This window comes from Choristoneura fumiferana, chromosome 14 (genome assembly GCF_025370935.1).
Source record: "Choristoneura fumiferana chromosome 14, NRCan_CFum_1, whole genome shotgun sequence".
Classification (NCBI taxonomy): domain Eukaryota; kingdom Metazoa; phylum Arthropoda; class Insecta; order Lepidoptera; family Tortricidae; genus Choristoneura; species Choristoneura fumiferana.
In genome coordinates, this window is record NC_133485.1 from 520634 (window position 1) to 658193 (window position 137560).

Here is a 137560-nt window from a genome sequence, read left to right on the forward strand (position 1 = left end):
TTACATAAAATATAAATTCTTTGTAGATGTTGTGGTCAAACGGAAAGAATATAATGATTAATGATGAATCTAATCTAAACATGTTCGCGATAGTGAGAAATATCGACGAGCAGCCAGAAGCGTAAGTGGTGCATATGGGGCCCCCAAATGTTCTGTCTAATGGACCATGGTTTTCTCTATTTGTTGGAAGGTGGGATGCAGGGTCCGGGACGAAGACCCCACCTGCCATATCTCCACTTACGCTTCTGGATGTATCGTATGTCTACATACATATACATATTCATGAACCCCCCTTGTGACCGTGGCATCAAAGTGTTTATCGATATCGATAAATTGAATGACAGTTTTCCTGCGTGCCTAAAGGCGTTTTACATATTCTGGAGTGTCATTTTTAATCGATGTTTGTAAAGACTGTGCTGGAGTCTAGTGTTACCCTGGCGTGTGACTAACAGCTTGCTCAGCTGGAAACTCAGCAGAATGCACTGGAAATTAGGGCGCTCGCCGCGCATTCGCACTTTACTCATTTACCAAATTGGAATCTTATGAATAACGGCATGTTTATGTTACCATACTACTTCCTATATAATTCTGCTATATTTTTGGCCTTAGTTTGCGTTAGTTTTATAGTTACACATGTTTCTTGGTGTGGCTTGCAAATTTTTTGTCCGTGTACTGTCTTCTTTGTAGATTTACATATTTTGTATAGGCTCGGGCGGGATACTATTCTTTATCTTAAATATCTTAATATTATCATTTCTTACAAATCTTTCTTGTTTGCTATATCGGATGTATCTTAAATAACAATTAAGTATTACTATTAACTTTGGGTCCATCTTAGATTACAAAAATAACAAGCGGGGGATGTGTGGATTTAAGAATGTGTGTATGATATCCACATTAACCGGTTTCGATACGTCAACCGGATACATACTTATACGTAATTTGTTTATAGAACTACATACAGTAGGGCAATTTGCTATAAATATAATTATAAGCACTGGCTGTGATAAATAGTAATAGCATGCACGTGTTCCCTTTTGGTCTTAAACTACGTACGTAATATGTAGACAGACAGCTCGTCGTAATTCTGTTATTTGTATTTACTCACCCCGTGTCGTTGTCAATCTCCCTGTTTGTTATATTATTCATGACTTCCTTTCGAGCTCTCTTTGCAAATTAACGTTTATGTTTCATGCTTTTACGAGCCTCTTTGTCATATTTATCTCGCTTTTACTGTGTCTAGGCAGTAAAACGACTTTCAACAATTACAGCGCGCCACCATAATTGAGTAAGTAAAAGATAGAAGTGAAGTAGACTTGTGTGTTATGTTATGATGTGATGATACAATGGAGATGTCGTATTTGCGTCATAAAGCACGCTTAGATGGTGATTTTAAAGCCAATAAAAGTGGAATGTCAATAAGAGTCATTGCACCAAGGTTAGTATGCATCTGTTACTGTTACTAGGCATATATTGTTACTTTGCACTTGAGCAGGAATCAACAGGTTTATCGACTGTTTCATCCGACAGCTAAGTGCTAACCTTGTATTGCATTTCCGTGCTTAACGGTGTACCTGTGCAAACGTTAGGCACTGCACTTCACCTAACGTATAAATAAACCGTGTTTGGAGCGGCGCGGGAGCAACGGTACGCTAACGATTGTCTAATTCGATCCGCGAATCCGCCATCTTGCCTTTCCCGCCACGCTCCCGCGCATTGTTCTGTTTCCCTGCGACCCGATTACGAGCTTTGATTTATCGATGTGGTTTATTGCTTTTTAATGGTCACCTCACTACGCTTGACTAGTTTTATAGTTAACAACTCAATTATTTATTCGTAGTCATACACACTTATCTAGTTTTCCTTAATAAATAAAACTTGCTCTAGACATCTTGGCAATTATCGTTCTTAGTGTTTTTTTTTTTAAGGGAACTGCAATGGATCTTAAGCCAAGGGTTGGTTAGATAGAATTACTAACTTATTCATACAATCAGGAAACCTTTCTTTCTTCGAACGCATCTCAGACTTCCTCGTATTTTTGATTCTCTTAGAATGCCGGATTCTGCCTAACGGATTCGATTTGAGTTTTTTCCCGCTAGCTATATGTAGGTAACTGGATACGCAGTGCGCCTTAGCCTTGAAATGTTGTTTGCCTAGTATCAGGAAGTGATGACCTCGAGAGCTTACATTTTGTGGATTTCACGCTTATTCTAAGCACGTCGCTGTCGATCAAATATTCATTAATTAAATGATTGTAGTTTTACTCCATGGAAGAGGTTTTCGTTATGTCCCTTAAGTGGCGTCCAATTCATAACTCATCAGATACCTACCCGAGAGCTGCATCCATTATTCAACGATGTAGTTTACGTTCGGAAACATTTCGAATGTCAAGAATCAAGCTCCGGTCGGCTGAATGAGAGCCGGTCGATGCCTGCAACGCATGTTTTGTTCCAATGAGGGCTATCGTTTTTTGTCTCACTAGATGGCGCACTGTTGCGTGAGGTTTTTAAGTATGGCTTTCAAAGTCTGTTTTTACGGGTGTGAAAACAAAGTTTAGATTAAACTCATATTTAATACACCTTAAAACCGTACCATAAAAATATCGAGCATGCCACAGTGTTGCATAGTCCCCGTTTTGTTCGGAAAAAAGGAGGACAAAGGTTTCCGAAAGACAAAACTGTCTCAAAACACAGACATTCATTGGTTGGCCCGGAACGCATATTTGCCATAATTAATTTCAGATATTGCAAAATATTCACAAAATTATTCTAATTATAAATAAACCCGCGTAGCTCACCCAAAAACTATGAGATTTATCATTTCGGAGACCTCACGCTACACTAGCGCCTCTAGCGGCGAATTCATACGCGATAGCCCACATTGTTTGCTTGAAGAGCTTGAACACTTTAATTATGCCTCTCGCCTTTAAACAAGTACTTGCTTTTATTGTTATTGGTACAATAGGCCAGATAGAAGTTGCCATTAAGCGCAATGACTCAACCCTTTCCGTGTTATCGTGGGTCAAGAGCGAGTCTCTGTGCCGGGCCGGGACGTTGATCTCGTTGATATAAACGTTTTCCCTGTTAACAATGCCTTTTTAGCAACGTTTTTTGCGACAATTGGATTCAAGTCTTTGTTTTTATAATCACGTTAATCAGTTATTTGGGCTTTAATTTTTTTTTTCAGTAAAATATGAATCACATGATTATTTCTCAAAAAGTTGTCCATTTTTAAATTTTTCAGTTTTCCACTCATTTAAAAAAATCCTTACGCTATTTCACCACAAAAAATAAATAATAAGTATTGTTTTTAAATACATACAAAACCTAATGGTAAAAGTGATAAAAAGTCAGATAATCTTTGTTGTTGGATCCAATAGAAAGTTTTGATGTAGTTACAAAATTACGATTTTTTCCTCACAAGATGTCGTGACGTTTTCCTGACGTCTAGAAATTTTGGTTGTTTTTATGTAGTTTATGTTTTATGATCTCGTCTTTAGGGTTAATAATTTTTTTGACATGATTGATTTCTTATCAATTTCATGACGGGACAACTTTTTGAGAAATACTCTTATCTGTTTCTTATTAGCGAAGCTTCGTTTTACATTCACCAGTGAATAAATTTGCCTTTTCAAATACCTTGAAAGTCTCCAGACCTTGATGTAGCCAATGCAATCGTGCATCATCACATCACTGTTGTGCGCGAGCGCACGTGGCGGTTCGTTAACCTGTTGTTTTGCGCATACATGTGTGCGTGTAAAGGACCACTCCAGAACACGCCTACACGTATTACTGCGATGGGATTGGTTAATTCGTATAATGCGTACGTAGTGGACTACAAAAGAGTTTTAAAAATTGGATACTCATGTTGTTTATCATGTGGCGTTAGTCAACCGTTTATTTGTACACGCTTTCTTATGATCTACGATGTTTTGGGCTTCTTCCGCCGTTCACATTTCCAATGGTCTGGTTAGACTTAACTTTACTATTTAGACGCAAAATTAAGTAGGACACTTCTAGTATACATATTTCCAATCATTTTCCTAATTTTTTATTTATCTCGTATTTCGGTCTCTTTACTATTGTTTGTGCACAATAAATAGTATAGCAACATGTTTGACCTTGACTTGACTATTTGTCGAATCCAACGACGCGTGCGAATTTCGTCTCTTGAATTCATTTGATTTGAAATTGAACCGTAAAGCTTCGTATTTAACTGCTTCTTCAACCGCGCCCTACTAGTTTCGGCATTGTGAATAAATTTCTTGGTATTTTTGTTTTACTTTCATATTTGTTTACATTTCCTCTTCAGCGTTTCGCAGACTTTGATCAGGCTATATTAGGACTGAGCAGGCGTAGAAACGTTGAGTACACGGAGACTGCCTTCCGTGAAACATAACTGATTCTAAAGAGGTGATTAGCTGGGTTCAGTAGCTGCTCTTCAACTGCAGTTACACTTATGCGTGGATGTGTTCCTTAATTCTTCCATATATTTTTTGCAATATTTTTGTAATAGTGGTCTTTCATATTGGCTCGAGTTTGAATTTGTATTTTCGTCAGTGTGCTTGTTGTTTGGATGAGCGGCAGAAATCGTGCCAGCTGCCGAACGACCGGCACGCTCACGATAAAACCTGAGATTGATGTTCAAGGAACTAGAAGTTCTTCGTTAAACGTTCATTTCATTATCTCCAAAAATAAAGCTATTAGGCGGGAGAATTATTCGGGTTGCAAAAGCCTCGTTGGTCGGACCAATGGGACTAGGAACTACTGCGTTTACGAGACAAAGCTGGAACTTGTGCAGGAATCCCATTACATGTGCCCTATCTGTACTTGTAATACCACTATCAGTGTACTGTATCAGTTGCACCAGCCGTTGTTTATTATGTTTACGTATACCTACATAAATACAGAATATCTGACTCTTGTATATTACAATAATAAAGTGACACTAAGCACTAGCCCCCATCGTAACAGTAACCTTGCACGTAACTGTTCTACCAGCACATTACATCACGCATGATTATTACCATTGTTAAGTTATCAGATCTCTGTCGCAGATCACGCAAGCGCTACTCCGACATCAGTTTCGACTAATACAGCTGAGTCATAAAGCCGCGTATCCATTAGAGCAGCCTCAAGTCGAGCAGCCTCAAGCCGAGCCATATTTTGTCGGTTTTTTGGCCGTGCTCAAAGGAGCCTCAGTCTGAGCCGTGCCTTTGGCAGCGTCTCCACTTGCGCGGCCTCGGAGCGAGGCAGCCGCTCGGCCCGAGGCTGCCTCTAGTGGATACGCGGCTTAAGAAAAATCGCGTGCTGACATGCCGTTACAGTAAATAATGTACGAAATGACAAGTGGGAGCAGGAACAACCTTTGCCACATGGCACGGCGTGGCTCAGGTTGAGGCAGCGTCTCCACTTGCGCTGCCGCGGGTCGAGGCAGGTCACTTGGCCTGAGGCTTCTCAAGTGGATACGTGGCTTTAACCAAGACCATCTAAAAGTGCGTCACCTGACGAAGTGTACCCTTGTTCTAGGCCATGGCAAGACTCACAAGGACGCGGCGAGCGTGCGCGCCACGCACCCGATCCCGGCGGCCTGCGGGCTGTACTACTTCGAGGTTCGCATCGTCTCCAAGGGCCGGGACGGCTACATGGGCATCGGATTGTCCGCCCACGGCGTCAACATGAACCGGCTGCCTGGTGAGTGGACACGCCCATGTTAATGACTTTGCTTACAGATGTACACTTTCTCATCCTATTACAATGTTGCAAAGTGAAAGTTAAGGTTTGTGACCTTTACCTTTAATGTATCGTATTGAGAAAAATGTTGACAGTTTAATGAGACGAAATGTGATGAACGATGTCATGATCATGATGTTAAAAATAAAGGTGTCCGTTGGTCCAGCCTAACCTGGAGCCATACTATTACCTAACTCATTCCAATTCACTATCAAATTCACGGCTTCTTTCTGCCAATCGGTGTAGGATGAGGGTAGAAAGAGATTGTGAATACGACCGCGGCGCCTTAGGTTAGCCAATAAAGCCTACTAATCACCTGCACTAATCACTAATCAAAGTGAATACATGCCTTTAGATTTCAGGTTACTTACCCATAAATGGATACAAACAAGGAGATATTACTACTTTATTGACGGTTTAGTTAGACATAGCCACATCCAAGTTTGTAGCTGACATTTATCGAAATTGATAAAAAGATGAGTGTGCGAATGAGGTTGCTTGTTTGAAATTGACGATAAAATCCTCCCTATTCTATTCGCATTATCGTTTAAACTGATAACCTTTCACAGCGAATACGCTGTCTAGCAAAGCCAGAACTGAAATAAATTTGTAATTTCGTCAATAGCTAGTCTTCTTTTGCGTTTATTTCTTTAGACGTTGTATTCCGTGTTAACCTACCTCACAAGTTAGCAGTTACCTCCATAGTTTAGAGACAAGTAACAGCTCCGTTAGCAACTGCCTACAACTCGGGACGTGCGACGCATACGTAAATCATTATCAAGTCCGAAACGATCGATTTGCGAACTGCTTACATTTTTATTATTTCTATGTTCGTAAATATTTTAAGAAAAAGTCGAAATATATTTATTCGATTTGAAATATTTCAAGCACTTATTACTGTCAAAATATGTACCACCGGTTCGGTAAAAGCTCTTTGAAAAGAATTCGGCAAGAAACTCAAGTTGACAATGTATAAGTTTTGTGCAAATTTTTGACACTACATTTCCATTTGGCTTTGTTCGTGGAGAGAAGGCTTGCGTTTGCGTTTGATTAGGTACAATCACGCCTGGTGGCACATGAAGGTGATGTGACTTAAGGTGGAGGACGCTCGTACATTAAATGCCTTTTTATCCTATATAGGTTTGAAAACGGCCAGATCGGAATGTTGACACAGATTGTAGGCGGGTAATTTCAATTATTTCTAATCCTTAGCTGTCCGGTATATTTAGCTTCCAAGTTAACTGCGCAAAATCGTGTGCAAATTTTACAATGTGTGGCGTTGGTGTAGTACGTACGTCAATGTAGTACGTACGAATCGCTTTCCGAACGCGAACAGCGACGCCGCGCCAGAGGGCCTACTCTGAAATTTGAAAATCAAAGTTCGTATCGTATCGTCCCTCCTCTCGTATTAAACAGTATACGCGTCAGAAAGACGGAATGACACGAACTTAGATTTTTGAATTTCGGAGTAGCCCCGCGGTTCCTGTCTTAACTTGCCGCGCTGTCGCAGCGTCAATGTCGCGGCGGCAGAGCCCACTCACAACTCCAGCTTTAGGCTGTGCTTCCACCAGAGATGTGCGATAATAATGTTGCGAGGAATGTGTTTTTCATAAACCAATAGAAACTAGAGATGAAACGGATAGTGGTTTGGCCGGATACCAGATATTCGGCGGGACCGTTGGCCGGATAGCCGGATATCCGGCCGCCGGATATTCGGCCTAGTTTTACGTACACAGGTTGCAACTTGTTGAGTATAATTAATGAACTTAAGGGCTGATTCACCACCCATTGATTAATTTTAAATGAAGGATAAATATGATGTCGTTTCTGTTTTTTTTTTGTTTGAATAGACGCGTGACGGTATCACATTTATTCGTCATTTAAAATTAATCAATGGGTGGTGAAACAGCCACCTAGAATAATAAATTGATGTTAATAATTGAAAAAATCCAAAAATAAATACCAGTCATAACTATAAGTTTTTTACGATCCGGTATCCGGCCGGATAGTACGCAACTATCCGGTATTCGGCCGAATAGTAAAATAGTGGCCGGATAGGCCGGATACCGGATACTGGCCGGATATCCGTTGCATCTCTAATAGAAACGCTTCATTTAACTATCCTCGCACGGCACAGTTCTAGTGACAACAGCTGAGCGGAGCGAGCATAGGTTAATTAAGCGTTTCTATTGGTTCATGAAAAAACACATCGTTCGTAACACATCCTCGCACATCTCTGGTGGAAACTGTCAGGTTAATGTCGTGTACTGCACCTAAGCCACCCGGTGCATAGGTGAGTGCTAGACGTGTTCGCTGGTTGTTTCCAGGGTGGGACAAGAACTCGTACGGCTATCACGGCGACGACGGGCACTCGTTCTGCTCGTCGGGCACGGGGCAGCCGTACGGGCCCACGTTCACGACGGGCGACGTTATCGGCTGCGGCGTCAACCTCGTCGACAACACCTGCTTCTACACAAAGAACGGCCACCACCTCGGCATCGCCTTCCGAGGACTGCCGGTCAGTTCTAAGAAGAAGAAAGAAAGACTTTTAGTGGCACGTATATTCCTCAATCCAAAACCGTCCGGTTGCCTTATTGTAAATCATAAATATGTCATTTTTTAATTCGTTTGTATATTTAACTAACTCTGTAACTCTGTCTGTTTCTCTGTTTCACGGCAACACCTCTGAATCGATTTTGATGGATAAAGGAGTTCATTTGTATATTGAGGATGGACATAGGTTACCTTATATTTAATTGAATCTATCAATGGATTATCAAATTGAAATCTGACTCAGTTCCCTCGACAAACACAATCATTGCTCGCATAAAATATATCAATAGAAAATTGTGCTCAAAAACTAAGAGATTCCAAAGGTAGACATTTGGCCGTTGTATTAATCAATCAGTGTTAAGAAACTTCGTAAGTGTGCATTAAGTAGTTGTAGCCTACATAGCATACTGTTAAACAAAGGCTACCGCTTGTAAATTATACCTTGTAGACGGCGCTTGAGTCTTCTCTGCTTAAAGCGGTCGATTAAACTGTCCCCGTGTTGTGCAGCCGAACTTGTACCCGACGGTGGGCCTCCAGACACCGGGCGAGGTGGTGGACGCCAACTTCGGGCAGCAGCCGTTCGTGTTCGACATCGAAGACATGCTGCGCGAGCTGCGCGCGCGCACAAGGCTCGCCATCGACGAGTTCCCGCTGCCCGACGCGCAGGGACAGTGGCAGCAAGTGCTGCACAGGTAACAGCCACCGCCACCCCGCCGTATCTTACTAGTTAGGGAACGTTATCCTAGATTTCACGATGGGATTTCATAGGTCGAATATGGCTTGTCAACATGGTGTTTACGGCAAACGGTTGCGCCTTAGTAAGTCTACGAACGGGACACAAAACGCAGCGGACTGCCGTCGCGAAGATGTTGATTTGTAAGATTTTATTACACTGTGAAACGTGTCTCAGTAAACTTAAGTAGCAATGTAAATACAATTCAAAACTACGTGTGAACTATTGGTGCTTCACGATCATCGTACTTTCAAAAATAGCTTTCGATTGGACTGTAAACCGATTGGTAATCCGATACGGCTATGTTCTTCCTCTTCCATCATGGGGCCATTAGCAAACTGCAACTGTGAAATCCCATAGCGGTCGAAACTCGAAGTTATGGGGGGGTCATTACCAAATTAATCTGTATTGTGTTGTTTTGTGTTGCAGGATGGTGTCGACATACCTGGTGCACCACGGGTACTGCAGCACGGCGCAGGCTTTCTCACGCGCCACGGCCATGCCCATACAGGAGGATATCACGTCCATTAAAAACAGACAGAGTGAGTCGCCAGACCCGTACACTACACAATACCTAGATACTGCTGCGCTAAACAAATAGTTTATTGATTTGATCAGGCTTCGATATCGTAACGTATAATACCAAAGATAACGTCGTTCTGACGTCCGCAGCAAGTCGATGAATTCGTGTTTGGCGACAGTAAACTAGTGCACTTCGTCGCTTGCAAGCAAGCATTAGAAAGTAGCATACCGGACCTGCATCTCGCAAACCGAGCTTTATCTCTAACGGATTGATCCTGACTGCTGATTCATTTTCATTAAAAATATATATATATAAACAAGCATAGTATTTGTTAAATTATTTGCCCTTACTAATAAACTCTCATACGCCAGTGCAAGTATAAGCGTTTATAAACAAGTGACGCACGGCGCGCTGTCCCTAGCGCACCAATGATTTATGGCAATACAGGTAGCGAGTGTTTTCAGTACAGTACGATAACAGTCCTTCCTTTTGACCCTCCAGACTCTCTATTCTGTAGGCTCTTTTCGTCCACCCGTTTTAGCATTATCCAAAATAATGTTGTGTGTGTTTTCAGAGATTTCAAAGCTGGTGATAGCGGGGCGCATCGGCGAGGCGGTGGAGCTGACGCGGCGGCTGTACCCCGGGCTCCTGGAGCGAGAGCGCGAACTGCTGTTCCTGCTGCAGTGCCGACAGTTTGTGGAGATGGTCAACGGGACCGAGCAGGCGGAGGTGACTGATCATACGCCGTCTCTTTCCGGCAGTAGCCTCGCTGTGACGATTAGCTAATACGGTGTGCTTCTTCTCGGAAATGTGAAGTCAGGGTCATCCTTGCCTATGCCTATGGCTTACTGAATCGCGCGAATCACCACTCGCTTGCGTCTCACCAGACAGAACATGAAGTAAGCCATGAAAAGGGTTAATGATGCACTCTTGATCTATCACGCTCCATCTCACTGTTTGAAGCGAAGGGTAGGAGTCCGACGCGACGAGGCCTTCGTCTGTTGATTACATTAAGCTGCAAGTTGAGCGAGACTCAATAAACCATAGTACTGTCACTAGCACCAATATCCGACACCCAAAGCGTGCATAAATATCTGATACGACTGTGTTACTAAAGCCGGTAGGACATTGCAGATATTTTGCACGTTCCACTGGTGACTTAACTCTCGAATGGCGAGACGAGACTCCGTCCCAATCAACTCATCTCTGTTATAGTATCAGTAGGATAATGTAGAGCGTGTTGTTTCCAGGGTTGCAGCGAGAACGGCGCCAGCAGTAACGGGGTGGCCACCTCCGTCATATCACACACCAGTCGCGCGCCGCGACACACCAACGGTCAGTCCCCCCACCCCCACTGTCAAGGTTTTGACAGACCTTGACGTCGCTAGACATCTGATAGCTAGCGGTGTTGCCATCTAACAGCCTTATTCATAAAAAGTTAGAGCCTCCTTGAAGGCCCGATGCTAAAAAACATGATTCATAAACGTCTGTTAGCGCTAATCAGTCGATCAAGGCTCTGCTAAAGTTAGAGGACCGTAGACCCTCCTTTATCTCCCTGCTAAGTCAAATGGCCGCCACAAGTTTGAACAGCTGACTTTGAAAAGAGCAAAAAACCATACCGAAGATATTTTTAGTGAACCCTAAGCTTAATCAGTCTGCTAAGTAACAGACCGATCAAACCTCAATTAAGGTTTTTTTATAAATAAGGCTGTAAGTATCCTAAGTATTTCATTTTCAATACGTTCATCTGAGAACGAAGAGATACGTAGAAGAACGAGGGTCGCCGATATAACCAAGCGAATTCGCGTGCTGAAGTGGCAGTTGGTAGGCCATTATAGCACGGAAAAAAGATGGCTGTTGGGTCAGAAATAATCTCGAATAGAGAAGGCGGATCGGCAAGCGCAGCGTAGAACGTCCTCCAATGGGATGGACGGATGACCTGGTTAAAGCCGCGGTTTCACATTGGATGCAGGCAGCTTCCAACCGAAGCAACTGCTGGTCTATGGAGAGGCCTATAGATGTCTAATAATGGACTTCCTATGGCTGATATGATGATGACGTTTATCAGAATTTAAATAACGCATTCACTGCAACCGACGCACATATGCGTTTTCGGAACTTCGCCCAGTGCCGCTGTCATAATTATTCATACATTTTGAACGCACACGTGCGTCGGTGGCACCTGTGGAAGTCAGGTGGCAGTGAATGCGTTAACAACATAATTAAATTCTGATGACAATTATATTAATATTCGTTTATTCGCTTTAAGTGTGGATTACAATGGTCTTAATCTAATGGCTGCACACACTTAGCCAGTTCTAGTATGCAAGAAAAATATTAGTATTGGGTATATGCCTTATATCGCTCATAGTAAGCGACCACGTTCTAGTCTAGAGCCATAAGTCAACGCATCGCTGGCGTCTTGACTGAAAATGGTTATTAGTTATCATCCTTCACCTGTATGATTCCAGGTGTTGCGGAAGGCGCGACGGACGCCCGCAAGGACTCCGACGTCGACATGAGCCCCTCGCCGCCCGCGGCCCCCGCCAACGGCACCCACCACGGTGCGTACCCGAACCTTCGCTGATCGACCACCACTGGCTGTGTCTGTGACCAACAGCTTAGTGTCTTAGCGATCCTATTCTAATTTGAAATAATGTTTTCGCCATGATAAATTGAGATTAAAAGGCATGGCAGGAAATTTACTGAACTAGTCGGATACACTTTGCCGTATCGGCACTTTACATCGGACAAGATAGGGGCCAATTACGGCCAGTTTTATGTAAAAAAAGAGGTTGGAAAATCTACTATTTTTTGTATGTGCTCTATGCATACAGTAGTGGTGTAAATAAAAAATAAGATAATATGATCAAGTGCTCTGACTGTGCTGTGTTCTACAACAATACTTATTTGAAAAATAAACAATCAAAACCTACAGACAGGTTGAAATGTGTATACCATAAACAAGATAAATTTTAACTTAATGAATTCATTTCAATTGGGTTTCAAAATTTATTATATCTATGAGTCATACACTTCACATTATAAATGTTGATTCTTATTATTTATTAACAGATGTATTATTAATTACAATGGTTTATCTTTATTAACATGATATTAATAATGTGTACGGTATTATTTCTATGTACTTTCGCAGTTGATTTTTTAAAATTATTTATTATTTGCATTTCATGCCATTCATACATATAATTTTAACTAGACTCATACAATATAACATTCGTCATTATTTATTTTATCGTTTGCTAGCCGCTTTATGTTTTGCCTGTATATACGAAAATTGGGGGTAAATGTTATAAAAAAACACGTTCACGTACGGTTTGTATAAATGGTATTAATGTACTTGTCCACTCTGAATGTCATAATAAGTTTTGTTGAATTTTAAAAGAAACGAAAAATGTGGCTGCCGATTAACTGTTAGTTGGATACAATATTCAAATAAACAGTTCGAAAGTGATGAATAAAATGTCCGACATTGTCGAGCGTGGTGACCAAAGTGCCCGACATTGTTACCCGATTCTTTTGTTACTCTCCCGCCAATTTTAAAGCTTGAAAAGAAAAGAGGCCTGCTAGGTTAAGGCTACGTACGCACTATGAGGTTAGCCGCGCGGTTATAGCGTGCCGTCCCTCTTCAAAGTATCGCTTGAGAAAGAGACGGCGCGCTCAAACCGCACAGTTAGCTGCATATAGTGCATGCCAAATGCCAGGCCTGAAGGCTATCAGTAGGTATGGTTGCGGCTTCAGCGTGCATGCTATAGTTTGCGTCGCTTCTCGCACCGGCATTAGTTGGCATCTCATCGCACTTAGTCGCATGGTTACTATTTATTTACTTTGTTTAGCGATCATCGCTTGCGCCATCGCCGTGGATCTGCTCCGGCGCAGTGGCTAACTTCTGCACGAACACATGGTGCATAATATCATTTGACAACAAATTAATCCCAGTTAAAGTTTTGATCTAGAGCCGGGCGGTTTTATTCATTAACAAAACGAAAGATTTATCAATTGAATCAATGTAAAATATAATTGAAATATGTAAGTTGTTTCGTAGTAACATGTGATGGTTTAGGTTGTTTGTCAAATGTCATATTTTGTGCCATGGTCAAAGGAACAAGCTAAGTGCCACTTGACTCCGACAACCGCATACCTCCTGAAATTATATTGGCTTTATTTTGTGATTGTATTGAGCAGAGTAGAGTAGTTGATAGCAACTGGCAATTTTATTTCAGATGAAAACAGATTTTAGTAAAAAAAGAAGTATTATGGGATTGTTGATGAAAATTTTAGTCAAAAAAGCATTGCTGTGTTTTTCTTACAAATAAATACGTATATTTGGAAACGTGCCTACGGCAAACGCAGCGTAGGACGTCCACCACCGAGATTCTTCCTACTGAAGCAACTAGACGTATATGGGGGAGTAGTCCTACAGTGGACGTCGTACGACTGATATGATGACACACTATGCCACAGCTGGTCATTTTAGAAAATTTCCAGTGCTATCAACTACGAGTCAGTGTCTAATGTCGGGGTCCGTGTTGTCTCCGGGTCTGGTGGCCGGGCGGGGCCCGGGGCCCGGGGGACGGTTGTGACGGGTGTGGGTTGTAGGTCCGGAGGCGCTGCCGCTGGTCAAGGGCATGCCCGGGGTGACCGCGAGCGTCGCGGCGCTCATGCCGGACTTCCACTGCGGTGGGTATCGCCCGCGCCGCGCGAACAACACGATGGCTGCCCTAACGTGACCTATTTGACGTTGTATATCGGGAACGAAATTACCGACTTTGACGACCGCAGCGATTAACCTGTCCTCTCCCAGAGGCACAAATTTGTGCCCAAATTCCTTTGATCCTCTTATCCTGGGAGATGACAGATTAATAACCATTTGTTTTTGAACATAATGTCTGACATGTATTTTTGAAAATGAATTAGTTTTTCGGAAGCGTCGAGAGGTATTCGAACCCACTTCTGACTATACGCGTCAAATGTGCTATCGCGATTGCACCACCGGAGCTCGCGACCGTGATTTCTTTGAACGACCGTACTGGACCTAGTTTCTCGAAGCATATTAGTGTAATATTACCTAGTATGTGTTTTTTTCATTTTTTCATTCAATTTATGAGACAAAACACTAATATATTAGACTTATTAGCTTTGAGAAACCCGGCAGGTTTTGTCTCACAAATTGAAAGAAAAAATGAAACAAAACACTAATATTATTAGACTAATATGCTCTGAGACTGAGTCCTGATGAAAACAAATAACATCTGAAATTTTTAGGATTTAGTGATTAGTGTGTAAGACTTTGTGTAAACATTGCGACGCGTTCAACATTGTGTTGACGTTGAGAGCTCTTTGCAATCGGTCGTCCTCTCGTTATGTCTTTGACGCTGTAAATTCTCGTGTGAGTGGTGGCCATTTTAGTTGCGCCATCGTGTTCGGCGCGCGGAGTCGCGGTATTGGTTCAGTATCTGTTCGTGGGCTCGCTCCATCATCGGCTGGTTTCTCGATCTTCAGCTCGTTGAAAGTCGCATATTGAAACGGTGTAAGAGCGCGATTATAAAATCGAGAAATCACACGATTTCATCTACAACAACCCAGAGTTCTCTTCTAATCCGCTGTCAGTGTCATCTGATACTGATTTTAAATTCCCGCTTTCTCTTTCTGACAGTCTATTCTACCAGTTTGTAAAGCTTGAACAGTTCTTTCTTTTCAAATGAAGCAGTGTTATTTCCAATATAACTCCTTCCAATTTGAGACACTCTTCCCTGCCTTTTTTCATCATCTGAGAGGCCATCCAAAGCTATCGTCGCACTTATTTTTACAATTTTTACTAAAAAATAGCTAATTGACTTTGAATGTCTGAATCGGGTGTATCAGTATCTGCTCCATAAAAATTGTGACAAATACTTAAGTTTTTGGATGACCTCTCATCATTTCCTATCATCCAGTCATCATTCATCAAACGCCATTGAACCATATATTCTTAAGTTCATCGTAAAATGTAAGTAATTAAGCCTTTAGTTTGGAAGAAGTAAGTACATTTGTTTCAAAGTTTTTACCCTACGGTTTTCAACTTGTTTCCTTTTATTTTGTCTTGCGGCATTTCCTAAGTTGAGAATCGTTTTGCACGGTTTTAGTATCTCGGTAATTAAACTAGGTGTGAAAAATGAACTAAAACTTATGTTGTGTGGCGGTGAGCATGCAAACCTGCATGACAAAATATAAATGGGGGGCGCTTATTTATTATATTCGCATATTATTCTGTATTGTATTTAAATTTAATTATAACTCACACAGTATCGTCATTTTATTTATTGGTAACTATAAAGGGGGGGTTGAGGCTGACCCGCATGGGTGTTTGTCCCGAGCCTGCTGTGTGCCGTGGCCCGCCGCGGTATTGTTCCCTGCACATTTTGGATTTGGTTACACACTGTTTGAGCGAACTCCTTCCGTGAAACCTACACCTTTTGTGTTAATCGTTATTTAAGAACACGCCTCTGGTGTTCTACTTTATTCTAGCTGCAACGTAGTTGAAGTCAGTTTTGGTATGAAAACATAAATAAAAGGTGGCTGTTTTGAGGATGACGCGCGGTCTGAAATTTTATATATTTTAAAAACTGTCTTCATCTTCATATTGCCAACGTCAAAATAACTAAAAAGTTAATGTCAGCACTCAAGCTTCGCAAGATGTGTACACAACCCTTTACTTATGGATGCGAAGCTAACTGCCGCGCTCATAGCGTTTAAGTGTCGCTTAAATCGTTCCTTAGTCTTCACCTTCGTTAAAAACAGTCGCTCCCTTACTTAGTCCTCTTTATCAACGTCCAATCATCACTAAGGAACGAGTTATGGATCCACTTCACCGAAGCTAAAAAATACACTTGGTCCATTGCCTTACATTTTTGACGCATCCAGCATTTTTGATCACATCCAGAAAATTCAACATTCTGCGATTTTGAAGCAGTTAAAATTATGTTGACTCTTCCAAAGCACCGGGGCGAGTCAAGAAGGCAATGTATTTTATTCATTCATTATATTCGGTGCGATGGATCCTATCGGCCCGGTGACGACTACGCGCGAGCGGCGATCAGCGATATTCTGAATATCGTGTGTGCTGTTAGTTAATCGCTGAGCGGTGAGATTCTGTTCTGATAGTCTTTGTTTGCACGGTCCAGTCGCTCGCCACACAACGGTTAATGTAAGCACATGCCGAAGATACGTGACCGAAGTTCCGCTGCTAATTTTACTTTCCAACTTATTCGACTGATATAAACACAGCATAATTGTGGAAATTATGTGACAGTATTTCGGGGAGATTACGCCTGCAACGCTATTTTAAATAATTTCTAGCAATATGTTTTAGCGCGATCAGCTTCGGAATTTCGTTTAACGCAAGCCAAACTTCGGTTTACTATAAAACGTGACGTAATTTCGAAAATATGTCGCTAGTTATTGGTCGCGTAATTTCGGCAAAGTATGTGCTTGAGCTGGCAACACGCGATATATTAGAATTCGTTCGCTCCGCCGATCTATGGTAGTCAGCGGACTGAACGCCAGTGGTAGCGGGGCGTGTAGCGGTGTTCTCTGTTCATTGCGCGGTCAAGACGCTCCGGTTTAGTGTATACCCGGTAGCGCACGCAATGAACTGGGGAAGTGTTCGCCGCGCCGCTGCCGGCTGGCGTCTGGCGTCTGGCGTCTGTTTCGCCTTGAGTGGCGGGCGTGTGCTGAGAGTGCGTGTGCGCAGACGCGGAGTGCGGCAGCCGCGCGTCGGTGGAGCGCATGCTGGCGTTCGGCCGCGACCTGTACGCCGCCAGCCAGAAGCTGTCACAGGACGCCTACCACAAGGCCATGCTCGAGGTAACGTCTACACCCGTATTGATGGTTCATTTATTTCCCCATTAGCCGGGTAACTATCTTATCATATGCATTTAGGGCCTACGGCCTATGCTAGCTGGCGCTGGTGCACAGCGGGCGCACGCCTGCGGGTGCGGCAGCTAAAATCCGTCGCACGCAACGCATGCAGTTAGCGCTGGTCATACTTTATTTCAGTAGGCAGCCACTCGTTACGTGCAAACCGCAACAGCTAACGTAGGCCCTTAGAGGTCTGGAAGTGTTTAAGTAAGATGTGGAGGTTCCTACCCATAGAAATTTGGATATATTACTTAAACCTCTCTTGTCCTGCCCTCATGCCCTCCCCTAAATGCAACCCTGGCAGGAGAGAGCATCCTATTGCATATGGGACGGCAGAATATCAGCGCTGCCATTAAGTCGGGTTACCGCCTGTTGTTCGCTTCATCGCAAGGCTGATGTTTGTCAGTTGTATTTAGTTACCGTTGTTGTATGTTCAGGACGCGTTCAGCCTGCTCGCGTACAGCAACCCGTGGGACAGCCCGGTGGGCTGGCAGCTGCAGCCCGTGCGGCGGGAGGCCGTCTGCGAGGCGCTCAACTCCGCCATACTAGGTACGTTTACGTCAACAGGTGAAGTTAATTTTCCACGAAACTAGATAGTGTTCTAACTTAACTGAAATAATCAAGCACTAAGGTAGTATATTATGCGCAATGGAACTTTATAAACGGTACAGAATTAATTTCTGTCAAGTAAATGATTTCAAATCATATTTTAGCAGTTGAGCTTGTTAAACCGAACACCCCTGTAAATTCTTGTATTTTTTGTTTGTGGTTGACAAGTTATACTTTGGCACTAGTTACTGAAGCGGAAATATTCCAGATTCATTTTTAAAACGACTCGTATTCAGATAGGCTGATGATTAGGCGTGATTGTGGCCATGCGTTTGCAAGCCTCGAGGTATTTCTGTATAAAAAAATAAGATGTTAACGACATGTTCCAGAATCGCAAGGCATGCAGTGGACGTCCCCGGTGGAGGCGTGCGTGACGCACTCCCGCGAGCTGCTGCGGCGCATGTCGCGCGCGGGGCTCGGCGCCTGCGCGTTCGCCGACCTGCCCGCGCTGCTGCGCCGCTGACCGCGCCGCCGCCCGCGCCACCCCCGCCCCCGCGCCCCCGGGCCCCGCCCCCCGCACCACACGCCGCAAGCACAGGCCTCACCCCCCCGCGTAAGCTGACGCACGCATCCGGCTCCGATCGACTCTCATACAAAGCAAGAAAGAAAAATCATTTATTCGTGATAATTACACAGAAGAAAACTAAAAAATACGTATTATGGTCACGAAATGGTACTAAATCAGCATAATGCCTCCTGTGCGAACGCCAGTGATATATTCTAAACGGGTGTGATATGGATGTAGCTGTTCAATACAAACATAACACCCAACTTGAACAATAGGTCATAGACTCTTTTGTTGTCGGTTTGCAAAGTTGTGAATGGCCAGTTCGGGTGTGATACGGATGGAACTGTTCAACAGAAACATACAAACACAAAAACAGATCCGACATGAAAACATCGATCCAATTTGTTAATGTGATACAGGTTTATTTGCTCAATAGAAACATACAAATAGAACAATAGATCCAACATGAATAGATCTAATAGGTTCGACTTTGATGTTTTTTTGTTGATTTGCGATGTCGGAATGGCCATTGATGACTTCTAAAATGGTGGCACAGATTGATCTGGTGTATCGAAGTGGGTTGCTGTGATTGAAGACTCGAATTTCTGTTGGGGTCAGAGAGGTGGCAGTTGAAGCGAAGGGTTCATGGTTTTTTGGTCATTGAAGTTAAATCTGATAAAGCCGTCGTCTTCCTCTGATTTCCACCCCAAGCTTCATACCGCTATGACTTTTGAAGATTTGGAGTTTAAAATCTTCAAAACTGGCGGGGTCTTTCGGAGTCGGATTCTGGTGCGGTGCTGACTCTGGGCCGTGGGGACGGTGTAGTAGACGTGCGAGGGATACGGTCTGCGTCTCGCGTTGATCGAACAGTGTGCTACTGATTTGCCGGACCACTGAAACAAGAGCCTAGCAGACACCTCAAATTTAATTGAGAAGGCAAGAAGCACCTCTATTGGATTTCCAGGGATGAAACTGTGTGTGTTCGGTATTGACGCAGAGCAGTGCGCGGCGCGGGGCCGCAGTGCCGAGTGACTTGTAAATAAAGATCGATTCACTTATCGAATTAACGCACACTCGATGCCTTAGTGACGTACGCATGTGAAAGAGACGTTGTGTGCTAGTGTTGCCAGCGCCAGCGCGCACGCGCGGCGCCAGCGAGTGAAGTGATCGTGTTAGTCGTTTGTACAATTATTCTGATCAATTCTCAATTGAAAATTTTATTTTTAAACTCCCGCGTGCGTGGTGAGATGAATCTTATATTATCTTATGTTATAATATTGATTTTCTTCTGCAAAACTGTTCCGAATGTTATCAGTGTAGTTCGATTCGTGTACCGATGTTATTGAGCCTGTAAACTTGACATGACCAAATAGCGTTACCGCAACCTGGATTGGCATCACCACACGCGCTGTTTAATTATTGTAGTAATTTCGTCGTCCATCACGTTTTGTTTCCAATCAATCATTGTTTTGTATAAGTTTTACTAAGCGTAAGTTTTTGAGTGGCTGGCGCTTGCCTAATGCCGTGTTTGTGACGAGCAAGATATAGATATATAGAGATATATTTACCGAAAGTGAGAGGACAGTGCGGTAGTGATAGCGGACTGCATGTATGTTACGTACGCGTGTAGTCGGTAGAACTGTAAAGATTGCTATAAGGTGGGCACTGCGCGATACCCTTTGAGCCGAGTTATTTAATCGCATGTTCTTATTACGTAGATTTTTGTAATCCTTAAAAAAACTTACTAATCTCGGGCAGGTAGTCCCGCTTAACTAAATTTAATCAACTATTTAAGAGTTTCTCTTTTTCGTTTTCTCTCGCTTGAATAATTGACTGTGTGAGATGTGGCTTTGAAAGATGTATAAAGATGGCCTATTGAATGCCTGCACTGATAACCAAGCGATTTTAATACCAAATGTGTTCTTCAAACAAAATACTTTTCGGTCTATGAAGACAGTTCTATTTCAATTCTGAGTTGCTTTTTCTAAATCAAAGCAAAATCTGGTCTGAACTTTTGAATTGAAAGTGTTTTGAAATACATGTAATTTGTTGTTTTATATGAATTCTTGCTATTTTCTGTTAACCTTAATCTATTCGTCGAAAACATTTTTTACAAATGCTATATGTATTCTTGTATTTTTTCCTAACTTTACCCGATTCGTTTAGCGCGGCTCCCTCAACGACCTCAGACAGTGCCCCCGCCAAATTTAACATAGTTATATAACGACAGAATTCTGCGTGTATATGCTTAGTATAGAATTGCCACTGCTTTTAGACTACACATGTTTTTTTATCGTGTATGTCGAGTGAGTCGTGACTGAGTGGCTATTCTAAACGCAGTGGTAATGCGCCGGTCGGCCCCCGCGAGGGTCGTATAGACCCAAGTTTCTCGCAATAATTAATTGGCTTTCTACGTCACTTTATAAAGCGTTACTTTAATATCGAGCTTTTTGTATATACCAGCGTTTTGTATGGCGCTTCAATATTTTTTCAATCAAATGAATTGAGCTTTAATGCGTGGAGTTAAGGGCGCTTGTCGCGGGCGCCGGCCGGCCGGGCCTCGGCTCGACATGTTCTGTAAATGATCCACAATATTGTTCTTATATTGTATTGTTTTCTTTTTTAATAATATATTGTGTTTAAACGGCGTTTTGAGTTTTATTGGACTAACTGACTAAGGCTACGTGTCCACTGGAGCGGCGAGGCAGCGGTTACTTTCATACTAATATTATAAATTCGAAAATAAACCTAACCTGTCCCTTTGTCTCTCGTGTCTGTCTGTCTCTTGGTTATCTCTTCTCGCGTAATGAAGATTTGAGGTTTTTTTATCCCGGAAAATTTCATAGTCCCCGCGGGATAGCGGTAAATGAATTCTTCGCAGACAGAGACACGGGAAACAGTCTCAGTCTCATATCATTCACTCTCAAGACGCGTATAGTCAGGAGATGCGGGTTCGAATCCCGTTCGGCGCAAACGAATTTTAGTATGTATGGTATTTTACTATTTTAGTCACAGCAGAACAAATAATGAGAGGAATAGAAGTGTCACACGCATATCCATGTGAAAGTGTGTGTGTTTGTATGTTTGTCCGTCTTTCACGTCGAAACGGAGCGATGAATTGACGTGATGTTTGGCATAGAGATAGTTTATGGGCCAGAGAGTGACATAGGCTACTTTTTATCCCGAAAAAATGCATAGTTTCCGAGGGAACAGCACAACAAGCGACAACCTAATTTCACGCGGACGAAGTCGCGGGCAAAGCTAGTTAGCCTATAAATGGAAACCCCTTCATGAGGTTACTCTTTCGGAATCACTAGTTACCCTTTTCAAAGCGCTTAAAAATTCAAACGAAAAGTCCTAGAAGGGGATACCCGGCCAGCCCTTGGTTTCGCGGCCCATCAAGTTTGCCATAGCTGTCATAGCCAAAGCATTGTCTTCTGTATGCGTACTTGTAGCGACACAGGATTGCTTAGCTTGCGAGGCCAACCCCCTGTTTCAGCATCCATCGATTAAATGTATCTGACTGATAAGTGTGATGCCGTCTCTGTTTGTTAACCCCTGTCTTGGAAACGCTATGCAAGATTCATGATGAATAACATGTGGGGACGTAAAACATAATAAGCTAATACTCGTACATCGACAAAGTTAAATCTTGTTTTCAAAATTAAGTAAAGCTCAGAAATTTGCGTCAATTTATTTGCTGTTATCATAATTATATTATATATGCACGGCGTATAATTTACATATTTTTCGGGAGAGAGAGAAACAATGCTAGGTAGAAAACATGATTAGGGTAGGTACAGTCACCAGCATTAATATCTGCCACAGCGGCGCGTGCTAAAATATCTGACACGTCCTTCCGGCCCTAGAAATAGAGTCGTATCAGATATTTATGCACGCTTGTTGTGTCAGATATTGGTGCTGGTGACTGTACGATGATTAGGATAGTTTCACTGAATTAGGTACACCCATAAAAGGAATATGTAGCGGTGGCGGCCACCCACTAGCTAGATGGACTGACGACATCGTAAGAGTTGCGGGCAACCGGTAGACGCGAGTAGCGAGTTGTAAGTAGTTCATAGTCTTCCGGCTCACGATGAGGTGATGATGGCAGTAGGTATGTGTGAGATGGAGAGTGATGCTGCTCACGGTCATTGAAGCTTGTCATCGTTGTAATAAGAATTCTAGCGAATTTTATGTAGTCAGGTAGGTTTTTTTTATTCGACTAGATGGCAAACGAGCAAGTGGGTCTCCTGATGGTAAGAGATCATCACTGCCCATAGACACCTGCAACACCAGGGGATTGCAGATGCGTTGCCAACCTTGAGGCCTAAGATGGGATACCTCAAGTGCCAGTAATTTCACCGGCTGTCTTACTCTCCACGCCGAAAAACAACAGTGCAAGCACTGCTGCTTCACGGCAGGATTAGCGAGCAAGATGGTGGTAGCAATCCGGGCGGACCTTGCACAAGGTCCTACCGCTTGCATCTAGGTAGGTACATTACAGGTAAAAATGTCACAAAATAAACAAAAACATTTAGCGAGCATTCATATAATATTAAAAATTACGAGCATTTTCTAGAACGTTCCCTACAATGATCGTGTAATTTGTTCGTAGCAATGTTAGGCTCTATCTATGCTGGGCTCTGTTCGTAGTTCATTTAACAAAATAAAAAGAATGTGCGAATGCTCGACTGATTTCTGTTACAAGTGAATGATCAAGTTTATCAGCACCATAAGTTTTTGTGGTGAGACGGACAAGGTTTGACTCTTTATTATATCTGACAGTAATTGATAAAATATTTTTGTGCGGACGTTTCATCGGAACCCTTCACCGGCTGTAAGGCGTCTCTGGGGCACCCATGCGGCACGAATGGGCTCGAATATCCCTTCAATACGGTGATTACAATAATTTTATTACTCACCTTTTCGAATAGAAACGCATAGATAACGAGTCATTGAATAATTATGTTAATTGCCGCAGTTATTGGGGAACAAATTCGATAAATTTGAAAGGGAAGTGATTGGGCCTTCCCTTTTAGAGGGGGGGTATGATTATTGATAATTTATATCGCGCCGGGCTCAATAAATCGCGCCCGGATTAGAATTTCATTATAATTTTGCCATTTTAACGGAGGTTTTTGATGGAAATTTCATTTTCGGTTGTGAATTATAGAATAGTCTGGAGCGAAATGATTTTGCTATTTGATCGAATTTCGTCCGCAAATTGCGTCGTAAATGTAACAAATTGTCGAGCGCTTCATTAAGTATGTTACTCAGTCTAGATCTCGTCCGCGACTTCGTTTGCGCCGAATTCGTACACTAATACCAATCAGAAAACTTGTTTCTGCGGTACATATGCCACATTTTAAAAATAATCTTTATGTACACCATTCTTAAACTTCCGTGCATCAGTAATTACCGTGCGGCTTTTTCCCCAAAAAGTGACACTGTAATCAGATTTGAGTGCACATATGAATTAGATTCTTTATCCAGATCTGTGCACTCAGTCTAATTACCGTGTCGCTTTTGCAGAAAAAAACAAACGGTATAATCCGACAGGTGCACAGAGGAATGAGAATGGCCGAAATGCAGTTCTTATTCATTCAAAACTAAATCCGAAACCATCCAATATCCCAATTTTCTTTTCCGTGCACAGCACGAAACTCTAGCAAATAAAACGGGCACGTGGTATCTCTGTTTCGATAGCGGCCGGCGCGAGAAATTGAATGAAAACATTGAATATTTATTCTGAGACGATGCGGTGCTGCACTGCCCGAAGCGGCCAAAGAACGAGCAGACAGACGCGTCGGTTCAACTCTGAAAGTGGATACGGACTGCCTCACAGCGGAGGGTTGCTACAAAATACTTACTTATTCTGTGGTTTAAGTCTAAGTCTTCAGCAACTCTCCAGCGTTAATGGCGGACATAATAGTCATTCATGCCATTTGCATTATGCTATCTTAATTATTATTATCTTGGCCTATAACGTCCCACCGCTGGGCTGAGGCCTCCTCTTAGAATGAGAGGTCTTGAGTTGTGGTTCCCACGGAGCCCATGTTTGATTTCATTAGATTACAAAAAAGCGATGATAGGTTTCGATTTTTTTCTTTTCTACATTCACTCAGTTTTACTTTATTTGGTTCAGAGGGCCTACTCCGAAATTCAAAAATCGAAGTTTTTTTTATTCGGCTGGATGGCAAACGAGCAAGTGGGTCCTGATGGTATAAGAGATCACCACCGCCCATAAACATCTGCAACACCAGGGGTACTGCAGATGCGTTGACAACCTAGAGGCCTAAGATGGGATAGCTCAAGTGCCAGTAATTTCACCGGCCCGGCTGAATCGAAGTCCGTATCGTAGCATCCCTCTCACTCTCGTATTATATTTAATTAAATTTTATAAGTGTCAGAGGGACGGAATGACACGAACTTGGATTTTCGAATTTCGTAGTAGCTGAAGCTAGTGAAATTAGAAGAGTGTAGCAGTGCGGCAAACAGAGAGTTTGTTTCTGCGACGTCTCATCTATGCGCGCCCTGGGATCATCTTGCGGCTCTCTCCTTTTAATATTTGATCTGCATATTTATAAATCCTTGGCGGACTGTTTGTGGGGCCCGGAGCGTGTTTGCTGATTTATAGTTTATTTCAAATCGCGCGGACTGTGGGGCCCGCCTGACCCACAATACGGAGTCCGAAACAATTCCAGAGAGATGCGCTACTGGTGTTTATGAATACATTTAGGTATAAAATAAAACAAACAATATATTTTTCATATTTTATGTAAATAAGAGTAGGGACGTCACCAGCACTATCTATAAATATCTGATAGGTACCTACATACGACGCTATTTCTAAGACGCGTGTCAGATATTTTTGCATGCTCCACTGTGTCAGAATATTAATGCGCAGGTGAAATGAAAATGAAATGAAAATGAAAAGATTTATTCGGTACACACACATATGAATAATAGATACAGAACAAAAAACATAATAATAATAAAGTGAAATAAAATAAAATCAGAATACAAAATAAAATAAATGAAAATAATTTAATAAAATACTTATTTTTATGTGCCCGAAATGGTCCCGCCCGCCAGGTGACAGTAATAGATAAAACAGTTTCTGATTAATATGTTGATGACATTAGACATACTTTAATGTAGACCGCAATTGACTTTAATGAGTTCCGAAATAATGTGTCGCAATATCGTTTTTTTTTAGGTATTTGATAATTGAAATACCTAATATGAAATATTAATTTATTTACAATGAACATATGGTTAGATAAGGTGTTTATACGTAGTTAACTTTAACATTACTTATCAATCAATTGAAATACTTTATATGAGCACTCGAAACGCTCAAGCCCTCTCATTCTGAGGGGAGGCCTGTGCCCTGCAGTGGGACGTATATAGGCTGGGATGATGATTTGAGCACTCGAAACGCGATTTTCTACAGATTTGCTGATAATTCTGAACTGTAATGTAACTTGTTAGCGAACTCAATTGACTATTTATTTCAAAGTTACCTAATATTTAATAACCTAACCAACTTCGAAAAGTTCATTGTCATTACAAAATCTCAAAAACGACTGAAAAGGGTGAAAAAACTGCATCAGAATTAGTCTATCCGTTTAAGAGCTACGATGCCACAGACAGAGAGACATTGGCGTCAACAGTGTAACACCCCTCATTTTGCGTTTTATTAGAACTTGCAGTCCTACCCTTGCTTTGGTTGTTTACAACTAACTTTAAGTGATGTTACATAATCAATCCTTAGCCATCGACGCTGCGGTGAAGTCTCAACCCAAAGGAGAACTCATTACAACCATTTAATCGGATCTACCGTCAATTAGTTGAACAAAATTGCTAAATAAATCGCTAGTTCTCTCCGCAAGCTTGCTGGCTCTCACACGGCACGAACCCCGGTTGGCCGTGGCGGCACAGCAGCCGGAGCAGCATCCGGCCGCGGTGGCTCTCCGGCACCGGAGACACGGTCAGCTGCCGGTCCAAGCGGAGCGTCAGGGAGGCGTTGGTAGCCCGCGGCCACGCGGTCGGGAGCAGCGCCGTTTGGTGCGGGGTGGGGTTGCTGGAAAACGGGTTAACGTTAAATCTCACTACAATACAATACATTGACTCTTTATTGGACACCACAAGTAGTAATCGATACAGAAATAGGGACATAGAGAGAAAAATTACAAGGTAGCAAACAGTGATTGGAATAGGTATAGAGTCAAAGTAATGTGGAGTTGTCAATACCACCTAATCCCGGGATTCTGAAAATGATTAATCTGTAGGCAACCTACGATAATTAATTGTTTTGTAAATATTTTAATTTTATTATTATGTGTTACTTTTATTTTAGTCTAGACTTTTATATGCCTACTAAGAATGAATCGTAATACGTGATTGTAGGATACCGCATCGCATAATGTTGTATTTAGTGTCAGAATTTCAGTATTAGAAGGTCTTAAAAACTCGTTATTACTTTTTTCCACAAAGCGTAGGTAAACTAACTTTACCTATTCCGATCACTGCATTCAAATATTAACTACTTATGTCAGTTTAAAAAAACCCGTGGTGGGCGAGTGGTTTGACCTATGGCTTCTCAGGCAGAGAATCGTGGGTTCAAACCCCGACTAACATTTGTCTACTTTAATGTAGAAAAAAATTGTTTTGATTCGATTGGTGGCAAACGAGCAAGTGGGTCCCCTGATGGTTGAAATACCACCGCCCATAGACACCTGCAACAACATATGGTTGATAATGTGTTAATACGTAGTAGGCCTAACTAGGTAAATTAACTTTAACATACTTATCAATCAATTGAAATACTTTATATGAGCACTCGAAACGCTCAAGCCCTCTCATTCTGAGGGGAGGCCTGTGCCCTGCAGTGGGACGTATATAGGCTGGGATGATGATTTGAGCACTCGAAACGCGATTTTCTACAGATTTGCTGATAATTCTGAACTGTAATGTAACTTGTTAGCGAACTCAATTGCTATTTATTTTAAAGTTACTTAATATGTAATAACCTAACCAACTTCGAAAAGTTCATTGTCATTACAAAATCTCAAAACGACTGAAAAGGGTGAAAAAACTGCATTGGAATTAGTCTATCCGTTTAAGAGCTACGATGCCACAGACAGAGAGACATTGGCGTCAACAGTGTAACACCCCTCATTTTGCGTTTTATTAGAACTTGCAGTCCTACCCTTGCTTTGGTTGTTTACAACTAACTTTAAGTGATGTTACATAATCAATCCTTAGCCATTACGACTGCGGTGAAGTCTCACCCAAAGGAGAACTCATTACAACCATTTAATCGGATCTACCGTCAATTAGTTGAACAAAATTGCTGATTAAATCGCTAGTTCTCTCCGCAAGCTTGCTGGCTCTCACACGGCACGAACCCCGGTTGGCCGTGGCGGCACAGCAGCCGGAGCAGCATCCCCGCGGTGGCTCTCCGGCACCGGAGACACGGTCAGCTGCCGGTCCAAGCGGAGCGTCAGGGAGGCGTTGGTAGCCCGCGGCCACGCGGTCGGGAGCAGCGCCGTTTGGTGCGGGTGGGGTTGCTGGAAAACGGGTTAACGTTAAATCTCACTACAATACAATACATTGACTCTTTATTGGACACCACAAGTAGTAATCGATACAGAAATAACATGAGAGGAAATTACAAGGTAGCAATAGGCACCTTATCGGTACTAAGTAATTACTTATAAACAGTGAACGGAATTGGTAGAGTCAAGTTACCTAGGACTAAGTAATGTGGAGTTGTCAATACCACCTAATCCAATTCTAATGATTAACTTGGCAATTTTTTCAATCTTGGACATAATAGGTACCACGTAATTACTTGTTTGGTTTTCATTTTATTATTACCTATACCTAATAAACTTTTAATTGAGTCTAGATTTATTGCCTACTGAATGAATCGCAGTCGTGAGTTGTAGGACACCGCATCGCATTATGTTGTAGAGTGTCAGAATTTGGGTGTTAGAAGGTCTTAAAAACTCGTTATTACTTTTTTCCTCAAGTAAAATTACCTAACTTGCTTTAACTAACTAGGTAACTACTACCTATTCCGATCAATCGAGTTTAATAAAAAGCCGTGTGGGCGAGTGGTTTGACCTATGGTCAAGCGAGGATCGTGGGTTCAAACCCGACTCGCATCTGTCTCAGAGTTTTCGATTTTTTATTCGACTGTATGGCAAACGAGAAAGTAAAATAAGTAGGTATTAAAGATTTGCAGGTTAGTGCGAGGATCCCCGAACGTGAGGGCTCCAATAGCTACGCCACTGTTCCTTACTTTAACTTCAACGTTCATGGTTGGAAACTAAACCGTCAGTATTTATTGGTTGTAGTTGTGAGTACGTGACTGATGAGTTGCGCAAACGATAGCGATGCTTTCACTGACACACTCGCAGTCTGGAGTTGTGCAATCATCTGCGTTGACTGAGAGGAACTTATGTACGAGTACTATAAAGAGGCGAGAGTTTGGTCCTTAAAATTGTAACATAAGGAATGTTAAGCTCAGGTTAGTCGTCGAATGTATTAAACTGTCAAGTTAATTAAGTCTTACAACCAAGTCTAATTATTAAGTATTGGCCATTAGAGAGTTAACTTAAAATCAATTAAGTACCTATGTACTTATTTATAAAATGCTAATTCATGGTTCAGTAGTTTACCTAAACATTAACGAAACTTTCTGTTGATATAATGCATTGCTTTAAATAAAGGAATATGCGCAGTCTAGAGTTTAAAAAAACGTTCAGCCTGGGAAAGGGTTGAGAGTTCCATATATACACTGATTAACTTTTTGCAGTTAACTTTTAGTTTACTTACTTATAATTAACTCTAGCTGCAAAGTAACAAGATTTTTATGCTATAATAAACTACACGTACCCAAACTTCATGAAATTGGTCAGCATAGTTGTTAATTTTTCTATAAACAGTCTATCTGCTGATGACATCGGCAGCGTCAGCCCCAACGGCTTGAAGATGTAGAAAATATCATCCGAATGACTGGCACCTCTCAGCCCCGAGCGGCTCCCGAACAGACCTTTGGCAAAGTTCCTACCACCCTCATACGAGAACATGTAACTGTACACCGAAGCCTCAGAACTATGGGATAAAAGCTCAGAAAAAGCGTTCACAGAAGCATACGCAATCCAATCAGAGTAATAATCCACCATTCCCCGCACACTCCTCCTACTTATCTTTTTACTTCCAAAGTAAAACGATCGCAATTTTTTAGCAATCTTCCGCTTTTCTTTATCGGAACACCAAGAAAACACGGAGGGCAATCTTTGCTCGAAATTCTGGTCCCAATCTTTGAAATCGCTATCGTTGTTGAGGCCGTAGAATAACATGCCTTCCACGTCAGCAAACCCCAAGATTATTGGAATAGGTTTGAAGAAATTTGACTTCATGACTGCGTATGGCGTATCCCAGAAGAAAGGATCCGGGAATTCGGTGTCCATGCAAGGCGAGTACTTGAAATATCTCGTGTTAGTCGAAGTGTCGCGCGTGCTTGCCAGCAATTCTCGAAGAGTAGCGTTTATAAATGTGTTGTAAACGTCTTGTTCGGTTCTCACTGTTGCAATTTTACGCGCATCTTCGAAAGCAGGTTTCTTAGGCTCTAAATTATATGCCCAGGGTGTTATAGGGGTTCCACTTAAGAGGATAGCTTTGTGAAACAATCCTTTACTGACTTTGGATAGCATATGCATGGCAGCAGCGCTGGCTCCTGCGCTTTGACCGGCAATCGTCACATTATCTGGATCTCCGCCGAACACCGCTATGTTCTTTCTCACCCACTTCAAAGCTGCTACTTGATCTTTCAGCCCTAAGTTAGCTACTCCTTTTAAGCACATGAACCCTAGCACGCCAACTCTATAGTTGATTATTACTGCGATGACATTTTTGTTGACCAGGAACTCGGGGTCGTAGTGGGCTTTGGTTCCGTAGTAGTAGGCTCCGCCGTGGATGAAGACCAGCACTGGGAGTCTGCGGACGACGCGCTGCGGCGTATACACGTCGAGGTGGAGGCAGTCCTCGGAGCCGAGAGTGAGGAAGGAAACGCTCTGAGCGCATGCGCCGAAGCGGTGTACGGCGTGGAATACTCCGTGCCATTTCGGTGGCTCTTTCGGTGGCTGGAAAGTGCCGTAAACAATATTTAATTAAGTTGTAAAAAGTCCATAAATCCAGAAACTTAGTAAATTGCACATACAGGTGCTGTTTGTTGTATTGTGCCCACTTTATGTACTTCATCTATTAAGGTTGTAATAATGTTTATGTAACACCCTTTAATCATAGATACAATACAGTACAATACAATACGATACGTAGTTGTAAAGCAGTGTCTACCAACCTGTGGTAAATTTATACAACTTGTAAATATCGTACTTACGGTCAAGGACTTTAATTCATGAACCACAATGGAACCATTTCACAGTAAATGTCATAGTGACATCGCATTAGTTAACAAGGAAAATTGTAATGAATTTTCCTTTGAAAAGGTTCCGGTTCGTAGTGGCTCATGAATAAAAGTCATTCAGTATGCACTTAGATGAATGATTGGTCTAAGAGTAAGCACTTTCAGCAAGTTTCAGCAAGAAACAATGCTTTCAGTTATGATAGATGGCGACTTCTCAGTAGTACGGTATAGTGTATTTACTAACCTGAAACCTCTCGCTGACAGCGTACGGTATCCCGTAGTACCGGTTCTGCCCGGCGGCTCCGCGGAGGCCGCGCAGCCTGCCCTGGCTGATCTCCAGCTCCGGGGTCAAGAGACCAAGCACCGAGCTCACGCAGTACAGCCACCGTATGCCCCCCTTCATCGTTTGACCCTTCTGGAGATCCTTTGGTCGCGCATAATTCTGTTGAGCACTGAATAAACTTGAGATTAAAGTATATGTCGCACACCTAAATCTCAAGCGGCATCAACTCCAAATAATACACCATTTCAATTAAGACCTTTAATTTCTGAAAGGCCTAAGTAATTTAAATTACTTTATTATTTTGAGTAGCTGCTATATATTTTGGGACCCCGACACTATCTACGACTAATTCCTAGTAATTTAAATTACTTTATTATTTTGAGTAGCTGCTATATATTTTGGGACCCCGACACTATCTACGACTAATTCCTAGATTATTTTTAGGCATTGTCTGAACACATACTAAATTTGAAAACACGAAAACACTATTGTCATTTATTACATTAATTATTCCAGGGTCTTTGGCCAGGTGGGTCTCCCCAAAAAGTCGTCGGTAATTTGAAGTCTGTAGGCTTCCTCCAGGAACTGGGGTGGCTTGAATACTGCCTTCAAAAGGCGTAAGACGTAGATACGCAGAAATAAGTATGCTACTACTTACATTATAACCTAAATAGATAGGTTATAAGTTATAGGTATGTTCGTCGAAAGTTTCAACAAGAAAAAGGTATGTGAAACACTGGTTACAACAAAACTTTTTTAACACGATCACACCTTTTGTTTCATTTTGTCACAACTCACAATGGACTTCCGTTCGAGACTTCAAGTTGTCAAAAGTTCGGTCTCAAAAGCTTTTGTAAAGGAAATTTAATATCGCCGGTTGTGTGTGCATCTCGAGAGATGCAGTTGCATTGCTTGCAGCGAGCGAAAGTGTGGAAGCGAGTTGTGCAACTAGAAGCGGCGCATTGTGGGGACCCGCTGAGAGCATTGGCCATAGATTGGATGGTTAATACGGTCAAGTTAAACTAGGTACGTCGACGAAAATGTCTATTCGCTTCTCACTTTACTGTAATGCCATATAATTACAATTATTTTATATTATATTTGTAGTAGGCTGTACTGCAGAATAAAACATGAATTTAAAACGCTTCAAAATTATGTACAGTTGAACAAATTGAATCATGACCCAGGGTGGAACCTTTCTCCTTCTCTTTGAAAATATGGCATTTCTGTCCTAATTAATAGGACAATTTCACCAGTGTCAAAGTAAACTCTCTTTGAGAGGGACGTTGTAAGGTGATCGTAGTTTTTGCAACTTGATAGTAAAATTCCAGAAACCACGTGGAGACAACTTGCGCATTAAAAAATGTCAGACACGAGAGCAATATATAATTTTGTGATCACTGTTCACTGTTAAGGTTAATCGCCGCATAAAACACTATCAAAATAATTATACTTCAACTAGCCAAAGAAACAGAAATAGCAAAATTAGATATTGTTTACATCCGCCATGTTCGAATGCTACAAATCGAATCGTGGAACCTTTTGATAATAAATTTCACTATGATTTCCTTGACAAAAGAATGAGATGTCAATATGACATTAGTAGCGCAAAGGTTCTACCCTGGGTCATGATGAATGAATGAAACGTTTATTGCTCAATAACAATAATATATTCAATTTGTTCGACTCTATACCTACCACATGTTTTTTCCCGACATACACGTCCAGTGCACATATTTTTGAACTTGACTGTGCAAGTGCCTTCAGATAGGTATATATAAGCTAGATACTTTAGGATTATAATATTATTCATACCATGAGATGATATGATTCATACAGACGACCAGATGGCCTAGTGGTTAGAGAACCTGACTACAAAGCTTGAGGCCCGGGTTCGATTCCCGTGTCGGAGCAGATATTTGTATGAAAAATACGAATGTTTGTTCTCGGGTCTTAGGTGTTTAATATGTATTTAAGTATGTATCTATATCTATATAATTATATTTATCCGTTGCTTAGAACTTACTTTGGGACTAGGTCAATTGGTGTGAATTGTCCCGTGATATTTATTTATTTATTATTTATGAGATGGAATGAATATTGAAAAAAAAAAATTATGACTTCACTAAGTTAAAGATTTGGACGCATACGAAATCGAGTCGCAGGATTATGTATTGATAGCGTCGAGTGGCAGAAAGAACAGAAGGCCTTTGCCCAGCACGAGGAAATTCAATAGGCTATTAAAAAAAAAACTCCGAATTATCTCATAAACGTAAAGTTGATGCGAAATCGACAACGGTAAGTACTTACCTTGTCCAAAGTAAAAAAGCCGCGAACCCACGAGAGCAAGAAAGGTAGAAAACAAGATACATTTCCCATCTAGGAGTTCCGTAGCTCGTCCAATTTGCATGTTTGCGTAGTTTATAACAATTAGCGGCGCTGGCGGATATTTTTCTTTATTACCCGGCTTAGCCGGCACTAGTCGTCTTAATTACTTTAAATAAATGAATTGTAAGTTGTCGCTGCGTTTATTTGCAACGGGCCGTGCTCGGCGTTAATGTGGTCTTTAACTACCTATTACTTATTTAAACGCATTACGGAGGAGAGAATGCTAGATAGGGAAGGACTTTTGCGTCTGGCCATTTTCGTCGACGCGGCAAATAAAAAAGAAAAGTCATAAAGGTCATGTCCTGCAAAATCAAAAAATTGAAACATATTAGGTACGTTTATTCTGTAAGTACCAAGGACGCAAAGAACTCTTTCAGACGTCACTTTTTTTACTACCTACTGGCGCTTTCGGAAAGCACCATAAAGCAGCGTTTCCACCAGAGATGTGAGAGGATGTGTTGCGAGAAATATGTTTTTCATCAACCAACAGAAGCGCTTCATTTACCTCGCCTGGCTCCGCTCAGCTGTTTCCACCAGAGATGTGCTGTGCGAGGATGTGTAAATGAAGAGTTTCTATTGGTTAATTGGTGGAAACGCTGCTTTATTGTGATTGTTAAAAGAAGAATGCGCTTCAAGAAACTTAGCCGACAGTCATTATTTCAAAATAAAATAATATAGTTCCGACTTTATTACCTATGAAAGCTAAGAATACAAAGTAGTTTTAGTTTAAAACATAAGATGTGATCGCTGGGTACCGATCATGACAAAAATGATTGACTCACGCAAGTTACCATGAACCAAAAACATAACAGTTTCAAAAAAGGAAGTTTCCATACAAATAAATAAAGACACTTTACGGAACTATGTTAAATGCTATCTTTGATTCATTTTTTCACCGACCTGCATTTTTTGTTCCAAATGAAGACAAGAATGAAATATAGGTATAATTTGGGTAATTTGGGGGTTGGATTTGCTATTTACAAACTATTTATTACAGAAATGCTCAGACATGAGAACGATCACGTTTTGTGTAATGTCTATCCGTAAATATTATCTATACGTCTGGCTGTAACGACAAGATTTGGCTCTAGACTTCTGGAGACGTAAGTAGGTACAAATAAGCAGTTATTTCTTCAAAAACAATGATAAAACCTGATAAAACAAAAGCGTGAAGCGGCTTTTTAAAAGCTTTAATTTAACTTGCTCTGTTTGTTTAAGTCAAATCTTATAAGTTAATTTTTCGGAGTTTAAGTAATATTTCGGCTTGAAAGTTGGTATAAATTATGTAAATTGGATGATAATGCAAGTATAGTCAACAGAAAGTTAAGTGTACAAAAGAAGCTTGTATTAAAAATGTGATTTAACAGAGAAACTTATTTCTAAATTCTATATACAATGTCAAACGATTCATGCCTTTCAATATCGTCAAAAATTGCAAATGGTTAATTACCGCCATGCTGGCCCTAGATCCCGGGGAGGACTTGTTTGCAGAGGACTCAACACGCAGAGAATTAATGAAGAGGGTTCAAAATGTACTTACTTTGTATTTTTATTATGTGCCTATTCATACGGACTTAACCGTATTTTGTGTCTATTCGTACGGACTTAAAATTTCGAAAATCTGGTAAGCTCTTATTTTTTATTTTATTAAGTAACGATTCCTTTAGTTATTATTGTATGACACAACGAAACGTGATGTATATTTTCAATTCATATTTAGAAACCGACATTGTATCATGCAGCTTGTTAAAGCTGAATTTTTGTCTGCCGAATTCACGATTGTCTGGCAATTCCAACTTTTTATTGTAGATGTGTTCGTGGCAGAAAACAAGAGGAAACATTACACAGCACTAAAAAAAATATGCGAAAGACAAGATGTTTTTATAAAAATTGCTACTTACCTACTTAGTCTTTTTCAAATTTTGCAGGTGGTAGGACCTTGTACAAGGTCCACCCGGATTGCTACCACCATCTTGCTCGCTAATCCTGCCGTGAAGCAGCAGTGCTTGCACTGTTGTGTTTCGGCGTGGAGAGTAAGACAGCCGGTGAAATTACTGGCACGTGAGGTATCCCATCTTAGGCCTCTAGGTTGGCAACGCGTCTGCAATACCCCTGGTGTTGCAGATGTTTATGGGCGGTGGTGATCTCTTACCATCAGGAGACCCATTTGTTCGTTTGCCATCCAGTCAAATAAAAAAAAAAAAATGGGACGGTTTTTCAGATTCCAATGATTTTCAGTTTCTAGAGCTTGACTATGGGGTATCAAAACAGAAAGAAGATACATTTATTTTCATCATTCTAAAGAATAACTAGTCTAAGTAACAAAATAAATGAATCAAAAGTAAAACGTCAATCTCTTTCATCTCACACACGCGTTGTCAATTGCGGCGATAAATTGAAAACGTGCTCTGTGCCCACAAGTTTTTGCAATAAATTGGAATAAATAGGGTCTAGTTCTGGATGTGCCTGTCGTCAGCGCTAAGTGTCTTGAAGCGTCGCTTCCAATCGTGTGACAGAAATAACAATTGCTTCAAATAGCACCTGCGCAAGTGCGTTCCGAAGGCAATGTTTACTAAGCAGGCAGCACAAAGTGGATGTTGGATCTTAGCGCTGGTGTGATGCAAATTTAGCGAGCTGTTTCGACTACTCATGGTTGACAGCCGAGTTATATACCTACCTACCCACGGAGCTAAACTTGGCTTGGCTTTAGCTGCTAAAGCCAGAAGTGAGAATTTTCATAAAGAGGTCTCAACTCTGTTCAACCTCCTAAAGCCGCCACTGCAAAGCTTTTTGTAATGACATATTATTATAGTAGTTGTTGTCTGCAATTTCATCTGCAATATTTTCATAGCACAACAAATCAGAAAAGTCTGAAATATCTTAATTTTTATGTCTGTCTGCCTATGTCAGTAACCATCTAAAATGACTCGACACTGCGTACATTTTGCTTAGGAGATATGCTTTGCTAACAAATAAGTAAAAATAGTTCCTTGTGTCTTAAGGGCGGTAAATAAGGAATTACGAACGAGAGTCTATTATGATGAAAAACATTGTGCGACATACAATGTTTTTCATCACATTTGCTAAAAGAATAACTAATATTTTTACAAGAATTGCTGATACCGCTGCACAGCGCCAGAGCCGAGAGCGCTGCGTGCGCAGCAACAGCGCACGCAGCAGTATTAGTACGGGCGATGACTCATTTACCGTCCTTGGGTTTCATGACAAGAACAAAAGGTCGAGGGTTTTATTTGGGGGGTTGCAACCAAGGTAGCCTGCATGTTACGACACTGTGTGTACGAGCAAGTGTAATGAAATAGTACATTGTGTCTTAAGGGCGGCAAATAAGGAATTACGAACGACTTCGGGCTTTAATGAGTTGATGTTCGTAATTCTAATATCGCCCGTGCGACATACAATGTCCTTCATCACATTTGCGAGTGAAATTGTACATTTGTAAAAGATAAACTAATATTTTTTCAAAAATTGCCGATACCGCTGACTGCGCTCTTGGCAGCCAGCTCCCCGCCGCCCTCCCCCCGCAGCATGTGCCCGACGTGCGCGCGCCGCGCTCCTGCATGCGCTGCAGCACACCATACAGTAACAAACTCATTTACCGACCTTGGGCTTCATGACAACAAAATTAGTACGGGCAATGACTCATTTACCGACCACGAGTTTCATGACAAGCACATTAAGGTCGAGGGTTTTCTTTGGGGTGTTGCAAGCAAGGTAGCCTGCATGTTAAGTCACTGTGTACGAGCAAGTGTGATGAAAATAAATTTGTATTGTAATTTGGTATTTCAAAAATATATTTTCTTTTCTACTAACACTAAATATAAATATAATAATATTTATTTATTCATTACAACCATGGGATTTAAAATATATTCTTAATTTTAGCCAGTACATGAGTATTAGATATTTAAAGATTAAATATTATGTGTACGGAACCCTCGGTACGCGAGTCCGACTTGCACTTGGCTACTTTTTCAAAGCTTCTAATACCAAGCTGTGTCAGAACGGATTTCTTTCTTATTAACTACCTCTATCGAATCGAGACGCAGCTCGCGCTTGTAAAAGTTCTACTTGACTTCCCGAAAAAGTTATATTTTAAACAAGCCCCTTAAAAGATACTCCGCGAGTTTACTGCTGTTCATTCGACATAATTTATAATCAGCAAGGGTTCATGTCGACAAGTTTAGTTGCAGCAGATAATCACCGAGCGCTGCTTTCGACGTAGTTTCTTTACCGGGCAACTTTTTCATAACTAGCATAGAACTCCGCTTGTTACTTTACATTATATCGGTTGAAAGTTTCGCTGCGCCTTTGCGCTTCTTCAACTTCTGTATATTGTACGTTCATTTATTGTAAAATAGCAGAAGTAGTAGAGCTATTTTTATCATTGATAAACTTGTTCCTTTTAGACTTCGTCGAGCAAATGTTCTTCTAATAGAACTAAAATATTTCTAATACCTATGCGAACAACTGAGTAGAGTTGGCTAGTGCACCCAAAAAGCATTTTTCGCAAGTAAAGAAGGGCAATGTTCATGATAAAATAAAGAAAATAAAACTACAGGTTCGGAGTTCAGCAAATAAATATTGATTACCATTTTTGTAACCCGATGTTTTACAATTGAACAATATTAAAAGTGACCACAAAACACATGACCATAGAGACTATCATAATATTATGTTAAAAATCAGACTAGAAACATTATCACACTTCAAAAATACTACTACCTATGCTAATTACTACATACATCCTGTAAAACTTAACAATTTAACTAATTGTATCCATTTTTCATTACTAACAATTTTCTAGGAAGATATTTAAATAAAATAATTACTTAGATTCTCACGTAATAGTCTGGAAATCAATTGAACTGGCACGTTTTTGACGCAAATAACTGAATATATAACTTTGTGTAGAAATATTCACTTCCTTTCCGTTATCTACTTACACATTTACACATTATCCGAGCAACATGTTTCTTTTTAATTTTAACATAAATGGAAAACTCTTGAGAACACCACATATCTATTATTACAAGTGCACCATTAGGGTGACGGCACCAATCATGGACATGTTAAGCACAGTAGTATCCAGTAATGGACAGCAAGGATTCAATGCCTTATAGCTCACTATTCATGAACTTTACCAGTTATGATCATCAGTTATCTGGACAAAGTGTTATTAGCTTTAGAAAGGGTTAGGGGAAAAAATATTCCATTATTGGTTCCATGACTGGTGCCCTCACCCTACCCGAAATAACGGGTCAGTGCATATGCCCCAATGTCGAATCTGGCACACTGTCGTGTTTACCCTAAAATAAAAATACTCACGTTTCGCATTTGAGTCAATAGTCCACAAGTACTTAAAAACGTATAAGGTTGGGACGAGTTACTACCATTCCTTGGTGTTTGTCTATGGTGAATCTGATGTTCACATGGATTCGGTGATTGATAGTGGAAGCTTCAAGTCGAGCTGTGCTCCACTGTCATTGAAAAAGGTGAAGCGAGGTATAACAAACCAAACTGTTCTAACTTTTGTTATTGTTTCTTTTCTTCTCAATAATGAAATACACATATTGTTCTAAGGCCACAGCGTCCCTGCTGTCACAATTGCCCCTCCGCCGCATTTGACCCATTTCTACATTTGCCCCATTCATGTGGCTGTTTCAGTGGAAGCCATACCGCTTCCTCCTGTACTTAGTGTAAGTGTGGTTCCAGAGTTCGACGGCGGTGTGATCCCAGAGGCGCGCAGTGGATAGCTGGCTGTCGATGACTAGTGCGGCGGGGTTGCCAGCGTGGCCCGGCCGCCAGCGCAGCGGAAGCAGCGGCGACGTCCGTGGGGTCGGGTCACTGAAAAAAAAAAGGTTTTAAACGTCAGTTGAATAGAAATATATGTGATGGCAAAAATAATGGTACGAATGAACTTGGAGTAAGTTTTTGTTAAAATTTTCGTTTTTAGCACAAGCTTTTTTTGCTCGCTGTACTTGCACTGTTATCCGAAGTACGTGAAGTTACCAAATCTCAAGTAAATCTATTCTAAATACTAGAAGAGGCCGATTATCAGACTTGGAAGATTTGACCCAAACCAGCTAACAAACAAAAACAAAAAGAAAATTTGCAAGTTCAATAAAGGTCCATGTAAAATACTTCATGTCTAGTTTAAAATTAATATTTATAACTAACTTTTTAGTATAAGGTTAAGATGAGTGCTCGTCACTCACTATCCTAATAGTCGTCATCATTAAGACAATTAAAGTAATTAGTAATAGAGGGGACAGCAGGGGGTAGGGGCTATTGGGTATTAGAGCGTCGAGCACTAGGGACTTACGTACCTACTTACTACTAGCTACCTGTAATAACTTACCTACAACACTATTGTGCATCCCGCAATAGAGTTTTTTTAAACTGAGTTCGGTCTAGCAAGTCATATAAGGGCTCATGCTAGGTTTTTTTTTTGTGACTTAAATTTCAGTAAATAGTTATATTGTTTTAGTCAGGGTCGCCGTCATTGAGTCCGCCGTGGACAAATACTTTAGGCAATACACAAGTAGCAGAAAACTTAAATTAGTGACTTGTAAAAATGACCCGCATTCACATCGTTCGTAAGATAATTTAATCAAGTAAAGGTAAGTAAATTCATGGCAGTGTGCAAAAGAATGTGATGCCATGATATTGTCGCCTAATATTCTTCGCTAATATTATATCAGAGGCTGATACAGGTTCATGATTTAGTATTCATCCTACAGTACTTTATTTTTATTACTGTTCAGATTAATCTGCGAATGGAAATGTATTCAGGGGAAGCCTTTCTGGGAGCTTTATTTTGTTAGGATTCGTCGTTTTTACGATTCAGATAACAAAACATGTATCGATTTGATGATGTCGTTAGGCTGGGTACATGCTGCGCCCAGGGAAAAGTACTGAGAGTGTATAGGCATGTTGAACCTTTGAGAATGAGACCTTTATTACAAATAAGTCGTAAAATTAAACTACTCATTAAAACGCTTTTAGTGTCATTGTGAGAGGTGACGATTTTTTAGTGTCATCGTGAGAGGAGGTGACAATTTTTCAGTGTCATTGTGAGAGGTGACAATTTTTTAGTGTCATTGTGAGACATGTAAATTTTTTAGTGTCATTGTGAGAGGTGTATTTTTTGTCTCATTGATTTTTCAGTATCATTTTGAGTGCAATTTTTTTGTGTCATTGAGATATGTACATTTTTTAGTGTCATTGTGAGAGATGTAAATTTTTTAGTGTCATTATGAGAGGTGGCAATTTTTTAGTGTCATTGTGAGAGGTGGCAATTTTTTAGTGTCATCGTGAGAGGTGGCAATTTTTTAGTGTCATTGTGAGAGGTGACAATTTTTTCTAATAACGGTCTCATTCTCAAGGTGCGATATTATCTAAGTAGTTACGGGATAAGATCACGATCACCTATATTGAGCTAACGAAATTTCATCGCAACTACCTGTACTAGTTACCTCTTCACGCTTAATCCGTTAGACCAGACATACTCGTAGAGACTGAAAAGGACATAGGATTGTTATATCTTGGAAAATTACATAGGTAGTTTTTTAGGGTTCCGGAGCCAAAATGGCAAAAACCGGCAAACAATGGCAAAAATAGGATATTGAAGTCTAAGGTCGGAGTTGGCTAGTATTCATATACGAATTATATTATAGCCTTCGCAAGTTGTAAAGTTTGAGTAAGTACTTAATAATAATTCGTATATGAGAACTAGCCAAGTCAGACCTTAGGCTTCAATATATTCAATCCTAAGTTAAAAGAAGAAATTATATTTTAAGTTGTTATAAAGTATTTTGTATTGTTATAAATAAATTTCAGGACTGACCATTGAACTTGGCACCCATTTAGATGTCACTTCTTTTGTCGTTAAAGTCAACAATCAAGGCATATATCATAATATTGAACTTGGCTCTCATTTCACATTTATATTTTGATGGGATTGACTCTACAAAAATGCCTAACACAATTGGATTACGTCCACTAGTATTTGATATGCGCTTGCGTTTATTTAAATTGGTACCAATTGTCGTGTCCCACTTTTTACTCGCCCCGTTGAACTCTCTCGCTGTCTCGCTCTAGCACAACCACGACACGATCAAATTTATGTCCTGTTTTGTTCTGTTTTACAAGAGCTATAAATTTATGGAAATTGTATGTGAGACGTGATCCGGGGGCAAATGAACCGCGTCACTAGCACCGCGGCGGATTGTCGCGTCAACTTAGGTACAGTGACCAATTTGATTCCTATGCCACCATAGAACCGTGTCATAGTAACCTTTTGCGACATTTGATAAGCGTGGCTACAGGAAACTAAAATTATTTCCTATGATATGATTAATTGTGCCTAATCTACATACTTAGTATTAGAATAGGTACTGGCGTAGCTATAAAATAACAATATTATTAACATAAAATCCAGTCGTGTTTACGTTTACTTTCAATCCATACTTATTTATATTCTCTTACGTCACACAATTAGATCGAAGTAGTCTTTATTTATAAATTAAATTATCCTTAATTAGTTTTGCTCACTACTTTGCTAAGAATTCGTTTATCGCTATTCCACGGGAACTACGCAATTTTCCGTGATCAGAACTATCTATTATGAATGACCTTCTCAGGGTCACAAACTATGTCAATATTAAATTACACCTGAATCAATTGAGCGGTTTGAACGTGAATAAGTAACAGACAGACCGATCAAGCAAATCTACTAGCACATTTATAAGTTTAGTAAGCATTGAGTAAAAAGACAGTCAGATCTGTAGATATAAGTATTGCTTTTTTCTTGACTTCTTTTAACTTCTTTATTGTTTTGATAAATTCAATCGCAATTAATTAAACTACTAACATTATCATTATAAGACTGTAACTAACATGAAGTATATGGGACTAGAGCCTGAAATAAACGTTAAATTATTATTATTACTTCGCTTTGCAAGAGGGCTTAGTTCATTAACACAATAGTTTCTAAACAGTTAATCTTGGTAATTAACTTTTTGGTTAAATAAAAAATCATAATTATAATAACTTCAGTTAATGTTACTATAGTAAAATTGACGTGACATATTAGATATACGTAAGAGAGACATAACAAACTCACTTCACCACCTAAAATTGTTTTGCTAAATGTGTGAAAAAAGCAATTTAGTTACGGACTTTAAAAACACGTCAAAAATTGAAAATCTTTACGCTGTTTTAACTAAGTACAGTGAATATTTATGTTTCTTAATTGTTGATTATTTTTCAAACAGTAAGTGTTAGGCCACTAGTGTCTTGGAGAAATTAACTTCATTTGAACTGATGAACGTTCCAGAAGTCCAGCTGTCAAAGTTTCATCGGAAATTAAGGCGTAACAAATACCCGCACGCACTCGCAAAGTTTCGATTTATAATTAAAGATTCCCTAGCACCTAAATCCAAGCTAATTTATGGAAGCAGGGCAATACTAACCTGTATTTGGCAAAGTTGGTCCACAGCGTCACCATGCGTTTGATCATGCGCCGCTCCAGGTGGTGGGGGAAGGGGATGGAGTGCGGCTTGAAGAGGTAGAAGAGTTCATCGGCGTGCGACGCGCCGCCCGTCGCATAGAACCGCGAGATTATCTTAGCCATGTTCCTGTAGCCCCCATATTTGAAGAGGTAGAAGTATATTGGCTTGTCAGACGTCTTTGCGTACAAATCTGACTCAACTACCGACGGATACTTAAAATGAAGATCGGAGTACAAATCTACCATGTCTTGAATCAGCTCGTCTTTCTCAGGGGTAAAGTAATGACTCCTTATATTTTCCACCGTGTTGTTCATGTCGGATTCAGTGGGAAACTCGAGATCCGGCATCAAGTTTTCCTTAGGATCGATCGATTTCAAACTAGTGCCATAATCTTTAGCGACAAAGTAGATGCCTTCGTTGTCGTTAAAGCCAATTATCATGGGTACTTTAGTGTAGTTACCAGACTCTAAGATAGCTGTGGGATACTCGGTGACGATGGCCTCGACCCCTGGTAAGTCTTTTTCGATACATGGAACGAAAAGCCAGTCAGATGTGATGTAGTTCTTATTGTCAAAAGCTTTAGCTCTAATTAGTTCGTTTACAGTTTTATTCGACAGGATGTCGTACATTTCGTATGGGTCTTTGGTATCGTAGCCAAATTGCTTGACTAGAACTTGTGCTGTTCTTATGGGGTCGTGTTGCAGCGCCCATGGGGCCAGCGAAGAGCCGCTCTGTAGGATGACTCTGTGGAACAATCCACTAGCTGCTGGTGAAAGTACCAGGAACGAGGATGACACAGCGCCAGCGCTTTCGCCAAATAACGTAACACTGTCAGGGTTTCCTCCAAAAGCGCGAATGTTGTCCCGGATCCACCTCAGCGCTGCGACTTGGTCCTTCAAGCCAGCGTTGCCTGGCGCTTCTTTGATTCCTAAACAGAGAAAGCCTTCCACGTTTAATCTGTAATTGATTGCGACGAATACAACTCCGTGTTCAACGAAGTAGTCTGCTCCGTACAAGAAGGAGGATCCTGTGCCTTCGAAGAAGCAGCCTCCATGGATGTAGACCATGACGGGCAGTAGCTTATCTGTTCTGGCGTGGATGGGAGTGTAGATATTCAGTTTGAGGCAGTCGGGCTGGCCGATGATACCGACGGAGCCGAGGATGGTTTGCGGGCATCTTGTGTTGGTGTTGAAGGCTTCGAATACTCCCTCCCATTTCGGAGGGGGTAGTGGCGCCTGGAAGAAGAAAAGATAAAACTTTAGGGTGAGAAGCAGAAAATCACCCCAATAGAAAACGAGTTATCTGTAAGGTATCCACACATAGATTGTGTTATTACTTTTAAAAAACGTATACATCTAAGCGTTTATTTTCTAGAACCATGTTGAAGTTTTATTATTCTTGCGAGAGTAATAAACTATGCAAATGGCGGATTATTAAAGCAAAACTGTTGTTTATTCATGGTTGAATAAACCAACTAAAGCTAAATAAATTTGCCAACGTACTAAGTAACTTTACAGTGTAACACATATTTTATAGACTCTACATAAATATAGAAACGACCTTAATTGAGCTGTGTACCTGCAGAAGGCTAGTGAAGTAGTATTTAATTTATGAATATTAACGCATATTTAAACACACAGTCGGCTCACAATAATAAGCACCCTATTACTTTTTATCCAGCCAGGATTGTCTCCGCAGGACGGAACTCCTCAACGGTTCAAATTCAAATTTAAAATCTTTATTGCTTTCACGTAGTGTACAGATCTTACAATAGACACGGTTAAGTACAACGTGAACCCTGCAAGGGCATTGCAATCGTTTAATAATATTAAATAATTCATCATTTATAATGGCACAAACATTTTAAATTAATTAACAAAATAAGTCAAAAAATAAATATTTAAATACAATTTTTCAATGTCAGCAATAAATTATAAAACAATATAATAATAATAACATCGATTAATAGCATCGACTTGAAATTTTGTATGCAAATGGAGTTTGGGTGGCAAGATTGCAAATTTTTATGGTTAGGTTATTATCGCAATATTCCCACATGAGGTCGGGATAAAATCCCAAAAAACATAACCACCGTGTCTAGAGGCATGAAATTTTGCATGGATATTCTTCATTTCATAATAATATAATGTAAATGAAGACCACGATGTTTGTTTTGGAAATTTCCATGGGAATTCCATAAAATCCCGGAATTTCAAGTTGAGTGCCGGACCTAATGGTTTACGCGGGCAAAGCCGCGGGTAAAGGCTGATCATCACCATCTCAGTCTATATACATCCCACTGCTTAGAGAACCGTGATGGCCCAGTGTTTTGACCTATGGGGTCTTAAGCAGAGGCTTGAGAGGCCATAGGTCAAACCACTGGGCAATCACGGTTCTCAGGCAGACAAATCCATACTAATATTATAAATGCGAAAGTGTGTGTGTGTTTGTGTGTTTGTCCGTCTTTCACGTCGAAACGGAGCGACGTACCGACGTGATTTTTGGCATAGAGATAGTTTATGGGCCAGAGAGTGACATAGGCATATACTTGTTATGTGTATCTTATATTATTTTACCGAATTCCACGCGGGCGAAGCCGCGTGCAAAAGCTATTTCTATTATATAAAAAGTAAACAAAGTTTTGTTAGTTACACCATTTATAACTCAAGAACGGCTGGACCAATTATTATGATTTTTGTGTTTTTGGATTTGTTTTCGCCAGGAATAGGATAATAAGTATTAAAAAAATTGGAAAATAAACAATAAAATAAAATAAAAGAAAAAACATTTTCGCATACAAAATGTTCATGGGTTTCGTAACTGTCAAACATTTAAATTTAATGTTCATCCCGTCGATACGGTAAACTCTCCCCTCAAATTAAAGAACGTATTTAAATAAATTAATATAATGTTGTGTTTAATTAATTGTAATGTAGTGTTTTTTTTTTCGGGCAGGACAATGTCTGCCGGGTCCGCTAGTTTATAAATAATATTCTTAATTAGCTCTTAATAAGTTGCTGATCCAAATAAAGTCAACAATTATCAGTACGTACTCCGTATTATGCCAATAAGCATGAGGTGTGTTGCGCCGGCGCGTGGCCTTGGCCTTGCGCGCGCGCAAGCAACCTCGCGCTGCAACTTTGCTCGTAAAACTTGTTAATTATTGTTTTTTTGGCAGCAGTACGTTTGCTCAACGAATCTAAGATTTGATATAAACAAAAAGGTTTTTCTGGTGCACCTGCACTTTACTACCAACTGCACCACGCCGCTCACGACTATCCCATTCGGAAATCCAACGTGGTGCCATCTATCGCAACAATCATAAGTCACGGCTTCCACGGTTCCAATCGCGTAAGAAATTATGACGTATCTACTATGTATAGAGGGGGACGGGTGGACCATGCCCCAGGTTCTACTGGACTATTGGATGGCATAAAATTATCTGTAATATTATTGTTACGCATAATTACTTTTAGCCGAATTAGCGATGTGCATACTCATCATTACGCATAAAATAAAAACGCATAAATACAGAAAGCATCATCTTCATGAAGACTAACGTCAAATAGCATAAATACAAAAAGTCATAATAATTAATTTGCATCATTACAAAGTGCATAACTACAATCACCTATTTCTGCGTTGCTTGGGCGCTTCGCGCCTGTATATCATACTAACCTAACGTGATCTAACCTAACCTAATATTTTGTTGTTCATTTATAACAAATAATCAATAGCCCAAACAATAATATGCATAATGTGTATTAGTCTAATACAAATTAGTCCAACTGAAATTATTCTAATAGCTTAATATGCCAAAAAAGTAGTAGGCCAAAGTATTACTATGCGACAGTACTATTATGCCAATACAAATTATGCCAAATCAACTATGCGAAACAATAATAGTCTAAAAAAATATGCGATTGAAGGGGATCCCCATGCCCAAGATTTGGGGTCGTCTCAGCTTCGCCACTTCAGCAATGACACCAGTGACCAGAGGCCGTATAGTCTAACGCGCTGACATTCGCGATCGCATTCGCCCTCTCTTTCTGCCCTCGTCTTATACCGTGTGACTGAATGAAGTGGTGAAAACGATTGTGATTCCAAATGTGTTAGACAATAAAGGCTTGTTTACACTTTGTGAAGTAGCAAGTGCAGGTGAGAAGTGATTACTTAACATGTTTTACGATGATAAGTGTTAAGAAATCGTTTACACATTGCTTAGTTGTGCTTTGTGCAGGTGCATGTACAACAAAATGGAGGACGAACAGCGATTAGAATTACGAAATATTTTAAAAAGTAAAGTCGCGGTAATCGCTTTAGAAATCGAGAATGAGGTGTTAGTTAAAATCGAGAAACCTAAAAGGTTATGGCAAAGAAAATCCTCATTTTAATAACGTTCGCATCCGTCCGTACTATACACTTAACAACTACTTAACAGGCAAAAATAGACCTAGCGTCTATTCACTCTACTTCGCACTCGCTCTTGCCACTTAACAACGTGACCGAACGGTGTTTTTACTAATCACTATACACCTGCACTTCTCACCTGAAGTTGCTTCTTCACAAAGTGTAAACAAGCCTTAAGACCTCAGAAGCTTTATTGTAGTCGAACGCGATCGGAATCACTATCGTTTTCACTACGTCTTTCCGTTATACGGTGAAGGATGAGTGTAGAAAGAGACGGTGAATGCGATCCCGAGCGCCTGTGCGTTAGACAACGCCCTTGGGCCCCTTCTAATTTTTTTCCCCAGATATGCCATTGACTTGAAGCAAACTCAAGTGGCAGTGGGCTGTCGATATCAGACGAAGAACCGATAACCGCTGGGGTGAACGAGTTCTTGAGTCTTCGTAAGGTGGCTGGCAAGAACTGGATGAGAGTTGCCGAGGATCGTGCTCAGTGGCGTACAGTTGGAGGCTTATGTGCAGTGAAAATACAAACTGAAATATAGATGCACAGAAAAACCAGAAAAATAAGACCAGCACTGGGAATCGAACCCAGGTCCTCGGTATTCCGTACCGCGTGCTATACCGCTACACCACTGCTGGTCAACGGTACATACACGAATTTCCCCTATGCACATCATATCTAAGCTTGTTTGTTTCTTATTTAGCCACTTAAGCAGTGACGCTAGCGACATCTATACCGTAGCCCTCATCGAGAAACTTTCGGCACTCCATTGGAACTAACCACTCACCCGGACAAGAGATGTCGTTACTAAGCAATCAAATTAAGATTGGTTTTTTGGAATCTTTTTGTTCCAAAAAACCAATCTTATGTGTAGTGGTTTAAAAAAGGCTGATGATGCCATTGACTTACCTGGAACCGGTTTTCTTCGTTGACGGTCCCATAAGGGATGCCGAGGTACTCGTGGAAGCGTCCGTTGTGCGAGACGCGCCCGCGCAGCAGGCCGCCGCGCGTGCGCACGAGCGGCGTCGGCTGCTGCACCATCGACGCCAGGATCAGCGACACCAGCGCCACCCACTTCATGTCGCGCCGGGACACCAGCTGCGGAGCCAGGGAGCATAAAATCAAAACTCCAAAAAAAATATTTGACCGCCGAAAGTCTAAATTTTAATCAAATGAATAGCGATCTACCACTGTGCGTTTCGTTCGGCATTTCCTGCCACGTGCAGTGAAATAGTGGAATCAACTTCTGTCAGCAGTTTCCGGACAACTATGACATCCCGATGGCTTTCAAGAAAAGGGCCTTATACTTTCTTAAAGGCCGGCAACGAGCCAATGACTCCTTGAGTAGTTGGTACTCATCAGATGACCCTCTTGCTCGTTTGCCTCCCTCTCACAATTTTTTTTTTTATCACACTTGCTCGTAAACAGTGTCGTAACATGCAAGCTACCTTGGTTGCAGCCCCCCAAATAAAACCCTCGACCTTAATGTGCTTGTCATGAAACCGTGGTCGGTAAATGAGTCATTGCCCGTATTAATTTTGTTGTCATGAAGTTCAAGGTCGGTAAATGAGTGTGATACTGCATGGCGTGCTGCACCGTCTGCAGGAGCGCGGCGCGCGCATGGTCAGGTTGGGGTAGGGCGGCGCGGAGGCTGGCGCTGCCAAGAGCGCAGTCAGCGGTATCGGCAATTTTTGAAAAAATATTAGTTTTTCTTTTACAAATAAACAATTTTACTCGCAAATGTGATGAAAAACTTGTATGTTGCACGGGCGGTACTAGAATTACGAACATCGACTCATTAAAGCCCTCAGTCTTCGACTTCGGGCTTCTAATAGACTTCGTTCGTAATGCCTTGTTTACCGCCCTTAAGACACAATGTACTATTGTGAACAGGCAACAAAGGGCTTGTTAACCCCGACGATGCAAGAGGGGTTTTAAAGCTTGACGCCAATATTTGTTTGTGGTATGCAATAAATTATATTTGTATTGTATCATTTGTATCTATATGTCTTTTTGTTTGTCTGTGGCATCCTAGCTATCAAACGGACGGACCGATTACGATGCGGTATTTTTTCGTGAAAGCGAGTTTTCTTGAGGTCAATCCGTTTCCGCTTATTCCCCATTGTTAGTGGCAGGCAGGCAAATGACTTATTCTTATTTGATGACCGTACAGCTCAGTGGTTAGAGAATCTGACTACGAAGCATGAGGTCCCGGGTTCGAGCCCCAGTTGGGGATATTTGTATAAAAATACAATTAGGGCATATTAGGCAAAGCTCTGCGCAGGGGGCAACACTAGCGCAAACCCATGATAGATAACGTCAGTTCTCTTTATATTTTGTCGCCATGACAGGATCATGACCAAACTGTATTGTACCTATAGAAATCATGATATATTTATAAGTAACAAACAGGTCCAACTATAAAAGGTATATTATGTACAATAAAATTAAATAAACAAAACTATATTAAATCTAAAAATGGACCCTGCGGCATGGTACCAAAGATGCTGGCAGCATTTCCCCGCTGGATCGCAAGACTGATGCGTTGAGCGAGGAAACTGCAGCTCTTCGGTCTCCTGTGGTATCTCTGAGTCTCTTTGATAGATCTTTGAAGAGACTCAGAGCGCCAGGGCCCACGGACAAGGGTCTCGACGCCGAAAGGTACAAAATCAATTCGGCACCGAGACCACTGTATTTCCTGCTTTGGCAGTTTCCGCCATTTCTGCTGCTGCTGCTGCCCTTATTGATGTTCGGTGGAGATGAGACGGGGCCAGTGTGTCAACACAAGTTGCATCCCAGACTAGCACACGTCCATACTCCACGGAATCAGCGACATTCCGTCCGGTCTCTTGCCGTCATTTCTAGATATGCCTGTTGGCTCTAAAATAGCATGTAACAAAATAACATGATATTTTACATCGATAGTAACGATAGAGCTTATATTTCTAAAAAAATAATTGAAATAATACGCGATATTACGGCATTTAAAAACTGTTTTTCTCAAACATGCTCGGAAATGTATGCGTTAATATCACGAAATGGAGACATGAAGTTTCTCATTTATGGCTGCCTACCACCTCCCTACATAACTTCTTGGCCTAGGCCATGAAGTATGTATGAAAATCCATTATTGTCCGCTGCTCTAACTTTTTAAATTTGCTTACTAACATTTAAACTGACAAAAGAAAAATTACAAACAGCCAACCACCACTACTCTGTAAGCATTTGCGATGCGATGCGATGCGACGGACGGACGGACGGATGGATGGATGGACGGATGGATGGACGGACGGACGGACGGACTGATGGACGGACGGACGGATGGACGGACGGACGGACAGACGGATGGATGGATGGAAGGACGGATCGATGGACGGACGGAAGGATGGACGGACGGAAGGACGGACGGACTGATGGGCGGACGGACGGATGGATGGATGGACGGAAGGACAGACGGACGGATGGATGGATGGATGGTCGATGGAAGGTAGGATGGATGGACGGACGACGGACGGACTGATGGACGGACGGACGGATGGACGGAAGACGGACAGACGGACGGACAGACGGACGGATGGATGGATGGATGAAATATTTCCTCACATTGTTTGAGAAAAGCACTATACAAGCCTCGGCCAGAACAGGGATTGCTGGACTCGTTTTATCCGGCCTCGTCTACGACTCGCGTCTACCCCGAACTCGTCATCAATCCTTACTTCATGGCCTCTGCAGTAATGTACTATTACGGTTTTGTGCTAGTGGTGCACTCTGACGAGATAAAATTTAAGTAATATTCCCTATTACCTACTTAGTGTGTATGTATTTGCGTGTATTTGTTATCTATTCAAGTATGTATGTTTATCCGTTATTTAGTACCCATAACACATGCTTTGCTTAGTTTGGGACTAGGTTAATTGGTGTCAAGCGTCCCGTGATATTTATTTATACGGTTGGAGCCAAGTTGGAGCACAATCTATGTAGTACGTCATTGCGTGTTAAGTGAATACTAAAATAATCCATAAGATAGATTGTAAGGTGAAGAATATTTAGCAGAATCACCAACTGTGCCAACTGACCGGTTGTTAATGACCCACTTGGTCGCGACCGAATCACGTCCGTTGTTCAATGTCGTCGGTTATGTTATGATAACAATGTTGAATAATGAACTGGTTCGTAGTAAAAGTGCAACCTCTCGTGGCTTTAAAAGGACAAGTAAGGTAACTGTTAAGGACTAATACAGACAAGGTGTTAATTAATATACTGAAAACCTTAGACACCCTAGTAGCCTTTCTTATTTTAAATTACTTTTTTACATTTAATTCCAAATATCTTAGAAGTATTCGTATGTTTTGCTAAGTCAGTATAACTCTACTCTACATACATTTGTAATTTGTGCTTGTCGGCTGCACTTTGCCTGTTTTTGAAGAAAATGAAATTGACAGAAAAATGGCCAGTATTATAGTATTATCTATGTAACCTCGCTAAAACATATTTAAACGATTGACACTAATTTTTTTTTTCTGTAGAGGAACTTTTATGATTTTTTTTATTGAAAATTTATGAACAAGATTTATAAAAGGAAACATTAGGAATAGCGACGATTATGACTACAAATTGTTGTTCAGATAAATAATTGTATGGGAGCCACTACGGATGGTTTTATCTATATTTATTAAACAGTTCCTGGGCATTCACAAGTGTGTACAAACTGGTTGTTGTTTGAACTTTGGCTTTTTGCATCTCGCTGATTATAAACAAGTTTGTAGTTCCAGTTTTTCCTTTTACAATGCCGCAGCGCAGCAGACACATGGTTATTATTGTTGCTACAACTGTGAGACTTTGCCTAGTATAATGGTCTCAACATCAATAGGCACAATTACCGATGTACACAGGTGCACTTTTCTATAAAATACCTAAGTCTAAGAGACTGGCCAGGTCCGTAGTTTTAGTTTTGTTTAGTTATAAGTAGCAAAAGTAAAGTCACTTCAAAATTTGTCCCCAAAGGAGAGACAGGTTTAGTTATTTATTTAACTACATTACACTAAAAGCCTCCTAAAGATGAGCTGTTAGAGATGCGTGCTTTTTAATGCGATTTTTTTTTATTCGACTGGATGGCAAACGAGCAAGTGGGTCTCCTGATGGTAAGAGATCACCACCGCTCATAAACATCTACAACACCAGGGGGGCAACCTAGAGGCCTAAGATGGGTTACCTCACGTGCCAGTAATTTCACCGGCTGTCTTACTCTCCACGCCGTAACACAACAGTGCAAGCACTGCTGCTTCACGGCAGGATTAGCGAGCAAGATGGTGGTAGCAATCCGGGCGGACCTTGCACAAGGTCCTACCACCTGCAAATTTAATTAACAACGCTATCACTTGTCCAATATGTATACTAACATAGTTATAAGTATACCACTAATTATATATAGATCTTTGTTGTTTGAATAAATCAATGAATTATTATTTTATTATTACCCATTTTTTAATTAAGTACATACTTAGGTAGGTACACGCACATTTAGAACGAAACTGACACAATTCAAAATGTTCTCATTTTAAAACTTGATCATGGTTTGTTTTATACATAGTTTATTTTAGTAATGTGAATATTTCTTATTGTGTCGGTTTCAGCCTAAAGGATGATAGGGTATGTGTATGTGTGGGTATGTTAATAGTATGGGAGGAAATTGGCCGTACCAGACGGAAAAACAGACAGACAGACACACGAGTGATCCTACAAGGGTTTCGTTTCCTTTTGAGGTACAGAACCCTAAAAAACTGGCTAAGTGCGAGTCGGACTCGCGCACCGAGGGTTCCGTATAAATATTTTTATTATATGATGTAACTAAAAATTTACGGTATCGCAATTTTTCCTTTATCTGTGCTATAAGATAAGACATTGCTTCCTACCAAATTTCAAGATTCTGTTTTCACGGGAAGTACCCTGTAGGCTTTGATTCCCTTGCGAGTTTCGAAAATTTGCGGCATAATTGCATGATTGCTTTTACTTAGAAATTTGATTTTTTCAGGGCTTCAAGGGACCGCAGATTTGAGTATTCGATATCAATTTCAGCTTGATACGTCCACGCGTTCCTGAGAAAAGGGGTCTTGAGAGACGCACGGACGGACAACAAAGTGATCCTATAGGGTTCCGTTTTTTTCTTTCGAGGTACAGAACCCTAAAAAAAGAGGTTGATATTCAAAAGGGGCTGCAGTGGTGTGGCGCCGTAACAACTTGATTCCCACTGGGTTGGATAATGTTTTTACGTGACGTCAGTAAGGACAAGTAGGTATAGCAATGGTTAACTTCCGGGTTGGAGGGGGGGGGGGGTTCACTCTTCGCTACTTTGGGCCCGACTTAACCGGTTTTTGATTACCTACTTGCTACCATCGTCATAAGTAATTTATTCTAGAGCGATTGCAACCATGAGCTATAATTGTTCATTTATAAACATAGTAGTCATGGTCTCTATTACAAAGTAATGTAAATTCTTTGCGAGCAGAAGTTATGCACCGATGGTTCCGTAGGTACCGTATAATTAGGGTAGCTGTTGTCGGTAACTTATCCCGAAGAAATCGTTCATCCTATCCTTGGGAATTGTTAAAGTTTCCGAGAAAAAGCCAGCTTCATTCCTTAATGTTCAAACTAAGTATATTTTCGTCCAATTTCATCAATATCGGGACAGTGGTGGGGTTAATAGCCGTTAGCAAACAGACTGACAGAAACTGGCTGACAGAAAGACAAGTTACCGTCATATTTATTAAATTCGTATGGAAGTAAGAGTTTTTTGAAGATTATTTTTAATTAGATCTTATTAACGTCCATGTCAATTCTTCGCGTCCATTCTTCAAAGAGAATGAAATATTAAAACTGGCCAAGTGCAAGTCGGGCTACGCGCAGCATAGAGTTTTGTATAGTATACTAACATGCGACAAACGTTCAATATTAAGTGTTGGTCGAGTATAAAAGTACGTAATGGTTTTCCTGTTAATATAATATATCGTTTTTTTTCTTTTCCCGCAATAATTACGCGTTCAGTTACGTGGGTGCACACTCACCGGGGTTCAGCTGAAAACCAGCGCTGCAGCTCTGGTTACAGGGCTACGGCACATGCTGAGCTGAGTCCTTTTGGCATCACACTACAGCACAATGTCTCTTATTTTCCTCTCTTCTCCTATTTATGTTTTTACTGTGTTTTTGTTGTGATGTAGTGTGTTTTTGTTGTCAATAAATGTTGTGAGTTTGAGTTTGTTTGTTTGTGAGTTTAATCTTAATTTAACGAATTTTATTATTAAGCTTTTTGAGAGGGCGAGGGGCGGGGAGACACTTGACTCTAATAAAGAGAGTGCTTTAAATTGTAATATCTTTATACGAACGGATCTCTAAATCAAATAAATACCGCAGCAAACCGAAGTAGGTATATATAGGGGTGTTTCGGCCCTATCCCAGAATATCCTACAGTGTAAGACCTACACTATTGATTTAGATGACAAAAAAAGAACTTAACGTGTAGTGGAGGTAACCTAAAACTTTTTTTTTTTCAAAACTTTATTTAACCAATTTTTTCAGCATATTTGATATAAATATATCAACGTTTTGCACGTGTATTTAATAATACTCGTGCAAAATTACAACTTTACAGGACTAGGTCTTTAAGAGGAGCCATGTATTGAGTGACGGACGGAGGAACGGAGGGTTCCAGAACCCTAAAAACTGCCAACTTAATAACAATAATAGGTAATAAAAATCTGTCATACCTCTCAATAAATCCAAAAGTCCTTCTTTTTTCTGTTGCCAAACTTTTTTTTACACAATTATGAACACTTTGTACGAGTATAATAAATAAAAAAATATGGTACGAAAAGCGCGCGCGCAGCTCGATCGCAAGGCAAAGACACAATCATTGCGGGACGGGTTGTTTGACGCACTTCGGAATTAATCAAATTATACAGGGCGTTAGGGTCACGCACGTTCTTCTATTTCCTGCGTATTTTAATCATTTATACCCTAGACATTTGAAATCGATTTCGGATTCGGCGAGTTTCGGTTTAGTTTTCTCGGCAAAAAACTGCCGAATCCGCTAATTTCTCTTGGCTACCGTTTCCCGCGTCCATCCCAGCGTATATACGTCCAACTCCTGGGCACAGACCTCATAGTATGAGAGGGCTTCGGCCGTAGTTCCCACGCGGGCCTAGTTCGGATTGGAAACACCACATACATTACTACTTAATTACTTCATCATTATCATCATATCAGCCATAGGACATCCACTGTTGGACATAGGCCTCCCCCTCCAGTTGCCTCGGTTGGAAGCGGCTTGCATCCACCGTGAACCCGCGACTTTAACCAGATCATCCGTCCATCTCGTTGGTGGACGCCCTACGCTGCACTAGCCGATCTGCGGCCTCCACTCGAGAACCTTCCGCCCCAACGACCATCTATCTGACTTATTCTACATTAATTTAAATAGTTCCGAAGACTAGATAATAGTTATCACTTCATCGTTCCAAAATGTCAAAATATTTATGGCAAAAGGATCTGGTCCTACAACCTTCCTCAAATACTTACTAAATGATTTTCCCAGGGCCGCAGAGCTACAATTGATAAAATAACTACCAATCCTAAGGGGTTGTTTGACCATCCATTGATTAGCGTTAACCGACGGTTAAATGTGATGCCGTCTCCGTCTATTCGAACGAAACAAATAGAGACGGCATCACATTTAACCGTCAGCTAACACTAATCAATGGATGGTGAAACAGCCCCTAAGAATATAAAAAACATAATATTTAATTTATTTACTAAGGGCAACTCATAGCCTAGCAATTAGAATTTTTAAAAATAAAAATTAGCTAGGTAAATTATATAATTAATTGTATAAATTGTTATGAAGTAAACAGATATAATTTTTGTTTTAGTTAACACTTTCTGGAGTTACCAAACTATCAATTTACGGAATAATAGTTTTTACGATCACAAAGATATGTATTTGTAAAAGCAAAAATAAATGCAGATTCAAAAATTATATTTCCTGAATCGGTTTCGGCGGAGACAGAAGCCGAAACTGGTTTTGGTTTCGGTATAAGATTTATTTCGGCCTGACACTATTTTTACCTAACTACGGCAGCGCGCACATCAAGGTTTTTTTTCTACTATTGTATAATAATAATAATAATAATATGCAGGTGTCTAACTAAAGTCAAACCGGGCACGGCGTAATCAAGTGGGTACGAGTATCTTTATGAATCCAAATATTTTCATTGTAGTCTGACTGATCTTGTTTAGCTCTTCTCAGCTCAGTTTATTATGCTTAAAGTACTCAACAAGTCTCACAATAGACTCATCCCAGTTTTGGTTACAATTTGGTTGTTGGATAATGACGGAGGGTATGTAATGGAGGCAGTACTGCGGCGCGGCGCGGCTGGAGGCGGATCGCGTGCATCGCCGTACATACCGCGACTGCCGGCGGTTTTTTAAAAACTAAAGTCAAGCCTACAATACGGTATTCGACAACTTCTTAATTTGCCATCCTTTAATATTATTTTGAAAATATAGATATACAGATAGTGTTTAGCGAAGAGAAAATTTAAATCGGTTGAAAATTGGATTTAAAGTGATTTTTTGAAAAATCTGTATATCTGTCTCTTTCGCAAACGCTTTTCTCTAAGCAGCAAGTATGGCGGTGCAGGCGTGTGACGTCACATGCGAGTATGTCTTTCTCTGTCTAATCTTGAATATTAACTATCACTTAGCAGGTCCACTGTCACTAAAGTCCATACTTCCATACTAATATTATAAATACGGAAGTGTGTGTGTTTGTATGTTTGTTCGTCTTTCACGTCGAAACGGAGCGACGGATTGACGTGATTTTTCGCATTGAGATAATTTATGGGCCAGATAGTGATGTAGGCTACTTTTTATCCAGGAAAAATGCCCCGGGAAGCACGGGATAACCGAATTCCACGCGGTCGAAGCCGTGGGCAAAAGCTAGTATTAAAATAATTTTACTATGATTTGATTGATTTGAACTATAGCCCAAGCCCTCTTGTTCTGAGAGGAGGCCTGTGCCCAGCAGTGGGACATATATAGGCTGGGATGATGATGATGATGATTGATTTGATGTGAATAAAAAAACAATTGAAATCCCTTTTTGTACATTATTTTTTAAAGTAACTCATGTATTTTTAGTTGCAACTACTAATTGATAAAATAAATACTTTTTTTAACGAACACCTACAGTAGCATTATACTATGGGCCTGTTTCACCACCTGTCGACTAACTTTAAGTGTCAGATAAAAGTAATGCCGTCTTTGTTTATTCGGACAATACAAACAGAGACGGCATCACTTATATCCGTCACTTAAAGTTAGTCGAAAAGTGGTGAAACAGGCCCTAAGACTTGTTAGTTAGATAAATCATTCAGACTCAGTTGTGGCCAATATCGGGGCCAATAACCTGTTATCACTGTCAATGTATTTTTATCTTCATTTGGCCTTTAAACATTAAACATTTATTATATTATGTGTTGTTATTAGATAATACATACTGCGTATCGTTTAATATTTACCGGTTATATTTACGGATGTTTTTCTTGATAAATCAAAGATGTTACTAATAACCTAACCAACAAAAAGTTGGCAAACCCCCGACTTTGTCACTTCAAAGTTCAATATCTCAAAAACGGCTGAACCGATTTTGATGATAACCTGCTTTCAATTGAAAAAACCGCATTCAAATCGGTCCACCCGTTTAAGGGCTACGGTGCCACAGACAGACACACATAGCAGTCCAACTTATAACACCCCTCTTTTTGCGTGGGGGGTTAAAAAAGCAAGTCTTGTTGCCTAGAACTGTTATAACTAACTTAAAGTTCAACAGCACCTATTCGAAATCGTGACCAGCTCTTAAAATACAATCATATTAATACGAGTATGGTAAGAGATCATTATACATAGGTACCTCACATGTTAAAATCCGTCTATCCGTTTAGATTGCAAAAAAGACCAAAGAAATAATCATACACACATCTCATCTCATCTCATTCCAGCCTATATACTTCCCACTGCTGGGCACAGGGCTCTCAGAATGAGAGGGCTTGGGCCGTAGCTCTCACACGGGCCCAGTGCAGATTGGGAACTTCACACACACCATTGAATTGCTTCGCAGGTATGTGCAGGTTTCCTCACGATATTTCCCTTCACCGTAAAGCTCGTGGTAAATTTCAAATGTACCTAATGTACATACGGGTACATACGATCGAAAAACATTATCCCTCTTTCGGGCAGTCGGGTGAAAATTCTTTCACTAATGGTAGTTTCCTACGCATACAAAAGTACATCTATTGGCTTGAAGTGATATTTGAGCGAATATGTCGCTTTATTAGTCCCTTGCTACTTACATACCGTTACAGTTGTTAACGCTGGCCTTGCCAGTGACTGCAATATTCGTTCAAGGCTGAAGTAGCCATTATTTCTGGTAATAATCGAGCATATCAGAGGGTATATAAAATCACCAAACTTTACCAGCAGCACGAAAAAGAGGGGTGTTATAAGTTTGACCGCTATGTGCGTCTGTGTGTCTGTCTGTGGCACCGTAGCTCTTAAACGGGTAAACAGATTTGAATGCGGTTTATTTTTATTTGAAAGCAGGTTTTCTAGCAACGGTTATTAGACATGTTACATCAAAAGCGGTTTAGCCGTGTTTGAGATATTGAACTTTGAAATGACAAAGTCGGGGGTTTTCCAAGTTTTTGTTGGTTAGATTAACCTGCATTCAAATAAAAAACCGCATTCAAATCGGTTCACCCGTTTAACAGCTACGGTGCCACAGACAGACAGAGAGACACACATAGCGGTCAAACTTATACCACCCCTCTTTTGTGTCGGGGGTTAGCAAAATAGTGCGGATCCATCTTTTCCCTTAGGTGTTTGTAAAAGGCAACTAAGGGACCTGAGGCCTTACTGTCTAACACAATCACAATCTTTTTCACCGCTTCTTTCTGTCACACGGTATAAGACGAGGGTAGAAAGAGACAGTGAATGTGATCACGAACGTCAGCGCGTTGGACGATACGCCTCCTGAGGGGCTACTACGAAATCGAAAATCGAAGTTCGTGTCGTACCTCCCTCTAAATCTCGCATTAAATGATATAAGTGTGAGCGGGACGGCAAGATACAAAGTTCGAATTTTGCTCTTCGTAGTATAGGGTCTGATGTGAGAGTGGGCAGCAGCGCTGTCTATTACCAACTGGACGTAGTTATGCAAACAGGAACCAACACACACCTCCCCCCAAAATTGAGATAAGTATGAAACAAGTTACTAAAATACACTCTATCGAGTTGACAGAAGGTGCATTTTAGTAACTTGTTGCATATTTATCTAAACTTTGGGGGGTGTGATGGGTTTGGTTCCTGTTTGCATAACTACGTCCAACTACGAACTCCGGACTCCAGCGCACTGCGGTTTGAATGGGGGATCTTCATCGGACGACCACGTCCATTCTGTTGATGTCTTCTTCTAAGTCTCTCGTAGAAACTAGTTCTTTTTTTTGTGTACTCCGTAAAAGAGCGTTACTGAAAACCATAAATTGCAGAAGCGGACATAAATATGATAGGACACCTGATACGACACGACAATGTCTTTTTAAACCTGCTGAAAGAAAAGTAGAAGCAGGACGAGGCAGAGAAAGACCATGATTGATCTATTTTGACCAGGTGAAGGAGAAAGTGGGTGTCATCATCCCAGCCTATATCTGTCCTACTGCTGGGCACAGTCCTCTTCTCAGAATGAGAGGGCTTGGTTCGTGTCGTATTAGGTCAAATAGCTGGCTACACCGACAAGATCGTAGCTCCTAAGTTTAAGAAGAAGACTCCGTGAAGTGTTACCATCTGATTGATTGTGAGATAATAGGCCTCATCTCATAAGAATGCGGCCTTGGCTGCTGGCTTTGCCAGTGTCACGTTTTGCAACCGCCGTTGCCCAATGCCCGCGCACGCGCACTCAAAACCGATTAATGTGGCAATACTTATTTAATGAGTATCGGAAAACTGTTAGGTATGCAGTTAACTGTCTAGTTTGATATGACCAAGCTTAACTGTTGCGTATATCTACTTGTATGTTCACCTGACGGAATGTAGTTCAATCCTTTAATTAATAGTTCTTTAAAAAGGTTTTTTACAAATATGTGACATTAATCGTTAGCTTATAAAGAGCTGTGAATAGTTTTCTTTTCAAAGAATTTATTATAATATTTAACCAACACTATCGTTTTTTTTCAGACTTTTTGGGTCAGCCAGGTTTAACGATAGGTAGGGGGGGGGGACATTTTGCATTTGGACATTTATTAACAGATTCAATGGGTCCATATCGTTTGTCATAACGGTTTTTTTCTGTGAATCCAATAATTGTTCAGAATTGTTAAAAACAAGCCTAACCTAACCTATAGTTTTCTATAGGATGACTATTTAAAAAAATCTGAAAAATTTAAGGTTTCAGTGGGAAAAAATTATGACAAACGATCATTCGGACAAACATTACCGTATGAATTGCGAAGAGTATGAACTGAGCGTCCCGTTTGGACTACAGTACAGAAAGACGCTTTTGCATCAATACAGATGAAACGAACTGATCGGCATACATTTCGCGGTGGTAGGACCTTGTGCAAGGTCCGCCGGAATTGCTACCACCATCTTGCTCGCTAAATCTGCCGTGAAGCCAGCAGTGCTTGCACTGTTGTGTTTCGGCGTGAAGTAAGACAGCCGGTGAAATTTACTGGCACGTGAGGTATCCCATCTTAGGCCTCTAGGTTGGCAACGCGTCTGCAATACCCCTGGTGTGCAGATGTTTATGGGCGGTGGTGATCTCTTACCATCAGGAGACCCATTTGCTCGTTTGCCATCCAGTCAAATAAAAAAATAAAAAAGAACTACAATGAAACTGAAATTGCTGACTCGGCATACATTTCAATCACAGTTAGCGTGCAGTTTGTGTGGAGTTTTACTGACTGCAATGGAAAATGTGTTATATTACAGTTCGAACGTAACGTTTGTAACGGTCCTACTTGTCATGCAAAATTCCAGCTTAGCAACAATCTCTGAGCTATATTGTGTTAAGTATTAGCGATTTTCACTCATACTTAGTTATTATTAGAGATGGGCCGAACCACCGAATACGAATTTGGCCGAATGTTCGGTAAAACTTTTACCGAACCGAATATTCGGCATAATTGATTCCTAAGTAGAAACCGGAAATATGATTATTTTTTTGTTGAAATGTTATAATTTAATATTGCAACTCTTGATTAAAACAAAAAAAATCTTACAATAAACACCTGATTGATTATTTTAACATATTATTTTATTATAAAGATCACTGTAGCTTGATCTCAAAACAGCTATGCTTATATTTTGTTTTTAAATGAATAACCAGCTTTTTTATCTGCTGTTATTGGAAATAAAGCTATAGTGTCAACAAAAACATAAAGCCTCACTATACCTCATAAAAATAACACATATAACACTCAACTCATACCTACATGGCTCAATACCGTCAAATGTTTGAGTATCACTTTTCCGAATATTCGGTGATTTAGTGATTTATTTATTTAAAGTTTCGCCATGTCTGTCTGTCTGTCTGTCTGTCCGTCCGCGGCTTTGCTCAGAGACTATCAATGCTAGAAAGCTGTAATTTTGCACGGATATATAAGTAAACTATGCCGACAAAATGGTACAGTTAAAAATTCAAAAAAAATTTTTTTAGGGCACTCCCATAGACGTAGTGGGGTGATTTTTTTTCCTCATCCAACTCTATAGTGTGGGGTATCGTTGGATAGGTCTAAAAACATTAGGGGGCAAAGACGATTTTTCGATTCAGTGATTTGTTATTTATTTATTTATTTTAGGAAAACAAGCTTGAAATATACAAAGTATAAAACATAAAATATTACAGTAGCTACAAAGTTTCCATATTAACAAAGAACATAACAGCTGCTCAGGCAAGACAAAAAACTAAAAATTTACAAGCACAAACATCATCTTATTGTATCTTATTGTATTTGTCTTGTGTGTTTTGCGAATATATTCAACTTTAAAGTGCAAATTTTCATTAAAATCGAGCGTTCCCCCCTCTAAAATCTAAACCGGTGGGTGAAAAATTTGAAAAAATTCAGGATGGTAGTAAATATATCAAGCAAGTGGGTCTTCTGATGGTAAGAGATCACCACCGCCCATAATCATCTGCAACACCAGGGGTATTGCATATGCGTTAACTAACTACACTAACTAACTAAGTACGTATAACTATGAATCTCTGAGCAAAGCCGCGGACAGACGGACAAACAAGGGTTAATATTTTTACGGAACTCTAAAAATCGGAAAGGACGCGTGTGGCAACTGCGGGAAATTAGCAATCGCGGACGCACTTCCCGCGGCTAACGAGGGCCGGACAATCGGACGGGAAACACTTCCGAGCTGCGCCAAGGCAGCGGCGGCAGCGGGTGCACTTTAAAACAAGACATTCGATGTTTTATCAGTTTTTTAAAACCGGCCGCAAATAGTGGGGTGTTATAAGTTTGACCGCTATTTGTGTCTGTGTGTCAAGGCTGAAGTAGCGATCATTTCGTGCTAATAATCGAGTATCAGAGGCTATATAAAAAACCAAACTTACCAGCAGCTTCCACCGCATTTTAACCCCGACGAAAAAAGAGGGTTCTTATAAGTTTGACCGCTATGTGTGTCTTTGTGTCTGTCTGTGGCACCGGTAGCTTTTAACGGGTGAACGCGATTTGAATGGCGGTTTTTTATTTGAAGCAGGGTTAAGCGATGGTTATTAGACATGTTTTATCAAAATCGGTTCAGCCGTTTTTGAGATATTGGACTTTGAAGTGACAATGTCGGGGGTTTCCAACTTTTTGTTGGTTAGGTTATTGCTTTAGTGTTTTTGGTAAGATTGGTAAAGTAGTCGAAATTTTCGCGTCAGATTTGAGCTACAAACTACTTATCCTGAAACTCAAGAATTCATGTTACAAAGTTTACACGAAAAGTAGTAATGTCATTAGCAAACTGGGGTAGATAATTTTTATATGTATTAATGTTTAGTCGCTTATGTCGATTAACATGTGTACATGATGTAAAATGATAGCTTTTTAGCACTAGCAGTTTTAAAACAGCCACAGACGGACGGACGTCAGGGTAAAACTAAGGGTTTCTTGAAGGGAGCCTTAATAGTTATTTTCACACCTCTCCTTCAGAACAGTAACTTTTCCTCCCTGACGAGAGGGAGCAGTGCAACTTTTCTGTTCAAGGCTTTTCTAAGTGTTTTATTGCAAATGCCAATTTGAAGTTGATAATTGTATAAGCCAAATTCTATGCTGGTTGTTCTTTAATAATTTTTTTCAGTTTCTTAATGCTCGGTGTGAAAAGTTGTATGAGCCACTCGGGAGCAAAATTATTTTCATCTTAGGCGTTAACACTTGAATCCCTCATTACGCTCAGGATTCTACTTTAGAATCTCTCGCTACGCTCAAGATTCTATTGTAGAATCCTTCTCTACATTCTGGATTCAATGTACCCTTCGCCGTAAATACACCATTTTGCTCCCTTGTGACACAAACTAAAAAAAATACACAAACTAAAAAATAGCATTTGCAATAAAACACTTAGAAAAGCCTTGAACAGAAAAGTTGCACTTTGCTCCCTCTCATTAGGGAGGAAAAGTTACTTTTCCGAAGGAGAGGTGTGAAAAAAAGAAATCGTATCAAGCCGGTGCCGCTTCAGCCTTGCGCCCGCGCCGCCTCTGAAGCCGGCATCAGCTGTTCAGGCTCTGTGACACACCCCTAACGAGCTCTACTCATTTTCTACGTCACTGCGTCACCTACACCTTAGGTACAGATAAATTATTTGCATTGTGACTTTTATCTCTGACATTATGAGGTCATAATTTTTTATTATTAGTAAGTTTACCGTCATTTACATTGTTGTTTTTTTATTCAACTGGGTGGCAAACGAGCAAGTGGGACTCCTGATTGTCAGAGATTACCACCGCCCATAGACACTTGCAACACCAGGGGGATTGCACTTGCGTTGCCAACCTAGAGGCCTAAGATGGGATACCTCAAAGTGCCAGTAATTTCACCGGCTGTCTTACTCTCCACGCCGAAACACAACAGTGCAATCACTGCTATTTCACGGCAGGATTAGCGAGCAAAATTTCAATCAATCAAAATCATTTAGTAATTTTTCACTTGAGGTTGTGATTCAGCCATCACAGAATATTAACGTATCTAGTTGACATCATTTACCTAGCAAGTCTAATAAAAAACATCTTATTTAAACCCTGAAATTAGGATTAATTTTCAATTAGCTGTAAAACTATTATTAGTATTAGGTAGTACTACTACTAGGTATTATTAGGAATTAGTTCCACTTATTCCACCTTTACAAGTTAGGTACAAATAAGTGGTCATTCAAATATGGCGTAAGCAGAATTTTTAGTAGTTTTGAGTCAAAAAGAGGTCAAAACTTTTGACCTTCCGCTCCTGCTTGTCAGCAAAAGTAAGCAAAGCTCAAACACCCATGCTTATGTAAACATTATTTACCTGCAGCCTAGTTATGGCCTAACGTTTCTGAAGCTTGCGATCGCAATTAAATGACAGTTTTTGTATGCGAAATCTACGTTACGCAATAGACCCTCTGTTCAGATTTCAGCAGCTTTCAAGTTTAGTTAAAAAAAAAGTTAGAAATGAAGCAGACCTAACTGACTTAGCACAACATACGAATATCTTTTAAAATAATGAAATACCTTCAAAAATAAACGCATCCAAGTAACTTAAAATGAAAAAAATATTTCAGTAAATGTTTTCAGTTATTTAATTAACACCTTGTATACACGCGTCCTCACAAACTTTCGGACTTAATAGGGTAATGTATTTTACGCACATTAATTTTTATATTGCTTTAGTAATCACCATCCAGACCTTTTTAGCTGTGTCCATCAAAAGCAAAAAGTCGAAAAGGCAGATGCAGACCGACGAATTTGAAACTAACAGAAAACCTCACAAGCGTGTATGGACATAAAGATAAGCGATGGAACTGGTTTCGCTCGTTTTTTTGCTTAAATAATAAGCGACATTGACCCAGTACCGGCCGCAGAAGGCTTTGAAGAGCGCCGAATGTCAAAACTGTTGTATATTTGTTTATATTTTAGACGTATTCTCATACCTGTTTATTATTTTGCTTTTTTTTTCAACCTTCCTAAGTTAGGTGTTTTTCTCTACGTCATAAAAACGGTTATGGATAGAAACGCGAGATTGCACGATTGGTGTCATTTTAGAGCTCCATATACATATAATATTGTTCGTATACAAGGTGTATCAAACGAATCAGATAATTTCAGACAGTCAAATTAGGTAACTGAACACTCAAATAGTTTTACAAAAATATCATTTTGAGGGTACCCAAAGGGTAATAACGGAAACCCTATTACTAAGACTTCGCTGTTCGTCCGTCCGTCTAGGCTGTATCTCATGAACCATGATAGTTAGACAGTTGAAATTTTCACAGTTACTGTATATAATTTTGTGGCCGCTATAACAAAAAATACTAAAAACAGAATAAAATAAATGTTTAAGGGGGGCTCCCATACAACCAACGTGTTTTTTGCCGTTTTTTTGCTAATGTCTAATGAATGTTGTATGGATGGTACGGAACTCTTCGTGCGCGAGTCCGATTCGCACTTGGCTGTTTTATTTATTCTACCACGAGCTCTACGGTGAAGAAAAACATCGAGAGGGTACCTGTGCACGCCTGCGAAGCAAACCAATGGTGTGTGTGACTTAATACGCACTGGGCCAGCCTGAGAACTACAGCCAAGGAACTCTCGTTCTGAGAGGAGGCCTTTGCCCAACAGTGGGACGCAAATAGGCCGAGGTAATGTCACAAAATTGGGTAATATAAACAAAATGAAATTATATTTTTAGGTGAGTAGTACCTATCTTGTTTATCGTGTTATGTACACAGATTAATTTAGTTTTCTAGGATACATTTATAGTCAAAATGTCAATAACTACTAACGGGTGCAAGAACAACGAGACAACGACTTCAACAGGATTTTTGACACTGTGATCATGATGTAAACTAAGTAACCACGTCAAAAATTTCGAGAGTTTGACATTAAAGCTAAAGCTAATCGTTAATTATTATTGATGAAATTAAGATGATTTTGATGGATTGCTTCCGATTCGCAATGGCAATGCCACACTCTATCTTCCGCATTGTCCATTTCTTACAAGATTGTTGTGTCTTGGGTTGTTGTGTAGAAATGTATTTTCTTTCTTTCTTTAAAATAAATTTAATATTAATCTGTACTTACCGTCGTTCTATTCGCCATGGCGACAAACCATTCACAGCACGTGCATTTAATCCCACATCACATCACGTTGTATCACTTTATATATCACGTCTATGAATTAATATACCTAACTAGAAATAGTTTACCAAAATTCCAATCAATAGAAGGCAACACCACAATTTTATTTTAAAACAACGCCATCTATTGGGATTTTTTCGGAAATGTTCTGTTTTACTTTAATTGCTGGCACATACAGTAATTTGTCGGGCTTTATCACTGGCCGCTCGCGCTCCGTTTAGGACATGTTTTGCGGGAAAACGTGTGGAACCTATGCTGCGCGGGCGCGGCACTGCGCGTGCGCGCGCCTTTCACAACGCGCAAGGACGCCAGCGCCGGTTATGGCGCTTCCATACGATGGACCAACGACCGGAATTTGGATGAAAATGCGGTAGAATGTGTAAAAGTGTAGCTTCAATTTTAAACAAAGTTTGACACACCCACACTTGGCATGACGCCTCTGGTGCGTAAAGACGCGGGAGGAAGATTCCAATCTTGCCCGGCGATCCGATTTTTTTTTTCATTTTTTGAATTCTTAAAATCTTGCTAATAAAAACAAATAACATTAAAAACCGGCCAAGAGCTTGTCGGACACGCCCAAAATAGGGTTCCGTAGCCATTACGAAAAAATCAAGTAATATTTTTCTAAGGATTTCGTATTGTGCACGACTCTTCCAAGTTTAGGTTATATTTTATACCTTAGGCTAAGCTGCTATTTATTCTTAAACTGCTAATATATAATTCTCAAGCAATCTTAGCCGTTATAATTTCCTTGTAATTTTGATATAAGTACTTATACCATCCTGAATTTTTTAAATTTTTCCACCTAACAGTTTAGATTGGGGGATGGGCGGTTGATTTTGCCGAAAATTTTTACGCAGATTATTGTTTCAGACCTTGTTTCGCCGAGTAACGGTACGCCGATTATTTTTTACGCAGATGTATTGTTTCGCAGACTAACGTTTCGTAACTCAACCTTTAGTAGACTAATCAGTTGCCTTATGAGTCAGTAAGCCGAACAACTATATATTTCCATTCCAAATTTCATCTATTTGGTGCAGTGCTTTAGTTGTGAAGTTAACTATTAGTATATGATTAAGGTCATCACATTTTGATCCAAACTGGCGATTAAAAACAATAAATAATTTACAAAATATTTCTTGAGTTAACAATAATATAAACGTTCCGTTTCTTCCAAAATGTTCTTTATCACTGCCTCTTTGGTTATTTTATAGGAAGACGTTTTCGTTTTTAACAAAATAGGAAAAGTTTTTTATTGTTTTTAAATAATGATATGAATAATAGGAAAGTTAATTTCAATAATATTCATTATAATTGCGAAAGTTTGTAAGTCCGTATGTTTGTTTGTTATCTACCCCTTCATGTCTTAACCGTTGATCCGATTTAAATGAAATTCGGTATACAGATAGTATACAGTATATAGTAGACAAGTCCCGGGGAAGACATAGAATAGTTTTTACCCCGGAAAAAGTTTTCGATATTTCAATTAGAATTAAGTTTAGAGATCGTATACAAAAAAAATATAATTTATTAAATGATTTTCTAAAGCGTGCATTATAAAGAGCCCATTTTCCTTCTGTCCATTCCTATATTGAACAGACTGTAGTTGTATGCAATGTAGGCACTGCTACGGCTTATATATGTAAAGAAACTTATTTCTTTAGTTTATGGTGCGCTCTTTGTCGGTTAAACAGTGACGATGTAAATGCATATTATCTTCCAAAGATGGCGCTACGAATAATGAGGGTTAATACGGTAAAGCAGATTATGTTTTGATTTGGAGCAAATTTGGAGTGACAGAAGTAGAATCAAAGTAGAATTCACCGTGATTGCACATAATGATTAAAATATTACAAAAACTAAATATGAAACGAATTGTTGAACTTAATAATAGACTTTAAATGTCGTTTCTTTATTTTCAGGTAGGATAATATGATTTAAGTTAGTGTTTTTCATGTTTTATGTGTATGTAAGAACCTACTACAATAAAATCTGTATTTTCAGAGCAACACAATATTGTGTATTATTTACAATTCCTGAAAAGTGACGAAAGTGTCTTATATATACACTTCTTTCAGGGTCTGCTCTGCACTCAGCATCTACTTGATTATGGTGTTCCAGTAAAAGGAGAGACGTTTTATCCCAACTTTAAAAGTCATTTTTTTCTCCTAAACTTGGTGTAGGTTTGGTTCCAAAACCGCATATTATCGTCTTCCCACAGAGGACATCTGCTGAACTGCTTGTCTATGACAAACAGGTGAGGATCTGCGCTGTCCGTTGGCAGCCACTTTGGCAGCCCTGTAGAATCTTCCGGTGTAGGGTCTCTGGAAAACCAAAAGAAAATCGTTTTTATCAACAGTACAAGGTTCCTTTTTTAATCTCAAAACCTCACTCATAGGCACCCTTTAATTATTTTTTGCCCCAAATGCATGAATAGTAATTAAACTATTTGGTGTTGGGTACTAAATCAGACCGCGATAATTGGAGTTTCAATAATATTAGTTAATGTTTACTCACCCAAATTTAGCAAAATTTGTCCACATGCTGGTGACTTTATTCAACATATCTCGTTCCAACATATGAAGCATTGGGAAGAAGGGCTTGAACATGTAGAAAAGATCATCGGCGTGGGTCGCCCCTGGCGCCCTCATGAAGCCGGAAGATAGCTTGGCCACGTTCAACCAGCCATCATAGTCTAATCTATAAGTAAATAAAGGTTTCGTACTGGTCTTCAGAACCAGATCTATGGTCGATATAACCGGGTACTTGATTCCCAAGTCACCTTCAAAAGACGATAATTGATCCAATGTATCCTTTGATACTTCTTTGTCACCCATATAACGATATTTCAATTCTTGAGCCACTTTCAATTTATCTTTTTCGTTAGGAATGAGTAGATCCCTTGGCAAGGCTTTTGAGAAATCTAACTGAGATATCGTGGTGTCGTTTTCTTTACCAACAAAGAGGTACCCTTCTGCGTTATTGTGGCCGATTATCATGGGCATTTTTAGATACTGTCCACTAGATATAAGATTGTGAGGAGTATCTGGCAAGAATTGTTTGACTCCTGGCACCATTTTTTCTATGCAAGGAACAAAAATGTTTTCAGATTGATTGACGTCACCTTGTTTTCTTGGTACTCGCGTAGCCATTAACTCTTTAGCTGGTTTTGTCATCAAAATCTTGTAAATCTCATCTATATCTTCCGTCTCATAACCCAAGCTCCTCACTATCGCTTTGGCGATCTTTAAAGGCTCAAATTGCAAACTCCAAGGAGCTAATGCCGTGCCACTTTGCATGATGGCTTTATTAAACAGTCCTTTCGACATTGGTGAGATAAGATGTAAGGACACGGATGCCGCGCCGGCGCTTTCTCCAAACAGTGTAACATTGTCAGGATCACCACCAAACACTCTTATATTTCTTTTCACCCATCGCAGAGCTGCCACTTGGTCCTTCATACCCGCATTTCCAGGTGCATTTTTAGTGCCTAAACATAAGAATCCCAAGATTTCCAATCTATAGTTCATAGTGACTAGTATAACTCCTTGTTTGACTAAGTATTCAGGTCCGTAGATAGCGGGGGAGCCCGAACCGTCGCGGAAGCCTCCGCCGTGGATGAAGACAAGCACGGGGAGCGGGGCAGTGATGTCGAGAGGTGTGTACACGTTGACAGCTAAGCAGTCCTCTTGACCGATGACGTGGGAGTTGTAACGTTGCGTGCATTTGATGTTTTCATTGTATGCCTCCAATATTCCGTTCCATTTCGGTTCGGGCCCTGGTTCCTGGAAAAGGTTCAAATGACATGATTAATAGCAGAATTAAAGGAAACAATTTCAATCAGGTGATTGAGTTCAGGTGAGTGGTGGCGCAGGTGAAGTGAGTATATTCGTAATTTCAAATGAAATCAAGAGTATCTCAGGCGACTACTAAACTGTGAATACTATTTTTTATCCTCAACATTTCACTAACCAAAGCACTCCTCTAATTTAGACATCGCCTTTTTGTACGTAAACGATAGTAGATTCTCCACTGCCATTCAATAGATTTGTGCACTCCGCTATAGACTCCGCCTAATTGATGCATCCCTATTATTTAGACGGAGTGCAGAAAGAACAGATTCGAAAAAGACTAACGTACCTAACCCTGGTAGGGTTTGATTTTGGATATTATTATGTTCTGCGAGCGGTGTTCTAAAATGTGCAAGTTGTAGTTGCGAGGCTGCAAAGTGAACGAGTTTGAAGTAGTCAATTGAGTGCTGCAATCTAATCCAATTTGGACGAAATTTCTCGCAGGCCTGAACTCGGCTTAAAGGGAGCCATGTTGTAGAATGATTATGTCATTTTGTCATTTAGTCATTACATTTCCTTCAACCGTGCTTCAACCCGTTATTTTATTTGGCCTATTAAGTAATTAGATGTAATAGTTAAAGGTGAATCCATCTAAAATTATGTGTACAATCGCGATACCAAGTAAAACAATTTAAAATGCAAGGAATTTTAAATGTGAGACTGTCAACATTTGCCTACGGTAATTTCACAAAAGGAATGTTGCTACACGGTGTAGAGTGTCTGTAGTTGTCAATCAAATATTCAGTATGGACGATTTGAAGTAAATTACTGTCAATTCTTTTTTTTATTCCATGGAAGAAATAGTTCAAGCATAGACGGTGAATGATTCTTGAGTATTGCAACATGCTCAGCATTTTGACCAGCTGGGCTACTACGAAACTCGAAACTCGAAGTTCGTATCGTACCGTCTCTCTCGCTCTCGTATTAAATATTACAAGTGTCAGAGGGACCGCACGACCTAACCTAACCTAACCTAACCTAACCCAACCAACAAAACGTTGGAATACCCCCGACTTTGTCACTTCAAAGTTCAATATCTCAAAAACGGCTGAACCGATTTTGATAAAACGTGTCTAAGAACCATTGCTAGAAAACTTGCTTTCAATTAAAAAAACCGCATACAAATCTGTCCACCCGTTTAAGAGCTACGGTTTCACAGACAGACACACACACACACAGACACACAGACATACAGACACACAGACCCACATAGCGGTCAAACTTATAACACCCCTCTTTTTGCGTCGTGGGTTAAAAATTGCTAAAAGTGGCTCCGAAGCGGTAACGTTTCGTGTGCTCTGCCTACCCCATTTGGGATTACAGGCGTGATGTTTGTGTTGTGCACAGAACAATAAAAAAGATTAGTGTTGTGTGTGTGTGCGTCACTTAATTCATTATAATTTTATTTAAAGTATATTCTATTGAGATTTTTTGCAGTCGTTACGTTGTTTATCTAAATAAGTGATTACTTATGTCTATTACACGGTTCAAGGTCTGTGAATTTACTTTTAGAAGAATCGAGCGCTTTTTTCTTTTAATTCGATTCGCTTTCCACAATTGACAAGATTTCATATTTCTAAGACTATAATTTGATTCGTTTCTGTATTCTGTTTGGAAACAGAAAAACGCTGATATTTTTTAAATTTCGCTACACTATTAATTAATTTAATGTTTTTTTTTAAGATGTGCTTATTCTAAAAGGGCATAACTCCAAAACTACGACACAATAGATCCATACTTTTGTCTAGTCTGTTAAAAAAAAGATCACGTAAATCTGACGTAGACGTTGCATAGAGACGTTGTCAAAATTATGACAGCTCCTTTTCTGGTGAAAAAGGCAAAGGAGACATATCTATACTGTCGTAGTTTAGCCATATTTTTTCATTTTTTTGTATTTTTAAATATGTAGAAATCAATTATAATAAATATTTTCCCATGTTCAGGAGGCGAAACTCTTTTGATTCCTGTAGTAATTTACAGGTGTTAAAAAAATAAATCTTGTCAATTCTCATTATTGTTGTTGTTGTTACAACTGTAGTACTGATTCCGCTTGTTTAATAATTAAGTACCTATGTAAATCTTGGATACGTCCAAGTAAGTAATTTATTTTACATCATTCAGTCTTGGATGTGGTTGTGGTTGTAAATTATTTAAGTACCGATTAACTCAACTGTCAGTCCATAATATAGATCTATACAAATTTAATCAAAACTCAAGCAAGGAACGGGTTAAGAACCTAGTCCGTCATAAGGTATAAGGAGTCTATTTATTTACAAATGACAACCGTAGTATAGTTTTTTTTAAGTAAAGTGCAACGTCACTAGTAAAATTTATGAATTGATAATGAAGAAAATGGTTCAAATTTATTTCTGACATCTTTTGAGGGTTCCATGCCTCAAAAAAGAGAAAAACGGGATCCTTCTAGCATCACTGTGTTGTACGTCTGTCAAGACCTTTTTTTGTAAGGAACGCGTGAAAGTCCTCATCCCTCATCCCAGCCTATATACGTTCCACTGCTGAGCACAGGCCTCCTCTCAGAATGAGAGGGCTTGGGCCGTAGTTCCCACGCAAGCCTAGTACGGATTGGGAACTTCACACACACCATTGAATTGCTTCGCAGGTTTTGTGCAGGTTTCCTCACGATGTTTCACCTTCACCGTAAAGCTCGTGGTAAATTTCGAATGAAATTTCGCAGATGAATTTCGAAAAACGAGAAAAAAGAAAAACACGCGAAAAAGAGAAACGAAAGAGGCCATAGGTCAAAGTCAAACCACTTGGCCACCACAGCTTTTTTTATCGTAGCGTGGAGATATGAAACTGAGATTTATAAAAGTAGGTACCTCAGGTCGGCAACCCCTTGGAGCGGTGAAAAAATAAGATCTACATATCAACGCAACTAAAAGATACAGTCATAACATACGCACCAAAATGTTTCTAATATAATTATCTCGAGACAGCAACTATTTCAATTAGTGTACATATTGTTGACAACTCTTAAAACTTAGGAAGAAGAATCCAAGCTTTTACCTTAAATCGGTGATCCGGTGTAACAGTAGCGTAAGGTATCCCGAGGTACGCCGCGTGCGAGCCGTCGTGCGCGACGCTCCCGCGCACGCGGCCGCCGCTCACGCGCAGCGGCGCCGTCGGCTGCCGCGCCAGCCGCGCCGCCCACAGCGACCACAGCACCAGCCACTTCGCACTCACCCACATTACTACATCCAAAATTCACACTATTGATAACGCATTAAGCTTCATTTCTTCATGGATTTTTAGTGACATCTGTTGAGAACAAAAAAAAGAAAATTTGATACAATTTGTGTTCTCTAGAAGTGACTCTATCAAGTTTCTTGTGCGTATTCTCCAAATACTTCTGTGGTATAAAAATAAGATATTTAAATGTGTCCTTTGCGACCTAAGTACTTGCAGAATTGAATTTGGTTATTGAATGAAAAAGAAAAGAATAATATATCGCGTACCTACTAGATATTTGCTAATTATATTATCTAAATATTGAGATGAAAAATTAAAATATATTGTTATGATTTTTGTAATGGCTCTCTCTGATTTTCTGATTTTCAAACCACATGCAACCATTGCTTGCAATTTTTTTTTACTCGACTGATTGGCAAACGATCAAGTGGGTCTCCTGATGGTAAGAGACCGCCCATAGACACCTGCAACACCAGGAGGATAGCAGATGCGTTGCCAACCTAGAGGCCTAAGATGGGATACCTCAAGTGCCAGTAATTACACCGGCTGTCTTACTCTCCACGCCGAAACACAACAGTGCAAGCACTGCTGCTTCACGGCAGGATTAGCAAGCAAGATGGTGGTAGCAATCCGGGCGGACCTGCAAAGATAAGGATGAACATCGCAACTTGTAATAAACGAGTTAAACAGCTAATTTGGCTAATGAAAAATGCAATCAAATTAATATACGGCGCATTTTAATTTAAATGCATTCTCATTAATAAGGTATGTAATTGTTTTGTTTCTAGTAAGTAAATAAAATATTTCGCGACGTTATTTTGAACTTGATTTTCACCCTGTTCTGTTCTTATTATGATATTGTCACGAAGCTTGGCAATCATGCGTTGTTCTGATGACAATGACGATGATGATAATATGGTATAACTGATCTGACTACGGAGATGGAAGCTAGACTCTTGAAACTACAGGACATAACACCATACATATCTTAGCTGTGTTTGGGCTTGTTAGAAAAATCAATTAAAATATCGTCTTTTCTTTATAGCACATCTGATTAAAATGTGAATAATAAATTATACTTTTAACTGGTACCTACATGTTACGGTAAAAAAACGGCGTGGGGTGCTTTGTATCGACTATACGTACGACGTACGATGTATCGATAAACATATTTTTGTTAACAGTTGATATCGAGACCTCGTGTTTTATTCACAATGACGTGTATTTTCTCGTTAATGATACTATTAGCATTTTTCAAAATTATTTTGACGCACTTATGGACAACGGAATCGTAGTGACATTTATTTATTTATTCAATACAAAGTCAGGCTTACAGTTTGCACCAAAACGCCTAGCTCGTTAATACTTAATACTATACTAAAAATAACATTATTTTAAGTAGATAAAAGTGCTCCTCAACCTTATTTAAAAAAAAATCGGTTAAAATGTATGCTCGGGGCTCCAATTGTTTGCATGTGACCAGGTCAATTGAGGCAATATACAATAGGTGCATATTCACTGTACTAAGCGTTAGCGTCGATTTCAACGAAAAGCCGGTGAATATTACATTGCGGGCAGTCTATGTCTTGAAAGTTACGATGTCCAGTGAACAATGTATTGATTAGAATTAACTTATACTCGCTCAATAACACCGACGCTTGAAACAAGGTCTTTGTCGTGTTGACAAAGAAAATAAACAGCAACTAATGGAATGGCCGTAAAAGTTTATTTCTAATTTAATTGTTGTTTTGAAACAAAACATCCATCCATTCCATCCGTCCTTTTTCCCTCAGTTAATACTCGTATCTGTCTTGTATTGTAATTTTTGCTTTGGGATGGTGAATAAAAATTATAGTATTATTTATTAAAATTGTTTTCATAAATTATTAAATTTATTTTTTATAGAATTTTAAATAAACAAGCTATTTTATTCCACACTAGCCGTTACCCGCGACCCTGTCCGAGTAAAATTCGTTTATCACTATTCCGCAGGAACTATGCAATTTTCCGGGATAAAAACTATCCTATGTCCTTCTCCGGGACTCAAACTATTTGTTTACCGAATTTTATCTAAACCGGTTATATGGTTAAGACATGATGAAGTAACAAATTAAGATTTGGAGTCTTTTTGTATTTTTTAGTTCAACTCCAAATTTTGTTACTTTTACGGTCATCACGTAAAACCCATAATAGAAAACACAAACAAAAACATAGATGCACAGAAAAACGAGAAAAATAGACCAGCGCTGGGAATCGAACCCAAGCAAAACAAACAAACAGACTTACAAATTTTCGCATTTATAATACTGGCGGGATGGTGGAATTTGGTATTCTATTCAGTTAATATACTCAAAAATGGACCTGAGTTTTTGGAAATAAATGATACTTTATTTATTTGTTTACAATTGTTTTAAATTTTCGGTTAAAACTGCAAGTAAACAAATTTAACTTTATAAACGACGCCTAAGTACTCCAAGTTAACAAGTAAAATATTCTGTTATGAGGAAACTGTCTGTAATAATTTGAGAATCACTTACCGTTTTTAAAGAAGTTGTTCCGCAGTATATACACAAATTCCTATCTAGATATTTCACAAATAAATCACTTCACTTCCTAACTATGATCCAAGCTGATTCAGTTTACAGTAATGTTAGTAAAGTAGAACTGACACGAGTCCGTTGTATATTGTGTAACACGAGCGAAACGCACGCGGTTTGTTCTCGGAATAGCAGTTGTGTCAAAACCTGTTTTAGTTGACGCTCATCTTAAGGTACATTCAGTACGCGGTATCATTAGGCTCGAAATACCTATCTACCTATGGAAAGTACGGACTTAGATTTAGATGACACTTTTCAGAATCAAAATTGGAAAAGGTCAAGAATAAAACTGCCACCGTGCATCGTGTTCGCAAAAAACCTCTGTTGAGAAGAACCCGGGAAGGGACTAGAAGAAATTCAATTTAATGTATTTATTAACTGCCGCATACCAACTCTCCACTCCATGCAAAGTCGTGACGTTTACGGCTATGGTTTACGGCACGTCACTGCGATTCCGCAATCCATTTTTTTTTGCAAAATATTTTTTTTAATTAAAACATGAAACTACCGTGAGACTCACTCTTATTAATTTGTAATTTATTTCATTTATTAATAATAAAGACTTACAGTATACACCAAAGCGTCTCTATTACTAGCTTAAATGATATTGTACCGGATAACTCACGTCTTAAATCGAGTTTAGCTAGACATGTTGTTTGTGCAGTGCGTGTGTTGCAGCAAACGCTGAGTCGCGTTGCTTCTATAAAGAAAGGCTACGAATTAGCCCGAAACATCTTATGTCAAGCTAAATAAGATTTAAGACGTGAGTTATACGGTACAATATATAACCCACATAAGTTATAATCCACAATAGTTATAATCCACTTAAGTTCTTGTCAAGCTCTTATTGTGTCGTTATCTTCCACTTTTTTTACAAGTTTTGCTATTATAGGTTTGTGAAGTCTCTTAAATAAGCATTGACGTACAATAAAACCATGTCGTTCTATTGTACGTCAATGAACGCCTTATTGAAATTTGTTTAAAAAGATAACTCGCCAATTCACAATGTGTTAACTGTACAGGAGCTTTACAATAGCATGTTGCTTTGTTGCTTGATTTGTTGTTGTAGCTTTGCAATTTAGACTGTATTTAAATTGCAGAATTATTTATTAGGTAATAAGATAACTAGAAATGTCACGAGAGATTAAAGCGTGAGGCGCCAACAGGGATAGAAAACCAGCCAAGAGCGTGTCGGACACGCTCGAAATAGAGTTCCGTAGCCATTACGAAAAAATCAAGTAATATTTATCTAAGGATTTCGTATTTATACAGAATCTTCCAAGTTTTGGCATATTTTATACCTTATACCTTAATTCTCAAGCAAACTTAGCCGTTATAGTTTTCCTTGAAAGTTTGATATACTTACTACCATCATGATTTTTTTCAAATTTTTCCGCCTACTGGTTTAGATTTTAGAGGGGGGGGACGCTCGATTTTAATGAAATTTTGCACTTTAAAGTGGAATATTTCGCAAACAAATCACTGAATCGAAAAATTGTCTCAGCAAACCTATCCAACGATAATCTACACTATAGAGTTGATGAGAAAAAAAAAACACCCCCACTTTACGTCTATGGGAGCTACCCTAAAAAAAATGTTTTTTTAATTTTTTATTGTACCATTTTGCCGGCATAGTTTACATATATATTCGTGCAAAATTACAGTTTTCTAGCATTGATAGTCCCTGAGCAAAGCCGCGAACGGACAGACAGACAGACAGACATGGCGAAACTATAAGGGTTCCGTTTTTGCCATTTTGGCTCCGGAACCCTAAAAGGAAGCGATTCTTAAGTTAATCAAAAAATTGGTGAAGATTAAGCATGCTTAAAAATAACTACCTCATGGCTCTGTTGAGATCAACAACTTAGTGAACCCACAAAGATAATAATAGGGTGAAATTTATAACGTGATACAAAATAAGTGTTTTCGTTGTAGCCCGGGGAATGAGTGAAGCGTGAGGCTGTTTTCGAATGCAACTCCTCGGAGTTATTTAGTATACTTACAGCGAGAATTTTTATACAAACGCAGTTATTTAGTAACAAGATGTTGGTTTTAGTGCTAAGAGTATGAAGCGTTAAAATGAAATTTAAGTTTAACATTAACGACTAAATCTAATTTTTTTTTCGAGCAGTAATGTTTTGCGAACAATAATTTGTCATAAGAGAGAAGCAGATCTGTGACAGTTGTCACGGCAGTAAGTGTGACGTTTCGTATAAATTAAATATACAAAGAAAATTTCATGGATATATTATATAATGATATACAGCCACGATCGTTAATTTGGGACCCACCTAAAATCGAATATCTGTCATTTTGCATGACAATTCAAAGGACTTTTTCACGAAATGGGTCCCAAATTAACGATCGTGACCGTACATGCGTGCTATTATAAGAAAAAACGTATAGTTTGCGGATATAACAAAACACGCGTCAAATAGATATACAAGCTTTGCCATACTTATCAATGCTGATGTCATGAAAAATTTAGGCAAATCGATTGGCATCGAGTTGTATCATCGCCACGCCACTGATACTTACATACACACAGGTAGGTACAGTCGAACAAATCACCACCCAGGGTGGAACCTTTTAATAATCAATTTCACTATGATTTCCTGCACAAAAGTATGAGATGTCAACATGACATTAGTAGCACAAAGTTTCCAACCTGGGCCATGATTCAAATTGTTCGACTGATAAGTACCTTCAGCTTTTCATAACAACAGTCCTCGCCGACCTTAACATTTTAAACTGATTAGTATTAGTTATGTATTACAGATAATTCGTGTCCTTCCTCACTATCGTATTGATAGAATAATAAAACTCAGATACGAAACAGCTGATAGCAAATTATTACGCTTCATTTAATACCTAAGTATTTGTAGTAGTATGTGCACATTTGTGACAAATTTAATATTAATTTTCCCTAAAGCCAAAGGAAAATAATGATAAAATTCAATGAAATAGCGAGTACAATTTAGTAAATAACTTATTATTTACTCGTATTATGTAGAGGTTAGACACTTTAGACATATACTGTGTCAGTTAAATGCTTTTTTTGTTAATTTATACATTATTTAAAACCGGTGTTAAATACGGTTTAGTTAGTGTAAGTTAAGTTTAAGTGTAGTAATGTGGGTGAGAGCGAAGTGGCTAGTGCTGTGGTCGCTGTGGGCGGCGCGGCTGGCGCGGCAGCCGACGGCGCCGCTGCGCGTGAGCGGCGGCCGCGTGCGCGGGAGCGTCGCGCACGACGGCTCGCACGCGGCGTACCTCGGGATACCTTACGCCTCTCTCACAGAGGATAACCGCTTTCAGGTCCGTTTAAAGCCTCAAATACTATCGTGCTTATTTCTCTTGCATAGTTATTAAACACCGCCTTCATTTTTAGGCTCCAGGTCCTGAACCAACGTGGAAAAATATACTTGATGCCGTCGATGATAAAACGATATGTCCTCAACCTGCCAATTTAATGTTCGATGCACATATCGGACGACAGGATGAGACAGGCTGTCTGACTATAAACGTGTATACTCCAGTGTTTCCGTCACCAAATAAGCGACCAGTCATGGTCTTCATCCACGGCGGAGGATTTAAAGAGGGGTCAGGAACACCTTTCGTATATGGTGCGAACTATTTGGTTGAGAAAGATGTTATTTTAGTAACGTTTAACTACAGGCTGGATGTTCTGGGGTTTCTTAGTTTAGGTATAAAAGAAGCACCAGGTAACGCTGGGATGAAGGACCAAGTCGCAGCATTGAAATGGGTGAGAAGAAACATTGGAGCTTTTGGAGGTGATCCGGATAATGTGACGATATTCGGTGAGAGCGCTGGTGCTGCCTCAGTGTCGTACCACTTGCTGTCTCCTATGTCTGCTGGACTCTTTCATAAAGCCATTGCACAGAGCGGATCATCAATTTCGCCGTGGGCTCATCAGAGGACCCCCGAATATAATGCTCGCATCGTCGCTAAAACTATGGGGTACAATATTGAGGATCCCTACGAACTATACAAAATTTTCAAAAACACTCCTGCAGACGAACTAGTTAAGGTAAAAATTCCTGTAGATGTCAAAAAAGTACATATAAATAATTTGATGTTTTCGCCTACTGTAGAAAAAGTCTTTGATGGTGTGGAAGCTTTCTTGACAAAAGATCCATATCAATTATTGCTCAATGGGGAATACCATAAAGTGCCCATGATCATAGGATCCAACGATGAAGAAGGATATTTTTTTACAGGCCTAGAGGAAAATCTACAAACTATAGATATCGCACATTCTTTACCGAATCATTTACTTTTCCCTACAGAAAGTGAGAGAAAACGAGTTGCAGGAGAAATAGAGAAACTATATATGGAGAATGAACCAATTTCGGAGTCATGTTTAGCTAAGAAAAAACTATCCAGGTTTTATGGAGAGCCATTCTTCAACTATCCTTCAATGGCTGAAACTGAATTGTTATTGAACTCAAGTAACTTGCCAGTGTATCATTATTTGTTTAAATACGATGGGTGGAGGAACGCGGTCAAACTTCTTGCTGGTGCATCATTCTGGCGGGCTCCCGGAGCGACCCATGCTGACGACTTATTTTATTTGTTCTACCACCCTCTTATACCGTCGTGGTTTGATACAGATATAATTAACAAAATAACAACCCTGTGGACCAATTTTGCTAAATACAGGTAAGTTTCATGAGAAAAATTCTTTCGAATACTAATTAAAATGCATGAATAGGTACCTCTCTTCTTTGACCTTCGCTGATTTGAAGTCGTTTGTCTGTTTGTCATGCCAGTCATGCCTGGATTAATGAGGAATAGTGAAGCTTTCTAAAACTGAAATATTTTAAGAATCGACTCAATAGTCTCAGCCAGGGATTACTTAACCCTAAATATAAATAAACAAAGCTTGCGTCTTTATTATCTTAGTATAGATTTTACATACAAACAAATATGTCAGTACTTAAAGTAAGTACGAGTTTGTCTTTTTAATCCCCGACGCAAAAAGAGGGGTAAGTTTGACACCAATGCCTGTATGCCTGTTTTTGCTTAAAAGCGAGTTTCTATGCGAGGGTTTTTAGCTATGTTTGATTAAAATCGTTTCTGTCGTTTTTGAGATATTGAACTTTGAAGTGATAATAATGGGGATTCTGCAACTTTTCTAAGCCGGTTATTATGTTTCTAGTAACCCGACACCCACCACAACACAATTGCTGCCTCTTCGCTGGCGGCCTGTTAACCTGAAGGAGCCGCAAGCATTTGTTCTTGACAAAGAATTGTCTTACATTCCGATGTGGAATACAACATCCTTAAAACACTGGAAGAAGGTGTACTCAAAATATAGAAACTTATAGTTTTATAAGAGTGAGTTTCTTTTAAGAAGGTAACGTTAATAGAAGAGACGGCGATTTGCAAAATTCGACCAGATTAACAGCAAACCTTAGCCCCGCTCCCTTGTAATGTGATAATGTATCCCCTTGTAATGTAATTTCAACAAATTTTATTGGTCGATTTACTATGTAAGTGTGTTCATGTGAATCAAAAATATCATGAGGCACTTCAGCTTAATCTAAAGAATAACAAATTGTAGTCAATCATCGTCCTGCTAAATTATATCGTCAGGCGTAAAACTATCGGAGGAATCGGCAAGTCGCGGCGCCTATCTAGTAGTAGCTCTAGCTAGAAAACGTGTTTTTTAAAATTAAATACATACCACACTATTTATCTTTGATTTAGTTATAACTGTCCTGGTATCTGTGTGTCTATCTGTAAACAAATACTGCGAGTCGACTTGGACCCATAGTGTCGGATTGACTTTGAAATTTGTATACATTAAATCGTTAGAATGACGATGCAACTCAAATCAGCAAGAAGCTTGTATTAAAAAAAATGAATCTTGATTTCGGTACATGTGATGACAGTTTCACCATGTCTGTCCGTCTGTCTGTCTGTCTGTCTGCCCGCGGCTAAGCTCAGAGACTGTTAGTACTAGAAAGCTATAATTTGGTATGAATATACATATCAGTCACGCCGACAGTGGTTAAATTAAAAAAAAATTAAACCAATTTTTTAGGGTAACTCCCGTAGACGTGGTGGGGTAATTTTTTTTTCTCGACTAACCCTATAGTGTGGGGTATAGATATTGTAAAACCATTGGGGGTTGCCAGGACGATTTTTCGATTCAGTGATCTGTTTGCGAAATATTCAACTTTTTCATTAAAATCGAGCGTTCCCCCTCTAAATTCTAAACAGTTGGGTGGAAAAATTTGAATAAAATCAGGATGGTAGTAAATATAATTATTAAATTTTCAAGAAAATATAACGGCTAAGATTGCTTGAGAATTATTAGTAGTTTAAGATTAAACAGTAGCCTAAGGTATAAAAATATACCTAAACTTGGAAGATTCCGTACACAATACGAAATCCTTAGAAAAATATTACTTCATTTTTTCGTAATAGCTACGGAACCCTATCATAGGCGTGTTCGACACAATCTTAATATATATATTATCTCTTTTTTAATAGATAAATTAAAAACAGAAAAAAGCAAGGTCACCCAGGCGATACTCTCTATCTTAATGTAAACTAAAATTATAAAGACAAAAAAAAGATTTTAGTTTGTTTGTTCCTTAAATTCAATAACGAATATAAACCGATTTGAAAAAAGTATATTATCAGTGAGTATTTTAACATTCTAATATATTTATAGGTACTAATGTTATTAAATGTTAAAAGGATTATGTTTGTTTCTAACGCTTTCAAGCCGAAAGTGCTTAATCAATCAAGATGTTGGCAAGGAGATAGTTTGATACCTTGAAAAAGATACAGGATAGTTTTTATACAGGAAACTTGTACAGTTGCCACAAGCATGTGATTAACGCATTTTTTGTAGAAGAAGTAGCGGGAAACAGCTAGGCTATATTTTATCTCAAAAAAAAATTAGAAATCCGAACCAAGATTGCAGAAACGTAATAAAAATTTGCCTGTAATTCTTTATTTTGGGTATGCTAGAAAAACTAGATATTAATAGTACCAACCTAATTACACGAGCCTATGGGTCTAATTATCCTAATTAAACTACAATAAAAAAATGGATGCAATTGTCGCAATCAAAACAGGTAGAATCAAAATGTGATGACACTGTAATGATTCTTATCCAACTAATCCACACACCATACTGATATTATAACAGCGAAAATAAATTTGTCGGTCCGTGGGTAACTTTTTCACACAAATAATAAAATTTGAAATTCAAATAAAAATAAGATTTAACAGATTTAAATCAGAAAAGAAAGTTTGCGAAAAGTTTTCATCGATTCAAAATTAGAAATATGACAAAAATATCAAAAATACAACTTGAATTTAGGATTCTATGTACTCATAAACATAAATCAAAACTGGTAAAGCGCTTGTCTACCTGACTAAGACATTTACAGCCTTATTAATAAAGTGGAGTAGAGTAGGTTTAACTTTAATTCGAGGTTGAACTTGAGATTAGTAAAAGTCAGTATTAATAAACAAGAAGTAAGGAAAGAGTAAGCTAATCCAGGCTTAGTCTCGGACTAAAACTTAATCCTTGGTGATGCCTAGTTTAACGATGGAGTAATATTGGAGTAACCTAACTTTTCTGTTTCGATTGATGGTTGTAGTTTGCCTGTGGATTTATTTGAAATTTATTGTAGTAAATTTATTTACCTAACTACTATTTTTGCATGCATATAGCATAGTATAGCATGGATTATTATGCCGATGATTTGCATGTCGTGCAAGAGCTTGAAGAACTCGAGGAATTAGAACAGGAGGTGGTTAGGCATGTAAAATTATACAAAGTCCGCAAAAATCCTTTCGAGCTTTCAGGACACGAATTTAAAACTAAATACCGATTTAGTCGTGATACTGCCAATTTCATAGTTGATATGGTGAAAAATGAGTTAGCAGGTGATGCGAGAGGTGGTCACATACCGCCTCATATCAAAGTCTTAACTGCCATAAGAGTCTGAGGCTGTGATATCTTCGTTTTTACTAAATTATTTTTAACGTGTATTTAATTAATATGCGATCTTTATTCAACAGTTTCAGTTTCATTCAGTATTATTCCCGTAATAACAAACAATGATGTTGAAGTGACTGTAGGGCTACTACTAAACTCGAAAATCGAAGTTCGTATCATACCGTCCCTCTCGCTCTCGTATTAAATAGTGTAAGTGTCAGAGGGACCGCACGACACGAACTTCAAGTTTCGATTTTCGTAGTAGCCCTGCCGTTTTCAAAAGGCTGACAATCTATGCTGACAATGCAAATATACATGTTCTGGTGGCCAGCGTCGGAACTAATTACCGCTACACTTACACTATTGTGACTATAACAAGAGTGAGCGAGATACATTACAAAACAGCGCCATGCTGGGCCGCATGTTTAATTGGTTACTTTCTACTTCGGATGTGGGTTCATACCACAGATTAAAGACATTTCTTGTTTTTTTTCTATGTTTCATTCCTCCTTCATTCAATGACTCATTCTTTTATTTTTTTCTCACGCTGGGTTGCCATTGTTTACGTCATAGTCTAGGCTTAAGAAATGTTTAACTAATACCTCGCTAGTCCATGTTTATTAATACAAATTTTAAAACTGACTTAATACTTATTTAGTCAAGGAGTAACTAGTCCAAGTGTAAGTTCGGATTAAATTCGAATTAGATGTTTTTTATTAATAAGGCTGTTAGGGGATCAAAATAGAGGGGACTAAGTTTCACGTTATTTCCACACAATCACAAACTACTTATATCTCAGCATGAACGAAGCCGTGGGGTTTGCTAGTAATAAATTATCATATCAGTTGTAATGTCTAGTCTGGTATAATTGTTTTGTCAACCGTAACACTTTAAAATAGTTCATAATCATAGGATGGCAAAAATCATTTCGTTTTGTATTCCGATAATGTCATGACCTTGTCCAGTATATTGTCCTTTTCTGTTATAAAGTTCAAACAGCAAATAAACTGACCATTTAATAGTTTACTGTTGCCACACAACATGATTGGTTGTGTCATTCACTAGATTTCTAAAAATAAATTCAATGACATAAGGTTGGATTTGCTGCCTAATGTGGATGAAAGCGAAGTGGTTAGTGCTGTGGTCGCTGTGGGTGGCGCGGCTGGCGCGGCAGCCGACGGTGCCGCTGCGCGTGAGCGGGGGCCGCGTGCGCGGGAGCGTCGCGCACGACGGCTCCCACACGGCGTACCTCGGGATACCTTACGCCTCCCTCACAGAAGATAACCGCTTTCAAGTACGTTTAAATCTACGATTACAGTGACATAAGGAGATACTCTAAAAATATAAAAAATAAATTTTCTATAGTAATCATTTTTTTGATAGTCATTGGATCTTCAGATGAAATGTAACAAATTTCAAGACTATATTTATACGCAATCTTATTTTCAGGCTCCCGGTCCCGAACCAACTTGGGAAGGCGTGTATGATGCCATTGATGATAAAGTGACGTGTTACCAAAGTACTATGGTCGGGGCAATACTAATGGGACGAGAAGATTGCCTAGCGCTAAATGTGTTCACTCCGGTGTACCCCGCGGATACTCCGCTCCCAATCATGGTATTCATCCACGGAGGAGGATTCATTGAGGGTTCTGGAGCACCTCTAATATACGGTCCTAATTATTTGGTACCAAAAGGTGTAATTTTAGTTACATTTAATTACAGACTAAACGTACACGGATTCCTTAGTCTGGGAATTAAAGAAGCTCCTGGTAACGCGGGAATGAAAGACCAAGTTGCGGCATTAAGGTGGGTTCAGAGAAACATACGGGTGTTTGGAGGAGATCCAGACAACGTGACGATATTCGGTGAGAGTGCTGGCGGAGCCTCGGTGTCTTACCACTTGCTATCGCTAATGTCTGTTGGGCTTTTCCATAAAGCCATAACACAGAGTGGGTCATCACTGATGGCGTGGGCTCAACAAGCGACCCCTGAACACATTGCACGACGTGTTGCGAAAGCCATGGGATATGTCACTGAAGACCCTTATGAATTGTATAAAATTTTCAAAAACAAGCCATTAGAAGAACTCACTCAAGTAAAGCTCCCCTTGGATAAGAAGAAAACCATGTTATCCCGACACATTTTTGCGCCAAGTGTTGAAAAAATTTTTGACGGAGTAGAACCTTTTTTGACAAAGGATCCTTACCAATTATTTCTTTCTGGAGAATACAATAAAGTACCTATGATTGTGGGAACAAATAGCGACGAAGGTTATTTATTTGTGGGCGTAGAGAATCCTTTAGTGGTACCAAATGTAGATATCGAAGATTCATTACCAAATGATTTAGTGTTTCCATCAGCGAGTGAGAAAAAACGTGTTGCAGAAGAAGTCAAAAAAATGTATATGGGAGACGAACCCATATCTGAAGCACCTATAGCTCAGTTTAAAATTTCAAGGTTTTACGGAGAGCCATTCTTCAACTTCCCTTCGATGGCTGAATCTGAGCTGTTATTAAACTCGAGTGGCCAGCCATTGTATCATTACTATTTCAATTATGATGGATGGAGAAACATTGGTAAGTTTGTCTCTGGTCCCATCATCAGAAGTTCAACTGGAATGTCGCATGGAGACGACATATTTTATTTGTTTTACCAACCATTTATACCAGCGTGGTTTGACATGGAAATGATCAATAGAGTAACAACAATGTGGACAAATTTTGCAAAGTATGGGTAAGTATTTAGTCATGGGTAACAACTATTTTATAATTACAAACAAATTTAATATTCTAATTATATTTTTGTTATTTTCCAGTGATCCAACTCCAGAAACCACGGCGTTGCTGCCGCTACGCTGGCTCCCCGCCCGCAAGGAGGCACCACAGGCTTTAGCTATAGACAAAGAGCTGTCTATCATCCCAATGTGGCATAGAGAATCATTGAAATTCTGGAAACACGTGTACTCGAAATATAGACGGAAATGTTAAATGAGTAAAAAGATGATATATTATTCCATTATAAACATGCTTAAAAGACTATTGAAGTTCAAAGATGTGGCAGGTTGACAGTAATGCCTATAACAATGTAAAAACTATATATTTATCCCTGACGATGATAGAATACTGTATTCATCATCATCATCATCCCAGCCTATATACGTCCCACTGCTGGGCACAGGCCTCCTCTCAGAACAAGAGGGCTTGGGCCATAGTTCCCACGCGGGCCCAGTGCAGATTGGGAACTTCACACGCACCGTTGAATTGCTTCGCAGGTTTGTGCAGGTTTCCTCACGATGTTTTCCTTCACCGCAAAGCTCGTGGTAAATTTCAAATGTAATTCCGCACATGAATTTCGAAAAACTCAGAGGTGCGAGCCGGGGTTTGAACCCACGACCCTCTGTTTGAGAGGCGATAGGTCAAACCACTAGGCCACCACGGCTTCTTTAATACTGTAATATAATATAATATAATATTAATTAGTATAGTAGTATTTAATACTGTAATATAATATATATAATATAATGTAATATAATTCTTTGAATACTGTATTATTGACTAAATTTTTTGACAACTGAAAAATTAAATTAAAAAATAAATTTGTACATACTTACATATAGATTCTGATCTAAGCTTAATAAGTTAGTTTTAAGTTTTATTTTTCTTTGCTTTTGTATTTTGTTTTGTTAATTTTTGTGTATAGCGTCTATAAATAAAAAAATGTTTCATTTAAAATATTATTTGCTCGCATCATTTTCCGAACTTGCGAATCAATTAAGGGGCTACCCGAGGTTTTCATCGATTTTCGACAAGTTTTGAATCGTATCTCCTACTTTTGCGCTACAAATAGAATTATAAGTCAAACGGCTATCGGCTCTCCAATCTTTTATCTCCTTTTTTGTCTACCGGATTTTGAAAGAAACTAATACTTAGTTTTGTAAGATTTTTTTTAAACATTGTCTGAAAAAAACACTCATTTCGTATTTCGTATCTCTATTGACGTAAAAGATCTAACATATACGAAATCTACATATTTGGGTTCGTCTTTGACGTCTTTAAAAACTGGTCAAGGGTTTTCATTTAAAACTAATTGACACAAAAGTTATGGCCAGAAAACCAGTTTTTTGGCCTAAAATGGTTCAACTTTGATGCCAAATATCTCGAAGGCAATGAACGTAGAAGTAAATATGGGATACTATATTGCTTAAAGCCGTTGTTGTGAATACAATAAGCTACAAAAACATTACAAAACTAAGGAATTCAGATCGAAGGTCATTGGGGCATGGAATCCCTTTAATTGGTGTGTGTCAAATTTGTTGATTCCACGTGAGAACTACGACCCAAGGCTTCTAATTTCGAGAGGAGGTCTGTGTGATACAATGTGAGATGTAAATAGACTGGAATAATTATCGAACCAAGTAAATTATATTTTAAAATCCATTATGACCCGTCATCCGCCATTGTTATTCATTTATATTGCTTCTGATATCAAATTCATTAAACTATTTATAACGCTGGAAACACTAAGAAAGAAGTAAGAAAATAAGACTAATAGAAACATTTAATTGATTAATAATCATGTCGAATTTCTTTTATGCTTTTGTAAATATATCTAATTCAGAAAAAACAACACAAGGCTATTTCCATGCCGTGCTCGCCGTCTAAAGGGTAAATTTGTATCTGTACTGTGTATTCTTTCCTTCCTATACATAGATAAAGTTAAAAGTAACTAAGCATGTATTTTTTTTAATAGTAACGTAAATTAGAATAATACTATAACAAGAAGTCAAAAAAAAAAAATTATGATTAAAATTAAACATTTATTTCAAATCATGTAATTTGTTAAACTTGTTAGTTTTCATAAGGTGAGAGACTGTACATAAGTAGGCTTAGTAGCTTACCAATTCGTATTACCTTCAATTTGAATTAAAAAACAAAACAATTAGTATAAAACTCTTCTTTATTTTTTTAAACCTAGTAAAAAGTGAATATCATCGATTGAGACGGACAGAATATTTACTCCTGGCCTGGATACTAAAATAAACTGCTACCTGGAATAAATTGTCAATAAATAGATCACTACACTACTAACCTTGAAATACTTATAAATATTTATAAAACATTTACATATTAAGCCTCAAGCCCAGCTATACTTTCTGTTTTTTTAGTGTATTCTGGTTTCGACATTATTTGAAAAAAAAAAAAAAAAGTCACCCTGTGTAACAAATAATCTAATCGCTTGTAATGACTAATCAGATACCGTTCCGCTGTCGACTGGAACACTTGATAATATCCATTAATGTCATAAAAATAAAGTATTTCGCGTCGTATTTTAATAAAAGTGAGAACATTTTCGTTCAAGTAGTGTAAAGTTCAAACAATAAATTTAGTAGTGAATTATTTACGGTCACTTTACAATGTGACGCGTTTTTTGTATTATTTAATACGTTTCTGGAAATCCATTTAATGAAACAAAATTAGTCTGTCGTAATGTGGGTGAGAGCGAAGTGGCTAGTGCTGTGGTCGCTGTGGGCGGCGCGGCTGGCGTGGCAGCCGACGGCGCCGCTGCGCGTGAGCGGCGGCCGCGTGCGCGGGAGCGTCGCGCACGACGGCTCGCACGCGGCGTACCTCGGGATACCTTATGCCTCCCTCACGCCGGAAAACAGATTTCAGGTATGTTCAAACCTTGTTCAAACGGATGATAGGCGCTATGTTAAATTTATTGTTAACTAGCTTTTATTTTGCGTAAACCATAAACATTTCAAAGAAAAAAGAAAGAAAGAGAAAGAAAGAAAGAGGAAGAAAGAGAAGCAAGCATGCAAGTGAGCATGTAAGCAAGCATAATTATGCAAGAAATAGTGCAAGCAAGCATGCATTCGAGGCTGCATTCAAGCATATTACTAGGTATATTAAAAAAATAACTAACTTGATTAACGTTTGGTTCCGGTGTGGCATCGATGCCTAACCACTTTTTATCATGCAAATAAAGTGACGTGCGCTAGAGAGCATTTTTTTATTATGACAGGAAGGAAAACGAGCAAGCGGGTCATTTGATGAAAAATGGTCACCACCGCCATGAGTAGCAACAACTCAAGGAGTCATCAAGCTGCAGTCAGCACTTTATTAATCGTAAATTGTTATACCTACTTTCAATATATATTACTCGTATATACCTATATCAGAATTGGTAATGTATATCCGCAAGCATCCTGATTCCGAGACCAGTTACCGTAGGTGGCGCCACACACAAAGTCTTGTCTAAGTATGTATATCTTGGTAAGACAATACAACTCAGTAGAAGCAACTTTGAGAAAGAGGCTAATAGGCGAATACAGTTGGGCTGGGCTGGTCTCGGGAAACATCAACATATCTTGTCGTCAGACATCGTTAAGTGCCTAAAAACGATGCGAGGGGCTGAAGACAGAGTGTTGTGGCGCGCCATGGAAGATGCCCAGCAGTATGGCCAGCAGTAGACTGCTGTAAGCTGATGATAATGATAATGAACATGATCCTGATTCATACAAACCAAATAAAATAAGTAAGACTAAGTTGCAATAGAGGAATTAATCGTACAATGTATATTAAGCGTTAATTAAGGTAAAACATGTCAAATTACAAAATTAAAATTAAATCACACTAAATTAAATTATTGTTACCTTAATCAAATTTAGCTTTGAGTATGTTCAATAATGATCCGCAATACAAAAGTGGGAATATAATAGTATCCAAGTAGCAAATACAATTTCAGATTTTTTTTTTTAATTTCAAACAAGATATCCGATGTGCATGTTCAAAATAAATTAAAAACATTCTTAATTTAAAGACGTTATTACTACTCTGTAAATGAATTCTTAAATTATGTAAATATAAAGCAATATTAATGTAAATAATCGCAAACTATGTAACCAGTAACCACTGATAAACGTCGCAATTGATGATTTTAATTTAGTAAGTACATAACGTAAAATAATATCGATAAATGTATAAACTCATAATTATAATTTAGCACATTTATAAAGTTATATAATTTTAAATTTAGTTTTTTAAGCATTATTAGGGCTGACTTACACAACTATAAAATATATTATTATACTGTACATAATTTTACAATTTTACAATCTTACTTCTTACAGTCAAAGAAGTACCATGTCACTGTATGTCTTGTGTCAATTTTATACAAAAGTTCAAACACAAAGTGACAGCAACAAAATAGTTAAATGTAAATATTATCTTTGCTCTTGACCGTAAGTTATGTACCTACAACTATATTATATGTATTCTTATAGTACAAGATAATTTAAATAACTGGAATCAAAGTAGATACAGGCATATATCAGTTGCTTCCAACTGCCTGCCTGGCCTGATAATTTAAATAATAATAATAAATATTAAGTATAACTCTCATTTTCAGGCTCCTGGCCCTGAACCAACCTGGGAAGGCGTGTTTGATGCCGTTGATCACAAGGTGATGTGCTATCAACGCTCACTGGTTGGAAACATATTTAGAGGACGAGAACATTGCTTGACTTTAAACGTGTACACCCCAGTATACCCGCCGGACACTCCGCTTCCAGTCATGGTATTCATCCACGGAGGAGGATTCGTAGAGGGATCCGGGACGCCTCTGATGTACGGTCCAAATTATTTGGTGCCAAAAGGTGTAATTTTAGTTACATTTAACTATAGACTAAACGTACATGGATTTCTCGGTCTGGGAATCAAAGAAGCGCCTGGTAACGCTGGAATGAAGGACCAAGTCGCAGCATTAAGGTGGGTTCAGAGGAATATACGGGTGTTCGGAGGAGATCCCGACAACGTGACATTATTTGGTGAGAGTGCCGGCGGGGCCTCAGTGTCATACCACATACTTTCGCCAATGTCTGCTGGAATCTTTCATAAAGCTATCACACAGAGCGGATCGTCACTGATGGCATGGGCACACCAAGCAAACCCTGAACACAACGCAAAACTTATTGCGAAAGCTATGGGATACGAAACTGAAGATCCTTATGAGTTGTATAAAATTTTCAAAAACAAATCATTAGAAGAACTCACTCAAGTCAAACTCCCTTTGGATAAGAAAAAAATAATGTTATCTAGACTTATATATGCGCCTAGTGTTGAAAAAGTCTTTGATGGAGTAGAACCTTTTTTGACAAAGGATCCTTACCAATTATTGTTAAGTGGAGAATACAACAAAGTCCCTATGATTGTGGGAACAAATGACGAGGAAGGCTTTTTGTTTGCTGGCCTAGAAGATCCGTCAGTGTTACCTAATGTTGATATTGAAGATTCACTACCAAATAATTTAGTGTTTCCATCAGAGAGTGACAAAAAACGTGTGGCAGAAGAAGTCAAGAAAATGTATATGGGAGATGAACCTATATCAGAAGCACCTTCAGCTCAGTTCAAACTTTCAAGATTTTATGGGGAGCCATTCTTCAACTACCCTCCGATGGTTGAAACAGAGCTATTGTTGAATTCAAGTAACCACCCGTTGTACCATTACTACCTCAAATATGACGGGTGGCGGAACATTGGCAAATTTGCCTCCGGTTCCATCTTCAGAAATTCAACTGGAATGTCGCATGCAGATGATCTATTTTATTTGTTTTACCAACCATTTATACCAGTGTTATTCGAGATGGAAATGATCAATAGAATGACAACGTTGTGGACAAATTTTGCAAAGTATGGGTAAGTATACTTATATTTGAAGGTCTTCTGTTTCTCAATATTGAGCTATTCAAGTTCTAATTGCGAAATTAATATAATTTATCTATCTAAACTTAGCAAAGTATCGCCTAATCTACAGTATTTTTTAAGTTCTAGTCTATTTTTTTTATTAACTGCGTTATAATGAATGAGTGATGAACTATAATAGCATTAAATCAAAGGATGTTAGATAGACGCAGAATCAATATTTCTGTTCTTGTCGTTTTCCAGTGATCCAACCCCAGAAACTACGGAGCTGCTGCCGCTACGCTGGCTCCCCGCCCGCAAGGAGGCACCACAGGCTTTAGCTATAGACAAAGAGCTATCTATCATCCCAATGTGGCAAAGAGAATCATTTATATTCTGGAGAGATGTGGACTCTAAATATAGGAGAAAATGAGCAAACAAAACAATATTATGTTCGCCTGAGGTTTTACTGCATGTTTTCCATTTTTTGTAATATTTAAGCTTAGGTTTTATTTCTTTTTCATTTTTACTTATGTAAACCATGATGTAAGTAAAAACTTCGGTACAATGGTGGTTTAATTGTTTTATACACACACACAAACATCTCACCTGTATTCCCAAATGGGGTAGGCAGAGCTCACGAAACGTTACCGCTTCAGAGCCACTTTTAGCAATTTTAGGTTTTATTAATTTTGACAAAAACGGTACAATAGTGACTGGTAGCCTGTCGCCTACGGTATACCTTAACCTATATCCTCAGTCGCCTCTTACGACATCCACGGAAGAAATGGAGAGGTGTAATTCTAACCCGATACCACACGGTTTATAGCATTTTAGTTTCTTATTAATACACAAACTTACGTAAAAGGCAGCTGCATCTCTGCGACACTTGTACCTACGTTGTCATTAGAACTACATTCGCATGCTTGGACATAGAAGGGGTTGGAGTACATTATTAACACTTGTCAATTGTCTAAAAAAAATCTGCAAACTCTGACGACTATAATTTTGCATTTACTTTATTATTAGGCTCCAAAAAATGTAGTTATTAGTGATTAGTGGTTATTGGTAAACATACACAAAGGTCACAACCAAGGAGCAAATTTTTTGTGAGGATGACGTAAATATTACATAGGTTTGTGTATACATACAGTGATTATTAACATTTTTTGCATTTGAAGAAAGAAAGAAAGAATCATTTTTACGTGGCATTACAAAAAAAACCGAGCAAGTGCGAGTCGGACTCGCGCACCGAGGGTTCCGTGCACATTTATAGGTATGTAAACGAGAATCGTGTCTTGAAGATATTTCTCGATTTTTCCAAGTGATTTAATACATCCAGTGTATGCAGAGCCCTACTCTTAAGCAAAATGTAAGCAGTGTGGGGTCAGATTAAATTAGTCATTAATATTTACAGACAGACATAAAAAAAAAACAAGATTTTCAGATTTTTCTAGTTGGTTGTGTTATAATAGCTACCTTCACACCAAATTTGAAGTTTCTAAGACAACTGGAAGTGCCCTATAGGTTTTCAGTGCACTGCTATTTGTATGGAAACACGTTGTTTAATGACTGTAACTTTGATTGCGTTGACTTAGAAGTTTGATTATAACTGGGCTTCAAGGGACCGCAGATTTGAGTATTCGATATCAATTTCAGCTTGATAAATCCACGCGTTCCGGAGAAAAGGGGTCTTGACAGACGGACGGACGGAAAACAAAGTAATCCTATAAGGGTTCCGTGTTTTCGTTTCGAGGTACGGAACCCTAAAAATAAATAGAAATAAGTATTTGCAGTGTTGGATCCCCGGGGTCGCAGTCTGTCAAAAAACCCAAGATTGTGATATTCGATCGATACTCGCTCACTCAACATATAAGTCAAGGTCATATATATTTCCAAGACGTCAAAAATATCTATTCACCTTTATGTCACTAAACCTGTACATGGGCAATGTATACATATATTTGATGCTATAGCTGTACCTTTAGATATTTATGCCTTCGACTGTACCTAGTAGAAGGTACTTCTAGTAATATGTTCGATCATCTCAATATAGATTGTAGTCTACAGAATCGTGTCCTTTAATATAAATATGAGCCGACTAAAATTAAAAGCATTACCATTGGAAAATTATTTCGGAAGTAGTCAGTAAAGATTAGCTTATGAAGTTATTGTACATATCAAAAAGAAAATAGCACTAAGTACCTACTACACAACTAAGTATGTAATCAAGAAGCTAGATACTGCTAGATAGCGACTAGCAGAAACACAATCACTATATTATGATTATGACATACATTTTTTATCCCGGGGAGCTGCAACGCTGTGGTTGGAGAAAAACGCAAAAAACATCCAGTATTTTGCAAAATAATGTCTTTAGTATTATTTCTAAGTATTACAGCTGTTGTCCGCGACTTTACCTAACCTACCAAATTTCATCAACATTTACCAATTCAAAGCCCAGCAAAGCAGACACCAACAAACCAGAGAGGCCGTATTGACTAATGTTTCTGACGCGTGTAATGTTAGAGCGTGTCGGACACGCCCAAAATAGGGTTCCGTAGCCATTACGAAAAAAATAAGTAATATTTTTCTAAGGATTTCGTATTTTATACGGAATCTTCCAAGTTTAGGTATATTTTATACCTTAGGCTGTGCTATTTACTCATAAACTACTAATAATTCTCAAGCAAACTTAGCCGTTATAGTTCTCCTTGAAAGTTTGATATACTTACTACCATCCGGATTTTTTTCAAATTTTTCACCTCACCGGTTTAGATTTTAGAGGGGGGGGGGGACACGCTCGATTTTTATGAAAATTTGCACTTTAAAGTTGAATATTTCGCAAACAAATCACTGAATCGAAAAATCGTCTTAGCAACCCCCTAATGGTTTTAAAATACCTATCCAACGATATCCCACACTATAGGGTTGGATGAGAAAAAAAAAAACACCCCATTTTACGTCTATGGAAGGTACCCTAAAAAAAAAGTTTGAATTTTTATTTGTACCATTTTGTCGGCATAGTTTACTTATATAGCCGTGCAAAATTACAGTTTTCTAGCATTGATAGTCCCTGAGTAAAGCCGCGGACGGACAGACAGACAAACAAACATGGCGAAACTATAAGAGTTCCGTTTTTGCCATTTTGGCTCCGGAACCCTAAAAACTGAGATTTGATTGCGATCGCGAGTGTCACAAACGTTAGGCTATACGGCCTCTAGAATCACAATCTTTTTCACCACTTTTTTCTGTGACACGGCATAAGACGAGGAGTTCAAAAAGGTGGTGAATCCGATCGCAAATGTCAGTGCGTAGGACAGTACGGCCACCGGTTTAGTGTGAAAGAGTAAGAGAGATTAAGTACAATGATCAAAATCCGTGAATATACGGATCCGAGTAGTCATAGCCCCGTGCGGCCCAATGTGCAATAGAATGTACACAATAAGTTCAAGGGAATGAAGAATCTATGACAATGTAACAAAGTAAAAATTCTTTTGTTTGTCTATTGTTTTACACCATGACAGTTTGACGGAAGTTTGACTTTATTCTCGAAACAATTAGATTCTAATTGCTTTGTCAATTTTTTTTTAATATTTATATGGTGGGCTTCAGGTTATATGTTATATTATGGTGAAATCTTAGTGCATTAATTATAATAATAGGTCTACAACTGCTCCGGACCGTATTTTCACGGATTTAGATCGGATTCGAATCGGATGTAGTGCGAAACCGGTCTAACAAACAAGCACACATACACACACACGCACACCGGCAAACTCGCACTATAATTCAGGAGTATACTTCGTTCTTTTTAGCATTAGGAAGAAGGTAAGCGAGCTTGACGTGTCTTTTTATTGAAAAACACTTTTGAAAAATAAGTGACAGCAAATATGTTACAATTAGCAAGGACAATTTTGTTATCATAAATAATAGTAGGTACTGTTTTTTAAAAGCTTTTTCAATAAAAAGACTCGTCAAAGTCAAAGTCAAAAGTCAAAATATCTTTATTCAATTTAGGCCATAACAAGCACTTATGAATGTCAAAAAAAAATCTACCACCGGTTCGGAAAAACCTCTGCTGAGAAGAATCCGGCAAGAAACTCAACGAGGTATATATATTTTTTTAAAACAGTTTTACAATATTATTAAATGATATGTAAACATCACAAGTATTTAACACAACTTTATTTTTAACACAGTAGGTTCGCTATTTGAAGGGATCGCTAATGCGGATCGGAATTATTTCCAAATATCCCTGTCCATGATATAATCATTAACTTTATAATACGCCTTTGATATTAATGTCTTCTTGACAATAGATCTGAATTTTGTGTCCGTTTCATTTATAATATTTTTTGGAATTTTATTATATAAAACCAGAAAAGACTTTTTGGTTTTAGCCAGTCTGTAAGATGGAACTTTAAGCTTCCCTGTGTTTCTAGTAGCCTTTGGCTTATCGACGTTAGTGGGAAAATCACATATGTTCTTCCTAACATACATGATTATTTCAAAGATTGTTTACCTTGTTTATAATGCTAAAAAAATAAGTATAGGTAGGTTACTATCGAATATCGAACGTCACACAACAAACAAAAACAACACCAAATAAAAACAACAAATAAAAATATATTGTATTCAAATGGAAAATCGGACTTTAGAACATATTTAACAAAAAAACCTATTTGTTATTATTTGGTTAACGCTCACAGTGTTTTGTAATCATTGTTTTATTTTGGTACGAATCAGTCAACGCGTCTTCAGATGTGGTCGCCGTGGGCAGCGCGGCGATTGGAGGCACACCTATGGGCCAAGAACATTGCCTGACCCTAAACATGTACACTCCAGTGTTTTCATCGGATACGAAGCTCCCAAACATGGTGGTGGATCCTTTGAAGGGTCAGGCACGCCTTTCTTATATGGTCCGAGCTTTTTGATACCTAAAGGTGTAATTTTAGTGACGTTTAACTATAGGCTATATGCTCAGGGATTCTTAGGTTTGGGAATTAAAGAAACACCTGGTAACGCAGGCATAAAGGATCAAGTAGCAGCGTTGAAGTGGGTCCGTGAGAATATCAGGGCATTTGGAGGTGATCCAGACAATGTGACGCTATTCAGCGAAAATGCTGGTGCTGCTGCGGTGTCGTTCGTTACACTTACTGTCCCCAATGTCCACTGGGCTTTTCCACAAAGCTATCATACAAAGCGTCGTCCGTAGCGTCGTGGGCATTACAAGCAAAACCTGATAATAATGCGGAAATTGTTGCAAAAACCATGGGATATGAAACTGAAGATCCTTATGAATTGTACGAAATTTTCAAAAACATGCTATTAGAGAAACAATCTAGAGTAAAATTCAATATGGATGTGAATAAAGTTATAGCATCTAGAGTCATCTACGCGCCTAGTGTTGAAAAGAACGTTGATGGAGTAGAACCTTTTTTGACGAAAGATCCTTTCCAGTTATTGCTCAATAGAGAGTACAATAAAGTCCCTATGATTATAGGAACAACTGACGAAGAAGGTTATTTTTTTATTGGCTTTGAAAGCCCGTTAGCACTGTCTAAAGCAAGTATGAATATTAAAGATTCTCTACCAAATAACCTAGCTTTTCTGTCAGGAGGGGACAGAAATCGTGTTGCAGAAGAAATAAGGGAAATGTATATGAGAGGTGAACAGATATCAACCTCAGTTATAGCTAAAAAGAAACTATCTAGATTTCGTGGGGAACCGTTCTTCAACTACCCTGCAATGGCCGAAACAGAACTGTTAGGATGGAAACAGTGCTCGACCGACAGTCAGCGCTGACCGTCGGTCAGCGTAGCTATATCTATGCAAGTCTATGAATGCGCACAAAGCTACGCTTGGTGCGCGCGTACGGTCGGTCGAGCCTCGGTCGGTCGGCGTCGGTCGACCGATGAGCTATTAGATTGTATGGATGCGTTCAGTGCTTCGCTGACGGAGCGACCGACCTGTGAACTGAACACACGCGTCGCAGTTCGCCGTCAGCGTAGCACTGTATGAATTTTCGCAACCGACGGTCAGCGCTGACGGTCAGGACGTACGGTCAGGACGTACCGTCGGTCGAGCACTATTTCCAGCCTTACTGAACACAAACGATAAACCCTATATGCCATTATATCTTCAAATACGATGGGTGGAGGAACTTCCAACTTTCCAAATTTTCAATTTTCCCAGGAGTGTCATATTTTGACGATATATTTGATATAATTTCCCAACCATATTCCATTCTTTGGTTTGACACAGAAATTATCAGTAGAATGACCATTTTGTGGATAAAGTTTGCAAAATATTGGTAAGCGTTAACCACATTTCGCATGTTTGTATCTGTGTTCACTTATTTTAATGTTTTCCTCCTCTTCCTCCAGCTAGCGAATTTATCCGCGTAAAATTTGTAATTCCTTAAATATTTTTTCGGAATAAAACGTATCTTATGTGTTCAAATTCAGATTATATGCAATGCCACCTTCATGTTTATCATTTATAACATCTTCCAATTATGTGGGAATAATTCCACGCATCGTGAAATAAATACAGTGTTCCTTTTTGGGTGTTTTGCGGGTATGCCAAATTTAATCTTTATAAGTGAATTGGCTTTAAAAGTGAACAAAAAATAAATAACCATAATACCACATTTTATAATATTAGGATGATTAAAATGTAAGTAGGCATAATACATGTTACAGTGACTCAACCCCCGTAACCTTTGAACTGTGCTAAGGTGCTACCGCTGCGTTGGCCCCGAGTGAGACGGAAGGATCCGCAAGCACTGGCGTTGGACAGAGAGCTGTCCATCATCCCAATGTGGCACAGTGAATCGTTGAAATACTGGAAGAATCTGCACTTAAAGTATAGAGCAGTATGAAAGCGAGAGCTGCTTAGCTTGTTTTGTTATACCATGAACTGTGAACTTTTATGTCAAAACCCTGTCCCTTAGTCATAATTATATGGTATTTCTTTTTTTAGCAGGATTTTGTTCTAAGGATATCGTTTTAGAAATAGTCATCATCATCAGCTGGAAGACGTCCACTACTGAACAAATGCCTCCTCTTACCCAAAAACAAACAGGGAAAGTTAAATAAAAGCTTTTAAAAATCATGCAAATTCTCATGGCAAGGCCATCCATTTTTACAACAACAAAATACTAGGTATTATTTTTTTCGTAGGATTCAGCGTGATAGCGCCTGAGTGAATTACACTAAAACGTTCCTTCTACGTAAATTTGCTTAGTTTGATTAAATCCCGGTGACGATTATTTACAAAAGTATCTATTATTTATAAATATAACGATAGATTGTACAAAACATAGATTTACATATTAAAGTAAACTTTTATTTCAAAATTATACAATAGGTATTTTTTTTCTATTCAACTGGATGGCAAACGAGCAAGTGGGTCTCCTGATGATAAGAGATCACCACCGCCCATAGACACCTGCAACACCAGGGGGATTGCAGATGCGTTGCCAACCTAGAGGCCTAAGATGGGATACCTCAAGTGCCAGTAATTTCACCGGCTGTCTTACTCTCCACGCCGAAACACAACAGGTATTGTTTATTACCTTTAATACTACGCATAGTACGCACTTGTTATTATTATTTTCATTGTAACTTACCTCTATGGATTTTATACGTAATAAATTAGTCATTAGTCATTAGTCGTGTATGGCTTATTATTATTATTATAGTCATAATAATAGGTACCATGTCAATTTTGCTTTGTCTGAAGTTCGACAGAGACTGGCACAGATATTGTGTGTAATAATGTATAGTCAATATGTCTGTGCACTGGGATATTTCTTGTAAACTATCTGTTGCTTGCGACTCCATCTGCGAAGAATTCTTTTACCACTATGTTGTGGAAATAGTGTAATTTTCTGGGATGAAAACTGTACCAAATTTGATCTAAATCGCTTCAGTGGTTTAAGAACGAAGAGGTAACAGAATATACAGACATGCAGACAATTTTACTCCCTAAGACCCATTTATACTAATACTAGCTTTTGCCCTCGACTTCGTCCGCGAAGATTTCGATATTTACACAATACTCCATAAATAGAAATGAGTTTTTCTCATAGGTACAAACTTAACTATCCCGAATGTTTCGTTCGTTCGGAATTCCCTGTCCCTGTCCCTGGGGACGATCCCCGCTCCCTCGTAAGCCTAACGCATTCACCATCTCTTGCTACCCTCATCTAGCCGTATGGTATGAAGAAGTGGTGAAGACGATAGTTACCAAGGTCTGGTTCAGCGGGTCTCCATTGCTATTCAACAGGGCGAGCTGCTGGTGTAATGCGTATCAGTGAAGCGTCCATAGAACCCTGTTCCCACCGGCTTGCCTAAATAGGACTACAGGACATATATGTCGGCGGCCGATCGTAAAATCCGCCAGATTATGATTTATGATTTATGAAAAGATTTATTCGGGATACACACATGTAAATAATAGATACAGAACAAAAACATAATAATAATAAAGTGAAATAAAATAAAATGAGATTACAAAATACAAATAATAACTACACATATCATCACTAAATTGCGCTTTTCTTGATATGCCTAAAAGTTGGCCAGGCATATCACGATGTGCCTGAAAAACAATACGGCAGATCGATTAGAGAAACGCATTCGTCTATACTGGGCACATCGTGATATGCCGAAAAAAAGAAAAGTCTAGGTAAGACGAGCGAAGCGAGGAGTGGTTAGTAAGATTTGTGGCCACAACGCACGAGCCGAGCGAGCGAAGCGAGCGTGCCGCTTCAACGCCCGGCGCCGATATGGTGGCGTTTCATGATATACCTAGGAATTTCATGATCTGCCTAACATCACTAGGCAAATCGTTAAACGTTTAGTTTTGAACGATATGGCGGATGTCTCTTAGCCAATTCATGAAATGGCGCCATTTCACGATATGCCTAGGAATTTCGTGATCTGGCGGATTTTACGATCGGCCGCCGACAGATACATCATTTATGAAAGATGTATGCGATCTTGGCTTCGGCTTTGTCACGGAAATATCTCACGCTACGCCACTGATGCGTATAGTGTTTGAATAATTTGGAATGAACACAACCAAAGTGTACAAGCACAGCCATTTGTCAAATGCTAATCATCACATGCACGCTTCAGGCTGTGCTTGTACACTTGTCAAGCTATGACCTATGATCTATTCACGAGTTCACGGCATGTTTTTGGATGACGTTAATCGCTAGCAGGGTCAATATTTTTTTCACAAATCCTACGGATCGTCCTGATAAAACGTAATTATGGCGTCAGTTGCTCTGTCTATTCAGAATTTAAATACATTTTTTTTACTACTCCCTGTCACGACAAAATAAAGTGATATTTTACTTGGATAAAAAAAGTGTTTTTTACATAAAACTGACTTATGATTGATATCTCATGATGAAAATTACGGGTAGAGATGAGGCCAAAGGTGTATATCAATGGTTTAGTAACGGTAATGGTCCAGCAGCACCATTCACTTACACAGGCGGTGGGTGTACAGATTTCGTCACGATGTTTTCCTTCACCTCAAAGCTCATGGTATATTTTAAGTGTAATTACACACACACACGCACATTTTTTTACATGAAACTGATAGTGATTGACCCTATCTCACCTGATGTTAAGTGCAGATGAGGCTAAAGGTGTATCTCACTGAATTGGATTAACAGCTTATTCACTCTGGGCTTGATAAGCCCTTGATTGTATTTATTCGGAAATACAGACGAAGGGAGCGAATTCCATTCCTTAGCAGTTCGCATTATGAATCACTTCAAAGTTCAATATCTCAAAAACGGCTGAACCGATTTTGATGAAACATGTTTTAGTCATTGACATCCGTTTGACACGTGTCTTTACTTCCTGTAGAAGTCATGTATAAGAACCATCGCTAGAAAACCTGATTTCAAATAAAAAAACCGCATTCAAATTGGTCCACCCGTTTAAGAGCTATGGTGCAACAGACAGACACACAAACACACATAGCGGTCAAACTTAATAAACTCCTCTTTTTGCGTCGGGGGTTAAAAATGAAGCAAACCGCTTCGTGCGGGCCAATGGAACACTAAGTCACAAGGGTGAAGACCCTCCCCCGCCTGGAAGGCCGTTGGCAAAGGGAGATGGAGGAATTAGTTCATGTAATACCTGCGCAAACTCACCAAAATACCACAAACAGGACTTATAAGATAAGATAAGATATAATTTATTGCCATAACACATAGTTATTTTTTTTTACTCGACTGTATGGCAAAAGAGCAAGTGGGTCTCCTGATAGTAAGAGATCACCACCGCCCATAAACATCTGCAACACCAGGAGTATTGCAGATGCGTTGCCAACCTAGAGGCCTAAGAAGGGATACCTCAAGTGCCAGTAATTTCACCGGCTGTAGTACAACGAAGACTTATTACAAATAATTACAAACTTATTATACTGAAGACTAATTACAATTACTAATTAATATAAAAAACTAGACATAAGCACTAACATTTGCTGTGGCAAAGGGGATGTACTCAGCGTATGCTGTGAATAAGGGTTCCATAGGCTGCCCTGACTGGCACAGCGCTGATTTCAGTACACCCCTTTAATACAACCCCGTCGTCAATCGATGGGTGCTAGTCTACTTGTGACCACGGCCACTGTAATGTGGTCGAAACCTCGAATATTACTCGTGTGTTTAGCGTGATAAGTCCTGTTTGTGGTATTTTAACTATGAGTGAAAATCATTATAATTTCACACACAACTTCCGAAAAATTGTAAGGCGCGAGCCCAGGATCGATCCTACGACCTTGTGTTTGAGGTACGGCTTATTTGGACTAAGTGCTAGGTGTGATTAAAACTAAATAGAAATTATGGTTTTAACACAACTTCATTGCACTTATACGATGACAAGCATCAATAATCTTGATTGGTTATTTTGGTGTCTTTTTGTATTTTTTATTTAAACTCCAAATTTGTTACTTTTACGGTCATCCAGTGAAACCATATCGAAAATACATACATACAATAATTATTAGATTGCTAAGTAGCGACATCTCTTGTCTGGGTCAGCGGTTAGTTCCGAAAGAATGCAACGTCTCTCGATGAGAGCGAACCATAGATGTCGCTAGTGCTGCTTCTTAAGTAGCGTAGTAAAAAAGCAACCTGAGAAATGTGTGCATAGGAGAAATTCGTGTCTGTACTCCTGTCCAGTGGTGGTGTAGGGGTATGGCACGCAGCACGGAATGCTGAGGACCTGGGTTCGATTCCCAGTGCTGGTCTCTTTTTCTGGTTTTTCAGTGCATCCATGTCTCAGTTTGTATTTTCAATAATCTTGAGCAGTGCCACTGCTAGGATGGACAACAACTCGCCACTCGCATCTACCGGTTACCCACAACTCTCACGATGTCGTCAGTCGATCTAGTGGGAGGCATGCCAACGCTTCGTCTTCCGATTCGTGGTCACCCTCGAAGACCTTTCTCCCCCGAAGATTATAGGTTTTCTATTGCAGTCTATTGCACACATATTTTTCTCGGTTGCCTGTAATTCAATATCCATTTTGGTACTTTGTTAACTACTGTAATATTTAGATTAAGATTTCATGTAAAAAGGCGTTAGGTATGCTCCCCCATGCTTTCCGCAGCGACGTCCGTCGTAAGCTGTAGGCTTTTCAAGATTTGGGCGGTTGAATATTGGGTTCCGTTGTCCTCATACTCGTATTATACGAAAAGCTTAGCACAGAAATCATTAATATTTTACAATTAAAATATTCGTTATATTTTCTATGCCTGTGGTTTTTTCCATTTTTGTAAAAATGCTTTATTAGTCTGTAATTCTCGTGCAAAGTTGACATCTTTTTTTGTCGACTTTTGAGCTCCTGTAATTCTGATATTACACATTTATATAAAAATCTGAAAAACCACAGGCATAGATAATTACGTCGGTGACAACTTTCACGTCTGACATGTCAAATTTTCCAATTTGTATGAAAACTAAAAAAATATATCTCATGAACCGCACATTTCCGCAACCTGAAAATTCGCAAACGCTTCCTTTTTATGAGTACTGTCCAAAAAAGGACATTTAAATCGACGGTCCATAATGGAAAGTTTATCCGAAACAAAAAACAAACAAAAGTGAAACGGCCGCTGACTCAGCAATATGCTGAGGCGTTAGACACCTTGCAGCGCTGATTTTCTGTCAGAACCGTCTGTGACTCGGAATGATACACAAATATACTAAACTTATACCGTTTACCTTTACTTGCCCGAATTTCACTTGCCATACCAACGTTTGCCATAAAATATATAGAACCGTGCTGTTTTCAGGATTTTTTTAATGTCATCATATAGATTGCAGTAGGTTAGGTTAGGTTAGTTTAATATCAACTTTGAAGAAATTACTATTTCAGAAATAAATTACTTTATATCAAATGAAAATTCTAGAAAACGATACATTCGGGCATATGAAATTCGGGCAAACGATAGAGAACCAACTTATACATACGTAAAACGAGTAACGAATAGATAATATTTTTTATTCACTTTGTCAAATCAAGTGATTTCTGCACGGTTTCTGTTAAAAACTGCTTAAGCAAAGCTAACTTCCGTGTGGTCAGCGAATAATCATATGCTAATATGTAATGAAGGTGCTAGAATTGTAAAATGTCATTCATAATCGACAGAACACGTTTCATACAGTTCGAGTAATACCACCCAGCTATTTTCCTGCCACGATTACGCGTTACCGGTGCATTCTTTCTGTTCAATGCGTGTCCAGCCAGGTAACCACTGATGGACGGGCTTGTCGGCTGTGCAATGAATAGAGAAAACGCTTGCTGGTCGTTTGTCGTGGCCAGTTAGTTACGTGATCGGAAATCGCAAACTATCGCGAACTGCAGTCGACCACCAATCGGTATCGCCGGCGCACGCGTTGCTTTGTTTACGAACACCAATCATAAACATAACTTAGTCTAACGCAATGCAACTCCTTGTTTGGCTATCAAGGGGTCACTGTGTCAATCTCGCGGTCGTGTTAAGGAGATAAAGTTATCAGCTATTATACAAGTAAAGAACATCAAAGATAGAAGAGAAGAAAGAAGATTAAACGTGAAACGTAAAAATAGGAAGAAACTAAAACATTGACATTTGTGTGACTGAACGAAGGTAGAAAAATACAGTGTTGATATTTAAGATCTAAGCACACCCATCACTCAGCCAGGCTGCTTTTCTTTGTTTAGATATCATAAAGGAAGTAATATACAAGTGGTTACGTTGCCTGCAATTTTTACCAGTTCTCGGACTATAATATCGACGCTATGAGATCAGTAAAAGCAAAATTAATTTAAGCATGTATCTAAAATAAGTTGAGTTGTTTGCTGAATATGTCAATTTCAACTGCAAGGATTTTAAAGTAAAAAGCCTTAAGTGATTACAGTTTTTAGTTTTGAATAGTGATGATAAGTGCGAAGTGGCTGGTGCTGTGGTCGCTGTGGGCGGCGCGGCTGGCGCGGCAGCCGACGGCGCCGCTGCGCGTGAGCGGCGGCCGCGTGCGCGGGAGCGTCGCGCACGACGGCTCGCACGCGGCGTACCTCGGGATACCTTACGCCACTCTCACGCACGGCAACAGGTTTCAGGTGATTAAAAACTAGTGATACGGTTATGTTATGCTAGATGCTTTGCATAATCGGCTCGCTTTCGATACTCGTAGTTGGTTGTTGTTTTTAACTTTCTTTAAGTTATCGTAATTGCTAAGTTTGATTGCATATATTTATTGTTCTTTAAAGAATTATTGTTCCATGGAATTTAGCCCACCGATAATTATTATGTTAATTATTGTATTGGTAAACAGCTTCTTCTCATACGTAGTAGCGCATCTGTACATTGACATGGAACTTGAATAATTATATTATTTTTCATTAATTCATTCATTTATTTATTTGCATTAAATGTGGTAAACAGAAGGTCTTAAATATGTATTTATATACAGTAAAAATATATATTATGTTTTAAATATTTTTAGGGTTCCGTACCTCGAAAGGAAAAAACGGAACCGTTATAGGACTTTGGTGTCCGTCCGTCTGCCAAGACCCTTTTTCTCAGGAACGCGTAGAGGTATCAAACTGAATTTATATAAATACTCAGGTTTACTGTCCCTTGGAGCTGCGAAAAAATCAAACTTCTAAGCCAGCCTTCTAAGCAATCAAAAGATACAGCCGTTTATGCCGCAAATTGCTGCAAATTTTCGAAACTCGCAAGGGAATCAAAACATACAGGGTACTTTCCGTGAACTCAGAATCTTGAAATTTGGTACGAAGCAACGTCTTATAGCACAAATAAAGGAAAAATTTCGAAAACTGTAAATTTTTAGTCACATAATAAAGTAATTTTAATAATTTAGAAGTTTCTACCTACAGGTTTGTACGGAACCCTCGGTGCGCGAGTCCGACTCGCATTTGGCCAGTTTTTTTTTGTGTTATTGTTTGTTGTGTTCGAACATGGAATGTCAACTTATTGCTTATAGGTATCTGGGATACGCACGCGGTTTTGTTTATGTTTCTATATGTATTTGTAATTATATTCTAGTCAAAAGAAAACGGGCCACTTTTTTTCATCGGTTAAACGTTTGCGTTTTTATCTAACCTTGAGCTTTTAGCTTTTCACATTTGGACATGGAATGTCCTACAAGAAATTCAAGTGGCCCTTATTGTCCTTTGGGTAGTATATTAAACTAAAAACTAAATCCCTCAACTTCCGGGTAGGTATATGCCAGGAATGGTCAGGTGAACAAATAGTCAGTTCTTCTTTTCAGAAGAATATATATTATAATATAATTGTGAGTTGAACCATCAATTTTTTTTGTTCAACAAAATTAAATCATGTTTCATGACAGTTTATGAATTTGTAATTAATTTATTAGTATTATATTGAGTAGGTATACAATTTCTTAAGGACACAGTTATCAATCAAGTTATAATTTAGTTTTACAAAACAACAGTGATAGTAAATTATTTATACATTATTTATATCAAAATTAAAATACAAAACGCAAAAAAATACTTATTATTTTTAAATAGGTATAAGTAAATTAATAATTCCATGTTCATGTAAATTTATTCAGATTCCAAATTAACATACGTTGATTCCATTGTACTTTGTTCTTTAATTAACATAAGGCATCGTTGCGTTTTCAGGCACCAGGACCTGAGCCTAAATGGGAGGGTATATTTGACGGAGTCGAAGAAAATGCGCGATGTCTCCAAAGGTTGGACATTAGAGGCAACATATTCATCGGCCAACAAGACTGTCTCACTCTGAATGTATACACGCCTCTCAACGCTTCACCCGATGCTCATTTACCTGTCATGGTCTTCATCCACGGAGGAGCATTCGTTGAAGGGTCAGGATCACCCGGCTTATACGGACCAAAATACATAACCTCAAAAGGAGTAATCCTGATTACAATAAATTACAGACTCAACGCCCAAGGCTTCCTCTGTTTACGTGTTAAAGAAGCTCCAGGAAATGCAGGCATTAAAGACCAAGTTGCTGCGTTACGTTGGATCCAGAAGAATATCCGGGTGTTCGGAGGAGACCCAGGAAGGGTCACACTATTTGGTGAAAGCGCGGGTGCGTCCTCTGTGTCTCACCACTTACTGTCTCATATGTCTAAAGGATTGTTTCATAGAGCTATCATGCAGAGTGGATCAGCTTTAGCTCCTTGGGGGCACCAGGTAGGTCCAGTGAAAGTCGCCGCCTCCCTTGCGAAGGTTAAGGGTCATACAATTGAAGATCCCCACGAACTTTACAAACTCTTCACAAGTATGTCTGAATTGGAAATTTTGACACCGAGGATACCTCGTGAGCTTGGCGGTACCATTATGTCTGAAATGCTAGTTTCTCCATGCGTTGAGAAGGTAATCGATGGCGTGGAACCCTTTTTAACAGAAGACCCCTACACGCTACTAGCGAAGGGAGAATTCACAAAGATGCCCATAATGATAGGCACAAATGACGAAGAAGGTTATTTCTTAGCAAGTTATGAGAATACCACTACGTTATCAAAAATGAATTTTGAAAGGGCGATGCCCGTAAATCTCGAATTCCCTACAGAAAGGGAACGAAGTAAAGAAGCTTGTAGAATTAAGGAAATGTATATGGGTAACGATACGATTTCCAAAGAAAGTCTCGTGAAACTATCAAAGTTTCATGGTGAGCCATTTTTTGTGTATCCTGCGGTTGCTGAAACCGAGTTGGTCTTGAAGAATAGCGATCAGCCGGTGTATAACTATGTGTTCAAATATGATGGAAGGAAGAACATAGCGAAGTGGTACGCAGGGTTTTCAGGGTTGCCTGGGGCGGCGCACGGTGATGAGCTGTTTTACCTGTTCGAACAACACAACGTACCGAACATGTTCGAGTGGAGGATGATGGACACTATTACGACCTTGTGGACCAATTTCGCGAAGTACGGGTAAGTTTTGCAGGTGATTTTGTTGTTAACCACCACTTTGGTGCGTGTAATCTTACTAATATTATAAATGTGAAAGTTTGTGAGTGAGTGAGTGAGTATGTTTGTTACTTCTTTACGCTGAAACGGCTGGACGGATTTGGATGACATTTGTAAAAAGTTAGTTTATAACCTGGATTAAAACATAGGATACTTTTTATCCCAATATTCTCACGACATAGGAATAAAATCTCCAAATAACAACCACTGGGCTTAGAGTCATGAAATTTGGTATGTAGGTAGCTGGGCGTCTGGAATAACACATAGGCTACTTTTATCCCGATGTTCCCACGGGTTACATATTTCAATATCGAAAATTAAAATACCTACGGTTAAAATGTTGATGTTCAAAATATTGAAAATTAAAATATCGATTGTATCACAATATCGAAAGTTGTTATATCTATGGTCAAAATGACTAAGATTGAAATGTCGATTGATTAATATATCGAATGAGTAAAAATATCGATAGCCAATATATTTAAGGTTGTAAATGTCAACATATTTCAATGTCGAAAATTAAAATATCGTACATATAAATCTACTATATTTATTGCTCCTTTCTCTTAATAGCATTTATTTTATAATAATCTAGTCATTTTGAGCACTCGCCGGCCGCTGCCGCGGCACGCTCGCTTCGCTCGCTCGGCTCGGGCGTTGTTGTGGTCACAGTTCTAACCTAACCGAACCAAATATATTTGGTTATTCATGTTCAATAGGTTAGGTTAGGTTAATATTGCGTCAAGGCGCGAAGCGCCTCAACTGATCGAAATAGGAGCTCCGTCGATATTTTGGACTTTGCCATGTCACTTTTGTAGATAAATATATTTTCGATATAGGTATTGGACGTAGGTTATCTAACCATTCGACAATATTATAAACGTTCGTTATTTTAATTTTCGATATTTTGAACATCGACACTTTACCCGTAGGTATTTTAACTTTCGATATTCAAATATGTAACCGTTCCCACGAGATAGGGATAAAATCTCGAACTTATAACCGCTGGGCTCAGAGTCATGAAATTTGGCATGGGTGTTTTAATTTAACGTCAATGAAAACCACGATGTAATTTAAGGGAATTCCCACAGGAATTTAATAAAATCCCGGAATTTCAATTCAACCGCCGTATTTAATGATTTACGCGTTCGAAGTCGCGGGTAAACGCTAGTTTAGTAAATAAAATTATGTTATGTATATTTTATGTAGTGCCTCGAGAGTTGTAATGAATGATTACACATACAGCTACAATGATAGTGTTAGTCAATAGGTTATCTGTCTGAGGTCTGAGTGCTTTTTTAGGGTAAACGAAAAATAGGTTTTTGGTAAAAAAATCATTTTCAATACAAGCTTTTTTTGCTGACTGTACTTTTTGTTGACTGTACTTGTATTGTCACCCAAACTACATTTGCATACCAAAGTTCAAGTCGATGCCATTAACCGTTGAAGAGTTCAGTCCTGCGGAGACGATCCTGGCCGGACTACCAGGATGTCACTACCAGATTATTGTATCGTCACGCAATTTACATAAGTATACCAAATTTCAAGTCAATCCTTTGAAGTTGGTCGAATTTAACTTGCAAGATTTGGTTACAGACTGACAGACAGATAGACAACGGGACAGGTGAAACTAAATAAAAGCTTGTAAAAACGTAACCCTTATAAGATAGTTTTATTGTCCGTCTGTCCATCTGTCAAGACCCCTTTTTCTCAGGAATGAAGGAGGTGAAATCAAGCTGAAATTAATATGAAATACGTAGGTACCTGGTCTACTCAGAAACGTATAGTATAACCCTACCGTAGCACGTAGTACCTAAACATTTTATTCCTTTGCAGAGATCCAACTCCTGAGACTACAGAATTATTACCCGTGAAATGGTATCCGACCAACAGAACATCCCCTCAAGCATTCGTCATAGACCGAGATTTCTCGACCACCCCACTGTGGAGCGACTCGCTCAAGTACTGGCACGAGATCTATACTAAATACAGAAAAAAACATCGTAATGACGGCTAGGTTATTAAGGGGATACATAATTTTTTTCTCTAGTTTGTTGATCGGTCTTTGTAGGATTATACACACAGAATAACACAAAAGAGGAGTATAAATAGGGATAAAACACTTGTTCTTCGTGCATCACTGAGTTACATTACCTACTGCCAATGTATACAAAGAAAAAATATTATTCGTACAAAACCGGGTAATGTAGAAAGAGAGAAGTAAATATTCTGCCTACATGATCTGTTTTTGTTCGAAGAAATTGCTGTTCTTACTTCAACACCTAGGAGGTTCTCGATCGCAACAAATACAAAAAATTGTAAGTTAAAATTAACAATAAAAAATCTACCACCTGTTTGGAAAAACCTGTGTTGAGCAAAACTCGGCAAGAAACTCAACAAGATATAATTATTGTTGTAAAACAGAACTACAATGTTACTTACATCACAAATATTTAACATAACTACATTTTAAACACGGTAGACTCGCTATTTGAAGTCAGGGATCGCCATTAGCGGATTGGAATTAAAATGCTATAGATATAGTTAATCAACGCAGAGTTCCATGGGCATTTTGCAGCTAACTTTTGATCGCAATATCTGACGTATTTAATCAGTGTGTCTTGCCCGTCTTCACATATGGAATGAAACCTTGCTGAGCTACGTGTCGCACAAGAGCAATGGAGCGTATGCTCGGAATACATTCTGGACGAGATACAGACAGAAGAAATAATACGTAATAACAATAGAACGCAGAAAGATGGCAAGACTATTGGAATGACCACAGTCGTGGCGAGTCCTGGAGTGGACCCCGTGCTAACAGCTAGAGGACGCAAAAAGATGGACAGATGATCGGCAGCAGCTGGCACTATGCGAGTGGCAATAATAGCAAGACTGGCTATGTCCGAAATATAATGATATAGATAGATATTAACAAGATTCCAGCTTTTAAAGAACTAAACATTTGCGTATGGAAATGCCAATTTGACATCGAAAGCATGCTGAAAGCATTTACCATTTTCTAGACAATAGTTTAATAAATCAGCTTTAATCCATATCACTTATTGTATTTAATTATATTACTTACATTACAATTTGAAATAATTATTTATCATGCAAACACAAATAACAGTAATAAATTAATAAATTTCCAATTAAATAATTGATATGTATATATTTAAGTGTTATATGGACCCCCTCCGGGTAAAAGCCTCCTTCAAAGAATCCCATTTTTTTCGGTCTTCCGCTATTCGTGTCCAACTTTTTCCCGCCACTGCCACCAGTTCGTCCTCCCATCTATAACCAGGTCTGCCGACACTTCTTGTTCCGCATACATAATACATACATATAGTCGAACATAAAGCTCTATGGCTGTTTATAGAAATCAAATCGATTGACTGTATTTTCAACTGAATGTCATTGTAATTGTTTTTTCAGAATTTTTAATTGAGATTATATTTTATAATGTTTCAGTGCAATTAATTTATTTTCTAAGTGTTACATCGTGTGTAATTAATAGTTGAAACTTTAACTTGTAAAACATTAATATTAGACATTATAATAGCTGTTTTGTTAAATGTGTAACAATTGATCCAAATTCATTAAAGCTTTATTATTTTTTATTTTATTTATGTAGTAATTAATGTATGCATGTAAGTTTCAGGGGAGTAACGCATTGAAGGTAGAAGAAACGATTCTTAGCTGTTATAGCACAGCTAGTTTTAGGTATAAATACAATTTAATTGTGTGAAGACAAAATGCTACGACGTTCTTTTTAAAGGGTGATTTTATGTTTATTGTAGATACATAATTATTATTGACAAACATGGTGAAAAATAAAAACATAACCTTCTCTTTGGACAACGCAGTCGGATGAAGAAAGAGACCCAAGAATTTAAACGACATTCCGAAAATGTCATCTTAAAACTGCCCATTCAGTTCGAACCGACGTTTCGGCGTAAGCTGCTTACGGCGCTTATTAAACCCGCGAATGAATGGAGACCGGGTGAGCGAATGGGTGAATGGTGAATGGGGAATGAGCGGAACTATCCGCTTAATCGCGGTCGGGCGCGGTTTCTAAAATACGCGCTGGTAAATAGACGAACCGACTACGGAAACTCACCCGAACCAAGAAATTGGTTTATTTGTTACTTGAAACACAAAGCCAGCTGGAGGCGCCTACCCTTGTACCAAAGAATGGCATGTAGACGATGATACTTTGTGTTTATTTCGCTTGAGTTAATGCGATGCTTGTGCACAAAATTCATGTGCTAAGCTCATGTTATAAGTGAATGAATAAAAACGTAGGAAGCAAAACATTCTGTTGGTAATGCTGAAGGGCCTAATGCATTTTTATTCGTCACTCATAGAAGTAACGGGGTATAACTTTCATTTAAAACGGGTTGTAACATTTAGGTACGTTGACTTCGTGATTTAATTAGAATAATGTATGGAACCTTTTCAGCCCATTTGTTTAACTGCAGAGCATGAAACACTAATTTTGGTTCACGATCAAAATTTCACCCTGTATTTTTTTTGCAAATCTTGCAAATTATGTATCGAGTAAAGCAGCTCTAAAATATACAATTATGTATTAATTTATTATGTTGGGAATTAGGTGTGGATGTAACAATAAATGGTCCCATAAATTTTAACAAGTGGGTCAATGCATTAGGTAGGTATATTGTCCAGCATTAATAGAGCATAAAACACTAATTTTGGTTCACGTTCAAAATTTAGGTTTAAAAAGTATATGAAAGCCGTAACTTTGTTTACTGAACACTCTTGTAAACAAAACAAATTGAATATTCCGTAAACAACACGGAAGGCAAAAGCTACCGAAATCCGGCGTCAAACCAAACCACTCGGAACAATAAAGATTAAAACACTACCGTAAAAAGCGGAGAAAAAATCCGGTAAATGCCGTAAATCCGGGCGAAAATACCGGTTATCCGGCCGCAGTGGTATTACCATAATCCGTGTTATCGGCGCGTGCACACCGACCATATTTCCCGCGAGGTTTATGTACATGCCCTAAGTACGGTCCGCTAATGACGGGGCTTGTACACACGTCGACTGGCGCATGGAGAATTAGTGGAAGAAATGTATGAGATATGGGGGGGGGGTCAGATAAGTTTCTTACACAACTTTTTTTTCTATAAAGCTCGACTTGACCGCGGATCGGCAGCGTAGTCCATCAGCGGGATGAACGGATTACATAATTTTCTTCTGGCAATTATAGTTTAATTTGAAGCCGTGGTGGCCTAGTGGTTTGACCTATCGCCTCTTAAGCAGAGGGTCGTGGGTTCGAACCCCGGCTCGCACCTCTGAGTTTTTCGTAATTCATGTGCGGAATTACCTACATTTGAAATTTACCACGAGCTTTGCGGTGAAGGAAAACATCGTGAGGAAACCTGCACAACCTGCGAAGCGATTCAATGGTGCGTGCGAAGTTCCCTATACGCACTGGGCCCGCGTGGGAACTATGGGCCAAACCCTCTTTTTCTGAGAGGAGGCCTGTGCCCAGCAGTGGGACGTATATAGGCTGGGATGATGATGATGATGAATTATAATTTTGTTAGAAAGTTAGCAAAGTCTGAATTTTAGTTTATTAATTAAATTAATGACATGGTTAAGTTACAGAAATACGTTACTTTAACCTCCCTTTAAAAAACTTGGCTGCCGGTAAGACACTGTATAGTAGAAGACCAAGTAGGATTTCATGTCACGTCACATAAGGTACTGATCTATTGAATAATATTTTTCACACCTCTCCTTCAGAAAAGTAACTTTTCCTCCCTGTCGAGAGGGAGCAAAGTGCAACTTTTCTGTTCAAGGCTTTTCTAAGTGTTTTATTGCAAATGTCAATTTTTGAAGTTGATAATTGTAAAGCCACGCTTTTTTCTATGCTGGTTGTTCTTTAATGATATTTAGGTATATTTTTTCAAGTTTCTTAATGCTCGGTCTGAAAAGTTGTATGAGCCAAACGGGAGCAAATATTTTCATCATGGGCGTTAACACTTGAATCCCTCATTACGCTTAGGATTCTACTTTAGAATCCCTCGCTACGCTTATGATTCTATTTTAGAATCCTTCGCTACATTCTGGATTCAATGTATGCCCTCGCCGTAAATACACCATTTGCTCCCTTGTGACTCAAATAACTATTTTTACCCTCGTATTTTGTCGCATAAATGCGTATTTATCTTTATATCTCCATTAGCTTCGGTAAACTTCACTAAGTTAGTTGAGAAAGCACTATAATTCGAACTTTTCCGACGAAATACGATGGCAAAACACTTCATCATTTACCACTACTCATGGACACCCGCAAAACGGAACTACACGCCTTCAAAGCAAAGGAAAAAGGAAGGGTTCGGCAAAAATATCACGGTGTATAAATCGTGACGCATTTTCCGCTCTAATCTTGCCTTTGGCAGTTAACTCTGCAGGACCTACGAAGTTCGTATCGTACCGTCCCTGTCGCTCTCTAAATAGTATAAGTGTCAGAGGGACCGCACGACACGAACTTCGAGTTTCGAGTTTCGTAGTAGCCCTGCTGGCCGTGACCCTTAGCAGGCTGCATCAGTGCATTTATAATTAACCAGACCCTAATAGTTTAAAGCGTCATTAGGACCGTACTCAAGATAAACTAAAAACAGGGAATTATCTGAAGCCGCCGCAAATCTGCCGTTCGTGCGTGGGGCAAGTGGGGACATTTAGCGGGAACCGATATTGATATACAGTAAAAAAAATAATGGTTATAATGAAAACAATTCGAAGCGAGCGCGAGCACCATGATGAAACGTCAATAAAAAGTTTGTTTTGTAAAACTAACAAAACTACAGTGTATATATATATATATAAGCTTCTACTCGTATATACTGTGGTTTTGTTCTCTTCGGGGGTGGCACTATTTACCGGCACGGACGATACCGACCCGATATATCGTGTAAACTGACAAGACTAACTGCACCGGCCTACCAGCGTCCTTAGATATTAGTACATTACTGCAGAGGCCATGAAGTAAGGGATTGATGGACGAGTTTCGGGGTAGACGGCCGAGTCGTAGACGAGGCCGGATAAAACGAGTCCAGCAATCCCTGTTCTGGCCGAGGTTTGTATAGTGCTTTTCTCAAACCAATGTGAGGATATTTCATTCATCCATCCATCCATCCATCCGTCCGTCCGTCCTTTCATCCATCCATCCATCCATCCATCCATCCATCCGTCCGTCCGTCCGTCCGACCGTCCTTCCATCCATCCATCCGTCCATCCGTCCGTCCGTCCGTCCTTCCATCCATCCATCCATCCATCCGTCCGTCCGTCCGTCCGTCCTTCCATCCGTCCATCCATCCGTCCGTCCGTCCGTCCGTCCTTCCATCTATCCATCCTCCGTCCGTCAGTCCGTCCGTCCTTCCATCCATCCATCCATCTGTCGTCCGTTCGTCCGTCCTTCCATCCATCCATCCATCCGTCCGTCCGTCCTTCCATTCATCCATCCATCCGTCCGTCCATCCGTCCGTCCATCCATCCATCCATCCATCCATCCATCCATTCATCCATCCGCGTCCGTCCGTCCGTCCTTCCTTCTCCATCCGTCCGTCGGTCCGTCCGTCCGTCCTTCCATCCATCCATTCGTCGTCCGTCCATCCCATCCATCAGTCCGTCCGTCCGTCCGTCCTTCTTCCATCCATCCATCCGTCCGTTCGTCCGTCCCATCCATCCATCCATCCATCCATCCATCGCATCGCATCGCATCGCAGTATCGCAAATGCTTACAGAGTAGTGGTGATGGCTGTTCGTAATTTTTCCTTTGTCAGTTTAATGTTAGTAAGCAAATTTAAAAAGTTAGAGCAGCGGACAATAATGGATTTTCATACATACTTCATGGCCTAGGCCAAGAAGTTATGTAGGGAGGTGGTAGGAGCCATAAATGAGAAACTTCATGTCTCCATTCGTGACATTAACGCATACATTTCCGAGCATGTTTTGAGAAAATTAAATTATTATCCTATACTGGGAGTTTAATATAATAGACCTCTAGTGACATATATTTTTTGAAGACGTCCACTGCTGGACAAAGGCCTCCCCCTTAGAACGCCACAATGAACGACAACTTGCCACTTGCATCCACCGGTTTCCCGCACTCTCACGATGTCGTCAGTCCACCTGGTGGGAGGCTGCAACGCTTCGTCTTCCGGTTCGTGGTCGCCACTCGAGGACTTTTCTCCCCCAACGGTTATCTGTTCTTCGAGCGATGTGGCCTGCCCATTGCCACTTCAATTTGCATATTTTTCCAGCTATGTCAGTGACTTTAGTTCTTCGACGAATTTCCGTATTCCGGATTCTATCGCGCAAAGAAACTCCAAGCATAGCTCTCTCCATAGCTCGTTGCGTGACTTTGAGCCTCTCTAAGAGGCCAACAGTTAAGGACCACGTCTCAGCGCCATAAGTCATCACTGGCAACACACACTGGTCGAAGACTCTAGTCTTCAGGCACTGCGGAATATTGGACGAGAAGACATCACGAAGTTTCCCGAACGCTGCCCATCCGAGTTGGATTCTTCGGGCGACCTCTTTGTCGAAGTTGGACCTACCCAACTGGACAACTTGTCCAAGGTAAACATAGTGGTCAACAACTTCGAGTACATCGCTCCCAACGATAACCGGCACGGGTGTGACATGGACATTTGACATGATTTTAGTCTTGTCCATGTTCATCTTAAGACCCACCTGTTGGGAGACGATACTGAGGTCACTGAGCATAGTATTGAGCTCCTCCAGCGACTCCGCCATTATGACTATATCATCGGCAAAACGAAGATGGGTGATGTACTCGCCGTTGATATTGAATGCCGAACCTGTTCCAGTCCAAGAGCTTGAAAACGTCCTCCAACGCATTTGTGAACAGTTTCGGAGAAATAACGTCTCCCTGTCTCACACCTCGCTGCAGTTGGATTGGTTGTGTACTCTCGTCCTGCAACCGGATCGACATAGTGGCGCTGCTGTACAAACTCTTTAACACCTCGATGTATCTATAGTCAATATGGCATCGCTGAAGGGACTGCAGTACAGCCCAGGTCTCAATTGAATCGAAGGCTTTTTCATAGTCCACAAACGCTAAACATAGTGGCCGATTATACTCCTCGGTCTTCTGTATAATCTGTATAATCGGAGCGTGTGAATGTGGTCTATGGGGCTAAAGCCTTTACGGAATCCAGCTTGTTCGGGAGGCTGGAAATCATCAAATCTTCGCTCGAGACGATTCGTAATGACCCTCGAAAACAACTTGTATACATGACTAAGGAGTGAGATGGGTCTATAGTTCTTCAATAAGGTATTGTCGCCTTTTTTGAAGAAGAGCACCACCACACTCCTGTGCCATGCTTCCGGCGTGGTACCCTCGAGTATGACGGAATTAAATAACCTCTGGAGGACTACAAGTACGGTTTACCACCCGCTCTCAGAAGTTCTGTCGTGATTCCGTCATCCCCGGAGCCTTGTTGTTTTTAAGTTGTTTGAGAGCCACTCTAATCTCGTACAGGCTGATATCTGGGATGTCTTCAGTGTAATGACGGGTTAGTTTAGCTCTGGTATCTTGAGCTGCACCTACAACGGGCTTCTGTGTCGAGGCATATAACTGTTCGTAAAACCTTTCAAGCTCTCTCAACAACTCCGGTTTCGATGAGATGATACTGCCATCGTCGATCTTCAACTTAGTCATTTGGCTTTTCCCAATAGACGAATTCTTTGCAAACACTTTAGAGCCCTGGTTCCGCTCAATTGCTTCCTTAATACGTGCAGTATTAAAGGCACGCACATCGTGTCGCATGGATTTTGAGATTCGCCTATTAAGTCTGCCATATTCCGACATGTCAGTTGAAGATTGCAGCCTCATCTCGTCCGAAGTTCCATTAATTTAATGGTTTCATTGGAGAGCTTCTGAGGTCTTTTCCGGCGCGGAGTCTTGAAGAACTGGGACCCCACGGCCTGAACAGTTTCTACCAGCCCGTTGTTGATCTCGTCCGCTGTTTTGGCATTCGGCTAGGCACTGGAAGCGATTATGCAATAAGAGTTGAAAGCTTTCGGGGTTCTGGATTTGGGCAGGACAAGGACGGAGCGTGGACTTCACAAGACGTGACCGTTCTAGCTTCACATTAATATTCAGTGTGCCTCTGACAATACGATGATCACTTCCGGTTTTCACCCTGTTGATCACAGAGACATCACTGAATATTCGCTTCTTGGTCGTCATAATGAAGTCAATCTCATTTCTGACTGAACCATCGGGGCCGATCCACGTCCACTTCCTGGATGGTCGCTTCTGGAAAAAGGAGTTCATTACGTAGAGCTCCTCCTTCTCCAAGAAGTCGACCAGCCGCTGGCCCCTTTGGTTCCGCTGCCCATAACCGTACGGCCCCACTCTCAACTCATCGCCATTCTGAGTGCCCACCTTAGCATTGAAGTCCCCCATAACAACGGTGAAATATGTCTCGGAGGAATGTATGGCTTGAGAGATTTCTTCATACATAGCCTCTACTTCATCGTCAGGGTGTGTCGAGGTTGGCGCATACACCTGGATAACCTTCAACGAATACCTATCGGTGATTCTGAGTATCAGGTATGCTACCCTGCTCGACACACTATCGACTTTTACCACGTTATTAATGAGGGACTTGCGGACGAGAAACCCGACACCACCTGAGACTTTCGGTCTCCTTCCCGGAAGAAGAGCATGTTGCCAGACTCCAGGATTATCGTATCCTGCCCCTTTCGTCGGACTTCCGATAATCCCATGATGTCCCAACGCAAACTACTCAATTCTTCCTCCAGCTCAATGATTTTCTCATCTGTCCTCAGCGTGCGAATGTTGTGCGTGGCCAGGGCCAATGTCCGGTGGGGATGGTAGCGAGGAGTCACCCGGAGATTCTTCGCACCCCTTGCTCCTCCGTTACCTGGCCCGCTACCAAGGCCAGGGATAAAGGAGCTGCGGGGACTAGGGGCCGCGGCTTATTTGTACCTATCATTTTTTTATTTGGGGGGGGGGGTTGCCATAATCCCCACGCTTGGCAGGCGGCTTGGGGATCGCAGTGTTTGCTGATGGTTTACGCAGAAGACGCTGCTGCCCGTCTTCTGGATTTTTCCCTTAGTCGCCTTCTACGACACCCAACGGAATGAGATGGGGGGGAGCTATTCTTGTCCGGCCACCCCATCGACGGACTAAAAGCAAAAAAATACAAATTCATCGAATCTTAAACTTTCTCATTATAAGTCGGTTAAAAATTACACAGTATCAATACCGTTTAGTCCAATTTCCCCAGTATTGCCCTCTTACAATTTTTCATTTCCCCATTTGCTATGAGATTCAGGTACACCTATATGCGCACCGTTTTTTTTGCATGCTTTCCACACCGCTGCTTAAAATACGCAAACGGTGCAGAATCGCAGTGACGTGCCGAAAACGTCACGAGTTTTGTTCGGTAACTGCGATTCCGTACCGTCACCGTTTTTAAAGCAGCGGTGTGGCCGCTCCTTAATGCTTGACACTCTTAAATTGGTAATAACAATAAAAGTAGATAAAGATAAAGGAAATAGATCGAACGTAAGTACCTATATGAGTTGTCAGTCGATTGTGAAATTCGCCAGATCATGATATTTCTAGGCATATCATGTAACGACGCCATTTCATGTAGACACCTACAAGTTCTTCGTACAAGTTGTTTTCTTAATGGCGGGTGTTGGTGTTAGTTAGTCAATTCATGATCTGCTGAGGAATTTAATGATCTGGAGGATTTTACCATCGGCCGACGTAATGCATACGTAATTTTAACGATTGTGGTTATTGGACGAACGGTCGGTTAAAAACAACTTATTATTTTGATTTGCCGCTGCCGCTCCTGGCATGGCCTGCAACCCGGTAGGTGTAAAAATGTCCCCATTCGGACCCGCATAACTTCGCTTATCTACCTGCGGCTAGCGTTATAAATATCGCAATATGAGAGCTCGGGCGACCAGTGCCTCTAGTGTAAGTTTTCGGTTACAAAATACGTCTCGATCGTGTTCGCGTTAAGATCTCAATTTGTATGGAAATACGAACATCAACGGGAGACGAGCTGTCGGTAGGCCTCCAACAAGATGGAGCGACGACTTGGTTAAGATCGCGGGATCGCGGTGGATGCGGAAAGCACAAGACCGGTCTGGGTGGAGAGCCTTGGGGGAGGCCTATGTCCAGCAGTGGACGCCTTTCGGCTGACATGATGATTATGATGACGAACATCGCAAACGTTCCGCTAGAGGCGATGTTCGTGTTTCCATATAAATTTAGATTTTAACGCGATCGCGATAGAGGCGTATTTTGTAACCGAAAACTTACACTAAGGGTACAGGCCAGCCCTGTCGGTCCTTGCCTGGGACCGACGTAGATACGGCGAGGATGTCCATTTCTATAAGTGAACTTGATAACTGAAAGCTGGGTGTCTTGATACGAAAACTGGAAAAGTGCGTGTCGGACTCACGCAAAGGTTTCGGAGCTATTTCACTACATTCTGCTGGCGTTCGTGTCGCCACAGCGTGTGTACTCGTATGTCTTTTACTTATGTGTTTAATTTTAAATGCGTACCCACTGAAAAATAGCGCTGTGGCTTGCTGTGTCGGGCCCAATTCATACTGTTCGTTGGTTTTTTTAATTATTTTTTTCCTTGTATCGAATATTTCTCAGTAAATGTTTCTCTTTCTCTCACTAAATAATTGGAAAATAATATGTCAGTACAAAATATTCAATATTAAGTTTCGATTAAATATTCCTCGTTTACTTGTAAGGTTGCGTTTTAAGTGTGTTTTTTATTTGAGAGCAGGTTTTCTAGCGATGGTTCTTAGACATGTTTTATCAAAAATTGGTTCAGCCGTTTTTGAGATATTGAACTTTGAAATGACAAAGTCGGGGGTTGTCCAACTCTTTGTTGGTCAGGTTATTGTTAATTTATTAAAGTGCCCAATGATGCAAAACTTAATTACCTATTAGCACCCCTCTTTTTGCGTCGGGGGTTAAAATCCATTGTCGCCGAATATTTATACTAACACCGCTTTGAAGACCAGATGGCCTTGTGGTTAGAGAACCTGACTACGAAGCTTGAGGTCCCGGGTTCGATTCCCGTGTCGGGGCAGATATTTGTATGAAAAATACGAATGTTTGTTCTCGGGTCTTGGGTGTTTACCTACTATGTATTTAAGTATGTTTCTATCTATATAATTATATTTATCCGTTGCTTAGTACCCATAACACAAGCTTTGCTAAGCTTACTTTGGGACTAGGTCAATTTGTGTGAATTGTCCCGTGATATTTATTTATTTTATAGTTATAGTAAGTATACTAACAAATTGTGGATCTTGTTGTCTGAATACCTAAATGAATATTGAATTGTATTGTATTGTACTAAACTCTAACTATAATTAACCTTTCAGATTTCCAAGCCAATGGTTTAGCTTGTACATGCGGGTGGGGGCAGTGGGAGGGAACAGCACTTGTATTTCTACTTGTCTTCGATGTATTTAAATTTAAGCGATGTTTCTCAGGCATGTCTCATTGGATGCCAAAACAATGAAAAACTTGTTTCACTTTCGTAAGAACACGACAAGAAATGTAAATCCTTACTAATTTATAAACACGAAATGTGTGGTTATTTTTTTTGAGGTGTCACGCCGTAGCGCATACATGATATTGGAAGACAAGAAGAAATAAAAGAATACCATTTATCTCGAAAAATAGTGGTTCATGGGGGCAGAGAATAGATAATAGTGTCTGAATTAAATTCCCGGTTCATACTGTGAATTATGAAGTCATCTTTCAGCAAAATTTCTTATGTGAAATATTTAAGACATTTTCTTTCCATATCCATGTGGCAAAGCTGTGGGACACCCTGTATAGTTTTCATCACAATACAAGTACAATGAATATGAAGTATTCAGTAAGAAAACTATCAAAATATGAATTTGGATAAAAATAAACTATCTATTTACTAAAAACATCGATTTGGTAAATAAGAGCATTACTTGTTTTTGACAAATGTTAGATGGGTCATTGAGTCAGTGAGAAAAAGAGATGTTATCAGTGATCGGCCATCGGAAACATTTTTATTTCATTTTGACGTTCTACGTAATGAATAGTAATGACTAATATGGATAAGTCGGTGTTGTCCAAATTCGCGAGGCATATTTTACCAGTGTTCAATGATTTGATGTATATTAAAATAATGATAGGAACGTCCTGATAGGAAATGAGACAAGTACAAGACATGAGTTGACGTAAACTCATTCGTTCGATAGATAATTATAAGTGGCCTGTACTTCATAATCATATCATAGGTAATAGAAATGTTAAAACCTTGATAGTAACTCAATAAAAACATACATTATTAGTAGGTAAAAAAATTGTGCAAGAAATTAAATAGTCATGCATGTCCAATTGTCCATGTAATCATTTCGTCATCAAATTGACATAAAATGCTTCCGATGGCCGATCACTGCAGTGATAAGCAACATATTAAGTATTATTTCTAGCTCTTCTGGCATCTAGTGTCATCAAAGTTATCTGTGGATAGATTGCATCCACGCACCCCACGTCTAGATAAGACTACAATAATCTAACTCCTGAATAAAACCAATAGCAACTATCATTGCAACATTTAAAGAATTACATTCAAGGCGCTTTAAAATTTCAAAGAAATGGAAATCAAGTATTTTCAAACATTTTTTTTTCTTCTTTCAAGGTTTGGCTCGTCAAATGTTGTTCAGTTTGAGGAGTATGATCTATGTTTTAATTATTTGCTCATATTACAGGCCACACACCACATATTAAGCCGTAGTGGCCTAGTGGTTTGACCTATCGCCTCTCAAACAGAGGGTCGTGGGTTCAAACCCCGGCTCGAACCTCTGAGTTTTTGAAATTCATGTGCGGAATTCATTTTGAAATTTACCAGAGCTTGCGGTGAAGGAAAACATCGTGAGGAGAACCTGCACAAACCTGCGAAGCAAATCAATGGTGCGTGTGAAGTTCCAATGCGCAATGGGCCGCGTGGGAACTATGGCCCAAGCCCTCTTGTTCTGAGAGGAGGCCTGTGCCCAGCAGTGGGACGTATATAAGCTGGGATGATGGGATGATGACAGGCCACACCCGGTATACTGGTATAGTGCCAACATTATTGCTTGTTAAATGCCGTTTATCAAATCTTAGGCAAAACGCAACTAGTAGGTATAGCTAAAGGCGTTTTGTTATCTCGACCGTGAGCTCTGATTCAAAGGCATGCGAAGGATCCTGCCTAGCGTAAACGATACACCCTCGAGCGTTGTTTTGTCTCTTACTGCCATTGGACTCTGTTTGGCGACGGGGCGAATAGCGGTGCGGTGAGCGATTTTCTGTTCATTACTTGTGATGCCAGGTTCTCCATGAAATAAAGAAATATCGCAGAATTATACATATAAGCATCTAAGACTAGAAAAAACTTCATAGTCAGGTTCTCTAACCACTAGGCTTTCCAGTCGTCTAAAATAAATACTAAATAGGTAAATGAATAGCTACGATGACGTCCTCCATGTCGTGTCAGACAAAAGCGAGCCTACTTGGTACACAAACATTAAATTTAAAAATCAAAAACCCGACTGCCTTAAAAACTAAAAGGAAGAAAATAAGTCTAGTGGTCTAGAACTCTGTCAAGAAGCTCATATAAGGTTCAACAGTCGGGACCCATGACCAAGATTTTTGATTTTTGGTCCCGACTGTTGAACCTTATATGAGTTTTTTTAATTTAATATTTTTTATTTTATATTTTTGATATTTCTGTGAAATAGTAGATTAAAAGTATTATAACCTATATATATTTAGAATGGGCTAATTATTAGCTTTCATTTGAATCCCATATTGTTACTATACAACATTTTTTTTTATTCCTCCGCCTTATTTTTTTTCGCAGACGCCATATTGAAATATTATATAGCCTATGTCACTCCGACAGTTATGACGAATCCAATGATACCTCATATTATGTAAAATCCGTCTAGCCGTTTAGGCTGCAGCGAGGACCAAAGAAATGGACATGCATACCACATACATACATACATACGCTCGAAAAACATAACCCTCCTTCGGGCAGTCGGGTAATAAAAATTCTAAAAGTATTGAAAGTCTCTCACACGAGACGTGTAAAATTAAAGAAAGAAAGAAAGAATTATTTGGTTCCATCAGTACCACCACCGTATAGTTATAAGACTAACACTGGGGCTGTTTCACCATCCATGGATTAGTGTTAACTGACAGTTAAATGTGATATATATTTGTTGTAATAGACGGAGACGGCTACACATTTAACCGTCAGTTAACGCTAATCAATGGATGGTGAAACAGCCCCTAAAAGTAACAATAAAAACTAAGTTACGTGGTGACACGACAGGCCACCAAAAAAGGACCAATTATTCTTATTTATTATTCACGGCAAAGCCAAACTTTGTTTCAAAGGTCCTATTACGGGGCGCGCTATGTAATTGGCCACTATCATTATACGTGTAAGTGTAGGAAGGTCTCGGGCGGGTCTTTTTGTCATCCAAGTGTCAGTGTCAGGTACAGTGACCAGCACCAATATTGACACAAACAGGCGTGGATAAATATCTGATACGACTCTATTTCTAGGGACGGAAGGACTTTAGCGACGGCAAACGAGCAAGTGGGTCTCCTGATAGTAAGAGATCCCACCGCTCATAAACATCTGCAACACCAGGGGTATTGCAGATGCGTTGCCAACCTAGAGGCCTAAGATGAAATACCTTAAGTGCCAGTAATTTCACCGGCTGTCTTACTCTCCACGCCGAAACACAACAGTGCAAGCACTGCTGTTTCACGGCAGGATTAGCGAGCAAGATGCTGGTAGCAATCCGGGCGGACTTTGCACAAGGTCCTACCACCTGCACACTCAGATCTGTGACAGTTGTTTTTGCACGCTCGGCTGTGGCAGATATTAATGCTGGTTACTGTGCCACCGTGCGGTCAACCCCTCCAATCCTCTCCTCCATAGTAAGCTCCAAGAAGTTAGGGAAATGCGGTGCAGCCGAGTTCTTAGCCGGTGAGAGGCCGGCACTGTCTGGGCGCTCTCTCTCAGTCGCTTATAATAGACCGAAAATACAAACTGAAACATGTTGTACAGAAAAAACCACAGAAAAAGAGACCATCGCTGGGAATCGAATCCAGGTCCTCAGCATTCCGGGTGCACCACCACACCACCAGACACCACTGCACAGGAGTCTAGACACAATTTTCTCCAGTCCAGTGGTGGTGTAGGGGTAAAGCACGCAGCACGGAATGCTGAGGACTTGGGCTCGATTCCCAGCGCTGGTCTCTCTTTTTTGGGTTTTATTCTGCGCATCCATGTTTCAGTTTGTATGATATCACGGGATGACTGTAGGTAAAGGTAACAAATTTGGAGTTGAAATAAAAAATAAAAAAGACCCAAAAACAATCTTAGCCCTCATCCTATAAAGCACTTCCGATAAAATAGAAACTAAAAGTAAACAAAAGCAAGGACATGATGACTTTGGCTATTCACGCGACCCAACCTCCAAAAAACAATCTGGAGCAAGAGCATCTCGGCCACGTAATGTACAGAGAACACGCTCGCCGCTCCGGTGTCCGCTGGCGCTTAGTCTGCGGTATACCAAACCCGCTTTCTCTGTTCATTGCGTAAGCCAGGTAATAAACTACAATGCGGCGGGGTTCTCGGGTACGCTGAACGGAGAAAATCTCAGCGTAGTCTAGGCCAGTATACGCACAAACATAATAACCTTAAACTTTAGGGTTACCATTTCATAAGTCGACAGCTAAAAACTGCACCTCCAAAAAAGGTGGGAGATTATGTTGCTAGCTTTGCAAATTTCTATAGCCTATCAGTCTCTCAAAGGGCAGGCAACGGGCGGTGATTGCTTCCATCAGGTGACCCGCATGCTCGTTTTCCTCCTCTTCTATATAAAAAGGGCGGATTAGGAACTTCACGCAATCATTGAATTGCTTCACAGGATTGTGTAAGTTTCCTCTCGACCACCGTAAAGCTCGTGGTAAATTTCAAATTTGATTGCACATGGATTGGAACCTACGATCCTCTGTTTGAGAGGCCATAAGTCACACAACTAGGTTTGTTTCACACTATCCATGATATTAGTTTCAGTTTGTAATAACCCTCTTTCGGGCATACAGGGGACGGTTTGTTACTAGCAAAATATGTAACCTGTTTTCTGAATTAAAATGTTTTTTTAAAAGGTTTATACTGCCTTTAAAGGTCGACAAGAAATCAATGACTCTCTTTGAGTTGTTGGCATTCATGGGAGATGTTGATCATTTCCTATCAGATGATCCGCTCGTTCGTTTACTGCTTTTTATAACCTAACCAACAAAAATTTGGAAAACCCCTGACTATGTCACTTTAAGTTAAATATCTCAAAACGGCTAAACGATTTTGATGAAACGTCTAAGAACAATCGCTAGAAAACCATTCAAATCGGTCCACCCGTTTCAGAGCTACGGTCCCAGACAGACACACACAAACACAATAGCGTTCAACTTATAACACCCCTCTTTTGCGTCGGAGTTAATAAAAGTTTCACAATTGACAAGATTTCATATTTCTAAGACTATAATTTGATTCGTTCTCTGTTCTGTTTGGAAAGAGAAACGCTGATATTTTTAAATTTCGCTACAACAATAATTAATTTCAAGATGTGCTTATTCTAAAAGGGCATAACTCAAACTACGACACAATAGATCCATTATTTTGTCTAGTCTCTCAAAAAAAGATCACGTAAATCTGACGTAGACGTTGCATATAAAAAAATTAATCTGTCAATTTACACAAGCCAATCCCGGGTGGCTCTAAGCAACGCCAAAGCTAAACCAAGCCTCACAGTCCACCCTAACGCTTCAGAATTAATTAGATCTCATTATCAATCAAGCGAGCGTATTGCAGGCGGAGACGGATCGCGGCGCATCGGGCGTCGATAAAACGTCGCGATCCATCACGCGCTGTTTACGAGAGCGTTTGCTGCGCGCGCGCTGCGTACCACTAACACCCTGTCCGGGGCCCAGTTTCTCGAAGCATATTAGTCTAAACGGTTCTGACAATATCAGCGCTGCAGGCGTCTAATGGTGATTTTCCACCGGCGAGGCGAGACGAGACGAGGCGAGACGAGACGAGGCGAGACGAGAATTGAAATTTGTATGGCAGCGCCCGCGGCGGCTCGCGGCGGGCGCGCGATAATGCAAAAATTTCAATTCTCGTCTCGCCTCGTCTCGATTCGCCTCGCCGCTGGAAAAATCACCTTATCGCCTCAGCATTATGCTGAGTCACCGGCCGTTTCACTTTTGCGGGGACACACAAAATCGTGTATTTTCATTTCTGTATTTCTTTATCGTTTTATTTGTGTTTGCTGTTTTTTTTGTTTTTATTTTATATTGCATTGGTGTGTCTTTGTGAATGTGAATAAATTGTTCCTTATAATAATACTAGTGTTTTGTCTCATTTTCTCATACAATTTATGAAACAAAAAACACAAATATTAAAACTAATAAGCTTTGAAAAACAGGGCCCAGACCACAGAATACGCTCAGACGGAGCGTTTTGCGCGCGAGCCTCGCGCGTTCCAGAGGTACTATGAGCTACATACACCCCGTCCAGATGCTCTCGCTATGGAAGCACGCGAGAGGATCTGCGCGGGGTGTATGTAGCTCTAGTACCAACCTCGGCAACGCGCGAGTGTCTACGCGAGGCCCTCGCGTGCAAAACGCTCCGTCTGGACCGGCTCTAGGAGCGCGTCCATCGTCGTCATCATCCCAGCCTACATACGCTCCATTGATGAGTACAGTCCTCTCAGAATCAGAGGGCCTGGGCTGCAGCTGTCACCGGGCCCAGTGCGGACCTTTGCATACACCATCCCTCCCCAGTCGGGATATATATTTGTGTGAATAATTATGAAAGTTTGTTCTGGAGTTCTGGACGTTAAACTAAACACGCTACGACCGATGGACGTTTAATAATTATAGTTTGTATAATTGATATAATATGTTTATCCGTTGTCTAGTCCCATAGTACAAGTTAGGTTTAGTTTGGGATTAGGTCAATTGGTGTTAATTGGCCATGATATTTTGTTTACGCACTGTAAAATTTTACTTGTACATATAACGCCCGCGCGGGTTGCAGTGTACCCCCTGGCAATTGGAGAATCATTTCTCCATCGTCTGCCGTCGGCCAGCGTCCGAGGAAATCGGGGAATAGTACGCTTTCATATGGCGCTACAATTTGATGCTAGAGTCGGAAAACCGGGGCTGAATTGAATTTGAAATTATTGCTAGAAATGCTGAAGATGGGTATATGTAACTAGTGTTCGATACAGCGCCATCTATAGTTCATCTGCTGAACTATTAGCTTGCTAATTAATCAAAATGATCGATGCCCGTTGACATTCATGAACCTCAGCAGTTACAAAATAAAACACAAAATGTGGTGGCGCTAGTATCGCGCATCAATATATATGCAATCGGCTTCGGAGTAAAAAGTCCAAAAAATCAACTGGTCTCTCATTTTGGGCACCCAACTTTACAACTAGGTTTCATGCTATGGCTGCTTCAACAATTTATTCACTGCTGTAGAATTACAGTTTTGGTGGTATCAGTGGATGAATATTGTATTTTTAGTTTATTTCGGAGAAACTGCTCTTAACAGAGTAAGTTTATACTTATACCATAGTGATATTTAAACCAGTTTTAAGATGTCAAGATAAAGATCAATCGGTCGTGTATTGAAAAGTCTGATTCTCAAAAATCCCGTGAAAAATCAGTTATGTCAAAATGGCTAATAACTATCCAGTATAAGGAGAGCCTTGCATCTAAGCAAAATGTACGAAGTGTGATGTCATTTTAACTAAATAAAAAAAAATGTTAGAAAAAAACCTGATTTACCATATATACTCAATAACATACTCAGAGGTATTATTAGTCATTATAATACACGCTAACAACCTAATTTCAAGGTCTATGGGAGTTAAAAAAATTCTTCGGTACAAAATTTTCTAAAAATGCTGAATTTGGTAGGTTCCTTTGCTATGCAATAATAAAAAAGACACAGATTTTATCTCCTCGATTAGTTCTAAACAACGATACCCCATTCGACGGGTAGATATTTTTTTGTACCTCCGAGCCTTTATGTGGCTTCCTTTAAAGCATTCAAAATATTCTTGACAATATTCTTCTTTGGGCATCCACATCTATGTCTTTTGGGTCAAGTTGTTTCGTCTCTGAAACCTTGTGAAGGGCGGACGGACGACATACAGCAATAGAGCTCTGTTTGGACATTTCAAGCAGGAACCCAAAAATAATTCATTCGCATGATCTCCTTTCTAGTAAGCAACTAGCCTCGGTGCAAAAACGTTTGTAACATTAAAGCCGATGGTCTGTAATGTTTCGTCTTATGTGAACATATATTTAGATATATATAGATTAAAAAAGAACTTAATTTATTAAATTACATTATTTTATATACTATTGAGACTATTTCATTGTAAAATTATCAATATCAACTTATTATTTACTAACTACTCAATAAGATCACTGGCAATACTGACTGACAGATAGAGGAAGATTTCTGACGTAATCGTGAAGCCAATGAAGCCATTGAGACCAAAGAGGCGAAAGTGGCCAAAGTAAAAAATGTAACGACAGAAGCCAGAGATGCAGTGTTGCAAGTGTAACTACAATTTAAGTATAAAAAGGGGCACGAAGACGAACGGAAAAAGACTTGATTTTGCTACGCGTTCGGGAAGGTTCTCCCTGAATTATTGAAGTATCAATTATTCTCGTAATTTTTGTTGGGGGTTTTTAATAATTTCTTGTTAATTATTATAGTGTATTATTTTGTGTGAATTTCCTGCTTTGTGTATTATATCGCCAACATATGAGTGATTTGATATTCATTGCTGGAGACTACATAGCGATTCGAAGTGTTTATTTAATAGTTAAAACGGGGTTTAATGGGATTTTGTGTTTTGTTTGTGAAGTTTTGGGTTTAATATTAATCTTGGGGTAGCGGAGAACCCAACCGGATTTCGGCTCAGTAATAGCCGATTCTTAGGGAATGAGAGCCAGGTCACCTAGCGGTGGTAACGGACAGGCTGGCATTCCCTGGGAACGTTCTTCAATGTAGAGTACGCCTATTGGAGTAAGGGCGGGGTCTTGTATTATACCGGAAGAGACAGACCTACTTTTCTCCCAGGGTTTTGGAGGGTTTGAGATGCCATAACGGTGTCCTAAATTCACCAAGATCTTGTCCGCTTTATCTATTTATTTATTTATTCGCACTCTTATTCTTCGTTACTGGTATTTGTCGACCCAATCCCCTTGATGGATACCAGTAGGCACACGGGTGTTAGAATTAGGGAGCAGAGTTACCCACTCGACTTAGGTTTAGCTTAGAATAGGCTCTCTCACTGCACTTTGAGAGAGACTCCGCGAGTAATTTAAATGTGGAACCCGGGTTCCTAGTTTGCTGCTTTCGTGTAGATCAGTTGGTTAGTTTAGAAGTAGGAATAGGATATAGTAGGTTTGATATTATTATCTCGACTTGGGGAAGGTGGTGGTTGTGTTATCTGATTTGGTATTTAATTGTTTTTCTTCTCATTAACTATACAGCTACTTAACTATTTGCTTAGGCTGCTTTTAAGTTTGCCTACTACGTACAGAACTTAGCCATACTCATGGCGACATACTTACATAAATACTGACTATAAATGACAGACTTTTGACGCCCGACGAATGAAAGGTTTCAGCGTTTCGCTTTCATTCAATGTCCTATGTTACAAACGCTAGTAGCTTCAAACAAGTGAGACAAAATAATTCAACAACTCACGACAGAATAATATTTATTTGCTGAAAGTAGAATCTCTTTTGAAGACTGTGGTCGTTCCTGGTAGCGAACCTTGGATTGTATAGTCCTGTTTTGGCTATTTATACCAACTATTTTAACGGTAAAAGGCTTTACCAAATACTTATCTTTCATAACTAACAATGCAAGTCATTTTGACTAAGACTAAGGCAGATGCAAGTCAGTGGCTGACCGGTACCAGGTGATCCGGAAGTTACTTATTAGTTGATATGATGAACCATTGAAGTTACATCTACGTACTACTGAAGTTGGCTTTGTTACTGCAGGAGTATTGTGATCACGGGTTTGATCCAGGAACAGCTTCAGGCTATAATTGACTTCCCTTTGAAATGTCCTCTCATATAAATAATGATATGTTTTATTTCCTAACAAGGAAAAGGTAGTATGCTCCTTCAGGGCTAACGCAGAGGAGGCAACATCCAGTTCGGTGACGAAAGCCACTTTCAGGGGCGGGGAGTGGGCTCTCTGAACTTTAGCTGCGGTATAAAACCTCTTCCACACGAACATATCATAGACTATAGACATAATGACCTATAAGAAACTATACTTAATAACTTTCTTCATTCAACCTATTTTGTCTTTTCTTTATTATTTAATTAAATTATATAAAATATTATTAATTGAGCTCTTTTCCCATTATACTAAACGAACTAAAGGGTTACTTCTTCGGACACAACGTAGGTTCCTTATTCTAGACCGCTAGCGATCACTTGGCCAATCTTATGACTTAAACAAGGTAAATCAACTTGAGTTAGGTTTAGGTAATTTTGTAGGTTGAGGACCCATAATAAGGTAATAAAATAATAATATATTAATAAATAAATAGGTAATAAATATTAGTTCAGTATGTAGGCATCGATATAGGCTTCGGGTAGGTAGGTAGGTTAGAAATTAAATAAGGGTAGGGAGGATTCGTTACAATTTTGGTGCCGTGACCAGGATAGTATGTATGTTTTAGTAATTTTTACCAACTAGCTTATGCTCGCGACTTCGTCTGCGCGGATCTAGGTTATCGCGCGACGGCGCCCTCTACCGAAATAAAAGGTATTTTATGTTGATCCTAGGGGTTCAAACTATCTATATACTAAATTTCATCAAAATCAGTTCAGTGGTTTCGGCGTGAAAACGTAACAGACAGACAGACAAGAGTTACTTTCGCATTTATAATATTAGTAGGGATAGTAGGGATTACCTACTTCATTTAAATTTATTAGTTTTTAGTTTTTCCATTACTGTTTCTGGGTCCTCAAATAATCATTTATCTGTTAAGTCATTTATTATAATACAATTTATTCATGTTACGTTGCTTGTAGATATAGTATAAAGTTGATTTTGCCTTGTTTGGGTCGAGTGTTGTTATAATCTGTTGTCACGTGACAATTGGTTATAGCAACAATTTTGTTGACGTGAAAAAGGAAAGTATAAGTGGGAAATAGGAGCTCATAGTAGGCAGTCGTATTCTTCTACAGCAGAAGTAGTTTTCTTATCGTTGCAGCGCTCCTTGTACATTTTGTTCTGAAAAAAAAAAAAAAATTCATGTTAACAACTTTCGGTAAAAAACAGTGATTGAGTAAGAGGTTGAAGTTAGTGATGTTGTGATTAGTTAAATAAAGCGTGAAAAGGAATAAGTTAATTACATTAAATACAGTGATCTCTTGAGTGATTAAATAATTTAGTAATTAATTAAGTAGTAGTAGTTTTGATGTAAGTGAAGTATGTTAAGTAACTGAGTTGTGTAAAGTCAAGTAAAAATGGTTCGACTCCATGAACACAGCAGACCTAGGAAGTTACAAGCACGTTATATCATTATATTGTTATTAGTGGTCGAAACGTCGAGGTGAATGTTGCTCCTGTGTATAGCATGATGGGTCCTGTTTGTTGTATTTTAAATTATGGAGTTCATGAAGTTCAATAGTGAGAACTAGTTTACCAGAAGTTAGGAGGGAAATAACAAATTAAAAATTAGAGAAGTCAAGTACAACTAGGCCCATCATTTAAGAAATGTAAGAATATTGTCAGATATGTAATAGAAACTAAATAATCTGAAATTGGCGTAGCTTATTATATGGTTACAGGTAGTGGGGGCACAAACAAATAAAATTAATGCCTGAAACAAAGAGATGATATTTACAGTTCCTTAACTCTAATATAACACATTGAAGTATTGGATTTGAAGGATTGCATTATAATTTAAATAAATGTCAGTTAAGTGTAAGAATTTATATTGAAATGTCAAAGGTATAAATAAGATTAATAATAATAGAAAATAAAAATTCCAATCATGTCATGATGTGACAAATAACAATTAAAATAAGATTGGTTCTCCTTTAGGGTTTGTTATTGTGGTTTGGTTTACTAAATAGTTCATTGAAAATAGCTGACACCAACCGAGGCCACTGGGTTGTGTGGGGACTTCTGTCCAGCCCTGGGCTTCCTCTGGCTGATGTGATGATGATGATGATGACGATTGATAGATGGTGAGATGTGTGAATAGAGCAGTAAGAAGTTGTCTGAGTAACAGAGACAATAGAGTAGATTGTAAGCTAACTAGGGCCGGACTGATAGGAAAGGTTTTTTCTAAAAATAATAAAATAAATAATTAGTATATGATCTGCATATAAATTCCCAATTAAGTGCATAACTAATTTATAGATAAGGTAGGGTAGGTAGGCTACATATTACCTTAATAAAATGCTAGTTAGCAGTGTTCAATACATCAGCAAGGGCATGTTTTTAACCACGGGGCAAAGTCAAGTTTTCCTCGGGCCCAGGTCACCTGAAAAATATTTTAGTAAGATTGTAAATAAATCCATAGACATTGATAATTTTTTAATAGTACATAGTATGACAGAAAACTAGGAACATATGAAGATAATTAGAAAAACAAATATATAGCGTACCTATATTACCATTCAAAGGAATATCCTCCTTGGCTCTCAGGTAAGGTTAACACTCAGCGCTGAAACAAAGTAAGAAATAAGCATCAAAATCTGGTTCTAGTCTAGTTACATTTAAGAATAAAGTTAAATATAAATATATTTTATATTGAGTAAGTTCCGTGAAAGCCAATTTCTTCTCGTCAAAAAAAAAAACAATTTCATTTACTTTAAAATGTTATGGCATTAGGTTAATTTCAAGACTTATTTCAAGTAATAGACACATTGCAAACAAGCATATATATATATCTCAATTAAATATAATTACTAGAAAATGTTTTACCTAGAATGGTTCTAGTATGATAAAATTTAGGTATGTTAGCAAATTGTACTTGTGCTTTCCTGATAAAATAGTTAAAACAATAACAAAAGGAGAATAGATAGACGATTTGTTTGTGTACTATAGGTATCATCAGGAAATTAATGGTTAAGTTAGAATGATAGACATTGGCTGATTATTAACTTTGTTTATAGAATGCAGTGGTACAATTACAATAATTTTCCGTCAAAACATAGGTTAGTAACTGATTATCATGATATTTAGCATTGATATCGCCGTAAGGTACATAGACGTCGATGATATTTAGTATGTTTGGGACATCTAGGTTTCAGATATCATTGTGGCTGGATTATGTATAAAACGAAAACTTATTCCATCAAAATCACGGTTAAAAAAATCTAACAATTAAAGTAAAAATAAGTAATAGTAAACTTACTCGGATTGAAGCCGATTGTTCATCTTTGTAAGGCGTATTTTTGACGAAGTGGTCTTCGCTGTCGGTTGTTGTGATTCGTTCTTGAGTCTTCATGGCGATTATCTCGGTAAAATAATACGTATTCATCCACTTAGATAAACAAAATAAGTACAAAATTGGCACAATAAACAAACAATGCGCAGACGCCATATCTTTTATAAGAAAAAAAATATATATTTTCTTTAGGTTATTGACAGATTACAAATACGTGTTGCCAAAATAAAAATAATTACTCGATATAAGGATGTCCATTCATCGTCACAACTGTGATTGTGGTTAGCGAGTTTTTACGATACATTATAAATTCTTTGCTAGCTGTTAAATATAATAGTTAGTATTCATATCATATAAATTTTACCATTAAGATTGTTTTAGTGTATGTCAACCGTTTGTTATAGTGTATAACGACTTTAATATTTTTTAATATTGAGATGACAGCATTGATTAGAAGATGATGGCGGCAGATAGGAAAGAACATTTTGTAGTAAAAATATCAAATAAAATAAAAGGACAAGAGTGCCCTAATTATTTATGGTAAACGACCTAAAACAAAGATGAAGCTTAGACGTAAATATATTTAATTTTATTTCCAGTAAAGGGTCTGCCAGATTGCATCGATTTGTCTATTGTCATTCGTCTCTTTTCTAACAAATATACAGATTAGCATTCGTAACAGACATTTAGATATTCGAAAGGAATAAATGCATCACGTAGTAAAAATAGAACGCAATTATAATAACATTGTGTAAATACCTATAATACATTGCAATAATGTTCTTTCTGTCAAGAGAATAAACTTTCGTAACGGTAAGATATTTAATATTGTCTATGGAGCAGGCAGGTCCACTAATGTGAGTTGTCAAAATTGCCAGGTCAAAAACAATAGATTCATTGATATTGATAATCATTGTCAATGTCAGTTAATGGTTGACACATTAGTGTCGGAAACTATTATAGCGAAACGCAGCCGCGATTGCGTTTAGCTAGTACATTCCACACTGGGGGCACG

At 39.4% G+C, this 137560-nt stretch overlaps 6 protein-coding genes, 1 long non-coding RNA gene and 1 pseudogene across 11 annotated transcripts in view; 6 read left to right on the top strand and 2 right to left on the bottom strand.

The window, feature by feature from the left end:
• The window catches only part of RanBPM (Ran-binding protein M), a 41981-nt gene extending 23420 nt beyond the window's left edge, over nt 1-18561 (top strand). The window contains exons 2-13 of one of the 5 annotated variants that reach the window (XM_074097023.1): nt 191-256; nt 5529-5693; nt 8060-8286; nt 8793-8977; nt 9448-9560; nt 10116-10270; nt 10792-10876; nt 12013-12105; nt 14162-14242; nt 17295-17407; nt 17899-18010; nt 18400-18561. In XM_074097023.1, the coding sequence (XP_073953124.1) occupies nt 191-256; nt 5529-5693; nt 8060-8286; nt 8793-8977; nt 9448-9560; nt 10116-10270; nt 10792-10876; nt 12013-12105; nt 14162-14242; nt 17295-17407; nt 17899-18010; nt 18400-18533 (1529 nt within the window). In that variant the 3' untranslated portion in view covers nt 18534-18561. The remainder of the gene's footprint in view (nt 1-190; nt 257-5528; nt 5694-8059; nt 8287-8792; nt 8978-9447; nt 9561-10115; nt 10271-10791; nt 10877-12012; nt 12106-14161; nt 14243-17294; nt 17408-17898; nt 18011-18399) is intronic. The other 4 variants (XM_074097024.1, XM_074097027.1, XM_074097026.1 and 1 more) reach the window with 4 other exon arrangements.
• Nucleotides 18562-25926: 7365 nt separating this feature from the next.
• LOC141434671 (uncharacterized) lies at nt 25927-76861 on the bottom strand. Its single transcript, XM_074097100.1, has 8 exons — nt 76663-76861; nt 73943-74194; nt 48548-48736; nt 43189-44462; nt 39389-39559; nt 31268-31382; nt 29490-30739; nt 25927-26667 (listed from the first exon to the last, which is right to left on the bottom strand). The coding sequence occupies exons 2-8, from the start codon at nt 74123-74125 to the stop codon at nt 26460-26462; spliced, it is 3390 nt and encodes a 1129-aa protein (XP_073953201.1). The 5' UTR covers nt 74126-74194; nt 76663-76861; the 3' UTR covers nt 25927-26459.
• Nucleotides 76862-79750: 2889 nt separating this feature from the next.
• On the top strand, nt 79751-82381 carry LOC141434611 (esterase E4-like). The gene is made up of 3 exons (XM_074097036.1): nt 79751-80037; nt 80111-81402; nt 81902-82381. The coding sequence occupies exons 1-3, from the start codon at nt 79855-79857 to the stop codon at nt 82068-82070; spliced, it is 1644 nt and encodes a 547-aa protein (XP_073953137.1). The 5' UTR covers nt 79751-79854; the 3' UTR covers nt 82071-82381.
• Nucleotides 82382-85442: 3061 nt separating this feature from the next.
• LOC141434612 (carboxylic ester hydrolase-like) lies at nt 85443-89596 on the top strand. The gene is made up of 3 exons (XM_074097038.1): nt 85443-86000; nt 86156-87441; nt 87524-89596. Exons 1-3 carry the CDS (start codon nt 85818-85820, stop codon nt 87693-87695), a joined length of 1641 nt encoding a protein of 546 aa, XP_073953139.1. The 5' UTR covers nt 85443-85817; the 3' UTR covers nt 87696-89596.
• Nucleotides 89597-89979: 383 nt separating this feature from the next.
• LOC141434613 (juvenile hormone esterase-like) lies at nt 89980-93952 on the top strand. Its single transcript, XM_074097039.1, has 3 exons — nt 89980-90377; nt 92116-93401; nt 93651-93952. Exons 1-3 carry the CDS (start codon nt 90195-90197, stop codon nt 93817-93819), a joined length of 1638 nt encoding a protein of 545 aa, XP_073953140.1. The 5' UTR covers nt 89980-90194; the 3' UTR covers nt 93820-93952.
• A 4239-nt stretch (nt 93953-98191) lies between these two features.
• Nucleotides 98192-99779, top strand: LOC141434896 (esterase FE4-like; annotated as a pseudogene).
• A 6420-nt stretch (nt 99780-106199) lies between these two features.
• On the top strand, nt 106200-112185 carry LOC141434629 (juvenile hormone esterase-like). Its single transcript, XM_074097055.1, has 3 exons — nt 106200-107023; nt 108581-109860; nt 111733-112185. Exons 1-3 carry the CDS (start codon nt 106844-106846, stop codon nt 111911-111913), a joined length of 1641 nt encoding a protein of 546 aa, XP_073953156.1. The 5' UTR covers nt 106200-106843; the 3' UTR covers nt 111914-112185.
• A 23416-nt stretch (nt 112186-135601) lies between these two features.
• Nucleotides 135602-136738, bottom strand: LOC141434714 (uncharacterized). The gene is made up of 3 exons (XR_012452086.1): nt 136513-136738; nt 135761-135819; nt 135602-135636 (listed from the first exon to the last, which is right to left on the bottom strand). It is a non-coding gene; the product is annotated as an uncharacterized lncRNA (long non-coding RNA).
• Nucleotides 136739-137560: the final 822 nt, after the last annotated feature.

Bases quoted from the DNA above. Each gene is read 5' to 3' on its own strand.
- LOC141434671 (XM_074097100.1), bottom strand. From the start codon at position 74,125: ATGTGGGTGAGTGCGAAGTGGCTGGTGCTGTGGTCGCTGTGGGCGGCG. The intron at 39,560-43,188 runs GTTAGTATTGCC...TTTTTTTTTCAG, and splicing joins ACCAACTTTGCCAAATACAG to TGACCCGACCCCACGGACGT. The intron at 30,740-31,267 runs GTTAGTAAATAC...GGCACTTTCCAG, and splicing joins CTGTCAGCGAGAGGTTTCAG to CCACCGAAAGAGCCACCGAA.
- LOC141434612 (XM_074097038.1), top strand. From the start codon at position 85,818: ATGTGGATGAAAGCGAAGTGGTTAGTGCTGTGGTCGCTGTGGGTGGCG. The intron at 86,001-86,155 runs GTACGTTTAAAT...TCTTATTTTCAG, and splicing joins CAGAAGATAACCGCTTTCAA to GCTCCCGGTCCCGAACCAAC. The intron at 87,442-87,523 runs GTAAGTATTTAG...GTTATTTTCCAG, and splicing joins ACAAATTTTGCAAAGTATGG to TGATCCAACTCCAGAAACCA.
- LOC141434613 (XM_074097039.1), top strand. From the start codon at position 90,195: ATGTGGGTGAGAGCGAAGTGGCTAGTGCTGTGGTCGCTGTGGGCGGCG. The intron at 90,378-92,115 runs GTATGTTCAAAC...TCTCATTTTCAG, and splicing joins CGCCGGAAAACAGATTTCAG to GCTCCTGGCCCTGAACCAAC. The intron at 93,402-93,650 runs GTAAGTATACTT...GTCGTTTTCCAG, and splicing joins ACAAATTTTGCAAAGTATGG to TGATCCAACCCCAGAAACTA.
- LOC141434629 (XM_074097055.1), top strand. From the start codon at position 106,844: ATGATAAGTGCGAAGTGGCTGGTGCTGTGGTCGCTGTGGGCGGCGCGG. The intron at 107,024-108,580 runs GTGATTAAAAAC...TTGCGTTTTCAG, and splicing joins CGCACGGCAACAGGTTTCAG to GCACCAGGACCTGAGCCTAA. The intron at 109,861-111,732 runs GTAAGTTTTGCA...ATTCCTTTGCAG, and splicing joins ACCAATTTCGCGAAGTACGG to AGATCCAACTCCTGAGACTA.
- LOC141434611 (XM_074097036.1), top strand. From the start codon at position 79,855: ATGTGGGTGAGAGCGAAGTGGCTAGTGCTGTGGTCGCTGTGGGCGGCG. The intron at 80,038-80,110 runs GTCCGTTTAAAG...CTTCATTTTTAG, and splicing joins CAGAGGATAACCGCTTTCAG to GCTCCAGGTCCTGAACCAAC. The intron at 81,403-81,901 runs GTAAGTTTCATG...TTATGTTTCTAG, and splicing joins ACCAATTTTGCTAAATACAG to TAACCCGACACCCACCACAA.